The 144,179-nt window shown below is 39.9% G+C and overlaps 1 protein-coding gene across 2 annotated transcripts; it reads left to right on the forward strand.

The window, feature by feature from the left end:
* The first annotated feature begins 7,240 nt into the window (after window positions 1-7,240).
* On the forward strand, window positions 7,241-98,313 carry Elovl5 (ELOVL fatty acid elongase 5). 2 transcript variants are annotated; one of them, XM_046458556.2, is made up of 8 exons: window positions 7,241-7,317; window positions 72,802-72,867; window positions 74,805-74,992; window positions 89,764-89,841; window positions 90,749-90,920; window positions 92,748-92,872; window positions 94,996-95,130; window positions 96,428-98,313. In XM_046458556.2, exons 2-8 carry the CDS (start codon window positions 72,810-72,812, stop codon window positions 96,569-96,571), a joined length of 900 nt encoding a protein of 299 aa, XP_046314512.1. In that variant the 5' UTR covers window positions 7,241-7,317; window positions 72,802-72,809; the 3' UTR covers window positions 96,572-98,313. The 2 variants fall into 2 exon arrangements, with proteins under 2 accessions (XP_046314512.1, XP_046314511.1); XM_046458555.2 differs by lacking the exon at window positions 7,241-7,317 and adding an exon at window positions 15,581-15,835.
* Window positions 98,314-144,179: the final 45,866 nt, after the last annotated feature.

Raw genomic sequence — 144,179 nt, forward strand, 5'->3', positions numbered from 1 at the left:
TCCCAATTATTCTTGTCTTATTTCTCTTTACTGCTCACCCTCAAATACTTGGAGTTGCATATTCCAAATAAATCTTTACTTTACTCTTGTCTCAGGCTCTGCTTTCTAGGGAAAGGACTCTGACATACTCTAAAAGGAAAAAGAAACCTCTTTAAAAATAGAACAATTGTACTGTAAGTTTTATTTTTTATTTATTTTTGCCACCCTGGGGATTTAACCCAGGGCCTCAAGCATGCTAAGCCAGTGCTCTACCACTGGAATTCAAGGGTCTCCATAACTTGAAGTGTCATCTGATAAGTGAGGCATCTATATTCCAACCTTCTTTATTTTTTTATTTTGAGAAGGGTCTCCCTAGGTGACTCAGGCTAACCACCAACTTGTGAACCTCCTGCCTCAGCTTTCAGAGTAGCTGGGATTATAGGGGTGCGCTACTGGACCCAGCTTGTAAAATTATTTTTAAATAAATAAACAACTTCCCTGTGAAATTTTTTGTTTTGGACAAATATTCAGAAATAGATAAGGCTATGCGTGTCTGTGGGTGTGTGTATGAAAGAGAGAAACTTTAATATATTTTTTCATTCAAATGTAATAAATGTTGGTTATCATAGTTTAAGCAATTAAAAAATGCTAAAAAAAAATCCTGTACAAACATACAAACAAACTTTTTTACATATGCATATGTGTAGTTCTATAACTATTTAACTCTGTACTCTGTGAATTATCTGGAGGATAAGTTTCAAAAAGTGAAAACTGTGGGTTAGTTTAATTTTGACAAGTATTACCAAATTACTCTTTCACATTTTCATAATGTTAACCTTTTACCACAGTGAGTACTGTTTCCAAATTGCTTGCCACAGCAAATACTATCAAAACTTTTAATCAGGTGATTTTGAAATTTCCTATTGGCATTTTTGTTATCATTCTAATCATGTGTAGGGTAGGTATAGTATGTGTAGGGTAACTTAGTTATGGTTGGTGCTATGGCAATTGCTAAGAACAGATGATGTATATTTTAATATCTTAAGTAGAATTTTAAAGTTTTCTATAAGGACAGATGTATTTCTTGTTGTTTTTATTAGTTCTGTGGTTAGTTTAAAAAGATCATTCCTTTCATTACACATTCTAGGTGGTTTATATTTGTATATATAAATTTTGAAACCAGCTACTATTCTGAATGTTCCTCTGAATGCCAGTTATATTTTAGTGAATTCTCTGGGAATAAAACCACATTACCTTCAAGTAATAATAATTTTGCTTCCTTGATTCCAAAATCTAAGCCTTTTATTTCAGACTGTCATTAATTCATTCAACAAATAATTGAGTTTCTATTGTACAATAAGCTCTGAATCCAATAGCTTTGAATACTATATATGAAACTGTGCTCATTGTACTATGCAAAAATATACACCCTGTCTTTTTCACTTAGTTTTCAAAAAATTCATGTTCTTGTGTTTCATTATTGTGATGCTAGTATTTGCTTTGAAATGTATACATTTTTATCAAGTGAAGGATATTAATCTACACCTATTTTACTGTAAGAACTTTCATTAAAAATAGATGTTTAATGTTGTCAATGCATTTTTTATTTATTAGGTTGATCATAAAAATATTTAATCTATTCATATGGCTGATTATATTATATAATATTTATTATATATTATATTTATTATATATTATATTTTAAGACTATTTTTTGCATTTCTGTGAAGAACTTTGCTGCTGGGTTCAATTTACCAATATTTCAAATCCCACTGAAATTTTAGTGTATTCTTTTATTCTATCTGCTAATATTTTATTCAGGATTTGAGCATAAGTGAGATTTGTCTGAGTATCTTAAAATTATTTAAATGGTCAGAAAAACATGCTCTTCTGACAACTAAAAGACACAGGAATTTTGTATATTTGTGCCTACAGAATCTTGAACTAAGAAGGAAAGAGGAATAAGAAAGATGAAGTTCATACGCTATACTTGAAATCTTGACTTAGTGTTTCTTTGTGAAAACATAAATGAACTTGAGCATGGTAAAATAAACTTCACCTTTGATTTAACAAGATATGAGGGCTAATCATTATAGCTAAGGGGTGGAGTGCTTGCGTAGCATGTGTGAGGTCCTGGTCCTATTCCCACTAGCAGAAGAATAAAAAAGGGCTAATCAAGTCATGCACAAAGCTCAACACAAGGTTACTTGTTTGTAGTCAAGTAGGTCTGAGTTCATGTTTTGACTCTCCTGTTATGCTTCCATGACCTGGGAAAGCCATTAACCTCTTTGTGAACTAAAATATGGGAATGATCAATTTAACTGCTTAATAAGGTTGTGACAGAGATGAAATAAGAAACACATTAGTTAACAGTACTCAGTACGTTGGATATGTTTAACCAATTTAGCTAATATTGATTAATAATTTGTTATTGCCACTCTTCTCTCAGAACCTTTTAAAGTAAAAGGACTCTGAGATCCATATGCTGTAAGTGATCCTAACCTGAAAAGCTTGTGTCCTCATTCTCTGACCCACTGTGATTAAGCATATCTTGAGTAGTAGGCAAACCTTGGTAAGGGTTCTGACTTAGAAAGTTTTCACATTTAGAGAACATTGAAATTCTCTAAATTATTTGTCAGAAGTTGATGCACTTTTGATTCATGGCTACACAGCCAAATGTAAGTGATTAAAACAAGGAAAAATAATTAACAACATTATTTGGCCTGAATTCTTAAAATACATAATGCCTACCACTGGTAACTGAGTTGATATATGAGATATGGATTTGGCAAAGATGATAGCTAACATCGTGGTAAGTTTCTGCCAACTAGATGTTCTTTGAGGGACTGAGACGAAAATGCAGTCTTTTCTGAGTTTTCCCACTGACCCCGATAAAGCATTTGTTGTAGGGCCCACTAACTTATGGTTTCTAGAAACAAAATCACACACTTGATACTCCAGGTCCAGGCTCCATTAAAGGAATCATGTGCAAAGTTCCAAAAAGAAAAATTGTGAAGATGGTGGAGGCTGATTCTCTCTCCTAATAAAAACATATGTGTCCTTTTGCATCTGACTTATTTCTCTTAGCATAACTTTTTCCTGGTTCATCCATGTTATACCATGTACAGGTTCAGTATCCCTGATCTGGAAATTTGAAATCTGAAATATTCCAAAATCATATACTTTTTTGGGGGGGATGCTGAGGATTTAACTCAGGGAAACTCAACACTGAGCCACAACCCCAGCTCTATTTTGTATTTAGAGACAGGGTCTTACTGAGTTGCTTAGTGCCTCGCTATTGCTGAGGCTAGCTTTGAACTTGCAATCCTCCTGTCTCAACCTCCCGAGCTGCCGGGAAAATCAGAAACTTTTTGAGCATTGATATGACACTACAAGTGGAAAATTCCACACCATGATTCCTTGTTTCATGCACAAATTTATTTAAAATATTATTGTACAAACTCTGGGTGTGGTGGTGCACACATGTAATCCCCAGCTATTCAGAAGGCTAAGTAAGGCAGGAAGATTGCAAGTTCCAGGCCAGTCTGGGCAACTTAGCAAAACCCTGTCTCAAGATGAAATTTAAAAAGGTCTGGGAATGTAGTGTGATGATAGAGTGATTGCCTACCATATAAGAGACCCAGGTTTAATCTCCAGTATCACAGAAAAAGATTTAAAATTAATAAAATAAAATTACCTTTGGGTTATGTTTGTAAGGAGTTTATGAAATATAAGTGAATTTCATGTTTAGATTTGCGTCCCATCTCCAAGAAAGATATCTCATTTATGCAAATATTCACCCCCCCCCCAAAAAAAATTCAAACTCAGAAACATTTCTGGTCTCAAGCATTGTGGATAAAAGTTACTCAATCTGTATCAGAATTCCATTGTTGTTAAGTCTGAATAGTATTCCTCTATATACTTATACCACATTTTGTTTATCTATTTATTAACTAATGGACATTTGGGTGTTACATCTTTGGGCTAATGAATAATGTTACCACCTTTGGGCTAATGAATAATGTTATCACCTTTGGGCTAATGAATAATGAATAATGAACATTGGTGTATAAGTATCTATTTGTATACTTACTTTCAATTCTGGATAGAATATTCACCTAGAACAAATGAAATTAATTTTAACAATATTTCTTACTTAACCAATCAATGTATGCAAAAATATTAGCACTTCAACATGTAATCAATAGAAAAAATGAGATTTTTTACTTCTTTTATTTTGTATAAAATCTCAAACCCTACTACATTCACAGTGTCTCTCAATTTGGATGCTAAAATTTCACCAGAATTACTTGATCTATATTTATATTTCATAAAATTTATAATTGGAAAAGCAAATTCACATTCACAAGTTGTTCCAAATATACTTTAGAACACACAAATTAATTACAATGTAAAATTCAGGGGCTGGAGTCACGGCTTAGTGGTAGTCATGGCTTAGTCTCACACACATTGCCTGGCATATGTGTGAGACCCTGGGTTCGATCCTCAGCACCACATATAAATAAATAAAAGATCCATTGACAATTAAAAAATATTTTTAAAAAATTCAATTCAGTCACCTAGAATGAAATATGAAATACACAGATTATAAAGATGACTGACTGAAAGATGAGTAACTATTTAAGGCCTTTCCCTGAAACCCAGACGGGCCGAGCTGCCCACTGCACACCTTTTAAGTCACATTTCAAGGGCTCAGGAACCACACGAATTAACAGTTTCTGCCTAAAACAGCACAGGTCTCAACAACTGGGTAAAAATGCCTTTCTCTGATCCCTCACAATCTACTTCACTCAACCTGTCTCCCATTACTCCCTAACATATATCCTGGACCAACTGATCCTAGACATTAAATCAACAATCTACTGAGCATTGGCCATGTATCAAGCATTGTGTTAAGCACTGGATGTAATAGGAAACAAAACCAGGTCTTCATAGAGCACAAAAACAGGTGGAATCAGCAAACATAAACACTGCCAATTGCATAAATAAATATAGGATGCATTATAAGTCCTACGGGGAAAAGGATGTGATAATAGGACAGGCAGATATAAAAGAGATAATCAATAATGACATCAATAACAGTTTCTTGTAAATTTTGATAAAAGTATGTTGGGAAGGATTTGATAAGAGTTATAGTAGTGTACCTTATTTATATGGAAAGCTTCTCAGAGGAAGCAACTTGAAGCTAAGATGAAAGGACCGATGAGATGAAAAAAGGGGTAGAGAAGGGTCAGGGTGGTAAAGTGACAAAGCAGAGGGAACAGCATGTGCAACGGGCCTGAAGAGAGAACAACTTGCACTTCTGAGAAACAGAGATGAATAGCATAGTGCCCATGAATGGAGTGGTCCTTGGTGAAGATGGACAAGGGGGCAGGCCCTAGCTCATGTAAGCCTTACTGCATTCCTAAGGATTTTGTACAAGTGCATGTGATGAGAAACCTATTACAGGTGTTTAAGAATGTTGAGTTGGCATTTCTTTTTAAAAGCCAGTTTGTCTGCTTGTGTAGAAAAGCCCCAAGTCCTCAGCTTGGAGCCTTAAGGGACCTCCTTTCTTTTCTCTGAATTTTGACCTCTACTGTTCTAACAAAGTTCATTGCATCCACCATAATTTTTGCCTTGTACTTATCTATTGTCTCTTTATATGCTACCTTCCTCTACCAGTTATAGGTAGACTTGATCCATTGATAGACTCTACCCCAATTGTAATCTTTTTTCAGTGGACAGAAAAGTTTTCTCACCTATCTCTATGTGCCTGGAGCATTAAACATAGAGCAGATATACTTGGCCCATCTGTTCAACCAGATAGAGTTAAAAGTTTGATCACAGTTTGGTACTTCCCCCCCCAAACTGTTGTCTCTAATCTCACTGATCTGTCCTCCATTTTTCACAAAGACTGAAGTCCCTAAACAAGCCTTGGGCAGCACTCCAGCATCTGGGCTGGCAATACTTAACCAAAGGGGTTTGTTTTAGGTCAGGCTGGGGTTACAAAAGGCATCAACCCATGTGTAACCTGGCTTTTAAGAGCCTAAAGTAACTTTCCAGAATCTAACCCTCAAAGTTCTGGCATGGAAACTATGTATTTAACTGAGTTCTCAAGAAACAAATCCACCGCCAAGAAGAGCTTGCACTTGGTCACAAGCTCCATCCTTACTAAGGATGCCAAGAGCATTAGATTCCCTTTCACCTTCCATTTATTGAAGACTGAAATTTCATGATCTGGAGAAGAAAGCAGGGAAAGGGCCTACATTCTGTAACTTAAATCGATGTCCTTGCTGGATGTATATGAGTTTGTTTGATCATCTAAAACTGGTGACACTTGCTCCTACAAACTTATCAGGAGGATTAAATGAGAAGTGAAAATATTTAGCAGCAGTTTATGATCAAACTATTTTCTGTGACTTTAAGATTTTTTTTTCCCCTGGGGGGAAGGGATAGGAAGGGAATGACCTTTGGCTACAACTGAAAAGCCAGTAAATTTCCTCCTATTATCCTCCCTGGTGAGGCTTTATAAAAGATAATCTAAGAAAAAGAAGCCTATTTATGAAATACACCAAGAGAAACATTTGCAATATTATACATTTTTTGAGTTTACAAAAAACAAATTTAATGATTACTTCAGCAGCAGACTTTTTGTGTTTTATCCCCACCTTAGGCAGTCTGGACAAGCATTAACGAAGTCTACAATGCCAGTCACAGATTATAAAGATGACTGAAAGATGAGTAACTATTTAAGGCTTCTCTCCAGAGGCCTTTCCCTGAAACCAGACGGGCCGAGCTGCCCACTGCACACCTTTTCTTGCTTCCTCTTCTCCCCTCTTCTCTTTCACCCAAGTCAAGCATATCTTGAACCGAGAGCATCTTAAGCGTCAGTCTGGATGTTCTGGGCTTTGGATCCAGCCACCGGCAAACAGGGCCGCTTTGCTTTCTTGCCCCAAGGCCTCTACCAGCCTCCTATCGATCGCAGAGCTGGGCTGCCTAGACCGCACAGCTCGCTCAGCGCCCCCCAACCCGGTTCCACGTCCCCTTAGCAGGGTCATCGCCGGGACTTGGTCGGGTCATTGCCCGGGAATAACCCGGCCAGAGCGCCAGCTCGAGCCGGGAGGGGCGGAGAGCGCTCCTCGCAAGGCCCCGCCCCATCGCCAGATGCGGCGCCATTGGTACGCGGTGATTGGTGGGCGCGGCCGCCGGATGAATGGGGTGACCGAGGCGGGGAAGCGGGGCGGTGCCGCCGGGGGGCGCGGGGGCGACAGCGGCACCGCCCTACGCCGCGGGCGGTTGACGGTCCTCCCCACGCCCCGCGAGAAGAGAAGGGTCCAGGTGGGCGGGCTCCTGTTCTGGAGCCTTGGTCGGGCGCGGTTGTTGGGTAGGCCCTTCCGGGTTCCAGGGATCCGGAAGGTGGCCCCTGTGGGACCTCGGTCCGGATACCGGAGGGGGCGAGAGGGCTGGGTGCGAGGGAGGTTGTGTCCACCTCTCGGGCTAGCGACAAAGGGCGCCCCCACCCCTGAGGCGCCCTCCCGGTTGCTCGGTGCACGACGTGGAAAGGTGGCCTGGTTCCTTGGAGGGAGAACTAAGGTTGAAGTCCGTGGCTGGACATCCAGGCTTTTTCTATCCCTGCCGCAGTACCCCCTTTTTTATTCAGCATTTTAGTTTTAGTCATTCCAAACACACCTGTTGCGCGCGCATTGCTTATGCCAGCAGACCCTGGGGAACAAAGTCGACTATCGTTCTGAAACATTAATAATGGGGAAGATAGGGAGTAAAAGTAAGCGAAACAGTGACAGATGGTGACAAGTGCTGTGAACGAAGTAGCCTAGTGGAAAGAGTAGATATCGATTATAGCTAGATTGATAGAAAAGACCTGTTTGAAAGATGTGCGAGACCTGGGAAGCGGGGAGGAGAGTGGTTTTAAGAGGATGGTGTATGGTTAGCCTTTGCAGAGGCCTGGTTGCTTCAGTGCCATGTTCCTCATCTTCTCAACATCTGAATTTCCATCACACCTTTATTATTATTACTACTACTATTATTTTTTACATTTCCTAAAGCACAGCACTTTTCACCGTGTATTGTATTATTTGAGTTACACACACATAAATACACACCAGTTCCCCCAAAGAATAGTCAGTGAATAGGTTCTTAGCATCCACTGGCTTCTAGATATTCTACTAGGTGCAGAGGGTAACTTAAAAAGTGAACAGAGCATTCATGAATGCTTTCTAAATATTGGTCCTGTCCTTTTATGCCCATCCTATACATCCTCTGTGGCTCCCTTTATCCTTACTCCTTGGGAATTTTTCTTTAATATTTAACCACAACCCAACTTTCCAGGCTTTCTTCTGGCTTTCAGAACCTAGTTACTTAATTGGTGCATCCAATAAACTAATTGGGTCCACCCATTAGTGAAAAAAAGTACATGTATTATTCTTCCCATATGATGTTTGTGTTTGATTTTGTTTGTTTATAATAGTAACCTGCAAGGTCATAATTCACAATAATGAATGAAGTGAAAATTTGAGGCACTTGACTAGCTAAGTTGAGAAAATGTTTAATGATATTATGAATATGGACTAGAAAATGATGGTCTCTTCTAAGTCTTAAAATGAAGAAACTATTTGTTTAATGGCCTACCTTGATCTCTGCCTTATTTATTTATTTATTTTGGACATTTGGCAATCAGTATCTACACTTGCCACTGTTTTCCTGTGACATGAGAAGCCATATTGGGAAAGCTGAATTCTTCTAACTGGAATATTGATCTAATTATTAAAAATTAGATATACCTTGATTATTCTGAAAAGTAAGTAAACTGTAATTCAATTCTCCTGATTCTGTTTTAAAAAGTAAGAGTATTGATATTGTCTGTTCCTACATAACCAATTATCCCCAAATTTAGTGGCCTGACACACTTTTTAATTTCAAAGTTTTTGCAGGTAAGGAATCAGGGCAATTGTTTGCCTACCAGGGTTCTCTGCTTCAGAGTATCTCACAGACTGCAATGAAGTTATGGGCCAGGCTTATAATGATCTCAAGGCTTTCCTGGGGAAGGGTTCACTGTCAAGTTCTTTCATATTCATTGTCAGGATTCAGTTCTTTACAGGCTGTTAGACTGAGGACATCAGTTCCTAGCTGTCTGTTGGTAAGAGATCAACCTTAGTTCCTTGCCACATGGGTGTCTCCAATATGGATGGCACCTTGCTTGATCAAAGTGTACTGCTAAGAGGCTACAGAAAGAGTGCCAATAAGCTAGGCGTTACCTTCTTTTCTAACCTAATTAGGAAATAGGATTCCATTTTGTACCATTGCTGTATCTATTAAAAGCAAGGTACTGGGTCCAGCCCAGGTTCAGAGATTATTTGGAGCCATATCAGAAACTGTCTACCACATAAGCAAAGCACAATAAACTGATTATATGAATTTGAGGCTCTAAAAATTTTTCTTGAATGTCCTGAAACAGTCTTATTTGCTATCTTTATCATGAAGACAGTAAATGGTCTTCTGAGTGTATGGCTTAATAAACATTTGTTTTTTGCCTGCTGTGTTCTGGCACAGCACCGTGCTAGAGGTACAAAGATAAATGACACTTTTTTTTTCCTGCCCTTGACTTACGGAAGAAAGATGTAAGAAACAATTACTAATTAATGTTATACATGATAAAATAAAAGCTTCACAGAGTACTCTGGTCATAGGGAAAGGAGGAGAGAAACATTTGTTCTAGGTCACAGAGAAGTAAACAGAATAGGAAGATATGAGGAGAAAAAGGAAAAGATTATATGTGGATTAAGACTAAGTAGAAAATTAATCTTATGCATCAATAAAATATAAAAGTAATATATACTGTATTCTGTATTTTGTAGGCTTCAAACAATCTAAAATTGCCCCATTGTATGCTCATAGAGTATCTTTTACAACTTTTAAGTTTTATAACTGAATTCCTTCCATTGAAATATACCTGATAGAGCGTATCATGTCATTTTAACCACAAAAAATTAGAAAAAAAGGTAGTTATTAAATGAAATAAAGCAATTATGAAGTGTATATTTTGATAACCAACACAGTAAAAAACACTTGAGACTCTGTCCTGGTTCCAATATCTTATCTTTAGCCTATTGTAGCATTTGAAGAAGTTGAGAACTGAAGCTGATTCAAATTTTAATTTTACACTAACTGGCTTTGTAGCCATGGGTAGTTCTCTCCAAATGTTCAATTTTCTCATCTCAATATGGTGTTGAAAGAAAAAAATGAGAGTCTATTGGGGATTAACTTAGAACTTTATAAATAATAAAAGGAGAAGATTTGGTTACAAATTTGATTCACTGAAATAAATATAATCACATTTTCTATTTCTAGAGGAAGTACTTCATATTCATAAGTACTTCATATTCATAATAATTGATTCACTTATATAGAGTAAGCTACCCTGAATAATACTAACTTAAGATTTAATATTTTTTTCATCATAACATCAGTTGTAAGCATGTTAACTTTTCAGATTTTAAAATATCAGCAAGTAGAAGGAGAAATTGATCATCATTGTAATAGGGAACAAAAAAGTGATACTTATATTTTTAAAATTTTAAAAATTATTGTAGTTGGTATTTTCTTTCTCTGACTTAATTTTTGACCAAATGGTACTTGAAAAAGTATATCCTGGTGATTTGCATTTCAATTTTCCATTCACTCATTTGTTCATTTATCCAATCAATAAATATTTATTTAGATCTTATCAGGTACCAGCCAATGTTCTAAGTGAACAAATACAATTGTGAACAAAGTCTGTGCCCTCAGTAAGCTTTTTGGGGGATGAGATAATAAATAAATATTAAAAAGGAAATCTAGGTATGTCAGACAATGATATACCCTAAAGGAGAAAATTAAGCAGAGAAAAAGGGTTTCTGAATGTGGGAAGCATAGGGAAGTGTTGCACATTTAAACAGAGTGGGTTTTTGCTCCCTAACAAGATGACATTTATGCATGAATGAATGAAACAAAAATGTAAGCCTTGGCAATTTCTGGGTTACATCATTTTAAGCATGGGGGAACAGTAAGTACAAAGACCCTGAGGCAGTTTAGTGTTTGGTATATTCAAGGAATTAGGAGGAGGTTATTGTGGGTAGAAGGCAAGTAGCTTTAGAAAATCAGAGAAATGGCAAGGCACTAAATCATGAAGGACATTATGGGTCACTGTAAGGACTTGGTTTTTCATTCTCTGGTGAGACATGATGTTGGTGGATGGTATTGAGCAAACATGTGATGTGATTTAGCTTTGGTTTTAACAGAAATCACTCTGGCAGCAGGGTTCCCAATAGACTATAAGAGACAAAGGCAGAACTAGAGGTCTAGTTAGGAGGTGCTCTGTTTTGAATAGGGCTTGTCCCTTCTGAAACACATGTTGAAATTTTTTGCTATATTGTGGTGGTGTTGGGAGGGGGGCCTTAAAGAGGTGGTTAGGTTGTTAAAAGGGATTAATGCCTTTATCACAAGAATGGGTTCTTATAAAGGGAACCCAGAACCCCTTGCTTTTCTTTTTCTTCCAAATGTGCTCACTTGCTCTTTAGCTTTTTCACCATGTTGTGGAAGAATACAAGATCCTCACTATATGCCTGATCTCCCTTCTCTAGAACCATAAGCTAAATAAACCTCTATTTATAAATCTCCCAGACTCAAGTATTCTGTGATAACCACTGAAAACAGACTAATACAGGAAACTATTGCAAAACTTTGGGGAATGATTGAGAGTAACTTAACCTAGATCATTGTAGTAGAGATAGTGAAAAGTGAACAGATTCTCAATATATTTTGAAGACTGAGTAATAAGATTTCATTGATGCATTGGGTGTAGAAGGTGAGAGAGAGAGTTAAACATAACTGTAAGGGGATTGGCCTGAGAAACTTTATTGATAGAGTTATCATTTACACATCTGAGGAAGATCAGATATAGGGAGAAATCTAGAGATCATCTTTGATTACACTAAGTTTGAGGCACCTTCTAGACATTAATAGGCAGTTAAATATCCGAGTCTGGCATTCAGCTGAAAGATGTGAGCAGGAGAAATACATTTGGAAATCAGCAGTCTAGATGAATTCCAAAATTCTGAAATTACCTTGAAGCCAATATAAACAGAGAAGACTGCAGACCCAGACCTCTTTCATTGCCAAGTCACTCCCAGAGTATTAAAAGGAAGTGGAGAGGAAAAGGCTAGAGAATTCAGAAATAATACAAGTTGTTCATTCATTTGGTAGATATTTTTGAGCATCTGCCATTTGCCAAAAAATCTGCTGGGGAAACGACATGGCAGACCAGGTACAAGTAGGGCCTTCAAGTAACTGACATTCATCAAGTTGAACACCAAAGGACAGGAACAGAGATATACTATAGTACACATTGTTGAACAGAAGGAAGAGAAGGAGTGGCAAAGAAACAATGGAAGTGCAGAACAGATTCCAAGGTCTGAGAAGGAAAGGAAACTGTCTTTAATCTCCAGCTTATCCAAAGATATGCTGGGCCAATGGCAATCCCTGGCAGCAAGATAACAGAAAACAAAAATTATAAGAGAAGAAAGTAAGGTTACAGGAAGTGGCTGGGGGAAGGAGGAATGTAGGAACAACGGAGACTACATAGTGTCATCCTTAGCATGAAATAGTTTATACTTGGTCTATATTTTAGACAAACACAGGCTTAGCTCTTGTAAAAAGTTTGAAAGACAAACACAGGCTTAGCTCTTGTAAAAAGTTTCCTTACATCATGCAAATACTCCCAATAAAACAGCAGGTTTACTAAATAGATTGTATTCTAATGAAACTTTCAATTGTATTTTTTGTTGTTGTTGTTCAACTGCAGCTGCTCTAACAATAGAATAATTTCCCCAGGATGATAAATACTTTCTTTCTCAAAAGCAACACTGAAGCAACCTTTAAATACACTTGGAGAAGTGTGTGCTGGAGGAGAGTTGAGCCTACTGATAAAAATTAAGAGTAAAAGGAAAAATGCTACCAGAATTTAAAAATAAGGAGAAAAAGAAAATAGTTACTTAATGAAGATAATTAACAATCATTTTCTGGGTTACTACCACAAAGATGCTATAAAGAAATAGAGAAGACTTACAGGGTTTTTTTCATTCACACTGCATCCTAGATCACATGATAGGTAGATTAAAATAACAGGGATGGCTTCAACTCTAGAATCACATGTCTTACAGTAACAAAAATACTTCCTTTGAACTCTATTATTTAGTGAGCATGGCATTAATTTGCAAAAAATGCAGTTAAAATTGAGGAGTCATTTGAATTGTCGTGTTTCTTGCAGTTTTACCCAATAATGCAAATTATGCTGAAATATGGAGTAACTCATACCATTGTCATGTTAGTTCACTCTGGTGTGTAAGATTAGTTATTGGGGCAGGGAAAATTTCCCACAAATTTCCGACTTGTGTATATTGGGAACTCTAGGTCTCTGATTAGAGGAAGAATGAGACCATGGCCTTACTAATTTATGTTCAAGAGGAACTAATAATCCTGGGATATGACTATCTGACAAAGGTTGGAACTATGGAGCAGGAAATGGAACCACCAGGGTGATGATGGAGTTGGGGAGAGGGAGTAAGAGTTAATTTACTTACTCAAAACATATTTATTGAGCTCTTATTATACACCCGGGATTATAATGTAGATCTGCAGATAAGTAACGTGCAAAATCTGAATTATTTTCCCTTCCAGTGGAGTTTACAACCTAAAGCAGTGGTCATTAAAGAGGAGTACATGTACCCTACGGACTGAGTGAGATGATATAGTCAGGAAATAGCTATAGTGAAGTGATAAATGCTGTAATGAATTCAAGACTCATATCAGCTATCTGTGAAAGATCATGTGAAAGATATCTTTTAGGAGATGAGAAGAAAATATTAAAGTTTTATATCTATTTTAAAATAAAAAACATTTAACACAATGTATAGTTTGATAGTTATATGATCTATAATTAAAAATAAAAAATATATGTATTTTGATAGTATGGGCTTAAAACATGTCACTGATAGATAAAGAAAAAAACAATTGAGTAGGGTGTTAAACTTGAGATTTTTGAAATCTTGTTAAATATATGACTTATAGCCCAGCACAGAGTACATGCCTATAATCCCAGCAACTCTGGGCTAAGGCAGGAAGATCACAAGTTCAAGGTCAGCCTCAGCAATTTAGCAAGGCCCTCTCTCCAAAAAAAAAAAAAAAAAAAGCATATATGTATGTATGTATGTGTGTGTATATATATATATATATATATATATATATATATATATATAGAGAGAGAGAGAGAGAGAGAGAGAGAGAGAGAGAGAGAGAGAGGGGTAGCCCAGTGGTAGAGTGTCTCTGGGTTTAATCTCCAGTACCACTGGAAAAAGAAAAAAAGTTTAAAAACCAGGAATTTAGTGTTACAGAAACTTAGTATGACACCTCTGGTCTTGTATTGTTGCACAGAGAGTGAAAAATACAGGAAATACCCAGAAATCTTTTATACAACAAAATATGCCTTCAACATATCCCTTGAAAGAAACTTCTGTGTATTTGATTCCATTGTAGCATTTATCACTCTGTATTGTAGTTATTTTCTGACTCTATAATTTTAAAGGTCGGGGAATCCTTCCCCCAACCCCCCTTTTCCCCCTAATGCCTTACGTAGTAGCTGGCAAGTTGCATTGAATGACTGTTAATAATCTCAATTATTTGTGTATGTTTGAATTACCTATTTGTAGGTAGTTTGTATACCAGTATTCCTATGGTAATGGTCCACTGTCTGAAGCACAGCTAGCAAGAGGTAATCATTAGTTTGTAAATATATAAAAGAATAAGTTTGCCTATATTAAACAATTGACTGTTTTGGGTCCTTGGACATGGAGTAGTAGAAATACAGCAAAAGGGGCACTAGAAGAAAGGCTAAATTTTGAAGGGTTGAAATGGGGGAAATTGTAGGACACTAGGATGATGAAGACCTTATATTACCCATACATCAATGAAAAACAGCCTGAGTATCTTTTAAGTGCTTAAATTTGCCCAGCTGAACAGCACCCCGCACACTACCATCATTCCTTCTTTTACAACGCCTTTGAAATAATTTTATACAGTAGACATAGGTGGCAGTACCTCTAAAAAAAAAAAAAAAAACTAAATCCGTAAGAAAAGCACGCAACAAATCTATCTAAAAGGAATTAAGGTTGTAACAAGAGTTTTGAATGGTTTTGTTATTGCTTTGTTAACTTCAGCCCTCTGCTCCAGTAGGTCTCCGTTGGCATTTAATTCTTTCAGCTAAAAACAAGAACTGGTTCCCATTCATAGTTGTAGAAAAGACCGTTATGAGGGTAGGCTTCTGCCGCTCAAATACTACCAAAGAATGTCACTGGCATTAAAAGAATCAGAGTTCAGGGCATTGGGAACTTCACTACTGCTATTGCGCAGACTCTGGGTTCCACGCAGGCTTATTAGGAAGAAAGAGGGCAAAATTGCCCGAAGACACGTGAACTAAGGGGGACCAACCCCGGCGTCTGCTCCCCACTGCATCAGATTCTGGAATTTACAATCACGAAAGTTCTATTGCCTGGGGATTGGCTCCGGAGCCCCATGACATCATAGCGCTTGATTCATTCTTTGGGCCCGGATTGGCTGGCCGCGCCATTGTGACGTCACTGTCAGCCCACGTTCTGATTGTAGATACCCGGCGCCTTCCTCTTCCCATCGCGGCGGATCCTCGCTACCGGCGCTTCCCTCCTACATCCTCTCTGCTTCAGCTGGCCAAGGGCTCTCCTGCCGCCGCCTTGCTGCTTCTCAAAGCTGCTGCTGTCCCTCAAGCCAAGAGGTAAGCCGTCAGCTCCAGGAAACTTCTCCGGGGCCAGCCGCTCGGCCATGACACCCTCGCGAGCGCGCGGCCGGAAAGCGGGCTGCAAACCGCTGTTAGGTCCCGAACCTAGTGCAGAGGAATAGCTGCCGGCTCGGCCAGAACTCCGCTCGCTCCGCCAGCCGGTCGCTCCTGGGGGCAGCCCGGCCCCTGGAGCGTGGACCCGGGGTGCGGGTACAGCGGTGGAGCGCACGGCAGCCCACCCAGCCACCCAGGTTGAGGTAGCGCGCCTCGGGGGTTTCCACCGGGATGCTGTCGCACCTGTGTGGCCGTGCGAACCGCAGGCAGCCCCTTTTGCGTGCTGACAGACGCCGCGGAGGCTAGACACCGTGCAGGAGACCAGAGGCAGGATGGATATGTTTGTGCGCCCAGTTCTCCCTCCTTGTCAGACAGCGCTTTTCTTTAGGAGAAACAAAACCTGGATGATTCGCAGAGGCTATGCGGGGACGTGGGTCGGGTGGGCACCCTGCTGCCGGGTGCGTTTGCCCTAGCTTCGCGTGGGGCTCGCGGAGGGAGTGATGCTGATCCTCTCCGGCCTTTTTCTCTTCTTCCTTTGCCTCCGCCCCTCTGAGGAAAACCCGCTAGCTCCGGACCACTTCAGTTTTTATTAAAACCAGATAACTGCAGCCCTGGGATGAGGGTGATAGGAAAACCAGAGGGTGGGGACTCGCTGTCGACCTGGGCGGCCCTTTTAGGGAGTCCGGGCCTCGGAGAGGCGGGGAGGAAGGCGCGGGAGCGGCCCTCAGCCTGGGGAGCTGTGGGGTGCGTTTTGTTGTGAGTTATTAGGAAAAGTGCCCTTTTACTCCTTACATACCAGTGAGACTTCCCTCTTTACTCGAGGTAGTAATGCCTAGAGCAAAAGTTGTTCTTTTTGAACTGTCTTGCAACCGTTCAGTGCTTTTGCACTTGGCAGTTTCCTCTCCTCACAGTTAATTGTGAGTTAAAATCATCTTGCTCCTTGATTGCAAATTTAGAGAATGCATTTCGCCGAGTTTTGCAAGGGTCTCTGTGTGTCCTCTTTATTCGAATGTAGTGTATAACTTATGTGCTTGGCTGGATAACTGAGAGGTGTTTGATGGGGAACCAGCAGCCTTTTTTTTTTTTTTTTTAAAAGCGGGACCCGTGGCAGGAAGCGTTTTATGGGGTTGTACGGAAAACCTAAGGTTGCTTGTTAGGTTTTGTAATTCGTTCCCCTAATTACTTGGCAGAAACCTGTTGGTTTGCACTTGTTTTGCTTGCACGTCTCAGCAGCACTTGGTGCTTCATCTACACATTCAAACAGATAGTTTTGCATTCGGTGGCTGTGTATAAACACTTTAGCTTTTATCTGCGAATGGGGACAAGTGGATCACTTTTCTAGTTAGCTCAGTCACTGACTGCTGGGGGTTCTCCAGGAAGGCTCTGCCCTTGGAAGAGAAACATTGCTCATTTTCCTTTTAGATTCTTAACCCAGTCATTGCCAGAAACTTTCTGTACTGTTACCTCTTTTTGTTTTTTCTATTCCATTCCTAACTTAAGATAAAAGGGAAAATATTATGGATATTAGATGGATAATTTTACAGAATCTGGGATAGAACTCTGCATAAAAGCGAAAGCAGAAAGCATATTAAAATTTGGTTGTCAAGATTTTTCAAGGAAAGTATCTCGTACCTTCAGACACTATCCTCATCCCTGTAACTCCATTTCTTTGTCTATCAGTGGGAGAGGGGGGTTCACATTGCATATTTATTATATGGATTTCAAGAGATGATACAAATGAAAGAGTCCAGCACATGTCTGCCAAATGGTGATTTGATAAATGGTTCCTTTTCTTTCCTGGAGCTTTTGGTTAGAGACCTTAATTTTTGTACCGTTGATGTTTGAAAAAGTCTTTTTTTTTTTTTTTCACTGTTTTCTCTTTTGCTCTCAGCATAATTGTTGCTTGTTCTCCTATTTTTAGAGGTGAGTACTTATCCTTGGATGTCTTAATTCTAACTTGAATTATACAAATCAAGGCAAAACTGTTTACCTTCCTTCAGGGTAACTGAGGAAGGTTGTAGAGTGTAAGTAGACACTTTTAACTTTTTCCTTCCTGACATTATACTTTCTCTCTTCTGATACATTTTGTAATTATTTTTTAAAATTTCTTTGTATCTATCAATTCTTCTGTTACCAATAGTCTAACCCTCCTATTAGTTACCTATACTTTTCCTTGCATTTATTCTGTTTTTGGTACTACTGTGAAAATACTTACTAATGGTTTGTTTTCCACACATAATTTGTATAACCTCCCTGTGAGTTTTATCACCCCCCTGTTTTTCTTTTCTTCTTCTTTTTTTACACTTGAGAACTAAAGCCTAGAGATGTTAGCTGACTTTTCCATATTCACAGAACTTTGCCTCTTGCAATATACCTTCTCCTTCACCTGTCTAGGATTATTTGTTCAGTTTGCTATGTGCCATTCATATACCTTGTTAAAAATCTAATTTTGGGCTTAAAGCTCCAACCTAAGCCATTCAAAATTAATATTTGTTGTCTCAGTTTTACCTAAAATCTGTTCCCCCTTTTAAAGCCCATACATGACTTCTTTTTTTATTAATCCATTAACTGTTAGTTATTTGTGTTTAGATACAAAGATGAATGACACAGTTCCTGATTCCAAAGGGCTTCCTGATTTAGCCTTTTTCACACACTTGGAACAAAGGGGTGTCAGAGCATATTGCCTGGGGTACTTGTCTACGTGTATCTGGGAAAGCTTTATAGCAGAGCCATCCACATTAGGCATATCAGTTTCTTGAGCTGCTGAATTGGTCAGGATGCTTTTGGTGCAAGAGGTAGAAAGCCAAATTCAGTTAGGTTTAACCTCACACCTGCCCTGAAAAGTCCTTGAAGGCAGGACTTTGGGTTTGTATTTAAGAGTCCTCTTAGGTATTGGTTATGTTCTTAGGTTGATTTTATAAGATGACTTCCAGCAACTAACTGGACCTTCTTGGCACTACAGCAACACAAGAAGACTTTTCTTCCCAACATCTTCAAAGAGGGGCTTTGGCCTAGGTCTTGAAGAAACCTTTGGTTTCTTAAAGCAATAACTGGAATATATCTGATAATAGATTATCAGTAGATATCTGATAATCTGGGACCCATCCCAGAAGTGAGGTTGAATCTCACCTCACCTAGCTGGCTATTGTACCTTAAGGAAGAGCCTGAGGAAACAATAGAAAGTCAGCTACAGTGTCTTCTGTAAGGTCTTCCAGGATGTCAGTACCCAAACAGGTGACTGAATTGAATTAAACTGAAGTGAATGGACATTGAAATTTAACCTTCCATTTTGTAGAGGATCTTAGTTGGCAGGCATTGATAATGAGGACTTGTATTCTAAGCAAGAGGGAATTTGGAGAGCAAACAGGTACAGAATCATTGGGCAAGAAACAAGTAGCCCAGTTGGCTGAAGCTGAGAGGGCAGAAGTGGAAAAAAAGGTTAGATAAGCAAGGTACTGGTGTAGTAATAATGGTTAACATTATTTACTGTGTGTGAGATCCTATATAGATCATTTTGTGAGGACTTATCTCAGTTATTTAATTGGTACTAGAACATTCCCACTTTACTGATGAAGAGATGGAGACTCAGAAATTTTAGGTATTTGCCCAAGGTCACAAAGCATCCAGTCCAGATCATCTTGACTCCCTAGTCTGTTCCCTTTCCTGAGGTGTTTGCTAATTGAATATCACTAAACTTTTGAACCAGGAGGGTAAGTTATGAGTGGTGTGCTCCAGAAATAGGAGTTGTCAAAGTGTGTAAGATGGATCGGCAAGGACAGAGACTGGGAATGTAAAGAGGGGCAAGAGGCTGTTAGAAGTGACAAGGTCTAACCTGGAGCAATGGTCACACAGACTGTAGACAGGTGACTGTAGTAGATTGTGTTTAGGATAGGGCCTAGAGACCACTGGGACTCAAGGGCCAACCAGAGGAGGGGTATTCCAAGACTGGGTGGTGGAAGAGGCATGATATTTTAAGGATAGGAGTGACATTATAAAGACAGGAGAAAACTTTGAAACCAGATGGAAATATCCTAACAGCCCAGTTTAGATATTCAAAAAGGCCATTTCTTCTTCTTGAGTTTAGATTCCTCTTCTTTGTGGTTAGCTTCTGTCTTTAAGAGGTTAGTTTTTTGGTGGTTCTTGTGTAAGTACACATTGATACTATATTTCATCAGTTCTTAAATGGTTTTCCACATTTTATCCTCTTGGTAGAGATGTAGCTTATAACCAACAGATCTTAAAATCACTGTAGGCATTTTCCAATGTTTTAATATTACTAAAAATGGGGTGCTTTTCACATCTTTGAGTTAAATGCCATTGGTGAGAAAAAGGAGAGCCCTAATATTATTGAAGTTTACACAAATAGTGTCTAGCAGAGCCAGGAGTAAGAATCAGTCTCCTGGGCTCCTTCCATCAAATGAGTTACCTCACATAATAGTCCATATAATAGATACTAAAGTACATACAGTCCCCTGATGCAGGATTACATAAAGCACATAGGTTAATCTTCTGCTTATTAAAACTGTAGTTGAAGAAGACTGCAAAACATGATTGTAGGTAGGGTGCCCTATTGTATAGAAACAGACTGTTGTTCTGGTTTCTTGTCCTAACTTGCTACCAACCATGAGAAAATCAACTCAGGGCATTGGTTTCTTTTCTTCAAAAATGGAAGATTAAAATTTCTTATTTTCATTTTCACCAAGAATAAATCCTTTGTTTCTGTTTGACGAGGGATAAAAAATAAAAATGGAGATCATTTAGGTCTTAGGTAGATGATGTCAGAGTTGGTGATGGAAATTGCAGTAGCAGAAGCAAACTGTCAATGTTTTTTACTATTAAGGGGTTAAAGCATAAGTGCTGAGGATGATCTGGCATAGTGAAGCAAATTGTCACAGAAATACGAATCTGACCTAATTTTAAATTTCTGTAATGGGACCTCCCTACCCACCCAACCCCAATTTCAACCCATAAATGTTGCTGTTGCCAATTATTTTGGTTCCTTCTGGGCTCCCATTGACCTATTTCCTCCATGGGGACATTTTTTGTTCATTTGTAGGCACTTGCTCTTAGAATTGTGTAGCCCCTAGATTTAAAATATTCATACTTGGTGATTTTTTTTTTTTTTTATTTTAGAAAAACTAAGTTCCACTCTTGCCCCTTCCTCTTCCCTGCCAGTACATTTGTAATTGTTTTCAGGCAAAAGTATGTCTTAGTATTCCTTATATTTTAAGGGGCTGTGGCTGTGGCTCAGCAGTATTCCTTATATTTTAAGGTAGTCTTTTGTACCTTTTCTTTGATGTCCTTTTTTTACTGTCTGGGATTTAGGAAATTGTTTCAATTTTTAGTGCTGATACTGTTGTTTTTTCTGTAATTGAGAGAATAACTTTTTTTTGGGGGGGTGGGGGGTGGGTAGTACTAGAAATGGAATGCAGAGGCACTCTACCACTGAGTTACACACCTCCTTGCCTTTTTAACATGTTTTTAAATTTCAAGAAAAGGTCTCACTAGGTTGCTGAAGCTGGCCTGGAACTTGTGATTCTCCTACCTCAGCCTCCTGAGTAGTTAGGATTACAGGCATGCACCTCTGTACTGCCTGAGAATAACCATTTTCTTGAAACATACATACAGTTTTAAACTATAATTCTTATAGTAGCTAACACACCCCTGTTAGCACATGCTGGTTATAAGTGCCATTTCTCCTAAGTTCTACCTTTGCCTTTTCCTTTTCTCCAAGTCAACAGTTTCATCCTGTCAGAACTAATCTTTTGTAAGCCCATACTAAACAGACCCTAATTAAAGCCTTGCTGCAGAATTGGCCTCTTAAGTACATATTTTTCTGAGTTTCTGAACCCCAGAGTATACTGTTCCCCTTTTGCCTTGGCACAGCAAATGCTATTACAAAGTGATTGTTATGAATTTCTGCTTCCCCAAAGAATAGTTCTCAGGACACCAAATACAGTAATTATTCATTTGCTTCCTTGGGAGTTTGGGCAATGTGGTGTATGTCCCTAGGGGTGTGTTCAGGGTACCTCTGCTTCAGTCTGTGGCAGAAGAAACAAATTACTTTAGTATTTACAGATCAGCTGTATTTGTTAGTTGATATGACCCCAGTGAGAATTTGAGTTTGCTTCTGATAGCACTTCTGAATATTTACCTGTTATGGATCTGAGTTGGATATAAGATACCAGCATCTATTCTTCTTTTAAGTAATGTAAGAAGTGGATTGAAGATGATGCCGTTCAGATTAGCAGCCACACATCTGTGTGGAGTTCCTCCTCTGCTACATAGGTCTGTGTAGACTCAGATAAATCATTCTTCTTCCTTGAGACTTCAGGCCATATCTAGAACTTGAAAATCATAGTACCTGTGCCCATTGGAGGATATTGATAGCATGAGTATTATGTATGACAGTTAAGGAGGGCATTGGCTAATTTCATTAACATGATAGAAGATACATCTTATATAAGATATTAAGTCATTATTTACAATAACGGAAGATTATAAGACTTAGAGAAGATATCATTTAGAAGAATAAGTTGTGCTACACTTGGACAATGGAATACTTGGCACATTTAGAAAAAAAACGAGACTGTTCTGTGGGATTCTGAATATAACTGTTCAGTGTCACATAGCAGGCACCTTTCCAAAGTACTCAACCTAAATTAATTCATTTTGTGCTCACAAAACCACATGTTGTAGGAATCCCAGTTTTACAGATAAGGAAACGAAGGTGCAGAAAGGTTACATCACTTGTCCAAAGCTGCACAACTACTAAATGACAGAGTCAGGATTCAAACCCAGACAGGTGGGCTGAAGTCTGCTTATAGCCACCCTGCTCTTTTGTAGCCTGTCAGACCTAAGTAGTCATGTGCATGTGCAGCCTTGGGTTCAGAAATCAGAAGAAACAACTAAAATTTGAGTTTCTTATTCATCATTACATTCTGAGAGGTTGATAGTACAAACAACACAGGGCTTTTGTGGATAGTAATTAAACAAACATTTAGACAAAGAGAGCTGGTAGAGAATAACATTTATGATCAGTCCTTGAAAGGGGTGACCTTTTGTTTCCTGCCTACTATTCTTTTGAATATTGTGAATATAAGCTGCCTCGTTTTTGGACATTAGAAATGCAGAGCTGGTGATATTAACTCTGTGATAGAGCACTTGCCTACCTTGTACAAAACCCTGGGTCCTATCCCCAGCACTGGGAGTGGGTGGGGGATACAAGCATAGAACTCTATTGGTATGAGAAATCATGTTTAAAAGTCCTGCGTCCAGTTGAGTAGCCTATGGAATCTAGCATTGGTGTCCTTACGTGGCCCCAGCCCTATCTGGGTTTGATATATAAGGTGTGTAAAAGACCTAAGAGGTGTGGGAAGGGAGGGAAGGGTGTCCAAAGCTCCTAGGGAGAGCTTTCATCTCTAGGTCATCTAATTTCCTTTGGGTGGAGGCATAAGTCATATGAGTATTTTGGAAACACCTACCAAGTCATTCTGATACAGACCCTGTTAAGGGCTGCCATGTTGGGCCACAGTGTTCAGGGTGTTGGATACCTTTCCTGCCTTTAGTTGTCTCAGGATTCTTAGACTCTTTCAGAACTGAGTTTTCTTTCTGGATAAGAGTAACTAGTTCTGATTAGATGGTGATGGCTAAAAATACCGTATTTTCTAAAATTAAAAAAAAATTACAATATTTACATGATGTCTTATATATTAACATGGAATCTGACCAGGTGATTATACCCTGTTGACTTTAGCCACCTTGTCTAGAAAAGATGAATGTATGATTACTAGGTTGTGTTTGCTTTTAAAAAATTCCACATTTTTTTGGTACATTTTATTCATGCTTCTCCCTCCTCATTTACCTCCAGACCTAATCAACAATTATAAAATTTAAATTTTTAGATCCTGTTCAAAAAAAGAAATGTGTTTTTGTGTTATATTCCTTGTATTACACAGGCTTGAGTTAAAATCTTTTTAAGACATTTACACTGGGGGGAGGGTGCAAAACTATATATTAATTACATTTCTAAACCCTCTTTTAATTTCAGCCAAGGCTGTAATAGTACTGCCTTTGTACATTTTGTTACAGATTAGTTTGGAGAACATGATAATTTATTTTGAATATTCAAGTGATCACATAGGTTATGAAACTGCAGTCAGATAAGAATTATAAGTAGCTGCCCATAGGAAAATATGTTGCTTAAAAGCCTCTTGACTATTTGTCTCCCAGCTATTTGCAGCTGCAATGTGTTGGTTCAGATGTTTAGAGTATGACGGAGATAGAGCCAGCATCTCCAAGCCAGTCTTTAAGGGAGCCATTAGAACATGTGTAGTATCTCCATGTCTATTATCTGCATTGTCTGTCAATTGTCTTCTCTACACAATGCTCCCTACAAGCAGGTAGTTGTCCTGTGAAACAGGTGGAAACTTCTCCAAAGAGCCCCGTAAAGACAGAGTCTCAGGACCTCCATGTTTCTCCAGGACAATGCAGTGGTAGTTTCATTTTCAGAGCAGCTTTTGTTTGTTTGTTTGTTTCTTTTGCAAGGAGTAGGAGGGTTTGGAATGAGCTCAGTGACCCTGAAGAAAGTTGGCTCTGATTGTAGTGACAGTGAGATAGGTGATTGTCTTTTTTCTTTCTTGGTGCCAGGGATTGAACTCAGGGCTTTGTGCATTCTAGAATGGCAATGCACTTGACCACTGAGTACATCCCCAGCCTGACTAGGTGCTTTTTACTGAGCCATGGTAGAGAGTTCAGGCTTGAGTTTACCGTCTTTTTGAGAAATGAGACTGGCATATTTTAAAGGGACTCGCATAATTCAATACTAAGGTAAATAGTTGCAAAGTACAGTTGGAAGACCAAATTTCACTAGCTCTTCTGCTTACGACATCTGCAGGGTTCTATCCACTCACCCATTGTCCATCTCAGATGTTTGTTTCTGAGAAAGTAACCATATGTTCTTCTGAGTTCTAGATTCATAACTCCTCATTAGCTAGGTTTACCTGGATGCCCCACAGACCTTTCCTATTGGCCAACATGGTCAGGATCATCACTGTTGATCAGTTTGTTCAAACCATCATGCTGGAAGCAATGCTTTGGTCCTTTTCTTTCATCAATCATTTTCATTCTTCAAGTGAGAATGACCAGTGCTTTCATTTCCTTGATTCCTAAGAATTTGTCTGGCATGTTTATCTCTTATCTCAGTACCCACATACTGTCTAGCAGGTGGTGTAGGTATTTAGCAGTTAATGTGCATAATTAGTGCTCTAGATAAACATGTACCTTTCAGATATTATCGGTTTTGTAATCTGCACTAGTGGCTGTGTGAAATTGAATATGCCTTGATAGCCTGAGATATGTTATACTTCACGAGTAGTTTAACTGGGCAGTAGACTCTGGCAGGAGTTTCCATGCTTCCAGCCTGAAGGAGTAGAACGCTTTAGATTGCTAGATGCTCATTCCACCTACCCAGAAACAGAGAGTGATGTGCTTATTTGCATATTACCTTATAGAATTTTAAGGTAAAATGTGCCAATGATAGACTACTCTGGTGGTACTATGCCCACGAAAGGAAATAAGTCAATTCTGGTGTCTAAGCACCCAAGTATTCCATGAGTAAAATAATAGTGGAAACCCACTCTTTAAATCTCATTTTGATTGAAAGCAATATTGAGCTTAAAGTAGATCACATACATGGAAAAAGCCTGTTTCAGTAGCCACTTGGCCATTAATTCATTGATGGCTTACAATTCTGTGTACTGCTTTCTGCTAAGGAACATAGATACTGCAGAGACATGACAGTACACTTAGCAACAAAAAGATGATGCAATAGAAAAGGTGACAGTTTTTACTTGAATCAGTAAATAGCTAATTACTGATACTGCAGATGTTGACTATGTATGTTGCAGTTAGGTTTGGCAACAAATGATGGGGAATTCCCCAAATTAATAGTGGATCAATTATAGGATCCCCAAGTGTGTGGTAGTGTGCTGGTAAATGTTCTAGGGTTGGTTTAACCCTTCGTAAGCTGCTTCTAGCTCACTATACATCAGTCTTAGTGTGTGACTTCCATCTTACAGGTAGCAGAATGGGAAAAGAGACAGAAAGTAGAAGGAACATGAATGGCACTTCCTTAAAAGGGAAATTCCCTGAAACTGCTCCTGTGTACTTTTGCTTATGTCTTATTGGCTAGAACTTGAAAATGTGGCCACATGAAGCTGCAAGAGGCTAGAAAAATTCCATCTTTTCTTTCCCTTCTTTTTCCCTTTCTTTCCCTTCCTCTTTTGCAGTTCTGGGGATTGAACCTAGGACCTTTTGCATGTTAGGCAAGAGCTCTGCTACTGAGCTACATCCCCAGCTCCAAAATTTTGTCCTGATTCTGGGTATCCACGTACAGTTAACAGTTTTGCTGCTGTGTATATTGGGTAACAACCCATAGTCTGTACCACAGGCAGGGACAAGATCTGAGTCTCCACCCACCTGGAGTCTGGAGGAGGGTGCTGACAAAAGGAACAGATATGGACGATGAAGTGACTAAGTTTGTGGTAGAGTAATGTGAAGTGCCATGGAGCAATCAGGAAGGATACTGCAGATTCAGGATACTGAATCTGTTTGGTGGAAAGAGGAAATGGGCAGGTGTGGGCGATTGAGGAGCACATGAGGGCAATTGAGGAGCACGTGAGGAACCTGACAGCCAGGGAGGAAAACAGAGAAGCAGGAGCCTTATGTAAGCATAGGGAACAACACTAAGGAGTCTGTACATTTTCCTAAGAGCCTTTTACTGGCTTTGGGCAGGTGAATAACCCAGAAATATACTTTTGGGGTCAAAACAACAAAAGACTGAAGGCAGGAAAGATCCATTGGGATGGGAGTGTATGAATCCAATTGAGACATGATCGTAGCCTTAATTAGATAGTGACTTTGGGGATTGAGAGAAGTAGATATAAATCCTATAAATCTCATAGATCTTAGGGACTGGGAAAGAATTTAGAAATAATTTGGTCTACCTTTTCACTTTACATATGATGAAACCAAGTTTAGAGTTTTAAATGGCTTGCTTAGGGTCACACAGCTAGCTACAGAGCAACACCAGAAACTCCTTCTCTTTCTAAAGTCTTTCCTTTACTGTCACTATCCAGTGATCTAAATTTGGGGAAGCGGCATTGTGGACATTTTGGAGAAAGCATAATTCACTTCTGGCAGGGAAAGCAAGACAGCTGTGGAAGGTGGGTGATGTTTAATTGGGATAGAATGGAGAGGGCAAATTACATGAGGATCCGTGGGGAAGAAGCTCAGGGTATTTTGAGTGCTCCTTAGATTTGTGATCTGTGTATAGTACTAGAGTACTTCTACGAAGCAGTGTAAGATAATGCTGTAGACATATTTTGAAACCGTGAAGGGCTTTACTATAACAGTAAGTGGTTCAGTGGGCTAAGGATGTACCCCAGTGGCAGAGCCCTTGCCTAGCATATGTAAGGCCCTGGGTTCAATAATCCCAGCACTGGGGGAAGCAGGGAAGAGGTAAATGATTTAGACTTAATTCTCTCTCTCTCTCTTTTTTTTTTTTTTTTTTTTTTGGTACCAGGGATTGAACTCAGGGCACTCAACCACAGAGCCACATCCCAGCCCTATTTTGTATTTTATTTAGAGACAGGGTCTCACTGAGTTGCTTAGAGCCTTGCTGTTGCTGAGGCTGGCTTTGAACTTGCGATCCTTCCTTCTGTCTCGGACTCCCGAGCTGCAGAGCCACCGTGCCTGCCTAGACTTAATTCTTTAGCAACAGGAAGCCAGTTAATATTTGTTATGAAAGGACTAATGCAGACTTTTAAATAGTAATATCTGTATTTATTAGGCAGTTGCCTTTCACAAGTTGGTGGCTGTGGTCATCAGAATAAGCCCCCCCCCCCCCCCCCCAAAGAAACCAAAAAACATACCCGTCTTCCCTAGCTTTTCTGTCTTGGAGCCAACCATAAAGAAATTCCCTGACCTGCCTCATCTGATAGCAGATCCTAAGTTGCTCATTTCCGAAGGGGTCCTGCCTCACACCTGGAAGGAAGGAATGCAGCAGAGGCAGGCCAAGAAGAATCTGAACAGACAGGCCTTGCTGGGTTTCCCCACTCAGCCTATTCACATGGACTATACTCTTTTTTGTCCAGTCACATTTCTACACTTGAAGCCTCCACAAATCCCAAAGAACAGGTTTCCAGGAGTTTTGCACAGCTGAACCCAAGGAGGCTATATTATTATGTAACTAATATTATATTAATTATATTAGTCCATTTTCTGTGGCTTTATCAAAATACACAAAACTGGGTCATGTTTAAAGAAAAGAGGTTTGGGGTAAGGATATAGCTTAGCTTGCCTATTGTGCATGATGCTGTAGGTTTGATCCCCACCATTATAAAAATAAGTAAAGAAAATTTAAAAGGAGAGTTTTTGTTGTTGTTGTTGTTTTTATAAGAGGTTTATTTATCTCACAGGTAGAAAATTCAAGATTGGGTGGCTACATTGGTTGTGCCTCTGGTTGAGGTTTCCCTTGGCTGCCTTGCAACATGGCACATGATATCATGGTGGGAACACATGCAAGAGGGTGAGATGAGAGGACAGAAAACCAGTTAGCAGGGAAGGGAATGCCCTGCTCTTTTTATAACAACCCATTTTCACAGGGTCCCTGAAAGAAGTGCATCAGTCCTTTCTGAAGGCAGTGCCCCCAACAACCTAATTACTTTCCCCTAGGCTTTACACTTCTCATATTGATACCCTGGAAACCAAGCTTCCAACACATGAACCCTTGGGAGATAAACCACATCCAAACCGTAGCCAATGTCTGTGTCCTAATCCCCAATACCTGTGAATGTGTCAAGTTATAGGCACAGAAAAATTAAGGCTGCATATGGAATCGTGTGTCCCCTTCCCCACATATGGATGAATTCTTGTTCACCTTCCAGTGAGCCTCCTTGGGTTCAGCTGTGCAGAAGCTCCTGGAAACCTGTTCTTTGGGATTTGTGGAGGCTTCAAGTGTAGAAATGTAATTGGACTAAAGAGTATGGTCCATATGAATAGGCTGAGTGGGGAAACCCAGCAAGACCTGTCTGTTCAGATTCTTCTTGGCCTTTCTGCAGCATTCCTTCCTTCCAGGTGTGGGAGAGGACCTCTTTGTAAACTAAGGATCTGCTATCAGATGAGGCAGGTCAGGGAATTTCTTTATGGTTGGCTCCAAGACAGAAAAGCTAGGGAAGACGGGCTTGTTTTTTGGTTTCTGTGACCTGCTTTGAGAAAGAGAAATTGTCCTTGGGCAGGAAAAAAGGAACAGATGAAATGGTGTCAGGGGTGTGTCAGAGGGAGACTTTGCTTTCTGAGGCCTGAAGTGCCCCAACATTACAGCAAAAGACTGGCTGTCCTTTATCATTCTGAAGCTGCTTCAAGAACCAAGGGCAAAAAAACAAATACTTTAACCTCATTGTTCTAGTGATTTAGAAAGGGCAGTGGAACATATAAGCCAGGAATTACAGAGGAAAACCAAACTACATAGTCACAAATTGCTTAATGGTGATGCTTTTCAGAAATGCATCATTAGTGAATTATATAATTATGTGAACATCATAGAGTATACTCCCACAAACCTAGATAGTATAAGTCAATGAAGAGATACAGGAGATGTAGCCAAGAGATTGTAAGAGATGGAAGAGGCTGCTGCCAGTGTAACATAGTACATGCATTGCTTCACATTGTACGCAAAAGGGGTGTACTCTAAAATAATAAGTATAATGCAAATCTATAAACCAGTAATATAGTTATTTTCCTTACCAAGTGTTATGTACTTACATGATTGTGTGCTTTTACAAGACTGGCAGTACAGCAGGTGTGTTTATACCAGTATCAACACAGATATGTGAGTCTAGAACTCACACGTGGCACTAGGACTTTATGACAGCCATGATGTCACTGGGTGATTGGAAGTTTCTGGCTCTGTTATGTTTAGTTCCAGTATGTTCCTTTGGATGGACCCCCTTTGTATGTATGGTTTATCATTGACTGAACAACATTGTGGTAGTGCATGACTGTGTACCACAATATCACACCTACCTTTTTTCCTAGTGTTCAACCTAAATTACTTTTGCTGCAATTTTGAATTGTATACCCTTGAGCTTTTAATGCATAAAATATAGTAAGTTAATACTAATTAGTAAATTAAAATGAACTAAAAACAATTCTGTAGCTTTCCCTTGCCTATTTTTCCCAGTGCTACTGGTCTTCTTTCCAGAAACATCTCTGCTTCCAGTTCCTTTGTCACCTAGTCTCATCTGGTCACAGGCTCTGCTGAGGGTAGTGATGGTTGAAGCCCAAACTACACTTTATGGTGTACTGGAATAGAGGAAATGGAAGCTACTTGATATAACATTTTTACATGTTTTGCAATTCCTGGGTTTTAGAATTCCTTTCTTCTTCATAATTAACTTGGCTATAGTGATTAAAGTTAGACTCTGTATCCCTAGAAATGAGAAATGAAATTATTTTAGAGCAACTTTGGCACTGGAGATTTTTTTTTTTTTTTCTGTGATGTCACCTTGCCCCTCTCCTTCTCCTACCTTTTCTTTTCTTTCATTTTTTTGGCACTGAGGTTTAAACCCAGGGAAGCTTTTCCACTGAGGTGTTTGCCAGCTCTTTTTTACATTTTTCATTTTGAGACAGGGAAGTTGCTAAGGCTGGCCTCAAGGTTGCACCCTTCCTCCTCAGCCTCTTGAGTAACCGGGATTACACCACCATGTGTGGCACTGCTTTGCCTCTCTATCTGTCTGTTGATGCTGTTTCTCTCTGTTTGATCATTGTCCTACCTAAGGACATCTTCACCATGTAATTTGAATTTACAGGTGGAAAGGATTTTTCAGTGAAAGCTGTACTGCATGTAATTTAAAAAATTTAAATCCTATAAAGATGTGAGATATGACTAATAAATGAATGACTTCCATAGCCTTGCATGAAAACCACTTTAATTGCAATTATCTTTACTTATGTTTCACCCTCCAGGAAGGGAATAAGGATGAAACAAGAGGTCCCATTCATTCTGAGTTGACCAGCTAAACTTTCTATTCTCTTCCCTTTGACTTGATTAAAATACGATTGCTGTGTGCTGAATTGTGGATTGTCATTTACATTAGTCACATCTCTATAAGACAAAGCCCCCAAAGCATAAGCCACATGCAGCATGACTGAGTCATGATATGGGGAGGAAAAGATGGGTCAGTTCTGTTCTTCAGTGTTTCAACTGTACTATCCACTGTGAATAGTCAAGATTGGTTTTTTTCTTTATTTAAATCAAGTTGTTTTAGATTGTATATATGGTTCATAAGCAGTTCTCTGTATTGTTTTCCAATCTACAAAAGGCAAACAGAGAAAACATTTTGTAGGGAGAGACCTGCAAAAGTCTGTGTGGCTGTGACCTGATGATGAATGCTCTGAGCTCTAGTCAAAAGCACTGAGTTTCTTCATATTCAGGGGGATATGTGATTACCCTTATAGCAGGTAGGTGTGGAGCTTCATTGAAGATTTCTTCTCATTAACACTGCCCTTTTGCAAAGAAATACTTTTCCAAATCATGAAAAGTGTGCTCCAACAGGTCAAATGTTATTTTCAAATTCTTATTTTGGAGAAGGAAAAGTCATGTAATTTCCTGTCTTACTTATTAATTTGTTCATTCATTCATCCATTTTCTCCCTCTTTCCTATCTCCTGCTTTGTCCCCCTGCTATCTCTCTTCATAGGTATGTGTGGATATAAATGCTTGAGCATTTATGCAGAGATTGATAATTAAATCCATTCTATTTGTAGTACTGTCTAATGCAGTTTAGCCTCAGGAAACTTCACTGAGAGTGTCCTTATTTGGAAGGGGAGTTGGTATCATGCTTTGACTAAAATAACTGTTTTTATGCCCGCACAGTAATGTGAAACTCGGCTCACTCTTGTTTGATTGGTTCTTTCCAATTTCTCTTAATATCACACTACATATGTGATAATTTGATGAGTTAGTAGGGAACTAATTATCTCACAAATACTTTTAATTATAATGAATTTATTGTAAGTTTGATTCAATATTGCTAGCTCATTTTCAAAATGATGATTTTAACAAATTTTAAGTATTAAGTGTTCTGTTTTTAAACTGTGTACTCCAGGTTTAACTCCTGAAATATAAAGACTAATATTTTAGGTGCATTTATGATATTTATTTTTAAGTATGGAAGCTAAATTTATGTTCTTTTTAGAAACAAAATGGGGAGAAATTCTCTACATGGTTCTTTTTTTTTTTTTTTTTTTTTTTTAAGAGAGAGTGAGAGACAGAGAGAGAGAGAGAATTTTTTAACATTTATTTTTTAGTTTTTTTTTTGGCGGGCACAACATCTTTGTTTGTATGTGGTGCTGAGGATCGAACCCGGGTCGCACGCATGCCAGGCGAGCATGCTACCGCTTGAGCCACATCCCCAGCCCTCTACATGGTTCTTAATACAACAGCTGTGAAACTTCTTGGTCTTACGACCTGTACTTTTAAAAATTATCAAGAGCTTTGGTTTATGTGGATTATATCTGCTGGTATTTACCCTATTGGAAATTAATTTTAAAATTATTTTTATATAAAAATTTTAAATAATTACCAATACATTTTAAGTAATAATCCATTATCTGATAGCATAGACAACGTATTTGTGAAAACAAGCAATGCTAGGTGTTTTTGCCTGTCCCTTGCATTTCTGGCTTAATGAAAGACAGCTGAGTCCTTCATCGGCTTCTGCAAACCATTGAAATATCACACATCACGATATTTCTCTTTACATGCTCTTTTCCATGGTGTAGAGCTGAAAATAAAAAGGTAGTATTATGAAAGTTGCTTTTATCTCATCAAACTCCTGAAAAAGGCCCCAGAACCCTAAGGGTTAACTGGATTCCACTTTGAGAATCCTTCTGCACATAGGTTCTTTTCATTGTATTTTAAAAGACCACCCCCTTTTAGTTAGCTATTAAAATATCATTTTTTTCCTTCTTATTTCAGCAGCTGTTGCTTCTTGTTTTCTTGAGTATGACATAGAATATATGTATGTCACATTTGGACTTCACCAGGTGGACTGGTTTTGGTCTTTTTATCAACATGACTGTATCTGCAGGCTACCCTACTTAGGTGGGATAATCTGTAAAAGTATATTCATGCCTCTCACTAACACTGGTTGCTTGGTTGGGCTCTATTAGTACTACAGTGGTCAATTTTAAAAGTACAAATATGAAAGGAGTAAAGGAGACTTTTAATGTAGCCATAACAGTTTTTTAGATGTTCATTTTACTTTTTATATTCATCTCTTTCTCTTTGATATCTTTGCTTTATAATATTTGGGCTTTTGGGGTTGGCTGTCATTTGGAGTAGTTTTAAAAATAGCCAGTTTCTTTTTGGTTCATGCATGTTTTTTGTTCAATACTACTTGACCTTTTCTTCTACTGTTGGTGTTGGACAATGCCTTTGTTTTAATAAAATTTTGCTGCATCATGTCCCACATCTCCATCTTGTTTTATGTAACTATTTAACTCTTAATGTGTTACAGAAGATTCCTGTAGTCTTTTTGTGTAACATCTGATGGTGTAGAGCTCTACTAGTCTCCCCTTGACTTTACTCTGGGGAATTCTTTTGAGATGTTTATAACCTTGGATTTTGTGGTAATCAAATTCAGGTGTCAGTACAGTGAGCTACTATATTTCTAGATACTGAGATTTATAAATGGAATATATTTTTTAATTAATTTTTAAAAAATTTATATGACAGCGAGATGCATTACAATTCATACTACACATATTAGAGCACAATTTTTCATATCTCTGGTTGTATACAATGTATATTCATATCAATTTATGTCTTCATACATGTACTTTGGATAATGATGACCATCACATTCCACCATCATTTCTAACACAATGCCCCCTCCTTTCCCTTCCCACCCCTCTGCCTATTTAGAGTTTGTCTATAAATGGTATATATTTTGCATTGTCCTGTGTAGTGGTCACTAGTTAAATGTAGTTATTGAGCACTTGAAAAGCGGTTAAGGTAACCGAGGAACTGAATTTTTAGCTTTATTTAATTTTAGTGAATTGAAATAGCCACAGTAGCCCCTGTCAAGGGTATCTGGAAGGTTCTTATAAAAATTTTTAGTTGATACATAATAATTGTACATGTTCATGGGATTCAGTGTGATAATTTGATTATGCATAACATGTAATTACATATAACATGTAATGATAAAATTGGCTAATTTGTATTTTCTTATGTTAGGAACCTTTGAACTCCTCTTTTTCTAGTTATTTCGAAATGCATAAAAAATTGTTGCACACTGTAGTCATTCTACTGTGCAATAGAACACTAGAAGATATTCCTCTTATCTAACTTGGGTACCTGTTATCTTACTTGTCTCTATCCTCTTATCCTCTACTCTTCACAACCTCTAATGACCAATATTCTGTTTTTACTTTTATGAGATGAACTTTCTTAGCTCATTCATGTGAGTAAGAACATGTGTGATACTTATCTTTCTGTATTTATTTTACTTAATGCCGTCTAATTCTATTCATTTTGCTGTGCATGACAATTTTATTCTTTATGGATGAATAATATTCTATTTTGTATATATATCATATTTTCCTTATCTGTTCATTTGTCCATGGGTACTTTGGTTAATTTCCTGTCTTGGCTGTTGTGAATGGGCATGCAGATATCTTTGACATAATGATTTTATTTTATTTTATTTTTTTGGTGGTAGTAGTGGTACTGTTCGGGATTAAATCCAGGAAGCTAAGCAGGCACTCTGTCTCAGGCCCCTTGACTGACTTTTATGTATATACTCATTAGGGGAATAATATGAAAGTTCTATTTTTAGTTTTTTGAAGAACCTCAGTATTGACACCAACCGTGTTTTCTAGTAATAGCTATACTGACACCCACAGTGTATTGGAGTTCCCCTTTCTCTCCATCTTCACCAGCATTTATTTAATAATAGCCATTCTAGCTGGGGTGAGGTGATATCTTGTTATAGTTTCCCTGATGGTTAGTGATGTTGAACATTTTGTATACTTGTTGATCATTTTCTTTTGAGAACTGTCTGTTCAAATCATTTGCCCACTTTAAAAAAAAAATTATAGTTTCAGATGGGCAGAATGCCTTTACTTTATTTGTTTATTTTTCTGTGATACTAAAGATCAAACCCAGTGCTTCACACATGCAAGGCAAATGCTTCTCTGCTACTGAGCTATACAGCCCCAGCCTGCATTTGCCCATTTTTAAACTTGGATTATTTGGTTTCTTGTTGCTGAGTTATTTGAGTTCCCTGGGTATTCTGGATATTAATCTCTTGTTAGATGAATTGTTTGCAAACATTTTCTCTTATTTGGCTGATTGTCCTTGACAACTTTTTTTAAATGACTCATTCTGATCTGAGTTTCTTGGCAGGTTAATCTTCATCTATTCATTTTTAACAGGATTTTCTTCTCTCAGTCAATTTTATATGTATTATAGCAGGGAGGTTTTACTATCTGCTTATTGCTGGAAATGGAACTAGAAAGATATAGGAAGTGAAAAATTGGAGGCTCTTCATATTGGCTGTTTTTTTGAAATCTTGAGATCATTCTAGATAAGATTAAGGGAACAATCAGTTCAGGAAATGAATTTCAGATTGGGGAGACTGGACCTGTTTTGTCAGTAGGAAGAAACCCCCTGTGGAGAGGCAATTGAAGGTAAAATGGGAAGTGAATAAATTCTCGAAAGAAGTAGGAAAGAATTAAGGAGAAAATAGAGTAATGGAAAGACATTCTATGAACTATCATTTGATTCAGCAGCCCCTCTACTGGATATATATCCAAAGGAAAGGAAATCAGTACTTTGAAGAGGCATTTGCACTTGTAAGTTTAATGCAGCATTATGCACAATAGTCAAGAAATGGAAACCACCTAAGTGTCCATCAACTGAGGAACAGGTAAAGAAAATATAGTAAATAGTACACAATAGAACACTATTCGGCTTTTAAAAGGAAGGAAATCCTGTCATTTGCAGCAGATTGAATGGAGGACATTTCATTAAGTGGAATAAGTCAGACAGAGAAAGACATCACAATTCTCATTTACATGTGGAAGCTAAAAAGTTGATCTCATAGAATGGTGGTTAACAGAGATTAGAAAGAATGTAGGAGAAAGGGAACATGGAAAAGAGAATATTTAATTACAGGGGTACAGTAGATAGGAGCAATAACTTCTGATGTCTTGTATCAAAGTAAGATAACTATGTTTGACAGCAGTTAATTAAATATTTCAAAATACCTAGTAGAGAAGATTTTAATGTTCCTACACAAAGAAATGATGTGTTGGGGCTGGGGTTGTGGCTCAGTGGTAGAACACTGTGAGGCACTAGATTCGATCCTCAGCACCGTATTTAAAAAAAAAAAAAGGTATTGTGTCCATCTACAACCAAATATATACAGAAATGATATGTTGATCTGATCATTACATATCATATACATGCAGTGAAATGTCTTACTCTACCCCATAAATATGTACAATTGCTATACGTCACTAACAAAATATATTAAAAACAAAGACACTGTAGAGGGAAGACTTTTTAAAACATTTGAATTTTTAAAATTGAAGTTCTCATAATAACCATTTTAAAGTATTCAATTCAAAAGCATTTAGTACCAGTCCATGATGTACCAGGTACTCTAATTCCAAAATGTTCCAACATCCCTGAAGAAGACCCTGTGCCCATTAGCAGACACCCTCTTTGCTCTTCTCCCCAGCTCTTGACAACCACTGCCTGCCTTCTATCTCTCTGGATTTGCCTATTATGGATTTTTATATAAATGAGATCATAACAATGTGTGATCTTTTGGCTCCTGTCACTTAGCATGTTTTTGAAGTTCATCTACTGCCCTTGCAGTGTGTAAGGAGGGATGTTTGAAAAGTAATTTTATTCATATGGACATCCTGAGTCTTGGCAGAACAGCTGTTCAGCCAGTTGGATTTACTTAGGATTAAGGCTTCATGGTGCATGTGTGACATCAAGAGTATTTGTGGAATGGCTGATGGTTCAGCCCCAGCAAGGGCATCCTGTCATGGGGCTAGAGATGGGTGTGGACCCCAAAGGTCTGAATCCTGATGCTGTGATTCACCAAGAGCAGATGGAAAAGAGGAGGGTTCCAGGTATTTCAAGGAGGGAGGGGTTGTCCTTTTCAGAACCAGTGGGGTTTGAATGCATGTGGAACCAGCCAGGCACAGTGGTGCACATATGTAATCCCAGTAGCTTGGGAGGCTGAGGCAAGAGGATTTCGAGTTCAAAGCCAGCTTCAGCAACAGTGAGGTGTTAAACAACTCAGTGAAACCTGTCTCTAAATAAAATACAAAAAAGTGCTGTGGTTCAGTGGTCAAGTGCCCCTGAGTTCATTCCCCATCCTCCTCCTCCCTCCTCAGGAAAAAAAAGAATGCATGTGGAACCAAGTGCTCATTCAAAATGGGGACATCCCTTCTGTTGTACCTTAGGGCATTCACCCATGACTTAATATTACAGCAGGCAGGTGGCCACTCCCAAGTTTCTATGGAGGCAAATGATTGGGGGTAGTCTCTATATTTTGTCTGGCTGGGTAATGGCATTGCTTCAGATCTCTGGGCTTCCCACTCAGCTGGAACAGGGTGATGGAAAACAGACCTTGAGTTTCTTTCTGCTTTGATGGAGGCCTGGAAAGCTGAGCCAGCCATTCTTGTTGGTGCCTAGGGCAAAGGCCACCACAGAGCCAGCTGTCTTCTCCAACTGCCTACAGAAAAAAGGACTTCTGGCCCTTAAGATCTTCCCTGTTTTGTCCCCAATATGCTTTCTAGCCTCACGATCCAGCCCACTGTTCATCCTTCAGAGAGGAAATGAGCAGTCTGTGTGCCACGTGGCCGATGGTTCATGGTGCACCAGACAGGAACAGCCTTTGCCTTCATGTTAACTGCACATTAAATAGTTTGTATTTGAGTTGTGATTAGAGTGTCAACAGAGGGACATAACCTAGCCTGGGGATTTAGTGAGGAGTCAGAAGATTCTATGGAGTCAGAAGATTCTATAGAGTATACCTTTCAGCACAGTGAACATGGGAGGTAGGAAATAAGTAAATGTGTAAAGGGAGCTTTCCCTGTGTATGATCTGCCTGAGTAAAGGGTGCACTGGAGAAGGTGAAGGGAAGCAGGTGTGGTGGTAGAGGGCAATGAGAGGAAAGGGAGGTGAGGAAGGGCAGAAGTTATTGGGGAGTGGGCCTGGATGTGAAGGAAACCTCTCAAGTGGGAGATTGTAGACTGCATCCAAAGAGTAGGGAGATTGAAAGGCTTTAGGCAGAAGTGGCCCTGTCAGTTTTGGTTTACAGTTCTGGTGCAGCTTGTTGATGGATAGGCAGAGGTTAAGAGTGAATGCCTGGGGGCTGGGGTCATGGCTCAGTGGTAGAGCACTTACCTAGCATGTGTGAGACACTGGGTTTGATCCTCAATGCCACATAAAAATAAACAAATAAAATAAAGGTATTGTGTCCATCTTTAACTTAAAAAAAAAAAAAGTGGATTCCTGAAAGCCAGTTTGGACTTTCCATGTGAAAGAAAATGGCCTTGGTCTGGGGTGGAAGCACAGGTGGGAAGAAGGGAATATTTATAAAGTTATTAGGTAATCACATCAACAGTATAAAAGAGAGGGATGAATTATTCTGATACCCTGCTCCTTCTTCTATTCTGTATTTCTTTTCATCTGTGCCTTCAGCTTTAAATAATCCACCAGCATTCTGCTTCCTAAGCTCTCTGTCTGGTAAAATCCTTACCAACCTGGCCAAATGCCACTTGTATGAAGTCTTGTCTGATGCTCTGCCTGGAATTAATTCATTGAGTAAATATTTATGAAGCAGTCACATGTTTTAATGTGCTTTGAATGGTTGCCTATTTGGTTTCTGGTGAAGCGCAGTGTTAACATGCCAGTCAATTACATGGCTGCTTAATAAGCTTGAGGTGGAATTTGATACATTCTCAGAGTCACTCAGGGTGCAGTCCTTTCTGGTAGCTGTTTCCATTCCCCTTTCTTGGCCTGCTCACACCACCAGCATCCTAAGAGGCTGGGGAAGCCCTGTGTCTGGTGAAGCCCCTCCAATGTCCCAGCCCTAGCTCACTCTCCTCACTGCAGCCTTCTGGAGACCCTTGGGCTCTCCCTTTCTCTTGATGGGTGCTAGCGTGATATTAACTCTCCATGTACATGTGAGTAAACTCTTTCAGACCAATTCCATCCAGAAGAGTGCTTGTAAATAGGTAAACATCTACATGGCACATCAACTTCATACTTTCCCGTAAGTGATAGGTAAGATATGGGCACTTAAAAAAAAATGACATTTTGAGCCAGGCTTGCCTGTAATCCTAATGGCTTGGGAGGCTGAGGCAGTAGGATCATAAATTTAAAGCCAGCCTCAACAACTTAGCAAGGCCCTAAGCAACTTAGCAAGTGTAGTTCATTGGTTAAGCACCCCTGGGTTCAATCCCTGGTACTCAAAATAAATAAATAAATAAATTGACATTTGGACATTAGTAACATTCTTTTGGCTTGAAGACATAGTAATGGGTCTCTTAGCTTAGACATTGTGTTTTACATTGAAGAGTAATGCCCAAATGATTCTCCTTTGCTGTATTTTCTCCTTAATTGTCCTGTCCTTGGATAGAACACTTAGATACATGCGAAGTTGGTGAGTAATGAACCCAGTGTTAAGCCCAGCATTTTGAAGGGTAAGTCATGAATCAGCCTTCCTGGAAGAACTTAGCAGTCAGATAGGGTGTTGACCCTAGAGAGTGGGCCTAGAGTGCGGGCCACACCTTGGACCAGGTGATCTTTAACATAGTGCTTTTCTACCTTGATTTAGTCTGTGTGGAACAACAGGGTTATCAGTGTCCCAAAAAAGTCCTTGGCCTCAAGTTAATCAGCTGCTGATAAGAGGTGGGGGGTGCATTTATGCAACATCTCCTCAGGCCTTTTCTACTCTTTTGCACATTTCTCTGAAAGAACTTCCTTTTGTCAGACCTCAAGCTAATCCTTCTCATTTTTGACATCTGCTTTGGAGATGAAATTCAGAATTTTTTCATTTTTATTGTGACCCATTTCACTCCTTTCTGCTTTAATCTAAAACTAGGTGTTGTCTCTAACTCACTGCCATCAGCCCATGATTTTTTCCTGTATTCTATTCATGTTTTTAAATATGCATTTTAATATAACTTACATAATTAATATCTAGATATAATTCTATAACTGATTTTCTTATATGCTGCATATTTGTATTTTAAAGGGATCTGGGAGAAACTCGTACTCATTCTGGCTCTAGAAATCAACCAGTGCCAAACACAGTAGACACTTGTTATTCCATGTCCCGTTATCCTCCAAGATACGCAGACCAGAAATTTCTGCTTGAGATTTTTCAGTTTACAGCCTCACTGAAACCAGGTTATCACTATATTTGCTTTTGTCATTTCTAAGCAGGCCTGCTGCCCAAGAATTATATGACCTCTCCCTTATGCTGTTTCCAGGACATCAAAGTCTGTCTGATGATTCATTATTTCTTTTTATTTTTGGGGGTACTGGGAATTGAATTCAGGGGCACTTGACCTCCAAGCCACATCCCCAGCCCTATTTTGTATTTTATTTAGAGACAGGGTCTCACTGATTTGCTTAGCACTTCTCTCTCTTTTTTTGTTGCTGAGGCTGGCTTTGAACTCGCAGTCCTCCTGCTGCCTCCCAAGCTGCTGGGATTACAGGCTTGCACCACCAAGCCCAGCATGATTCATTTAAATGGGGAAGAAAAACTAAATTAAGTGTATGTCATATAAGTGTTGTAACTATGGGCTGACATACTAGCATTCTATCATGTGCATCATTGTCTTGATGTTAGATTGCCCTGAGCATGAATTGTTTCTCACAAAACTTCAGGTTATTACTTGAGAATCCATAGTGTGTCATGGGCATCTGTGGATTGCTTGTTTGATTCACTTTTCTATTTTTCTAGTAGAAATGATTAAATTTAGTCTCATTTGAGTGAAAGTTTATAGAGTTCAGGTTATGGAGCCAGCAGCCAGGGTTTGAATCCCATTTTCTATTAGGTATAGGCTCTGTAATTTCAACTGTGTGAGCTTCCATTTCTCCTGTGAGTGGGAACAATAATCCTTTACAGGGCTATTTTTATATCAGATTAAATTGGAGAAGATTAAATTGAATATATGATGTTCATGCCATAATGCTTAGCACCTATTAAGTGTTCAGTGTTATCTGCTATTATGATTATTATCATTGGTGTGTTTCTATTTTTAGTGATGTTACCAACCCTGAAGCCAAGGAATCACCAAAGGAAGAACATTATGGTTTCATAATGAAATTCTCTTAACTCATTAGCAGGGCATCATAGTTTATAATGATGCAAGATTTGTTTAATGCTGGGACAAATTAGGCCAAAGTTAATGCCGTCTCATCCTATTAAACCTTGGACGGCTTATCTCTGTACTTGCCAGACATTTTGCTGAGGAGAAGGTTTCCTTTCAGTGTTGACTTAATTCTGGTTAGTGGGCCACTTGTCACTGTGGGGATTTTATGACCCACGTTGAATGACTGGTTCTAAATAGAAACTGTTCTGTCCTGCCATCTACTTATTGTGGTTGTGGTGACTGAAAAGTGTAGGCAGAGGGCTCTTCAGGGTTTCTCCCATGTGCCCTCTCACATGCATATGGAATTTCTCTGTGAGCAAGTCAGAATCTTTTCCTAACTGATCACTGAATGCTTTCACATGGGATTGGAAAAAGCAAGCTATTTTATGCTGCTTTATTTGTAATAATACTAATGATATAAACTGAATTTGACTCTCTCAGCTACTGAGTAACAAAGATGGCTTATCTTTTGTTTTTATATGCAGAATTTAAAACCAACTAGAAGTCTTTTTACTTCAAGTTCTTAAATATACAAAAATTTTGGATTTTTAAAGGTAATTTTATGATCCTCTCTCATCAGAACTGAAGTTATGCTGTCGTAAGAGGGCTCTGTTCTGATTGGGCTTGAAGATTCCATTTTTTAAAAAACAATAGTCCTCATCCTTAGACAAAATAGATAATAAATGCTTGAACTGTACTTCTTAAAAAAATACTTATTCTCAAGTATTACTATTGTTTGTATAAGGTATGATACTTCTTAGAGGTTTAAAAATAACCAGACTTAGCTCCTTGGTTTAAGGAGTAATTTTTGTGGAATACAGACAGTTGCACATACTATTTGCTAATAACCAAAGAAAAAGAAATTTCTTACAGAAATGTCCAATTAGCAATTACTAGCTTGGATTCACAGATTAATCTTTTAGAAAGCCAAGGATACAGAATTTACTATTCATTTTTCTGATGTGTTAGCCAGAAATGACTATTTACACAAACTTTCATTGTATATATTCAGTGTTTACTTATTCAGCTATTGGGATTTCTGTATGATTTATATTTTTTTACATGCCCACAGAACATTTTATATCAGATTGAATTGGTGAAATGATTTTCCTTCATGTGGGTTACTCCATTCTGGCCAGGGGCAGTTATATGGGTTTTTCACACAGCTTTGCTGGTGGGGATAATAGATAAAAATGTTTCGGAAAAGAGATTTCACAGTATAAATTAAGTGTAAATTAAGACCCTTTGAGCTAATTAGCCAATATCTGAGGATTTCACCCATGGAAATAATTTAGAAAACAACTAAGGTTTGATGTGCAAAGATGCTTGTTGCAATATGATTTAAGAAAATAAAAACTTGGGAATGTTAAGTGGCGAATGATGGAGGAATAACTAATAGCATTTATAAAAAAAAAAAAGTATTGCTCCAAAACTCCAATTAGGTGTATGAAGAAAATGATTGCTATAGTGTTAAAATTTAATATCATAAGTATGTGCTTCTATTAGAGCACAGAAAAAGGAAGAAGAAATAAAATTATGCTTATTTATATAATAGAATAGCTGCATGCTAAATGCTCTACATGAACCATTTTTCCTTCAAAATAAAATGTTTTTTCTGGAGTTCTAAATTTTCAAAAATAAGCATCTCTTTTTTTATATTTATTGTAACTTGAGGAGTTCTATTTTGGGTAAATATCTCCCAAAGACCTATGTTCAAAGGTTTGGTTGTCAGCCTGCAGCACTGTTGGGCGGTGGGATCTGGTGGAAGGAAGTTAGATCTTAGGGGGCATTCCCTTGAAGGGAATATTGGGACCCTAGATACTCCTCTCTCTCTTCCTCCCACCTGCCATGAGCTGAGAAACTTCTTCTGCCACACCCACCCACTACTGATGCACTGCTTCACTGTGGGTCCTAAAGCAGTGGGCGAACCAACCACAGAGTAAAATCTCTAAGCCTGTGAGCCAAAATAAACTTTTCCTTTTTTTTTTTAAGTTGATCATCACAATGAAAGAAGCTGACACAGGGAGGCAGCAGGTATAGTGGTTTGAAAGAGCTTAAAAAGTTTTTTCTCTTATTAAGTTGATCATCACGGTGACAGAAGCTAACACGAAGAGGCAGTAGTAGGTACAGTGGTTTGAAATACCAGGCTCTGGAGTCAGTCGGCTTGCTCTCATTGTGACCTTGGGAAAATGATATAAGTTCTCTCTGCCTCAGTCTGTGAAAGCGGGGAGGTACATCCTACAGGGCTGACATGAAGATTAAGTTAGAATATTCTTGTAAATTTATAGTAGAAAGACTGGCACACAGTACAGACTGAATTATTGTTAGTTACTATTATAATAACTGGGATCTTCAAGGAAAAGGGCTTGAAAAAATTTTTTAATTTGTCATTTGAAATGGTGATTTTGGTTAGGTTCTAAATGGTTATGATTCTCCTGGAGAGAGATGTTAATGGGATAGGAGAAGGCACTTTGGAAAGCTTTCTTGTAAGCAGTCATTAGCAGACCATTTAGTGAAGGAAATAGCAATTTGCTAAATATTTAATTCAACCTCCTAAAATGTGTAACTCATGGTTGGGCATAGCTGGCTTAACGTTTTCTTAGGACCACAATGTAGAGGCAGTCCTTCTTATCTGTGGATTCCTCACTCTTAGATTCAACCAATGGCAGGTTAAAAATATTCAGAAAAGAAAATTTTGTCTGTGCTAAACTTGTTCAGATTTTTGTTATATTAGGTATTGTAAATAATCTAGAGATGATTTATAGTATTTTGGAGAATGTGTGTAGGTTATTTGCAAACGCTGTTTTTTTGTTATTTACTTATTTTATGAGGAATTTGAGCATCTGCAGATTTTAGTAATCTCTATGGGTCCTGGAACCAGTTCCCCACATTGATGGTAAAGAGTGATGACTGTATGTAAGTTCCTAAGAAAACAAGTGACTTAGGTCCGAGCTTACCCTTGGCCTTTTTGACACTTAACATTATTAATTCAATGCACAGTTTATCTTCTGTATTTCCCCCAAGAACGTGTCAGCACAGTGAGTTTTTACTAATTATCACTCACTAATCCAAATTATATAGTTTGCCTTTTAACTCAGCGGGCTATAAAGCATTCCCATATGATATTGTATAATGGACTTATGATTAATAAAATTAGTAGTAGAGCATTAAATTTCTAAGTGGGCAAAACTTTGTATATTCCCTTCTTCCACCCTGCTTGTCCCTGTGCTCCATGTCCTGTTGTGTGATACCCACAGTGTGCAGAGTGAGATTGGTTCTAGGACCCCTCCACAGATAAAAAAAAAAAATCTGCAGGTGTTCAAGTTCCTTGTATAAAACAGCATGGTTTTGCAAATAACCTACACCCATGCTTTCCATATGCTTTAAATCAGAAGGCAGAAGCTTGTGCTTTCGCTTCTCTCTACCCTGTCCACCCCTGGACATCTCTTCTTTGTGGACCTTGCATCATCCCCTCCACTGCTCCCTCCACCACCACCTTAGGATGCCCTCATCTCTTGGGAACTACTGCAGTCATTTTCTGAAACACTGATCTCACCTTCTTTTCAGCTTCCTGCCCACCTCATTCTTAGCCCCCCAACTACTGTGTTGAAATCATCAGCGCCCCCTACCATCTTCTCCTGCACTGTCTTTCATTTTTATTTCCCATCCCCTGCCTGTGCCATCCCCCACTGGTCCCCATGTAGAACTGATTGCTCTGTTGATGTCCCCCTGCCCCCCTGCCCCCCCGTTTCCCCTAGGCAGACTTGATCACAGCACTTTGGTCACTTTATTGTAATTATTTATCGTTTCTCTTTCCCTCTGAGGATCTTAGGGGTAGCAAACACAGTTTCCCCTACTGTGCACTTACAACGCAGATCACTTTTCTGATCCCAAAGTGTGTGGGGATTATTTCCCACTGGCAAACAGGCAGTCACTTCTGTAGCAACACAGCTGACTGTCTCTAATTCAATTCAGTTCTGACACCATCTGCCTGGAAATAGGGTTAGATCCCATAACTTGAGGGCTCAGTCCCCCAAGACACCACCACCACTACCACCACCACCACACACAAAGATACCTTACTTCAGATTCCACTTCAGATTCTGGAACTTCTGACCAACCATCTATAAATTGGGGTTACCTTGACCCCCTCCTTGGGTTCCATTAATTTCCTATATCTGCTACAGAACTCGGGACCATTATACTTACATTCACACTTTTATTTTAAGGATATTTTATTTTAAAGTATACAACTAAGTAGTCAGATGAGATACATAGGGCAAGGTGTGGAAGGGTTCCCAACACAGAACCCTGTCCCGGGAGTTGGAGTGTGCCACCTTCCCCACATGTGGATGTTCACCTTCCTGTGAACCTCTTCATATTCAACTGTCCAGAAGGTTTTGAAACCCTGTCTTTTAGGATTTACGGAGGTTTCTTTGCATAGGCATAACTGAAACATGAACAACCAGGTAGTTATATCATTGGGCAAAAGGGTATGGTCTATGCTAATAGGCTAAGTGGGGAAACCCAGCAAGGCCTGTTTGTTCAGATTCTTCTTGGTCTCTCTCTGCAGCATTCCTTCCTTCCAGGTGTGGGCCAGAACCCCTTCAGAAATGAGCAACTTAGGGTCTGCTATCAAATGAGGCAGGTCAGAGAATTTCTTTATGGTTGGCTCCAAGACAGAAGGGCTAGGGAAGATAGGTGTATTTCAGGTTTCTGTGACCTGTCTTGGGGAAGAGAAATTGCTGTTTCTGTGGTGCCCTTGGGCAGGAAAAGGAGCAATGAAATGGGGTCAGGGGTGTGTCAGAGGGAGAAACTTTGCTTTCTGAGGCCTGAAGTGTCCTAACATTACAACAGAAGACTGGCTATCCTTTATCACTCTGAAGCTGTTCTGAAGCTGCTTCAGAACTGAAGATTAAAAAGGGCAGAACATACTTGAACAAAAGATACGCTTACTGTTCTAGGCATTTAGGCAGTGACCAGTTAAGGGAGTTATGAGCTGGGAACCATGAAGGAACACACACTCTCTCTCCCTTTCCCCTTCTATCCCTCCCCCTCCTAATAACACACTCCCTTGCTAGACTGCAAACCTCTTTGAAAGCAGTTTTATTTTCTTTTGGAAATTTTCCCCCATGCATATGATATAAGTGTATGTTTGATAAATGTTTACGGAAAACAATAAAAATAGCCACTTTGAGTTTAGGTGTTTATGCATTGAGCCAAGTGTTTCCTATAATCTTATTTAATCCTCACAGCAAACCTGTGAGGTATAAAATTTATCCTCCTCATGCTTATGGATCAGGAAATGGAGCTCTGTGTGGTTTAGCAGCTTGTTGAAGTTCTTATTTCAATATGTACTATTACAGTATAGTGTCAAAGCCCAGAGGACTCTACTCAAATTATACATATTACAGGTTGCATTTTCTCTTAGGAATAATGAGAATCTATAGTCCTGTCATTACCACTTGATTATGAATTAAATAGTTTAGGACTGGTCTGGACTTCTGTCAACCATTGACAGCTAGATTCTTTACTCAAGTACTGAAGACTCCTAGGATTTTGAGGACTCTATAAATCTCAGTTGGTTTTATCCAAATTCTCTCATTTGGGATAGAGAACAGGTCTCCTTTGCTTTAATCAGAATTTCATAATTGGTGTGGGACCCACAAAGGGTTAAGAACTTTTTAATATTATTTCTATGAAAAAAATCATTTTCCAAGGCTAACTGACTAATTTACAAATCAACCTCTGGAATATAGCCTTTTCATAAAGGGGAGATTATATGTTTTTTATTAACTTGACTGAATGAAATGAAGGAAATGTATTTACCTTAAGTTTTTTTTTTTTAAAAGCAGTAATTTTCTTTAGACACTGTAAACAGGTCATTCCTTTTACCTCTTAAGTAGAAGATATCTCTGTGTTGTGGGCTAGATCTTTGGGTTCTTTTCGCTCCATTCCTAACCCAATGCCCTAACCTACAATGGGATGGTATTAGGAGGGAGGGGCCTTTGGGAAATAATTGTTTAGATGAAGTCATGAGGCTGGAATCCCCATCATAGGAATTAGGGTCTTTATAAGAAGAAAAAGAGAGACCAATGACCCTCCCCAAGTAAGGATACAGTCATATGCTGGGCTATTGTTAATTTGTGAGGAATTTCTATATTTTGAAATGAAATGAAAATGTGGATTCCAACTGGATGACAGCTAGATTTCTGAGCTTTGGGAAAAAGATCACCTTGTCAGTCCCCATCACCTGCCATTACTGCCTTGAGTACATTTGGTGCTCAATATAGGCATGTTAAACCATTTTACAATCTAAATTTTTTTTTCCCTAAAATTTTTACCTGATTGACTTCTCCAGGAGAGGATTTTTACAGCTTCTATACACAAAAAGGGGTTTGTTGTTGTTATTTCATTTTCTTGTTTTGTTTTTTCTTTTTAACTGTGTCCTTAATTTTCATTCTGGGACCTGTTGGTGTTTCTCCCTTTGTGTTCTGGCTGTGGTTGGGCATCTAATTGACTTCAAGTTAATTTGCTCACTAGCTTTTGTCTTCGTTTCATTACAGCAAAGTGGCTTTTATGACAGCTTTGTGTTGAATATTGGTGCTTGGGGAGATCTGAAATGAAGGAAAAAAATCTTACTAGCCAGTCAGACTATTCAGTTACATTAATATAACTTGCTCATATCCTTGCAGTTCTACCAAATTGAAATCACCTTTGGGCCTAATAACTCACCTATTTCACTTTTAATGGTTGTCAGGGAGGTTCTGAACATGATGGCACACATGTTCAAAGTAGCCCTTGGTAAAAAGAGGAAAAGCATTGTCAGGAAGAAGTCTAATCTTGCTGGAGAATTTTCAGAGATGGTTACAGAAGTCACCTCAGCCTTTTCTGGAGAGCATCCACAGAGCTTTGGAGAGCTGTGGGAGTTGAGTGACTCCTTCCTGTAGTCAGGTAGCAAAAAGCCCAGTGCAAAGTGTGACCCCTGCACATATGGCTAACCCCCGTAAACTGCAGTCACATAATAACAGGACTTCTCCATGTTACAAAAATGCTTCTTAACCACCTTTTTTATTATTATTCAGTGGATTATTGGTCAGAAAGTTGTCCAAAAGATAGAAGAAAACACAGTTTTTATAATGCAGTAAAATTTTATTAATATGTTTTCATTTTATCAGAAACTCCTGGATTTTATGAGCTAAAAATTGGTGAAGTTTTCGGTGTTCCATATCCAAAAAAGGAAAGTAGCAAGGAAACTGAAAGCAGGAACTTCTTACCTAAAGTCAGAGTCATAATACTACATAGATTTATTTTAGTTGCTATGTCTATTCATCTACAATCCTATAAGTGATATTTTCATTTATATTTCTGACTCAAATATTTCAAGATCACAGAATACCTCTGAATCATTAAAGATAATGTTTTGTTCAGGGAGATTTTATTTGGCATTTCTCGCTGATTTTCTTTCTCTTTGAAAACTCTGTGTGAGACGTATGATCCCTTGAAGTGAATCAGAACTTTAGGCTTCTCACAAGGGTGTTCCTGTCACCTGAGTGGTCTGGATAGGTCAGTGTGGACTGGGAAGCAGTTGAAATGCTGTGAAGATAAGGGCAGTTAAAACAGCAGCATTTGGGTAAAGACTTAACCTCTGGGGAATGGAGTCACACTTCGAAGTTCCCTTTCTAACACATATCTTTCTTTACAGTTGCAGATGCCCCCAAAGTCACCACTGTGTGGATTGGGTGACGGACACTGGTTGCATATTTATTTATTTATCTTTATGTATTTTTTTTTGTTGTTGTTGCGGATTGAACCCAGGGCCTTGTGCATGCGAGTGGTTGCATTTTTAAAAGTCAAATGCTTGGGGCTGGGGTTATGGCTCAGGTAGAGCGCTCGCCTCGCCACATGCAAGGTCCTGGGTTCGATCCTCAGCACCACATAAAAATAAATAAATAAAACGTATTGTGTACAACTACAAAAAATAATTTTTTTTTTAAAAAAAGTCAAATGCTTAATCTTCTTTGTTGGCCCTTTTTCCTCACTGTTGTGAATTTTTTTTCATGAAACTTTTTGAGACATGTAGATTTGTAGGCAGTTTAAGAAACACTAGTGTTGAGAGCCACAGCCGAAGGGGCCCCAGCAAACTTCCAGCTGCCAGCAAACTTCCAGCTGCCGGCTGATGATTGGCTCACAGCGGCCCCAGCAACATCTAGCTGATTGGCTCCTCGGCCCCAGCAACATCTAGCTGATTGGCTCCTCTGCGGTGATGCTCATTGGGCGGTTTCCCTGCCCTTTCAGACCACGGAGCTGCTCATTGGGGGATTTTTTTGGCTCCGCCCACGTGACCCAGCCAATCGGCCTCAAGAGCAGGAGGATTGTGGGAGGTGGAGAAGCTTGTGTGGGAGAGAGAGGCTTGTGGAAAGCCGGTGGTGGCAGTTGAGGCTCTGAGGGTTTTTCCTGAGAGGCTGTTTTGTTTGGCGTGTGTGGTTCTAAAAATAAAGTTAGTTTCTTTTGACAAGTGGCTCCTGATTGTGCCCAGCCAGACTGCGGCATTTGGTGGCTCGCACGGGAAGCGACTGAGGGTAAGTGAAACTGCTCGCTCCTGAGGGCAGGGCGAGAGGATGGGTAGCCATTTTAAGATTCCTCTTTTATTTTGCTTCACTTTTGTTTTAAGTTGCCTGTCCCTGGAGATGAGTGAGACGGAAGAAAAACCGCTCACATCTGAGGAAAAACTATTTACGTCTGAGGAACAGATAGGGAGAAAGGACGGATGCACATGTCAGGAGGATAGAAAGGCTATAATGACTTTTTGTTGTTCCCTTTTTATTTCATTCTGTCTCGGTTTTTTTTGGCGTCATCTTGTTGGGTTGTATTATAGTAGAAATACGGGATCAGAAATTAGTAAAAAACAAACTGAAAGAGTGTTAAGTAAATTGTTAGAGGAAGGAGGCATCTCAGTAAAATCAAGAACAATCAGGGCATACGTTGATACAATACAAAAATGTAGCCCATGGCTTTTTAAGGAGGAGTTGTTAAATATATCACAATGGAACCATCATGGTGAAGATTTAAAAAGAATAGAAAAGCCCAGGGACTCTGCCAGTTGGCACATTGCCATTGTGGACGTTCATATCTTGTTTGCTTAGTCCAAAGCCTTCAGTTCAGACAATGGTAGAGGAAGGAGAAGACATAATGATTCAAGTAAAAGAGAAGGTCTCTCAAGTTAGTCAGACAGAGGAAAAGATTCAAGTAAAAGAGAAGGCCTCTCAAGCTAGTCAGACAGAGAAAGAAAGTGTAAAACAGAAAAAGCCATCAGGGGGAAAGTTACAACAGGAGACTGCTACTAACACCTTTCTATCACCAGAGGACGTAAGTGTCCAACTAACAAGGCCACCTCCATATGCTGGGAGGTCCCCAACCCCTGCAGTTGATAGTTAGGATCCTGAGACAAGATCTCAAATATTAACATGCCCTGTATTTGAGGCAGGAGGGCAGCGATTTTACCAAGTTTTAAATTTCAAAACAGTGAAGCAGCTAAAAGAGGCTGTAACAACCTATGGTCCTCAAGCACCCTTCACTGTAAGCATGGTCGAATCCATTAACAACTTGAACATGATGCCAGCAGATTGGGCTAATATGTGTAAAGCCGTGCTAAATGGAGGACAATACCTGTTATGGAAGGTTGCCAATGAGGAATTTTGCAAGGAGACGGCTAGGCGAAATGCAGCAGCTGGTTATCCTCAGAGAAATCTAGATATGCTGTTAGGAAAGGGACCTTATGAGGATCAGCAGCAACAAATTGCATATGATCCTGGTGTATACGCACAAATTGCTGTAGATGCAGTTAAGGCATGGAAGACTTTACAAGGACATGGAGGTTTACAAGGTCAATTATCTAAGGTAATACAAGGAGCTAATGAATCTTATGCTGAATTTGTAGATAGGCCTATTCAAACAGCTACCAGAGTTTTTGGGAATACAGAACAAGCAATGCCATTAATAAAACAACTGGCTTATGACCAAGCGAATCGTTGGTGCAGAGATATCATTAGACCATGGAAACATGAAGATTTAAACACATATATTAAATTATGTAGAGACATTAATGAACAAGAGCAAGTCGTGGCAGCTGCAGTAAAACAGGCTTTAGATGCCAGAGACATTAATGAACAAGGGCAAATTGTGGCAGCTGCAGTAAAACAGGCTTTAGATGCCAGGCCAAGAACATGCTACAATTGTGAACAAACAGGACATTTTAAAAGGAATTGCCCCATTGGAGGAGGGTTTAACAAAACTAGGTATCAAAGGAGTAGAATACCAGGTATTTGCCCACGATGCCGCAGAGGAGCCAATCAGCTAGATGTTGCTGGGGCCGAGGAGCCAATCAGCTAGATGTTGCTGGGGCCGCTGTGAGCCAGTCATCAGCCGGCAGCTGGAAGTTTGCTGGCAGCTGGAAGTTTGCTGGGGCCCCTTCGGCTGTGGCTCTCAACACACTAGAGAACCCTAATCCCTTTACCCAGTTTACTCTGCTGGGAACATTCTGCAGAACTGCAGCACAGCATCACAATCAGGACACTAGAACAATACAGAATGATTCTTGTCCGCACATGTCACATACTGCCACTTCCCTCCTGCCCTCATGCCATTTCTAACCTTGGTAACTGCCAGTCTCTTCCCCATATTTGTAATTTTTTTCATTTCAAAAATGTTATATAAGTGGATTGGCTCTCTTTCTGTTCAGCTTAAGGTGGTTGTGTATAGCAATATTTTGTTCTTTTTTACTGCTGAGTACTGTTTCTTGTGTGGATGTACCAGTCTGTTTAACTACCCACCTGTTGAAGAACATCTTGGTGTTCTGGTTTTAGACTACTATAAATAAAGCTGCTATGAATGTTTTTGTGTGAACATATGTTTTCATTTCTCCAGAATAAATGTTCAATAACTTCATTTTAATGATAGCATAATATTTGTCTGCCTGTGCTATAATTTTTATAGCTGGTTGATTTGCAGATGGATGTTTAATGATTACTCCCTCTCCCCCAGTTTTTATGCAATTATAAATATCACTGATGACAGTCTTTAGGTAAATATTAACCACATCTGCTTTTATTTCTTCAGTATATATAAAAGTGGGCTTGAGGATCAAAAATTTTAAGCTGCATTTTTAGTATCTCTTTTTAAAAGTTTATTCTTAAGTGTGTATAATTCTAAAGCATTTTAATCACACACAAAAAGAAACACTATACATACATCAGTCACTGCATTCTCCCTCCCCTTCCACCAGCCTCTGGCATCTACTACTCTGCTTTCTTCCATCCAAATATTAACCAGGCCCTACCCCTGCTTAGCTTCCAAGGTCAGACAAGATCGGGCACGTGCAGGTGGTATGGCCATGGACTGTCCTTGCTTTTTCTATGATAATTTTCCTATTCAAGACATTTGATGGAAATGGAATTATGCAGCCTGTGGTCTTTTGTGCCTGCGTCTTTCACTTCCCAAGATGTTTTTGAGGCTTGCACACAGTGTAGTTAGAATAAGTATTTCATTCTTTTTTATGGGTGACTCACATTCCATTGTATGGTTATACCACGTTTTTGTTCATTGATTAGCAAGTGGAATTGGGGGTTGTTACAAATAAAGTTGCTGTGAATATTTTTGTATGTTTTTTATATGAACATATGTTTTAATTTCTCTTAGATGTATACCTAGGAGTGAAATTGATGTTTCATGTGGAAGCTTTGTTTCACTTTTAGAGGGTCTGTCAAATGATTTTAATAGCAGATATACCATTTGATAATCCCACCAGCAATTAATATGGATATCACTGCCATCATTTCCTATTGTCTGTTTTTATGAGTATAGCTATTAAAGTGGCTATTACACAGGTCTTTTTAAAACAAAGGGCCACTGTCTTGCTGACCCACTATGTGACCATCATAGGAACACTGCTTATGTTGTGGTGTCAGCAATTTCAGGACTTCTGAAGAAGAGAAAGTTTTGTAACAGCTGGTCCCTCCTTCCAGAGCACCCAACTTTGTATGAAGATTTGGGAGTTGCCCACCCACTCATTCATCATCTCTTCAAGCCATACTGGAGGCCTACTGAGACCCAGGGGTTGTTATTTGTATCCTTTGGATTCCCTTGTTATTTGAAACAGAAATTTTTGGAATTTTTTAAAAATATATATATTTTGTAGATGAACACAATACCTTTATTTTATTTATTTATTTATTTTTATGTGGTGCTAAGGATCAAACCCAGTGCCTCACATATGCTAAGCAAGTGCTCTACCACTGAGCCACAACCCCAGCTCCAGTTTGTTGAATCTTAAGATGAAAATTTCTATGCTAGTATATATCATAAGAATAGCAATTGTTTCACTTTAAACAGAAAATAGATCCAATAGTATCTTTGGTACAGTGTGATTAAAAGCTAGAGAGGTTTTTGGTTTTCATTTTAATAGCAGGTAATATTTCAAAATTCATTGTGGATCATAATCTGCCTAATGATAGCTATAAGATGGACTTTAAAAAGTCAGCTGTGTGGTGATTTGGACTAACCCCAAAGTAACACCTTTCTGATCTACTGAGAAGTAAGGTGACCCAGTGCTTCCTGTGGTGTCTGAAAATTTCCTGGTTTAGCACTGTAAGTCTTGCTTCCAGGAAACCCCCAAAACTGAGACAGTTGTCTACCCTGGAGTTAACTGAATGGCTCTATTTGTTTGTTGTTAGACTGAGTTACTTAAAATTCTTGAGCTTTAGTTTCCTTACCTAGACAATGACGATAATTTCTTACTGAGTCTGAAAAAACTGAGTTCATGGTAGATAACTCAATATGTTAGGTCCCTTGTCTCAGCCTGCCACAGTCTGGCTGGGCACGATTCAGGAACCACTTGTCAAAAGAAACGGACTTTATTTTTAGAACCACACACGCCAAACAAAAAAGCTCCTCAGGAAAACCTTCAGAGCCCAACTGCCACCACCGGCTTCCCACAAGCCTCTCCACCTCCCCCACTCCTCCTGCTCTTGAGGCTGATTGGCTGGGTCGCGTGGGTGGAGCCAAAAAAGTCCCCCAATGAGCAGCTCCGTGGTCTGAAAGGGCAGGGAAACAGCCCAATGAGCATCACCGCAGAGGAGCCAATCCAGCTAGATGTTGCTGGGGCCGCTGTGAGCCAATCATCAGCTGGCAGTCTGAAAGGGCAGGGAAACAGCCCAATGAGCATCACCGCAGAGGAGCCAATCAGCTAGATGTTGCTGGGGCGCTGTGAGCCAATCATCAGCTGGCAGTCTGAAAGTTTGCTGGGGCCCCTTCGGCTGTGGCTCTCAACATCTCCCCCTCTCTGTTTAAACAACAAGCATGTGGCTTAGGGACCGTGCCTGCCTTAGGTTGTCCAATAGTACATATGGTCCTTACCCATTATCGGATGAGCTGACCTCAAGGCATCAGCCTCCTGTCTTAGGTTGGTACCATTGTAATTCGATCTTACCCGTCACTGACTACCGGTCTAGTATACAGCCACACCTGTGGATAGGTCTTTGTATCAGCGGGGGGGGGGGGGGGTGAGGTTCTTTGCCTCACCTCTGTTCGCCCCCAAATTTTAGCTGAACGACCATGACAAGCAGAAGGGAGGAAGATACACCAAGCCAATTGATGGCTCCTTTTGGAAAAATTGTACCACCGATGACATCATCAGTAAAAATACCCCAACACTACCACAAGTCGCTGCACCAACAGATAGTTCACAATGCATACAAGTGAGTTCACAATGCAAGAAAACAATTTTCTTTTTTCTTTTAGAAAACAATTTTCTTAACAATGTACCTTATCTTCAACAGAATTATTAAATATAATGAAAAAGAAAGGTGAAAGTAAACAAACAGATCTGTTAACCTCCTTTTTTGTTCATATATTAAAACAATCCTCAACAGCTGTTTACCCAATTTAAATTAAACCATTTAAATCACGTGGAAAAAAAATATTTGGATCCATTTTTTCATGAGCGCTCATCATATATGATATATGGACATATGTACATTCAAACATATAACACAAAACACAACTGTGCACACATAATATAATACATACAACACATAACATAATAGTAAAGGCCTTACAACTTTTTACAGGTGAAATATCCGTTGCAATGTTTAAAAACTCTATAGTCAAAAAAATAGAACTGATCAGCAAAACATTAACCTAGGTCTGTATGAGCTCAAAAAACAAAATAGAACTTCATGATATGGCAAAGGGCAATAATAAAATAGATATTGAAAAAAGCATCCTGGTTCTGTCGCAGATGTAAGAATAGCCAAACTGGAGTTTTGGATATCAGTTGTTATGGATTTGAGCCAAATCATCTTCTTTTTGGTCTGTAGAAATCGCTTTAGTTAATCTTTCTGGAATCCAAATCGGCTGCTGTTCTCCCCGTGGAAACACATAAACAGACCCCCGACTCCAGACAATCACTGGGTCAGGACCTTAATTAATCTTTCTGGAATCCAAATCGGTTGCTGTTCTCCCTGTGGAAACACACAAACAGACCCCCGACTCCAGACAATTACTGGGTCAGGACCTTTCCATTGTCCTGTTAGAATATCCTTCCAAAGTACTTTGGGCTTATGTACATTTTTTGGACACATATGCCTTTCCGCAGCACTAAGTCCTGATGAATCCAAATTTAAAAAGTTTAGAGTAAAAAGGGTTATTTTAAGTTTATCTTTGGGGAATATATACCCCTTCCCAATTCCTTCTTTTTGCTTTAATAAGTACATTTTAATAGTTTGATGAGCTCTTTCAACTATGCCTTGTCCCTGTGGATTGTATGGGATTCCTGTTATATGAGTAATGCCAAATGTTGAGCAAAATTGTTTAAAAGAGGTAGAAGTATAACCAGGGGCATTATCTGTTTTTAACTGTTTTGGAACACCCACAGTGGCAAAATTTTGTAAGCAATGAGCTATAACATCTTTAGTTTTTTCTCCGGCATGAAGGGAGCCCATCAAAAATCCAGACGAAGTATCAACTGTAACATGCAAATATTTTAATTTTCCAAATTCTGGCAAGTGTGTGACGTCCATCTGCCAAATATGGTTAGGTATCAATCCTCTAGGATTGACGCCAAGATTAACTCGTGGTAAAAAGGTCACACAATTTTGACATTGTTTTATTATTTGTCTAGCTTGTTCCTTAGTTATTTTAAAACGCTTTTGTAAAGTATTAGCATTGACATGGAACTTTTTATGAAAATTTATAGCTTCTTCTAGTGTAGAGAAAATATGTATGTCATGTGTAGTTTTATCTGCCATATCATTGCCCAAACTAAGGGCTCCAGGCAATCCTGTATGTGCCCTGATATGTCCTATAAAGAATGGATCTTTTCTGTCCCAGATTAGACTTCGTATAGTGGAAAGCAAAGAGAAAACAGTAGAGGAAGGGGAAATCCTACCAGCATCTTCAAGGGATACTATAGCATTAACTATATACTGACTATCAGAAAATAAATTAAATACAGAATCTTTAAACATCACAAAAGCTTGTAATACTGCATTAAGCTCTACCTTTTGAGCTGATTGTTTGGGTACTAAAAATGTAAAAGTTTGATCAGGTATAACTATTGCTGCTGTACCATTATTTGACCCATCAGTGAATATATTTGGAGCATTCATGATAGGTGTTTTTCTTGTCATTTTTGGAAAAATTACAGGATGCAAAGACCAAAAAGACAATAAAGGATTAGATTGTAAGTGGTTATCAAATGAAACATTAGATTTGCACATGATTATTGCCCAAGTATTTAACTCATTAGCTAACTCATCAATTTGATTCATAGTATATGGAGTAATAATTTTATTGGGAGAAATTCTAAACACTCCCTTTGCTGCTTTTATTCCTTTGAGTATTAATTGTCCTACAGCCTCAGGATACCTAGTAAGAATAGTGTTAGGAGAATAAGATAAATGTATCCATAATAATGGACCTTCTTGCCAAAATACTCCTGTAGGAATATTTTTTGTTGGTAGTACAATAAATAATAAAGGCAAACTTATATCAATTCTATCCAAATGCATATTTTCCATATATGTTTCAATGATTTTTAATGCCTTTCTTGCTTCAGGCGTTAACATTCGGGGTGAATTTGGATCTGATGGACCTTTTAGGATATCAAATAAAGGTCCCAACTCTCCTGTTGGTATACCTAGATAAGGCCTTATCCAATTTATGTCTCCTAATAACTTTTGAAAGTCATTAAGTGATTTGAATTGATCTACTCGTATTTGAATTTTTGGTGGACGGACCATGGTTGAGGATAATAGAACTCCTAAATAATTAATTGGAAAATTTAATTGTACTTTATCTATTGCTATCTCTAGATTATAAGTTTTTTAATAAGTTTGTAAGTGTGGCATAACATTCTAGCAATGTGTTTTTATCTTTGTGTGCTAGTAATACATCATCCATATAGTGAAATATTTGTAGTTCAGGATTTTGATTTCTAAGTGGCTGGATTACTTTGTTAATATAAATTTGACATATAGTTGGGCTGTTAGCCATCCCTTGAGGGAGTACTTTCCATTCATATCTCTGATCAGGACCTTCATGATTCAGTGCAGGGATAGTAAATGCAAAACGTGGACTATCCACAGGATGAATTGGAATTGAAAAAAAACAATCTTTAATATCTGTAACTAAAACATACCAGGTTTTTGGCAAAGCAGACAATTGAGGAATCCCCGATTGAGCAGGTCCCATAATGACCATTTCATTATTAATGGCTCTTAAATCTTGCAGTAATCTCCATTTACCAGATTTCTTTTTGATGACAAAAATGGGAATATTATGGGGAGATACAGAAGGTTGTATATGTCCTTCCGCTAATTGTTGTTTGACCAGGTCATGGGCTGCTTGTATCTTTTCTTTAGTCAGGGGCCACTGAGGAACCTATACTGGTCTTTCTGATTTCCAAGTAATTTTTATTGTCTCAGTGGCCCTTTCTGAAAATCCAACCCATGTCTGTCTGTTCCTTGATCTATTTGTATTGGTGCTGCTATACCTTGTTCTTGTTTTTCTAATCTTTTTCCTTTCCTAAAACCTTGTCTAGTCATAATAGTGGGTGCATTTTGGTTGATGTTATTTGTTAATGTCAAACCTAATTGATCTAGGACATCTCGTCCCCATAAACTTATAGGAAGATGATCCAATACATATGGCTGTATAGTTCCTTCACATCCTTCAGGATCCTTCCAATCTAATACCATTGCACTTCTATGGGGATTAGTCGCCACTCCTAAGCCTCGAAGCATTTGAGTGGCTTGTTGTAATGGCCAATGTTTTGGCCATTCTTGACGAGAGATGATGCTAAGGTCTGCACCTGTATCCAGTAGTCCATTGAATTCATGTCCTTGAATATTTAGTTTTAGCATGGGGCGAGAATCTAAATTTAAAGAAAAAGAAAGCATAGCCCAATCTACACCTGTGGAGCCTAATCCCTTGGAACCTCTTTCTACAGCACGACTGGAAAATTTATCATGTAGGCTGGGTATTATTAGTAACTGTGCTGTTCTATCTCCTGGTGAAATTACTGATATACCCTTTGGAGAACTGGCTATAATTTTTATTTCACCTTCATAGTCAGGATCAATTACCCCAGGACTTATCATAAGTCCTTTTAGAGTAGAAGAGCTGCGTCCCAATAATAAGCCTACTGTTCCTTTGGGAAGAGGTCCTTTTACCCCTGAGGGAATGATTTGAACTCCCATTTCTGGAGTTAGTACTGCTCTGGCGGAGGCGCAGATGTCCAACCCTGCACTCCCTCTGGTTTGTCTGATGAGGGATCTGATGGACAATGTGTCCTGGGCACTACCCTGATGGGGTTGCTGGGTTCCTCCAGTGCTCCGTATATTTGTGGTTTTGGGCCCCCCTGTCCATTTTTTGGCAACGGAGCCTGATGCCTTTCTCCACGATATCGTGGATAAACACCTGGTCCTTGTTCGTTTTTTGATAATGGAGTACCCTCTATGGTGGTTTGAGAATGGCATTCATTAGCCCAATGTCTCCCTCTACGGCATCGTGGGCAAATATCCGTATTCTACTCCTTTGATACCTAGTTTTGTGAAACCCTCCTCCTATGGGGCAATTCCTTTTAAAATGACCTGTTTGTTCACAATTGTAGCATGTTCTTGGCCTGGCATCTAAAGCCTGTTTTACTGCAGCTGCCACAATTTGCCCTTGTTCATTAATGTCTCTGGCATCTAAAGCCTGTTTTACTGCAGCTGCCACGACTTGCTCTTGTTCATTAATGTCTCTACATAATTTAATATATGTGTTTAAATCTTCATGTTTCCATGGTCTAATGATATCTCTGCACCAACGATTCGCTTGGTCATAAGCCAGTTGTTTTATTAATGGCATTGCTTGTTCTGTATTCCCAAAAACTCTGGTAGCTGTTTGAATAGGCCTATCTACAAATTCAGCATAAGATTCATTAGCTCCTTGTATTACCTTAGATAATTGACCTTGTAAACCTCCATGTCCTTGTAAAGTCTTCCATGCCTTAACTGCATCTACAGCAATTTGTGCGTATACACCAGGATCATATGCAATTTGTTGCTGCTGATCCTCATAAGGTCCCTTTCCTAACAGCATATCTAGATTTCTCTGAGGATAACCAGCTGCTGCATTTCGCCTAGCCGTCTCCTTGCAAAATTCCTCATTGGCAACCTTCCATAACAGGTGTTGTCCTCCATTTAGCACAGCTTTACACATATTAGCCCAATCTGCTGGCGTCATGTTCAAGTTGTTAATGGATTCGACCATGCTTACAGTGAAGGGTGCTTGAGGACCATAGGTTGTTACAGCCTCTTTTGTGTTGCTTCACTTTTGTTTTAAGTTGCCTGTCCCTGGAGATGTGTAAGATGGAAGAAAAACCACTCACATCTGAGGAACAGATAGGGAGAAAGGACGGATGGACATTTCAGGAGGATAGAAAAGCTATTATAATGATTTTCTGTTGTTCCACTTTTGTTTCATTCTGGCTCAATTTTGTTTGGCGTTATCTTCTTGGGTTGTATTATAGTTATAGTAGAAATATTCAAGTAAAAGAGAAGGTCTCTCGAGCTAGTCAGACAGAGAAAAAAATTCAAGTAAAAAAGAAGGTCTCTCGAGCTAGTCAGACAGAGGAAAAAATTCAATTAAAAGAGAAGGTCTCTCGAACTAGTCAGACAGAGGAAAAAATTCAATTAAAAGAGAAGGCCTCTCAAGCTAGTCAGACAGAGAAAGAAAGTGTAAAGCAGAAAAAGCCATCAGGGGGAAAGTTACAACAGGAGATTGCTACTAACACCTTTCTATCACCAGAGGGTGTAAGTGTCCAACCAACAGCACCACCTCTACAGGAGACTGCTACTAATACCTTTCTATCACCAGAGGACGTAAGTGTCCAACTAACAAGGCCACCTCCATATGCTGGGAGGCCTCCAACCCCCGCAGTTGATAGTTGGGATCCTGAGACAAGATCTCAAATATTAACATGCCCTGTATTTGAGGCAGGAGGGCAGGCTAGTGATACTGAGTCTGAAAAACTGAGTTCATGGTAGATAACTCAATATGTTAGGTCCCTTGTCTCAGGCTAGTGATAAAAGTGTTATTTTCACAACCACATTCTATACTTTAGATAACAAGTTTTTCATTTCTCTTCCCACTTCTAGTTAAATGATGGTGGTGGGGTGTATTTATATTTAATTTGACTACGCTTGTGTTTGGTGGTATGTAGTAACTTAGGAAGGCCAGCAAGGCAAAGGAAAGTTGTTGACTCTTAAGAATTTCTTCCTCCAGTCCCCTAACTTCAAAATTTCTAAGCCTTTTATCTATTACTGAGTAAAAAAAAAAAATTATCCCCTACAAACATTTATTGTCCTGAACAGTTTCTGAGGGTTGAGAATCCTGGAGTGCTTAACTGGGTGGTTCCAGCTTAGGGTCTTTCTTAAGGGTGCAGCCCCAGCTGCAGTTATCTTAAACTGCCTGGAGCCTCAGGACCTGTATCTAAGCTCACTTGGTGGTTGTTGGCAGAAGGCCTGTTTCTTGCCACATTGACTTCTCTGTAGGACTGTCCCCACCATGACAACTGGTGTCTCAGAGCCAGTGACGGAGAAACAGAAACACAGCGCTGACCAAGACAGAAACCACAGCATTCAATCCCCTAATGCCAAAGGTGATCTATATTCCTTTGCTGTGTTCTGTTGGTCACATATACAACCCAGGGTCAAGAGGAGAAGTCACTGGGGAGTATCACAAAGGCAGCCTTTCATGGATACCAGGTTCACATGAAGAAAGCCGGAGCTCATCCAGTCCAGGTAATGAAACAGCATAATAGCGGGTGGCTCAGCTTAGGACGGATGGAAACAGCCCGAATCCATGTGTGTCAGCCAGTGTCCAGATTCTTCCTCCTATTGTCTACCTTGTCTCCATCCAATAGTGTACACAATTGGACTATGACCAACCATGTACCATTGGTGGTGGCAGCCCAGCAGTGTCCCATCCTGCCCCAGTTTAGTATGATTAAACAAGTAGTTACTGAATTCCTTCTGCGTACCAGGAACAGCTGCTGGGAATTAACAGAGAGCAAGATCGATAGGTTCCCTGCCTTCCCAGAGCTTTACAGACATGACTACCACTGACGCCTGTCTCAGGAGGTGGTGACAGGTGTTAGAGGTCCCCCCTTCTCACAGTGGTATTTTTACAACATTCCAAAACAGAGGAAGACCTGGCACTAGAGTCTTAATGGACGCTGTTTACATGTGATGTGTACCATGTGACTCAGTGTTTGAAAAGTATGAGAATTGGTCTCTACCTTGACAGGGTTTTATTTCATATTGAGGGATGGTTTGAAAAGAAATGATTCCCTTTCACTCTCAGCTGGTGAAGTTAGAGCATTGTCCTTTTGACCATGCTCCTAGTATAGACTGGAGTTATAGTATAACATGGACACTGTCTAGATAACAGAACTTCAAGAGCTGCAGGGGATTTTGTTTGAATGTAAAAGCCCAAATATATACATATATATCTCAGTGGTTCCCAAAGCAGGTTGTGCCTCAGAATTACCTGAGGAACTTTAAAAACAAACAAATTTCTCAGCCTTTAGATATTAAATCAAAGGTTCTAGGGGTGGGCTACAGAAATCTATGTATTTTAAAGCTCCTAGGTGATTCTGAGATGTATCCACATCTGAAAACCATTGATATGAAACTCTAGAAAGCTGTGAAGGCATTCATTCACTCTTCATTCACTTGTGGTTTCAATCAGAATGCACAATGTCATGTACAGTTCCATGCTCTCTGGAGATACAAATGGGAATGCCAGAAGTGCCCCATTGAAGAGCTTGGAGCCTAATGGGGGTTGTGGATAAAGGACAGATAATTGCATTATAACTTATAATCACAACACTTAAAGCTAATAAGCCTGGAATTTTATCACTGATTGAGATATAGTAAAAGTGAAGGTGGGAGTATGAAAATGAGACCTTTTTCCTCCTAACTAGGTCTTGGTTACAGAGATTTCTAAAGCTTCTATTACTATTTTAGGTGAACACAACTGGTTTTTGTTTTGTATGGTTTAAAAGCCGCCTGGTAATGTTATTTTAAATTATGCTGATCTCTTATTCTCAAAGGTAAAGCTCTTTGTATTCAAATAATACTAATACATATTGTTACCATCTTAACAAAATATACATGAAGACATGCCCTTGAAAACTGCAGGGGCTATTTTAAGAGTGGTAAATTGTAGAGGAGGAGACCTAGGTTCATATTGTGGGTGAGTGGACACTGGTGTGCACTTGCACTCAAAGAGAATTCAGCATCCCCTTAACATTCTAGAATTTTTCTAGAGTTTCTTTCAAATCCTATGACTCACAAGCATCATGATAGCATGTGCTTCCATGTAGAAGAACAGGCTATGACATATGGATATCGGCAAGCTTCAGTTGCCCTTGCCCTTGTATAGAACTCCAATTTATGGCCTAGCAAAACACTTCATTTATGAATGTGAAATTGATCAATTCAAAAATATTTGTGGTGATGATGATGATGATATGTTTTTTCAGCACTTACTGTGTGGAATGCAATATTCTAAGCATTTTACATATATTAAGTCATTTAGTCACTTGAAGAAGGTACTACAATACCCTCATCTTACAAACTAGGAAACTATGACACAAAAAGATTAAATAATTTGCCCAAGGTCACACAGCTGGAAGTGGTGGGGTAGGGATCTGAACTCAGGCTAGCCAGCTCCAGACTGTATGCTTCTAACCAGTACTATTCAAATATGATTGACTCAGGTATCTTTGTACATTGCTTACTACTACAAATTACAGGAGAGCAGGGGTCATGTCCTTATGTGGTAGTCACTCATTAAATATTTGTTAACTTTTTGAGTCAACTGCCTTTTAAAAGTAGCATGAAAAGCAGTCATTCTAGAAATCCTTGAGAACACAGAAAATAAAATCAGTCACAGGGATGACTGGATCCCCACTCTGGAAGCATCTTTTACCTTATTTCACTGCAGCCTTACAGGTGTTAATTAGTTACTGTCAGCAAAGTTATGTAGGAGCCAAGTTCTAAGTCCAGTCTCACTCTCCAGCAGAGAGCATTCTGTGTGTCTTTTTCCAAACAGGACAGAATGTGCTGCTTTGTCTAGCAAAACATTATCACTAGTTTTTAATTCTTTGGTTTCAAATGAAAATTAGCTGGTACTTTTATGACAAGTAATTTTGTCCAGTAACAACCCTCCCCGCCCCAGTTATTAGTTAACTAGCTTGTTTTGTTGGGAGTCCATGTTCTAAAGGCTAAACCCTGCTAAGAGTTAGGGGAAAACTTTGAACTTGAAGGTACATTCTGTACTTTAGCTATGAATAAAAATTCCCCTAGAATAATGTTATAATAATATCAGTATCCCCATTCCATTGCTGAAAAAAATTCTCTTGAGTTTCTTAGATCAGGTGTATTTATATATTGCCTTTAAAGACTAGGAAAGAAAAATCTCTCTTTGAGTTGGAAAGATGTTCCCTTGAATTTTGAGGGATGTGTTTTTCTTCATAGTTTTTAATTGTTTCACACTTTGTAAAATGCCTTTGCTGGTCATGTAGTAGATAAGAGCATTTTAGATCCCTAGCATTGAGGATGTTCTACCTGAGCAAATGCTCTCTATAACTAGGATTTAGTCCTATAACTAGGATTTAGTTTTAGGAAGCTACATTGTAGGTTAGGTGTGCTGTTTTCCTCCTTTTTATTTTGAAATAGCAGTTGTATCCCTGCATTTGTATTATCACCCATGGACAATTACTATACTCAGAACAGTTAGGAGCCCTGACCCTTGACAAGTTTGGACTTTAATCAAGGAGGGTGTAGAGTATGTTCCCTAATACCTGAATCAGAAGTATCCGGGTCACATCAGAGTGGAAGTTGCTGTGGGCCAGATGAATGGTCCAGGCAGCACAGCTACAAGAGGACACAGAAATGGGGCTATGTCACTCCTAATGTGCCCTTGGAGAAAGGAGAAAGGTTGGAAGTGAAGACAGCAGAAAGGACGGACCACAGATGATTTAGTTAAGAACAAAGTTACTAGAGTGACTCTCAATTGCTTTAAAATAACATCCTTCTCCAGTGAAAGTTGAGATAGTTTTTTTTTTTTTTTTGTCATTATTGAAGTGCTGAGGATCAAACCCAGGGCTGCACACATACTAGGAAAGCACTCTACAGCTGAGCTACACCCCCAGCCCCTGAAATAGTACTTTTTAGTTAGTGGTAGCCAAGGAGCAGGTATTAGAGGCTTCTCTTTTGACCTGTTTAATCTCACTTTGGTACAAGGGAATACTGATGGTTGCAACATATAAAACTTTCCCCCAAATCATCCATTATAGAATAAGAAGTTCTACCTTTTTACCCTTGGGTTGATTTGTGGCAGTGCTTTGAAGAACATATCATTGGTGTCCCCACTTTTGCATTTACTTTATATGAGACCTCAAAGAAGGCTTTTTCTCCATGTATAATGTAGGGTAGGTAAAAAAGACTTCATCAAAGCATTAATGAGAGTTTTTTATGCCCTTGGAATGGAGGTTAGGACATTTAAGAATTCTACAGGGAGAAAAAAAATAAGCAGAGGTTCATAGATTATTGGAATGACCGTAGAATATCTGAGGTACCACTGTTGATACAGCAGTTATTTTCTGGAGCCAAGATTTGATCCAGCATTATCATTTATTTAAATGCCAGCATTTTAGAGGGATATCTGAAAACTCATTAGTACGTGTATGTTCTTTCTCTTACAGTCTTTTGTATTCTAACATTTCTGAGCAAGGTGGTTATTTTTCTCCTTTTACTTGAGAGCTGATTTTCCCCAACCTAGAAAACCCTTTTAAATTCAAGAAACAGGGTTGTGACTACCAAGTTAAAGTACCATTTAATTTTTTGTTATTCTGTGTAATTGGCAGCCAACTTGAAAAGTGTTCCCATGCCTGCTTAACAAGTTGACTGTTAAAAGGGATGGATGGGCATGAGAAAAGAGAACCGGCAGGACATTACAGGCTGTCTTCTTCCAGCTCCTGGGTTTGTAAGCTCAGCTCAGCTGACTCATTTTTTAGACCAAATCTTACGATTCAATAAAATAACCAAGCCTCCAATGGGAAGTTATGCTTAGACAATAGACTTCTATTTTTAAAACAAAAGAAATGTGACTTGACTGATTTCACAGGAAGAGAAGCTTTCAAAGCTGATTCACTTCCACCTGCTAGTGTTGCCTTTGCAGCCAGATGAACCAAGGCCTGACCCCAAACATCATCACTGGATTCGAGACAGCAATTGGCTTTGTTATGGATTTAGGAAGTTACCTTTCTTTATTATGATTCATATAACAACTCTTTCACTCACACACACACACACACACACACATATGTATACATGTGTTTTTATAAACAGATTTACCTCAGGATCCCAGTACTTTTCATTTGCAGGGTTGGGGCAGCCTTCTCACTTTTCCCTGCACCAGATAGAAATGGCCAGGAGGCTCAGCATTTGCATTCTCATGGAGACAGATGCTTCATGTTGAGAACTGCTAGGGCAATAACTCACTCTGTCCTGTCCTGTCATTCACCCCATCTCCTCACTATTTTGTTGTCCTTGGAAGCTCACAAGAAGAAAAGAGGAGGAGACTGACTGGCTATAAAGCTTATTGTGCTGTAGTGTGGTTTTTCAAGCATGCTTCCAGTAACGCGTTTGGTATTACTTGGGAGTGAATGCTGGCGTTTATTTAACCTCCTACATGATTCACTTAGGCATACACTGCACTTGGAGGGGCAGTCGGTGGGTGCATGGAGGGTGGGCACAGGTGATAGATTTTCCACTCGAGCAGGGCTGTCTTTGGGGGATTTGTTTTTGCCCTTTTGTGTTCAGTATTTCCAGGTTCCTGTTTTTCATGCTGTTTTTCAGTCACCACACAGAATCACAGTGGTGATTCTGATCTTTCTCTCTAGTTCAGTCTTAAAGATCCTCAAATTCTAAGATAATACATGTCTCAGGAACTTGGTGGAGGCCACAGAACGAGTAGATGATGAGGTTGACTTAGGTGAAGGTGTGCCGAACCCTTTCATTCTCCCCTCCTTATTCAGCTGTTCTTTAAATATAAGGTAGTTTATAAGGCAGTGGCTAGTCTCAATCCTAATTTTCTATAGTGAGATACTGAAACAAGACACAATTATAATATAGTTGCAGAGTTACTCAGAATTTTATAGTGGGAAGTGGCTCTCAACAAAGAGTGTCTTTTGGGAAAATAGGTAAAAAAAAAAAAAAAAAAAAAAAAAAGGAATTCTATTCTATTTTGCCTGCCCTTACTCTGTTTTCTTTATCATCATTTTCTGTGTGTGTGGTTTTTGAACTAGTGAATAGCTTTGGGATGCTATTATAGTTGGAGTCTTTAAAAATGGATCTTGTTACTCCCTGTTGTGACCTATAATTCTGGGAAACTCCTTAGATTGAATGAAGGTCGGGGACTCTTGGTTCAAAAGGATAGGAAGTGATACGTGAGCTTTGTGTCAGCAGGGTCCAGTGCTGACCTCCCTCAGTCGTGCTCTCTTTTCCTGTCAGTTTGTGGAGAACTAGCCAGAGCAAAGAATGGCCTATTCTGCTGCTGCATATAGGACCAAAGCTCCTTTTCCAGCTCAGTGCTTGGGTTTGGTCCCTGTTGGAACAATTGTACAGAGCCAGCTGTGTTCCCACTTAGCTCAGAGCACTCAGGCTGCCTGTAGGGTGAGAAGGGTTTTTGAGAAGTGATGTCACAAACCCTCACAGCCTGCCTGTGGCAGTCAGGCAGGCTGCACACCTGGCATTGTGATTGGGCATCTTGTGCTAAACGGGCTGTGCTGTTCTCACAGTTCAAGATTACTAGGCAAAGCGTCAAGGACTTTGCAGGGCTCTTTGCCTCCCATGCCTTTAGAAAAATACAGAAGAGTATAGGTTAACCCACAGGCCACTCAGCAAGTGCCCAATTTACCCAGCAGAGCAGGCCAGCCCAGCCTAGCTATGAAGAATTCATTTGCCTAGACCTTTTGTACTGTTCATGTGGCACAACAGATGACACTCAGCAAGGGAGATGAGAATGGAAAGGGCATGTTGTTGGCAGGCAGGCTGTAGCCAGGAGGGTGAGGAGCAGAGGCAATGTGAGCAGTTAAGGATTGGCACTCTCTTCTGTTCCTAGCCCATGGGCCATGTGCTTTTTGCAGGGTGTGGTCTGCTACTGTCCACTGCTGAGTAAGCAGAGCTCCCACCCCTGTTGTGGCCAAGCATGCCCTGGCCTCAGGGCCATTGCGCTCATACATCCCTCTGAATGGATTACGCTTTCTCTTAATAGACACATGGCTTCTCTTGCCATTCAGGTCTTTGCTCTGTTCCCACCTTCTCTGGGCAACCTTCTGTAACCACACTTTCTAGAATAAATACCTACTCCCTGATTCATTTCATTCCCTTTACCCTGCTTTATTTTTCTTACTAGCAGTTATTTCACATGTATGTGTGTGTTTCTGTCTATAAATAATATAGCAAGTCCCCCCTTTTCCACAGGAGAGACATTCCAAGACCTAAATGACCTGAAGCTACATATAGTGTGAAATACTATAGATGCTGTTTTTTCCTATGCATATATGCTAGGATAAACTTTCACCTTTTCACTTAAAGGAGGAACTTTATGGCTTCTGTTTTTTATATTCAAACTGCTAGCATTTCTATTTTTAGGGCCATTATTACAAAGGGCTACTTCAACACAAAGCACCATGATAATTTGACAGTCAATATGATATCCGAGAGGGCTACCAAGTGACTAATGGGCAAGTAGCATATACAGCATGGATACCCTGAACAAAAGGTGATTCACATCCTATCCTGGATAGGGGAAATGGTATGAGATTTTTATCATGCTACTCATCATTCATGTAATTTAAAATTTAGGAATTGTTTCTAGAATTTTGTATTTAATATTTTTGGACTATGATTAACTGTAACTGAAATTGTGTGTGGGGGGGTACTGTATATGTTTTTTTCTTCTTTCTGTGTATTTCTTCTCCTTCCAGCCTTAATTTTGATTTGTTGCCTGCTGTATCTCTCAGGGCCTTAGGGTCTCAATCCTGTTATATGGTGTAGGCACTTGGAAAGTGTTGGTATGAATGAAAAAGTGAAGACCTATTGTTGAGATCTGTGACTGCTGGACAAAAACATGATATTGTGCTGGGTAAATGATAACAGAGAAACCTTTAGTGAAGGTATCTTTTGGTAACTTGTATAAAAACAAACAACCTTGCCTGAGAAGAATATAGTACATTTGCAGTTGAAGGCATATAGCAGGGAGAGTTTGGAGAAAAATTTTGTTGTTGTTGTTGTTGTTGGTAGTGGGGATTGAACCCAGAGCCTCATGAATGCTAGGCAAGCACTGTACCACTGAGCTACATCCCCAGTCCCTGGAGAAAATATTTAACATATCCATGTCCAGCCCAGAATCAGGCCTGTGGTTCATGGATGAAGATGCTATTAATTAGGGGCCTGTGTTCCAAGGACCATCATCACCCACCTTTCTCCCTTTGCATCATGGACCATTTCAGGAACAATAAGCAGCTCTAAAAATTATTGTTGTTTTTTTCTGCATATCTTTTCTTTTAAAGAATGTTTCACTGCTTTTTCAAGATGTTCCTAAACTTGATTTTGAAAAGTTCTGCAAATCCAAGAGAATTCTCACACTGAGAAGAAATGCAGTCTAAGAACAGATTTGCTGTTTCTGGCAAAGTCGTCTCTTGCATGTGCTTTTGTAGTAAAGACATTCCACTTTATAAAGACAAAAAACTGCTCCTGTGTTCACTGGCTTCTGCAGGGCCTCTATTCAAGATGGATTTAGACTCAGATTATTCAGGACAGATGGCTTGTCACAGGACTGTTCAATATCTCCAAATACTAAATTCCACAGTCTCTTGTGATTGCCTGCTGCTAGGTCCAGTGCTCTTGGACTGAAGTTTTACCTTATGTTTAATCAAGCTGCTTTTCTGGAGGCATGATGTTAGCCTAAATTCTCAAACTGGTCTCTGTCCTAGGCTGCTGTCCTTGTAATAGTGGGTCATTGTGTAGCAATTCCTGGGCCTTAATTTTGTCCCAGTCCACTAATGTTCTTCTACCTGTCTCCCAAGCCAAATTCCATTATTTTCAAACATTTCTTCCCTCTTATTTCCAGCTTTTCTATATTCTCCTTATGTGTATTTCTCCATACATAGAAACTGAAACTGGTTGCAACCCTCTGAAAGGCCCCCTTAGTTAAAAAATGCAATGAATGACGCCCTTATTATTTTTGTTAGGTATATTCCTGGCATTAGATTCCAAAGTACTGTTATTTGAATTTATTCTTACAGCATGGTATTAAATGCAGATATGCAGTTTCTATTCTTTTAGATCATTCTAATATCTACTCATTTTACAAACTGGATTTTGCTTTTGATTTATGGCTTCTTCGGCTTCTCTTCTGAACCTCTCACTTGTTCTAGGAGGTCAGGTATGCTCGTTTGTGTTTATCCCTATTTGGCAATCCTTTGAAATACACAGTAGATGCTTGACATTTACATGTGTAATTAGTGTATTCATTTTAGCCCTGCCCTTCATGTTTAGCGAATGTCTCTTTCTGGCAAATTTCTTTTCTGAGATATTAACAGTTCCCCTTACCTTCCATTGCTGTTTCCCTAGGAGTGTGTTAAGATTTAGAAGTGTATATTGTGGGTTGTCATAAGATGGGGGTTCACTGGTGCCATGTAATGGAAATTGACCAGGGACAAGTTAACCATCCATAGTGCACAGGATAATGATTTCAGCTCAGAATGCCAGCCAGCAGGGCTGCCACGGATGGCTGACGGTGTTCATCATGGAGTTGGTCCTGTGGCAGATGTTCAGTAAGAAACACAGGCTTAATATATGCCAGGCACCACTTTAAAGGTCTTATTGTATTAAATCATTTGATCATCTTAATCTTGGAGACAGTCACTGTTTTCCATATTTTACAGATAGGAGTTTAAATAACTTGTCCAAAGCCACATTGCTAGTAAGTAGGAAAAAAACAGGTTTCAAAGCCTAGCTGTCAGATAAAGGTCCCAGCATGAAACCACTCATCTGCCAGCTAGTTATACCTTTGTTCCTGCTTAACACCCATCCGGCCTTAATGCCTGACTATTGTACCTGCAGTGTGACCCATTATTAAACAGAACTACCTACCAGGTAATAAGGTCTAGATTTAAAACCTCTTAGAAGAAGGTAAATCTGTCTCCAGCAAGGAGCTCACCTGCCAGTTATCCAGTCCAGTACTCATGGCCTTTATTTCAGAAGGGACCAAGTGTATAACTATGAGGGACAAAGGTGACTGCCCTGGGTGTGTGGGAGCTGGTGCTTTCTTGGATTCTGGCCACAGCGTGAGGGAGTCACAACCTCCCGAGGTCCCTTCAGGACAGAACCCAGGTAACTGTTGCTTTCACAGTGACATCCCTGTTTCCCCTCTCTCTGCATCCCATCCAGGCTGGATTGGCTTAATTGTAAATTACTAAAACCACCAGATAATTTCATGAATAAAGTAGTTTATTTTGAAATTATCCAAAAATACATGTGCTTCATTGTTGCAAGCCAAGGAAGAGAAGTATCACTAAATGATTAACAGTTTAGTTGAAAAAAAACAAAAACAAAACAAAAAAACTGATTTTTTTATATATAAAAAAATCATATACCTTTACCCTTGAAAGTTATAGTATTGGTGGTTGTTGTATAAGAGGAATGGCCGAGAAATTTGAATATGCATGCTTCCTAAATTTAATAAAGACAATCTAAGCAAATCCTAAATGTAATAAAGACAGTCTAAGCAATATGCACATGAAGATGTTTGGCTACTCTCTAAACGTAAATCCTAAGTAGGAAGAAAATGCAAGAACTACAGAATCTTAGGAAGATGGAGGTAGATATACAACTACTATCTCCATGATATTTTACCAAGCAAAAACAAAACAAAACAAAAACGAGTAGTATATACAGTTCTATAGACAACAGTGCTTTTCTAAGTTTGTTAAACTGTGACTTCCCCATAGTAAGAATATATTTTACATCACAATTGAATATGTGACACTTAAAAGTTTGACACAGTAAAACTAAAGTTTTATGAGATAATATTTATTCATTCTCACTAAGGGCAAAGCATTTTGGTTCTCTGTTATGATCAGATTATTTTTAATTCTCAGTCGATTTGGTCATCTGCTAAGGGTTGCAACCAAAAATTATAAAAACACCCATTTAGCATGACCCATTTGCTCAAAAAGGGAACTGTCTCTGGAAGCTGTTCTGACTGGAGCGGAGGGATTAGGTTGAAGGAAAGTGATGAGATTTTTAACCGTCTTTTTCAGTGTTTAATATTTTTATTTTTTTACTGTGACAAGTGAGGACACTGCCCCTCCACACCTCTTCTCCCTGTGGCATTCCATTCCCGGGCAAGCCTTCCTGTCCCTGTTGTGTGAGCACAGGCTCCTGCCCAGACAGATCTGGATGTCTCTGTCTGCCACCTTTAAATTCATTTCCACTCTTTTCTCCACTGAAATTTCAGCTTCACGGGAAGAGTTTTTATGGAACCGAGAAAAGTTCAGAAAACTGGCGCTTCATTTATAAAGTGAATTCACAAGATTGTGTCTTTCCTTTTGATTTTCAAATTAGAACTAACACATAAGTTTCTTTTGGGTGTTAAAAAGAAAACTCTTGTTTTAACATGGGAAATTTAACCTTGTCCATCACATAGTCTTTGAAAATAATTTGTTCTTCTTCTTTTATGAGAAACTGCTATACAAAAAGCATTTTGAGGAGAGACTGATCAATGACTTTTTTTTCTCCTTCTTAATAGGTTTTAAAATGGAACATTTTGATGCATCACTCAGTACCTATTTCAAGGCTTTGCTGGGCCCCCGAGGTAAGGTGGTTTTGATTTTGGTCCCCTACCTGACCCCTGTGCCCATTATAGCCACTTGTAAATATTGCATGAGGTAATTCTAGAAAACGTTAGCATTTTCTGTAAAAGAGCAAACTTTAGCCTGGGTAGCAAGGGGCTTGGCGAAGTCCTCAGCATTTGTGGAAGTTTCTCTGACTCCAGGGGCAGATACAGCTGCTGTGGGTGGCCTTCTGCTGCTTCAGCTGGAGATCAAATTAGGTTACAAAGCTTATAGCTTGAGAACACTACAGTTTTCACCACTACGGGAGTATGCTGCTCTCAGTTCTTGTGAATCTCTAAAAGAACTGGTTTCCAAAATGCACTGCTGCAGTAGGGGGTTAAAACTCTTCTGCTTTCACAATTTTAAGGGTGGTTCATTTATTTATTGAGGCTAAGCTGGCCTTGAACTCCTGGTATCAAGTGATCCTTGTGCCTTAACTTCTCCTGAGTGCTAGGACCACAGGCATGTGCCACTGCACCAAACACACACACACACACACACACACACACTATTGATCAAACCTAGGACCTTTGCTTGCTAGGCAAACACTATGTCACTGAGCTACATCCATGGCCCTTAAGGTCTTTTCATGTTCTTTCACTTTGTCAGAGGAGAGTACATGCACTCGAATTCACTTGTTAGACTCCTTAGCCTTCGTTATCTTTTAGACAGTAAATCAATTTTATATTGCCTTCTTTTAATGTTATCTATAATCCCCTATTTTAATGTCTCTATTTCTGAACCCTTTAGGTTCACATAAAGATTTACATAAAGAAAAACCATAAATAGGCTGGTGCATTGGTGCAACCCTGTAATCCCAGCTGTTCTGGAGGCTGAGGTGTTAACAGTTCCCTTATAGAGGTCTCTGGGGCCTGCCTCCTCTGAAGGTCTTCTCTGAACCACCACTTCTGTAGTCCTGACACTAACCCCTCAACCCTCCTAGCATAACTATTGGGGGGATGTGGAGGGAGCATCTCTGAGAAGCATGAGAGAAACACTGGGAAGGTACAGGGTGTCTGCAGGAGAGAAAGCTTAGCAATTAGTTCCCTGTCCAGCCATCAGCCCCTTTGTTGTGGGTAGCTACTTGGGCCTGGTTTTCTTTTTCCTCCCTGTTCTAGCCTGGGAATTAGGGTAGAAGAGGGAGAGGTCTCTCCTATTTCAGTAGCTCCCTTGAATCAGTGTAGGTCTTCTCTCTCAAGCTCCTCCTCAAATAGCTCCTTAAATATCTTAAATAGCCCTCATCTGATCATGGCTGCATCACCAGCATGTTTCCTGTGTTTTTCATCTTTGTCCACTCCTTTGACCACTGTGTTAATGGCAGGTGCTGCCTTTCTAATCAGGGGCAGTGTCACTATTCTAGCTAAATGGCTTGTTTTCTGGGTCTGCACATAATGGGGCATTCTTGCTGACACGAAGAACTGGAGTTCAGACTGCCATTTCTTGGATTTTTGATTCCATGTGTAATTCTACAAATATAGCTAATCCAGTCAATGGGAAATATGGTATTCTCCGAGTTTTCTTTTAGATTTTTTTGCAAAGCATATTTTTATAATTATTTGACTTAGCAAAAGAACCCACAAAACATGCACCTTATTATTCAGAACATATAACAAGGAGCTTCACCTTGTATATATTGAAAATTCATGCTTCCTTTTTGCTTTGTCAGGATTGGGGGCATTATTAATATTAGGTGACTTTGGGTTGGGGATGTAACTAAGTAGGAGGCACTTGCCTAGCATGCACAAGGCCTGACGTCAATTCCCAGCATGGCCCAAAAAACAAAAGTAGTGTATGTGTGTATGGGTTGGGGTGACTTATAGAATTGTGGTTAGAGGTGTTTTTTTTTAATGTTTTGAAAGTTGCAGTTATGTTTATATCTACCTTATTAACCACTAAATATTTTTCTTTTGTTTTTCAGATACCAGAGTAAAAGGATGGTTTCTTCTGGACAATTACATACCTACCTTTGTCTGCACTGTCATTTATTTACTAATTGTATGGTTGGGACCAAAATACATGAAGAATAAACAGCCATTCTCTTGCCGGGGAATCTTAGTGGTGTATAACCTTGGACTCACGTTGCTGTCTCTCTACATGTTCTGTGAGGTAGGTCAAAGGTTGATACGGGCTTCCTTTCACTTGTATTGCTATTCTGAGTTGTATCCTTAAATAGGTGATAGGGAGAGAACCAGCCAGCAAGTCTATTAATGCATTCTGAATATTCTTTAAAATTGATTTTTCAAAATGCCAGAGTTGTTTATCCAGATGTCTTCTAAAATACATAAAATGGAAGCCTTTGCTATTGTTTCTTTCATTGTTTATGTTTCATGTGATATTCAGAGGTAAAATAAATATTTTCAAAAATACTCTCAGGCAAGCAAAAAATAGTGGAAAATGAACAAAATGTGAAATCAGATCTATGTGCATTTTATTATTAAGCCCTTAAGTGCTTGTTTATGTGGAGATGGAGGAGGAAGGAAGTGGGTGGTACTTTCGTTTGATAAGTTTTGTTGCAGTTCAGCCTCTGTTGTGTCCTGATAGCTTCTCAAATCTCAGGTTTTTTTGTTTGTTTGTTTTTAAGCGCTCAGAAAAGTGGATGATCACATCCACATTTAGGTTTTGAATGGTCTGTGAGTTCATGCCCTGTTATTTCTTTTACACGACTGGAATGTTGAAAATCAGACCTGATGGTCCACAAGGTAAATGTTGTAGCTTACCCATCAATACTTCAGTTCTCCATATTTTTCAAGGGATAATAATTCAGCCTGTAAAGCTAAAGTGGGGAAGATAACTGACCCTCCAGCGGTAAGCACAATTTGTGAACACTTTTTTTAGAAGAGGCTTCCACACTTTTCAGCTTATAACACTAACCTTTTGCTAAGTTCTCTTGGGTGGAGAATAAAGCCATACATACATAGAAGAAACACATTCACTCCAGTCTTTAAAGTTTAAAGTCTTTAAGCTTTTATTATGACTTTAATTCTCTAAGGAGTACTGAAGAGGAGGATAGGGTGGGTGCAGGTGGAGGAGCTAGTGGGAAACACTGTATTTGATCATCAGAGGTGCCACAGCTGTGAGATCCATGGTTCCTTCTCCCACGTATTTCATAAGGTATAGATTTTTCAACTAGAATGGTAGATGGCTACTAGCATTGCTTTTTTGCTTGACACTCCCAAGAAATGCTTACAACCCCTTTTCTGCTTTTTTCTGTCCTATTCTAGAATGAAGGCAGTTTAATTAGCCTCCAGGATGGAGATGGCAGGATTGGAGGCAGGGGAAGTGCACAGGAGCGACTCCTGGCCCCAGCGCTGGGCACAGCTCTCAGTGCTCAAGGGACAAAACCACAGCAAGCCCTCAGGTTCTTCAGAGCAAACTGTTTACTCTCCTGTAATTGATGATAGCTACTTCTTTAAGAGAGTTTTATAAAGTTTATTCTTGTGCATACAATATTCTGGAGAAAAAATATTTAAGACGATTAAATCTTAGAGAACTTACATGTTTGCCTTAGATTTCTCAAGCCCTGGTGATATAGCTGTAACTGCATAATTTAACCTCTTTCAAACAGATGCTTCCCTGGTATATAAATTACTGCTGTATGCAGCTGAGTAGACTGGGGTGTTCTGAAAATTTTCTAATAGAAAATTCAGATTTTCCTCTGGCATCTTAGCAAGAACCATAGAAGATTTTGAGCAGTGTCTAAGTACTGAATATACAGATTTTTTTTAAGTGTACAGAGGGAAAAAAAATCACACTTTTAACTCTAAAATAATTTAGAGTCCATAAAAGGGTAATAGATAAGCAATAGTTCCTTATATTAAAATCAAGTTTATAAAAACATATCCTGATCAAATATGCCTGGGTTGAAAGTAAACCCTGCTTCTCCAAGTTAGATGATAATTACTTTGTATTTATACATACATAAACACATCAGTAATGCCATCGTAGTGCGGCCTTTGTCCAATTTTGAATTTCATTTTAGCTCCACATGTTTCTGTTTTCACTTGGCATTTCTGCTACATTACTACTAAGATGTGGAAGGGAAGTCATGGAGTTTTAAAACGGAATGAACTGAAGAGATTAGGAAGCCAGTTGGGTCCCTCATTTTTGAGAAATGTCCCAGGAGGTAGAGCCACCCGTGTGTGGGATCATGACTATCAGTCTTTATTTGTCTTCCTGCATCTCTTCATATTTTCAGTGTAAATATGTATTCATTGGTATTTTTGTTTGTTTAACTCTGTGGCATAAATTCATAGCGGCCTTGACAATATCTGGGTTAAATAAAAGGAAAATGAGCAGTCATTTAAAGGGGACAGAAAGAAGTCTTGAAAGAAAGGAGGAAGGAAAAGGAAAGGAGAAACACCAAAACATTAAAACTTGGTGAAAGGAAGGAACTAAATTTTACTTTTTTTATAACTTAATTTTGTTTATTTTTTTAATGTGGTGCTGAGGATTAAACCCAGTGCCTCACACTTGCTAGGCAAGTGCTGTACCACTGAGCTACAATTCCAGCCCTAAATCTCACTTTTAAAACTGTGAAAGTGAGTTTAAAATGTAGAACTAATATGGACTTGTTCATATTGGCATATACATTAATGCAAATCAAAAGAAAAAAAGTATTTTAATTATCTCATTTACTCTTACTGTTTATTTTCAGGAAAAGTCCACAAATCTCTGATATGAAGTGTATTTGAATAATAGTATGCTTTAGTTTGTAAGTGTAGGCTTTTATGGCAAGCATTTTAAAAAACATTTGCTTATTAACTTAGTAGGTGTTACCTTATGTCACAGTCAGCGGTGGAGATTCAGAAATAAAATTCCAAGTTACAGAAGAGAAACTTGGTTTGTATTACTCAGCCTTATAAGAGTAAATCTGTGCTCTTACAGCAGATGTAACAATCTCATGTACCTTCTGCCCCGAGATTAGGCACATTTCACGTGAATAGAAGTCCAGGTGTTTTTTCAAATTATCTGTATGTTTTCCCTCTTATCCCCAAGATGCAAGGTAAGAACCCCTGCATCTGTGGTGCTGAATTCTGGCTTTTCCTTATTCTATAATATCTACCAGGCTGACCTGCACACACAGACACACACACACACCCCTTACCAATACTGGCTAGCACGCGCACACAACTCAGCAAGCTATCTATCAAAGCTACTTCTAATCCTTTGTTAGGGTTTTACACCTGCTTTTCCCTCTCAGGCAGCTGCTGTGCCCTGACATGGAACCTTTTTGATGTGTCTGCTCTTCTCCCACTGTGCTTCTGACCTCTTAGCCCTAGTCAGAGAGGATCTAATTGCTTGATTTCGAAAGAGAACATCTCTGTTGATCAGCCTGTGCCTCATGAGCTGATCCTTGGACTCATCAGCAACTTCCAGGGAGGCGGGGTCAGTGCTGTGCTGCCTGTGTGGCTTTGATCAGCCCAGGGACGCTGTGCTGGGAGGACTGCTGCTCCTCTCAGGAGGGAGGCTCCCTGGGTTTTCTTAATCTGTTTTGTCAGCTCTTCTCAAACCCCAACACTTGGCTTTTTCATTCTCCTCTGCCTCTATACCTTAGAAACTTCTGTACCCTCTTCTCAGACCTGAGACTTCCTGTCTGGCAGTCTCCACATCAATTTTGGGGATTTCATTCCAGAACCCCTATGCCACTAAAGTTCAGAACATGGAGGGAGAGGACTCAACTCCAGAGTGGCGATTTTTCCCCCCCTCTTTTTGTAAGCCTCTTTGACCTCCCTCTTTTTCCAGAGGAATATGACTCTCCTTCCAATTGAAGTGTTTTTATGATGTACCTTATGACATCCTGTCCCTCCCCTCACCTAGACTCACAGATCACTGCCTTATGAGACCCTATAATGGAAAAATTTTTTCCACATCTTTTCCTTTCCATTATGAATATGAATGAGTGCTCTACCACACCCTGAATTAGATTAGGAAAAAGGCAAAGGCCAGAGCCATATCTTCATGTTAAATAACCAAAGGTAAATCATAGGTTACAAAAAAATTAGTTTTTGAGTATTTATATATGTTTTTTCCTTTGCGTTTAGAACTGTATGTTATAAAATAGTCTGAGAGAATTATCTTTCAGATATTCAGAACATTTAAAATATAATTTTTAAAGGGGCTGGGATGTAACTCAATGGTTGAACACTTGCCTAGCATGTGTGAGGCCCTGGGTTCAATACCTAGCACTGCAAAAAAATTGTGTATGTGTGTGTGTATGAGTACGCATGTGCAGGCACAAAATTTTGAAACAAAAGATGAATAGCTGGATAGATGGTTTGACATAAATCTAAACTTATTCTTTCTTCCACTTTGCAATTTTTATTATAAATTGTGATTTTTGAGCTGTTTAAAAAAATTTAAAAGCCTTGTAAATGATACCTTAATCTGTTTTGTCAGCTCTTAATGTTGATATTTTATTGGCTTGATTTTGGTTTTGCTTTTATTTAAAAAAGAAAAGATGGAGCTATGGATGTAGCTGAGTGGTATATGTGCTCATCACACATGAGACCTGGGTTTAATCCCCAGCACTGAGGAAGGGAGGGAGGGAGGAAGGAAAGAAGGAATGAATTAAATAAATAAGAGATCTTTATAAAAATGCATCTAAAGTGTAGTATTTTTACAGTTAACAGCTTTTTTCAAATTTCATGTTTCTTTCTGGATATGATTTTTTTATATTTTTGCTACATATGTATGTATACATGGCAACATATAATATGTTCTGAGGTGTTTTTTAAGTTTCATGAGTAGTATACTGTATATGCTTTTAAATAGCTTTTTTCAGTCAACATTACATTTTGAGATGAATTCATGTTGTCTTATGGACTCAAATCTATTCATTCTGTTTATTTTAGTGCTAGAATTTATTATGCTGTTTCATCCATGTTTCTTTGGATGGAAAGGCATACTATTTATGTAGGTTTTTGCAACTAACAGTTCTGCATTTAATGAACTTAGACCTGTATCCTTGTACAAATGTGACCTTTTTTTTTGGAAAGGGATATACCTAGAAGTTTAATGACTGAGTATAACAGTGTCTTGTCTTTTAATGGGGAAATTCAATCCATTTTCATTTAATGTAATTGTTATTTTGGAGTAAGTTCTTTTAACATTTTTTTTTTTTTTTGAGTGAATGTTTTCTTTGTCCTTTTTTCCTCCTTTCCTGTTTCCTGTTGAAGTTTTATGTTCTAGTGATTGGAAAGTTATTCATTCCAGGTCTGTTATTTGAATGGTAACCCATGCAATTTTAACATGCATCCTTGATTTCATAAAACCTAAGGTGAATCAATATTTCTGTTCTCCTGAAGAGTACAAGGAACTTAAGAGATTTTAGCTCTGATCCATCCATTTACCCTGTCTCCTTATCAGGTGTTCAGGTCCACCTTTTTGTGAGGTCCTAAACAGTCACCACCATTGCCATAGATGCTTACCTGGTTGTTTTCACTCACTGTTGACCTGTCACCCTTCTCTCCTTTAAGGTTCAGTCTTTTTATTCTGAAGTCCTTTCTTTTGTGAGGAATGAATGCTTAGCTTCTGTTTGAGCACCATTGTATTTGCCTTTACACTTAATATTTTATCAAAACATAGAATTCTAGATAAGTATTTTTTTTCCCAGCACATTGAAGTTTCCAGAGAAGTCTGTTACATTCCCCTTTTTATTCATTTGTAGTTTTAACATTTTTCTAATTGACTATTTTACATTCCCCTTTTTATTCATTTGTAGTTTATCTTTTGTTATGTTTTTCTTTCCAGGTGCTTTTTTTTTTAAACATTTTTCTAATTGTGTCTATTTTATCCATCTGTTGTGTTTTGGTTTAAGTGACCATAATATTATATCTTCTACTTCTGAAAGTTCACTATTTGTTCTTTTTTCATTCTAAAACACAGAAACATTGTTGTTTTTTTTATTTCAAGATAAATATCTACCCAAACTTAATGATTACTCTAATATTGCTCTTTTTAATATTTATTTTTAGGTGGATACAATATCTTTATTCTATTTTTATGTCGTGCTGAGGATTGAACCAGTGTCTCATGCCAGCGAGGCGAGCACTGTACCACTGAGCCACATCCCCAGCCCTCTAATATTGCTTTTTAAAGTATACTTTAAAAACTTTGTTACCTCTGTGATTTCATACCTTTGAAATAATGATTAAGTCTGTTAAATTTCTTTGCACATTTAAAACGAAAACAAAGGTCTGTTGAATGTCCTGGTTAAGCTTCTCAAACTAGTATTACTGGGATCATCTTAGATAAATATGTTTTCCCCCAAACAAGAAAGGTTTTGAAAGGACTTGAATGTACACTGACCTCCTCCTTCCTGCAGAAAGATTTTTTGAAGCAGAAAAGCCCCTTTGTTAGGTAGGGGTCCTCGGTGTTGGAGTCTGATTGTGTCATGTAGCATGTTGTTTATTGTGGAGTTGGTTCTGCTTTTGCTCACTTCACCATGTTGTCAAAACCAGAAGTCAGTATTGCTTTTTCTTTGAATCATCCTTTGAAGATTTCTGATGCTTCTTTATGGGAAAGATGAAAGAAGTTGAGCATTTGATGGGTTGGACGTTATGCATGTGCTTTCTAACCTCTGTAATTATGGGGCTGTTAAAGCAACTCCCCAGGCACCTGGCAGGCACCTCTCTGGGCTCAGCCTGGAAGGTCCTCTAATGGAACCGCAGAGCAGTTGCTTTAGAAGCATTGTTTTTAAACTCGTTTTTCTTTTGCTTCAGGCTTTCCTAAAATACTGTGTTATTTTAGGAAAATAGGATTTGGAAAAACATTTGAATAACCTGGCAATTTATTATTGAATTTTATAAAATAATTGTTTTGTTTACCAAAATACTTTGGAAAAAAAATACTTGCTCTTCTCCTTTTGCCCATTTAACAGAGGTAAAGAGAAGTTGAGACATCCCTTACTTAGCCTAAAATACTTGTCACTTTTAGTTCCCTTACAACTGAAATCCCTTGCTCAGAAAGAAACTTTCAGGGATGAGAGGGCAGTTTACTTGGCCTTCTGTTTATCTGACACTGCCCTGAGAGAATGCCTCCTAGTGGGGAGAAGGAAGAAGATACAGCCCACACTCCCTTCCCCCTCATTCACACCCAGGGAGAGAGAAAGAATGCCTTCCCTAGAGAGGAAGCTTTGGGGTTGGCCCAAAGCCAGGCCACATTCCTCCAAACTGACTCTGGACCTTTGGTTACTTGGCTTTGCAGCTGGTGTGAAAAAGGTGCACATCACACTTCAGATCTTCTACTAAAACAGACTTAACTCTGCAAAGCAAGACTCAGTAGGTGGGCTAGAGACCTTTCTTTAAATTAAACAAGGAATTCTTTGATGAGGGCTTCCTTACAGTTGGAGCAGCACCACTTCAGACCTAGTTATGGGCCCTTTTGCTAGAATCATATCAAAGACTTACATAGTGGCTACCTTATGCCAGTTACTAGACTTATTCCCTTAATGTTCATTTCACTTTCTACTGGGGGGAAAGTTCCAGGAAGTCTGGACAGTAAGAAAAAAAGACCTACAGCATAAAAGGGCAGGGCCTGGGACTTGAAGATGCTAGATATATCTGTTTCAGGTTGGCCTGAGGACAAATTATTTCTTTGTGCATTGTTCTAAAGACTTCTCAAATGTACAGAACCTGTCTGACTTAACCAAGAGGATGCCATTCATCTGGAACCCAAGGGTTTTCCTGAACATAAAGAGAAGGAAGAAGCACTTATGGAGAGCTTAGATGCTAATTTATCTTAATGGACTTGGGACATGAGAGATTTGAAATTCAAAGCCATGTTCTTTGGCTTGACTGTGTTCTATAATGGCACTGCCAAAATTGGTCAGCTAAACCACTAGAGGATATAGGTGCTTTTAATTTTGTAATAGCTTATAGTTAAAATGTTTTTCCTAGTACTGGGTATCAAACCTAGGGCCTCCTGCATGCTAGGCAAGTGCTCCACCACTAAGCTATATCCCCAGCCCCTGGTAGTTAATTTTAAACCAAAAGTCTGCTCAGGATGAAGATATAGCTAAAGGTCTACTTTTCTCCAGAATTATGCAGGGATAATGTATCCCCATCATGCCCTTACTAAGAATTCAGAAACAGACAAGGAAGGTCAGAGGAGCTTGGAACTTCTGTCTGAGTTGCACTTGGACTGGGTCAGAATTCCTGTGTCCTAGTCCCAAGGTGCCAACCACCAAGCAGCTGTGTGGCCTCAGGCTACCCATATCACTTCTTCATCTCCATTTTCTCATTTAAAACATGTGCTTGTACCAGATCTAAAAATTATATACTTGGGAACTCACAAAAATGATCAAAGCTATGAAAAATGTCAGCTCTGCTTGCTCTTAATGGTGTTGCTTAGCAAAGTGCCTCAGGCCCTGTGATGCAGTTGAATTCAAGTATGGAGAGTGTTTTTATTACCTGTCATTCCATTCTGTTTAGAGGACAGTCTCCAGATCATCTAGCTAGCTCTTATCACTAAAAGAGCCATCCCCTTTGGAAAGGAGTGATCTTATTTCTCTGAGATCTTGGAATGTTAGGGTGAAGGTCTGATAAGGGCCACCAGGGTGATATTTTTCTACTTAGTCTTTAAGTGTTTCAAATGACTTTATTTCCTGAGGTGCTTTGGTAGCATTCCAGAAAGTGCCCTGCTAAAGGTTATACTTCATTTGTGGTTAAATGTGATGTTAACTGGGAAAAGTCAGTTCTCCCCACTAAAAATGATTGAGTCCACAACTTTTAACATCCAGGCTCAGCTGTGATACTTGCCTAAATTTTCTTCATTTGTTGAAAAGATGTACTAAACCACCTTTGGTTATTGAATTTGTCTCCTAAGGAGGAAAAAAAGCTTCTGTGTTTTAATTATAGCCCTTCACATGCTCCTTGCCTAATTAAAGTTTGCATTACTCCAGGGAAGGAGAAAGCACATAAGGTTTTACAGTGGTACTGCTTATATCTTGGTTACTTGGAAAAAGCCATGTAAATAATGCTTCCTGGGTTGTTCCTGGAGTAGCTGGTGGTATGGAGAGTTGGGAATGTGGCAGGTGATTTGGTATGGCCTGCTTTTTCACACTAGCATGGTCCTGCCCTCTTTTGAGCTTATATATAGAAGCCCAAGGTAGCCAACTGCTCTTACTTTCAGTGTCTCGCTTGTCCATCTCTGGGTCCCTCTGCCCCTGCAGTATCTCTTAGGTGCAGCATGATGAATTTTCCGGCATTATCCAAAGAAACTTGTTGGCGAGAAGCCAGGCCTGAGCCCTAAAAGGAAATAGTGGCTAATATGACTTTGATTGAAGCCCCATCTCCACTGGTGTGTTCCTAGTGGTCTGGAGGGAAGATCAGTCCTATGCTTTGAGAGCTTCTGGGATCCACTACCCATGGGCACAATGTGTCCTCTCACAAGGATGGAGGGAGCCTCTATACTGCCCCCATTTCATGGAGGTTTGATAGTCTTAGATGAACACACTTGTAACACAGGTCCTTGGTCAGTGTGGGTTAAATTCCTTCTCTTCTGAAATCAAGGATATTTGAAAATTTCAATATCCCCAGAATGAATGTTGATATGGAATTGTTTTCCTTTTATAAACAGAATTCAGATGTCCATTATCATATTCAAGCCTTATTGAAGTACTTTCTGGCATTTTAATTTCTCCATTTGCAAAGTAAAAATGAAGTAAAGCTTTTTTTCTGCAAATGAAACATTAGGCATGGATTTTGGTAAAAGCAATGCAATGTCTTAAACTTTTGTCATTAGTTTTGCAAATATTTGTTTAGCACCTCCTGTTTACTTTCTGTACTGAACCTATTGATGTGGGAGTCACAGTCACCACCCTCCAGAAAGCTTACAGAAGAGCTTAAAGCAGAGCACAAAGGCTGAAAGGAGCATGTGATCAAATAACTACAAGTCGTAGCAGGGTGAATCTAGAGGAAGGGAAATAAACTCCAGTGTGCAGTCCTCAAGGGAGAAATCATGAAGAAAATAGAAGTTTGAACTTTGAAAGAGGATTTTGAGAGCTGGAGATTGAGGGTACTTGGGTACAGAGAACATTCTAGTTGAAGGGAAATAATGGTTATTGCCAGCATTTGTTATACTTAGCCTATATACCATGTGGGTAAGATAAACATGACATATTTTTTCTCACTGACTTCTAATCACATCCTTTTGAGGTAAAAGCATATATTCCATTTGAAGAGTAAGGAACTTGATGCTTAAAGAGATTAGAATACCTTGGTCCCAAGGTTCCTGGCTCAGCATGCAGAAGCTAGGATATAATGGCCTAATGCCCAACCTACAATTTTCCCCTTCTATTAGTAGTTAAGTACAGGGTGTTTGGAAAATAGAAAGAGGTCTGGTTTGACTATAGGTAGGAAGTAGTGAAAGGTAAGCTTAGGGTTAATTATAGAATAACATGAATACCTGAACACTGTGCCTAGGATTTGGGGTTTCATTCTGAAGGCAATGATGAATCTCTGCAGGGTTTTAAACATGGAATTAATGGTTTGAGAGGCACTGTAGCCCCAGGAGAAGTGTAAGTGGCAACAGCAGTGGAAAGAGCATTGCAGTGAAGCTTCAGGCCTCCACAGGGGCTGTACAGGTAGAGGAGGAATGCTCAGCCCTGGCCAAGAGAAAGACCACAGAATGAGTAGCCTCCTGGGTGTGCAGCTAGTTCATGCTTCAGTAGCCAAGGAATTCACCACCCAGTGTGGGCTTGAGTTTCTTCACCTTTGCAGTGTTTTATCTAGGGACTCCCCCCCCCCCACCCCATTTATCAGGGGCAGTGGAGAAGGGCAAATGGAAATTTAGCTTAATTAGCTTAAAGAAGCAAGGCAGTAACACCTATATTCCTTCTGGAAGACAAAAGAAAGGAAGCAGATGTCAGGAGAGTCCCATCTACTGAGTTAACAAGAGCCCCTTAATCAGCACCCATACTGAAGATTAAGGCACCTACAGAATTAAAAGGGAAGATTTGTTCTCTTATTCTCCGGAGAGTGCCTTGATTTTCCCCACCCTGCTGGACTGAACATGGCATCCATGAATGCAGTCATATGTACCTGTACATTCATGTGCACACACTACCCATCCAGTTACAAGTTGACAAAAGAAAAATCAACTTACAACATCTCAGGACACTACAAACCAAAATAGTAGTTGGAAGAAAGATAACAGTAGGTCCCAGGATATAATATTTTTAAGATGATAGAAGTTCAAAAGTTAAATCTAACGAAGACAATCATGTTAGTAAATTTTTAATTGTACAAAATTATCTTCATGAAAACTTCACTGCGTTATTAAGTGAATATTTCAATAGAAAGTGTGTTTGCCCTTTCTGTGCCCTCAACCCACAGAAGTGGCTCATCAGTTCCCTCATGAGGAGTAGAATAAAGGCAGAAAAGAAAAGAGTGCCTGGGCAGTACTTCCTCTCTCCATTCAGGTCTCCTCAGGACTCCACACCCTCCTCCTATCCACTCATTTGTATCTTGAATCTCAGAACTTCTGAAAAGTCTGCATGTGACCTACTTAACTGGTGATGACTTTGGGAGGTATAAGACCAAAAAAGTGTGTAGGTACTGATCTTTCAGAGAGAACATAGAATATTGTACAGTCTGTTTTTAAAGTCCTAATGGAGAATTGAAGAATAGAATTGAGAACCATTAGAGATAATTTAGTCCACCCTCATCTCTGACAGTGAAAATAACAAGGGCCTGTGGGAATTGGCCATTTTGCCTCAGGTGCTGGTCTCCCACTCAAGCCTCCTCCTAATCCACAGAGCTTGTCATTATAAAATGATGCTTCCCTACGTGAGTCCAGTAGCACAGAATCCCAGTGCTGTTCTTTAGCCACAGTAACTGTGTTAACTCTTAATGCTTTTTTGTGTGTAGAAGATGATGAAGCAGAAGGAAAACAGCACAAAGGATGTTAGAAGAAAAATCAGATACTAAGCCAAGTGTTCAGTGTGAGTTCAGTGGCTACACCCACGCCTGGCATTTATTTTTGAGGTCAGACTGGATGGAATTACAGCAGTATGTGTTCAGACCCTTGTCTGAACCTGCTGTACTTGGAGGGAATCTGCGTTTTTCACCAGGCTAAACTCCTGTGCTCAAGGGCAGTGGGGGTGTAGCTGGAGTGTCTGGGTTCTGTACTCTTTTTCCCAAAACACTCTTGGTAGGCAAACCATTTCCTACTTTAAGTTCAATAATTTGAAACCTTTGGTTCCCAGCCCTGGTTACATGCTGGAATTACCTTGAAGACTGTAGGATCCTGGTTTCATGGGTTGGGGTGAGGCCAGGCACTGGTCATTTTTTTAAAGCTCCCCAGGTAGTCCTGCTGTGCAGCTAGAATGGGAACCTCAGCTTTAAACTAATGGTTTTCAAATCTTAACTGCACTGGGGGTGTGGTAGTGCACACCTGTAATCCCAGTGGCTTGGGAGGCTGAGGCAGGAGGATTCTGAATTCAAAGCCAGGCTCAGCAACAGAGAGGCACTAAGCAACTCATTGAGAACCCTGTCTCTAAATAAAGTACAAAATAGGGCTGGGGATGTGGCTCAGTGGTCAAGTGCCCCTGAATTTAATCCCCAGTACCACCACGTTCCCTGCCAAAAAAAAAAAACTTCGTCAAAATCACCTATTAAAGCATGCCACTGGACCAGTCATGGTGGCACACATCTGTAATCCCAGCTATTCAGGAGGCTAAGACAGGAGGAGCTCAGGTTCAAGGACAACATGGGAAATTTAGCAAGACCCTGTCTCAAAAGTAAGTAAAATTAAAAGGGCTGGGAATGTAGCTCCATGGTAGAGTGCTTGCTTAGCATGGACAAGGCCCTGAGTTCCAATCCTAGCACCACAATAAAGGGCAGGGGGCTTTATACCCAGAAGTTTTTGGTTTGCAAGATCTAGAGTGGGGCCTGAGACTGCTTCTGACAAGTTCCTGGCGGGGGGACTGGGGGTGTGGGACTATACTTTGAAAACCACAGCATGAGGTTCTCAAAGGGGTCTGTGATCCAGGACTCTGAGGCCTAGCCTTGGTGGTTTACCCCAGAGTTTTAGATTCTGAAGGTATGGAGATGGGTTCAAGAATTTACACTTCTTTTTTTTTTCCTCCACATTTTTAAAATTGGTACATTATAGTTATACATAATGATGGGATTCATTATTACATTATTACATATTCATGCATGCACACATAACAATATAATTTGGACAATATCACTCCCTAGCACTTCTCCTCACCCCCATTATCCCTTTCCTTTACTGATCTCCCTTTGATTTTCATGAGATTCCCACCCCCATCTTTCTTTTCCTTTCCTGTGTAGCATCTACATATAAGAGAAAACATGCAATTCTTAAGTTTTGTATATTTTATATGTGGAAGCTAGAGTTTGGCTTATTTTGCTTGACATAATGATCTTGAGTTCCATCCATTTTTCATGAAAATGACAATTTTATGTTTCTTTATGGCTGAATAAAATTTCATTGTATATATATTCCGTTATCTTTAACCATTTATCTGTTGATGGACACCTAGGCTGGTTCTGTAGTTTGTTGTGAATTGTGCTGCTGCAAATATTGTATGCACGTATCACTGTAGTGCAGTGACTTTAATTCTTTAGGATAAATTCCAAGCAGTGGGATAGCCGAGTCATATAGTGGTTCTACCGCTAGTCTTTTGAGGAACCCCCATATTGATTTCTAGAGTGGTTAAACTGATTTACAATCCCACCAGCAGTGTAGAAGTGTTCTTTTTTCTCCTCATCCTCTTCAGCACTTTATTATTGTCTGTGTTCTTGATGACTGCCGAGAAGTTTGCATTTCTTACAAGTTCCTGTGTGATGCTGATGTTGCTGGTTGTGGGGGCAACTCTGAAAACCTGTGGCCTTCCTGTACTGGGTACTGAACGGGATCTGGCTCAAGGCAGGTCATCTCAGATTTCTCCCCTGCTGGCAGCAGCTGGTCACCAGGAAAACTCAAGGTTGCTCTGGGCTTCAGGAGAAAGCTCAAAAGGAGCAGTGAGCTACAGTTTACATAGACAAACTGTAGCATCTCATGGTATTAGCCTGGAACTTGGTGGATGGACAGCATGAAATGGTCAAGTTAAACTTTCTGTGTCAGCTGTTAAGGTCATTTCTTCTCTTGTGTCCAGGAGGAAACAGCTCCTTTGGTGAGGTAGGGATAATTGCAGGATGGTAACACAGAGATTGCACCCTAGTTCTGGGGTCCTTCCTTTGATACCACACTGCTAACTGCTACAGGTGAATTATGAGATACAGGTGCAGTCTGCAGAAGTCTAATTCATAGGTCCAGAGGATGACACAGCAACAGGAAATGATGAGGAAAATGAAATTGAACTGAGTTTTCCCAAGACCTGTACCAGTGAATTTCAAATTGTGTTCCCCAAAAATCATCCTCAGTACCACTTGGGAACTTGGTAAAATTACAGATTCTTGGATCCCATGCCAAACTACTAGGTCAGAAATGCCTCACCCTGACCCTGTGATTCTTGTCTGATTTGTAATTTCGATGCTCTGCCTTGGTGCAGGGAAAGTCATTGGAAGCAGCTGGCGTGGGATGGTGGGCTAGGTCCAAGCTGGTGATGAACTGAGGATTCTTTAGAGAGACAACCAGATAAAGGAGGTTCTCTGCAGGCAGCAGCCTGGAAATGACTCCCAGGTTCCCACTTAATCTGCCAAAGTGCCCACACTTTGTGAAATGAAGGTTCAAGTATTTCATGTTTTCTCTTCCTTCAGACTTCCCCATGGTTGCTTATTCTTAGAGCAGTTGCCTCAGCACAGCCCAAAGTAAATCTTCACAGATTATGAAATCAAAGAAATTTAATCGCATAGTGCTTTACATGGTTCTGATACTGTGGGTGATTTTTCCCCCCTCTTTTTTAGTTGGTGACAGGAGTGTGGCAAGGCAGCTACAACTTCTTTTGTCAGGGCACACGCAGTGCGGGAGAATCAGACATGAAGGTACTGTATCTCATAAATAATATTGATTAGATAAGTGTTGTTTGGTTTATACAAAAGCCAGAATTGACCATAACCTCCCCTCTCAGATAATCCTTGTTGATATTTTTAAAAGAGTCAGAAAAGCAATGTGTATACATGGTATGAAAATTTGAACATGCAAGGTATAAAGTGAAAACTAAAACCACCATCTCTATAAAAATAACTCCTGTTATCAGTTGACAGGGAAAAATCACAGACATTTATCAGGTTTTTTATTTACATAAGTGGGATCATAAGGATAATAAAATTAAAATCCCTCTTAGAAGTACCTTCTCCATTAATGGTTTTAAAGATAGAATTCTCCTTCTACTCTGAGATTTTGTTTTTCAAATAAAAGGCTAACAGTTGAAGCTTAGTATGAGCAGGCATTTCCTTTGAATATCTATTGGACATGTTAATTGGTCAGTGACCAGACGTTGCAAGTTCTGGTTCCTTTACCATATCTTATGTCACCTGCCCGTGTCAGCCCCTGAAATCAAACTCATCTTTTTAGCAGTTTTTTCTCTACTAACAGCTCTGCAGACTACGTCCAGAGGCAGTAAATCATCTTCAGAGTTTTAAGTCTTGTACTTCTTATTCTTATTAGAGTGTTGAAGAGGGTCAGGGGCCCTTTGAAGACTTTCCCTGTTGTCATTTCAATTCCCCGTCATCCCCCCATCCTCCCACCCACCACTATGTCCTTTGGTTCAAGGCATTCACGGTGACCAGAGCTACCAGGGTGACACCTGAGAGGTGTTAGAAGCTAGTGGAGCACTTGGGCATCTCTGGGTTGGTATTGGATTCTGGGATGTCAGTGAAACATGTCAGAGGTGATATTCCAGAGCAGCATCAAAGATAAACCTTTACTCCTTTGACCCCTTTCTCTCAGATCATCCGCGTCCTTTGGTGGTATTACTTCTCTAAACTCATAGAATTCATGGACACATTTTTCTTCATCCTGCGCAAGAACAACCACCAGATCACAGTCCTGCACGTCTACCACCACGCCACCATGTTCAACATCTGGTGGTTTGTGATGAACTGGGTACCATGTGGCCACTGTAAGTATTAGAGAGGGGGGAGGCTTTGGGAACAGGTGTGAACAGAGTCTGAATTGAAACTAAGATTTTTTCAGAGAAGATGCTGTTTCTGTAGATCCCTAGGTCAAGCTTTTGAATTTTGTGTCCAAGTAGATTTTAATGACAGTTTATATGGCCTATGCGCACACAACCTTTTTCTAGCTTAGTGAACATCCTGTGCTGATGGAGTGAGATGAGGGGGATACCACCCTAGGACCAATTAAGGGATGGAGACAGCATTCATCAGAGGCAGCTGTTCCTGGTTCTCTCAAAATATTGGTTCTCTACAGTGTAGAAAGTGTTTTGCCTGACAGCCACACCAGGAAAATGGAGTCAGAGCACCGAGTGCATGCCAGGAAGCAGGCTGGCCGTACATCAGGTCTCCACATGTTCTAATAAAGTGTGGTCTTCTGGTCATCAGAAGCATGTTTTCTGACTTATGTCAAATATGATAGAAGTATGCTAAGGTCTCAATTTCCAGAAATTAAATTGTTGCCTTCAAGTTCAACTTGAGAGTTTTAACAGATGTCTGGATCACAATTTTTATCATTCTAACACTGAAGAATTTGAGGAACTTTAGATCTGTTCATGGATTTTCTTCCTCTCTAGGATTGCACTTCCCTTGATTAGCTCAGTCCACCAAGCTCCATAGAGCATTAAAGTTTTAGAACCAGAATGGACATTGCAAATACAGCTCCTTTGGGCTTGGGAGGCAATCGAGACCTTGGAAGGGTTGGTTTAGCTCCCTGCTTCCCTAGTGTTTCCCCACTCAGACCTCATGACTGACCAACATTCTAATAGAGACAGCCCTTATTTACATTTAGAGGACATCACATTAGTGGGGCTTGATGGCATATGCCAATAATCCCAGCTACTTTAGAGGCTGAGGCAGGAAGATCATAGATTCAAGCCCAGCCTAGGCAAGTTAGCAAGATCCTAGCTCCATAAAAATTAAAAGGGCTAGTGATGTAGCTCAGTTGGTAGAGTGTCCCTGGGTTCAATTCCCAGCATAGAAAAAAAGGACTTTTAATTTTCAAATTTTAAATCCCACCTGGTCAGTAAGAAACTGAACCAAGAGAGTGGACTTGACTCGTCCAAGGTCACAGGCCAATTCCTGTCATAGCCAGTAGAAGCTCATTCCCTAGCACCTACTTTGTCCATCTCCAGCTGCACAAGGAAGTGCTGGTGCCGTTGTTTCATTGTTCACTGTCAAGGAGGACAGATAGTCTGAAAACCCGTGGTCCTACTGGAAATTGGAGGTCATGTGATGAGATGGATCTTTCATCCCTAAGGAACTGACACTGGACTCTGTTATTAATAAAAACCATGACTTCAGCATTGCAGTACCGGGGAATAATTAGAAGGTGACTTCAAAGGCCTCTCCAGATCTCAGCAAATGTGTGGAAATAGCTTGTTTTGAGCATGTCACCCATCAGCTGTCTGCCCCCGACCTTCAGAATAACACATCTGAGGCAGTTGGGCATGGAAAAAAAAGCAGCTGCCTCTGGGAGTTTGGGGTGTCTGGCAGCCAAGCCTGCAGGTGCCAGAGCATGGCACATGGAATGACGGCTTCTGTGTCAGATGGCTACCTTGAGACTCCAGCTGACCCCTGCTGGGGCTTAAGGCATCTTGATGGCTGCCTGCCCTACTGGGGATTGCACTCTCCTTACACATCCATGCAGTGCTTGCTGCTGCTTCTGCTCAAAAGCAGCTCTCTTTCTGGCTCAGAATGTATGTTGGATTTTTTTTTCACCTGTTATTCATAAAATGCTAATACATCCTCCTCCCAAATCCCCCCTGTACCTGCAGCTTATTTCGGTGCCACACTTAATAGCTTCATCCACGTCCTCATGTACTCGTACTATGGCTTGTCATCTGTACCTTCCATGCGCCCATACCTTTGGTGGAAGAAGTACATCACTCAGGGACAGCTGGTGAGTGACTCGGCCCATTTCCCCCAGGACTTGCTCCCTGCTAGACACAGACCTCTTCCCATCCTTATGGTTTACTAGCATCTCAGATATTTCTTCCCCACCCTTTTCATTTAATCCAGTGAAACAGGCAGATCAGGGAATGTTCTTATTTTTAATCAGTGGAGAAACTGCCATGGACATGCAGCTAATTGAATTGTAGGATGAGGGAAGGCAGGCTTAATCCAATTTCTCAACCTCACATTCAGTTCTTCACTCTTGGTTTGTATACACAAACACACATGTATGCACATGTGTGTATTACTTGGGTTTTCTAATTACAGTCCAAAATCCACAGTGGAAACTGTGTTCTCAGGAGTTTCAGATGGAGCTGTGGAGTATTGTGCATCTGGGGTGCCTATAGCTTGTTAGACAGTGAGGATATTTGCCAGCTGACCTCTCAGCCCCCAAGTAGCAGAGCACCTGTTGGTGAGAATGGCTCCTGCTCAGCTTCCGACAACAGTCCCTTCCCAAGACTTATCCTGCCAGAACAGGCCAGAACTCTGTGCACTCGATAGTTATTTTTCACCAAACTTTCTTAAGCCTTCCCCAGTTGTCAGTGTATTATAAACCCCAGTTCTCTCCCCTTGTGAATTATTTGAACTATTTATTAATACTGCAACTACTCCTACAAATGTTAAATACTGTCAGTCACTCGTGCTAACTAAATTAATGATTTTACATGGATTGTTCAAGTAGCCTGACTATATTTTTTGTTCCCATTTTGTAGATGAGGACATGGAGGCAGTGGGCCAAAGCTGGCTGACCAAGGGGTATAGACATCACACCTTCAGGCCTTGTCGTACCTTATTCACACATTTTTCCAAACCAACCAAGCTGATTCAGATCCCTCCCTGTCATTTGTGGTTTTTCAATATAACAATCTTGAGAAAACCTTCTGAGCTACTCCAGTGTTTGACATTTCATTAACACCTCTGCCAGCCGCTATACAGTTCTTGTTAATTTTTTCTCACCACCTGGAAGACGGATAATTGTTCGTTAGCCTCCTTGTTACACCTGAGGAGAAGAGATGCGGAGATTGATTGGTGATGCACAATTATGGCTATGGCAGAAGCAGAACTTGAAAGAACAAACTGAAGATGTTGGTTGCCCTTTAGGCTCTGTACTTTAAAGTAGAAGATTGTGCTCATGAATCTGTTTAGATTTATGTTAAACGCCACTCCCAACTACTCCTCAACCTAGAGCACTAACCTTAAAAAAAGAGTATACTGGGTATAGTGTCAAACACCTGTAATCCCAGTGATTCAGGAGGCTAATGCAGGAGGATCACAAGTTTGAGGCCAGCCTGGGCAAGTTAGCAAGACTGTCTCAAAAAATAAAAAGGACTTGGGATGTAGCACAGTGGTAGAGCACCCCTGGGTTCAATCCCCAGTACCAAAAAAAAAGAGAGAAGGAGGGGGAACAATTATATATTCTCTCTATTGAAGCATTGGAAACTTCCATAAATCTAGTGGGCAGATCCTTATCCTCTGTTGTTTTTCCTGTAGGTGTACTTCAGTAGCCCATACACCTTTTTAACCCTTTTATACTGTGTCTTCAAGCAGTACCATGTGCTTTCAGGGTTTGCTCGTTAGCAGTCATCTGTACACTTAGCATTATTTGCCAAGAATTTAAATCTGTTCATCAGTCTTCACCAAACCAAATGGTACATGGGTAAAGAAGAGAAAGAATGTCCAGTTGGATTGTTTATAATGCAGTAACATCACCAGTTCCCTTTAAACACCCCCCCCCCACCCCACTCCATATTCTTCCCTCCTGTCTTTAAGGGGAAAAAAAAGGTAAAAAAGTTGTTTTTGTTTTTGGGGGGTTTTTTTGACACTGCATCCTTGAATTTTGAAGAAAATGTTTCAAGGAGCTTGGAGGGGAGAGGGAGAACGTAGAAAGCTCACACACAGCATTTAGGACAAATGTAGTATGTGCATTGTGTTCGTGAAGTACCTGTCGTACATACAGAAATGTTAGCAAATGTTGACTCAGAAACCTGGGGATGCTGGGTACCCAGTGCATCTGGCATGGGACCTCTTCTGTGCTGTGACTGCTCATCTATGTCCTTTTTCTTCCTCCAGGTTCAGTTTGTGCTGACAATCATTCAGACCAGCTGTGGGGTCATCTGGCCATGTGCGTTCCCTCTTGGTTGGCTATATTTCCAGATTGCATACATGATTTCCCTGATTGCTCTCTTCACAAACTTTTACATTGAGGTAAATCACACTGTTCACTGGAACTTGACATTTGGGATCTTTCCAACAAAAGCCTTCATCCCATCTTTTAACAAGGTCATGTGGAACCACTTCTGGGTGCCAGAAGTGCTCCATTCGTGCTCTAATGGAGCCTTTGTTGGGTTGGAGAGTAACTGAAATCTGTTCTAGATTCTGGGAAAGGGGGTCTTGCAATCCAAATGGAAAGCACAGAACTGTTAACAAATGCTGAACTGCTTGTCTCTGATCTCCAGCAGAGATAGGAGGAGAGATGATATTTCAATCACAAGTCTTAGGCTGCTACCTAGAATGTCATGACTAAATGAATCTTTAGAATAAATTTTCATCACAGTTCTCAGATATAGATAGAAAGCTGCTCCTTTTGTCTGTCTGCTTACATATCCACCGATAACGTGGATTTGTTTATAAGTGGGTATGTGGATATGCTCAAGTTTGAGGGTTTAATTAATTTCCAAGCACATGATTAGGTTTTTGCTCACAGAAGGATCCATTTTGGACAGATTACCTCCTAGGGAGACTGACCACTTGGCGGACACCATTGAATCTTCTTTAGCCTATCACCCTTGGATTATGTGTGTTCTTGACTTTGTAGTCTGTGTATGGTAGTTGTACTGCACACTGACTTGGGGAAGGAGGACACAGGAGGTCTGGAGCCAAGGGGTAGAGGCCATGCATGGGTCCTGAGTTAGGAAAATCCTGTAGTGTGAGCAGCCACTGGGGGCTCAGCCACTTCTCTTCTCTGACCCATGCATAACTTGTTACATTTTTACTCTGCTGGGCTTGATAGTTTATGACTACACTGTGGAACATACCAGATACATAGATGGTTAAAGGTTAGGGCCTTTGCCTCATTGCTTTCAGAAACATAGCACTTTGTACAAAGGGCAGAAATAATTGCTGAGGTAGTGAGAAAATTTTAAGAAAGGGACATGGGTTTCTGGAGAGCTACTTCCTAGCAAAAGAAACTAATTTGGCCACATAAGCCATATCGTCTGCCATTCAGAATCAGATACTAAAAAGACAGAGTGAAGGGTAGAATTTTCTTTGATGGTTTGAACAGTATTTCTACTGTAGCCTGTGATTCAGGGAACTTAAACTCAGCCTAAGCCTCAGAACAATGGAAGAGTGATTAAACCAGAGCAAAAAGCTGGCACAGGGTTACTTGACCTCAAGAGTTATCTCTTACTAAAGGAAACTAGGCCTAGTGTCAGGGATGCAATTCCTAGTAAAGAAAACCTCCCCATGGTCACGTGGCTGTCATTGTCCTTTTGCATTTCAGACTTACAACAAGAAAGGAGCCTCTCGGAGGAGAGGCTACCAAAAGGACCACCAGAATGGGTCTGTGGCTGCTGTGAATGGACACACCAACAGCTTTTCTTCCCTGGAAAACAACGTGAAGCCAAGGAAGCAACGGAAGGATTGAAGTGGCAGAGTCAAACACCTCCAGACATGCCATGCGATTGTAAGCACAATGATTTGTGCCCGACGCTCGTTAACAGCTGCTGTAACTAGTCCGGCCTACAATAGTGTGATTTGTGTAGGACCTCCTTCATCAGTTCAAAACCCCTAGAATACGTATACAGATTATACAAGTAGGCATAAGATTTCTCACATTTCCGGGCTCTTGTCGACCCCTGCGCTAGACTATGGAAAAGGGAGTGTTACCGTAGTACTCGACACTGCTGTTGCCTTATTAGTTATAACATGATAGGTGCTGAATTGTGATTCACAATTTAAAACACACTGTAATCCAAACTTTTTTTTTAAACTGTAGATCATGCATGTGATTGTAAATGTAAATTTGTACAGTGTTGTTACAGTAGAGAAACACACATGCCTTAAAATTTAAAAAGCAGGGCCCAAAGCTTATTAGTTTAAATTAGGATATGTTTCAAGTTTGTATTCATTTGTAATAGCTCTGTTTAGAAAAATCAAAGACCATGATTTATGAAACGAGCGTGTAACGCGTCATTTTAAGTGACTGGCTAGATGTGAAATCAGAAACGGCACCTTCAGTTTTATAATATTGGCTTTCAATCAAGCAGGCTCAAATCTAGTGGAACAGTCAGTTTAACTTTTTAACAGATCTTATTTTTTTATTTTGAGTGCCACTAATAATAATGTAAAAAAATTAAAAATTGGGGGTGGGGAGCGCTAAAGAAGTCATGATGAAACTTAAATATATATTCTTTGTCCTCAAGATTTTAGGAAGAGTGTAGGGTAAGTAGGCCATTTTTAATTTCTGAAGTGCTAAGTGTTTTTATATAAGAAACAAAGGTCCATTTTGCTTTACTCAGTGAGAGAGAGGTTGGTATTTTTTAAGAGATGATTGAATATTTACCATTTGACAGAGTCCCATAGATGAACTGGTTGCTAGGGTCCAAATTTGGATTGGTTTCTGTACTGCTATCTGTTTTGACAGACTTCCTTTTAAATGTGCCTGGTTTACCAAAATTAACAAAGGAGAGGAACCTTAAAAAAATTAAGGTAAAATTAAACAGATAGCTACAGCATAAGAGAACTGGGAAATTGGATGGAGAGAGAACCTGTTTAATGTAAATCTAATAGCATCTGTGATTTTTTTTTCTACTTAGAATTTAAAGATTTGTTTAGAACCACTTGTTTAAAAACAATAGACTGCTTATCTAAAATCATGTCTTACACTTCAAATTGAGGCAGTGGTCAAACAGATAAGGACTTTTATGTGTCATTTAAAAGTGTTGGAGTTTAGCCTCTGAGTACTTTCTCCATTTGGAAAAAAAAAAAAATTCATTGAACCACTCGTGACACATCTTAGAAGGTCATTGACAATGTATAAACTAATTGTGGGTTTGATATTTATGTAAATATCAGTTTACCATGCTTTAATTTTGCACATTCATACAGAAGGGATCCGTTTGGTTCTCTTATTAATCTTGTGGGTTTTCTGTTTGGAAGGAGTCACAGCATCTGTTTACATTTACCTTATCAAATCTAGAATGTGTATATTTGTAAATGTATGTCTTCATTCCTAGGTACTAGTTTGCAAATGTCTTTGCATATTTCAATACAGAAACTATAACATTCAATAGTGTGCTTGTCAAAGTGTGCTTAGCTCATCTGGATATACCCACACTGTTAAATAATGTCTAAACATTAATCATTAAAACATTTTTGATTACCGGTGCTTGTGTTTTACGTTGTTTATGTGCTACTAATTTTGAAAGATGAGAAGAAGAAAAAAAAAAAACCACTTTCTTCACCCTCTCGGAATTTACTAAGTGGATGTAATTCAGTATCGAAGGTTATGTCATTGCTCACTTCACAAGGGAAAGGACCTTGCATGGTAAGGCATAAGAGGTGTTTCCACCTTAGTTTGTTTTCTGTCATCTTTGGTTCCCACTAGAGGTCCCAGCTCCAAGCACACTTCTTTGTCCTTATTTCCTTTGATCCCTTGCTCTCCCTTCACCTGCAGGCTGTTTGAGTCACTTTCCTAAGTCTAGACCACAGGTCCAAAAATTCTTTTCCATAAAGAACCAGATAGAAAAAAAACTTTACGCTTCACAGACCAAATGATCTGTCAGGTCTCTGTTGCAGCTCTTCAACCATGGAAGGCAGGAGCAGCCATAGGTCACAGGCATGTATATGAATGACCATGGTTGTGTTCTAATAAAACTATTTGCAAAACAGAAGACTTTCTAGCCTGCTGACCTCTAATCTGAAGCAATAAAGTTTTTTCTTAGACTGAAAGCTCTATAACTTACTTTATCAAACGTCATTTGAGGTCCCAGATCCTTCCCCTTCCAGCCCACCCCAGTCCATTGACTTCAGTCTATCCACGTATCTATGATGGGAGGGATGGCATAAATATCCATCTTCCTTCTGTTCTCTCCATACCATACAATCCCAATTCAGGTTTAATTCTGGCTTTTTGAGTATCTTTGAGTTTGTAAATATAACCTCAAAATGTCACTTGAAACTGAATTTAGTATTTGGGATATTATCAAATGCAAGAGTTGGGAAGTTAATTGTAATAATCATACCCTGTCCTTCCAAGTCCAGAACAAATTGGAAAAAAAAAAATAGACACAAAGCAACAGAAATCAAAATAGCACATCTTTCCTGAAAAGACTGGATTGGAAAAAGTCAGGTCACAATATAGTTCCCTCCATCCTCACTAAAAACCCTGCTGAACTAATCTCACCCAAGCTGGGAGTGGGACACCAAAGGTGATTCTGATTGTTGGTCCGGTAATAAACTGTTTATTTGGAAAGGCAGCCTTATGATTGCATGAGCTGCCCTTATAGTTACAATTTCTATCCTCTTGACCTTATCACACCAAGATGGTATGTTCATTTGCATCTCCATGTTACTAATCAATGGAAATGAGTTCACTCTCCTGTGCCCAAAAAGGGGAGGATTCTTGTTTCCCCTGTTTAGCAGTTCGTTCTTCATATGGAAAGACAACGTAGCTTAATTTAAGAAACACAACTTGGGGACTACATTGTCTGGCTTTAAATCCTTCCTACAGGAACTTTAGGCAAATTGTTTGAACTTTACCTCAGTTTTTTTCATCTGCCAAACAAATAATGTTTATTCCCTACACAGTAGCGTCATTTTGAGGATTACATAGGTTATAGCGTATATGAAGCTCTTGGAGCCACATCTAGCATGGTATATGTAAATTTGTAAAGCTTCCCATAAGAAGAGATTATGGGAGATTCCCATAAACCCAATGACTGAGAGACCAGGGAGGAGGGGAAACTTTCTAGCAAGGGTCATCAAGAAGAACTCTGAAGGAGCTGGCTTTAATCTGAGCTTTCAGAGACCACTGATTTTCTTCTTTTTCTTCCACCTTTTTTGAATTGATGCATTGTAGTTGTACATATTGATGTGATTTGTTGGTTATTACATATTCATACATATACACATTATATAATTTAACCAATATCACTCTGTAGCACTCCCCCTTTACCCCCACTTGCCTCCCACTCTTGGTCCCTTTTCTCTTCTGATCTCCCTTTGATTTTTAGGAGATCCACCCCCACTTTGTTTTGCTTTTTCCTCTCTAGCTTCTGCATATGAGAGAAGCCATGACCCTTAGCCTTCTGAGTTTGACTTATTTCACTTAACATGGTCTCTAGTTCCGTTTTCCTGCAAATGCCATAATTTCATTTTTTTATGGCCAAATTGAACTCCATTGTGTATCTATACCACAATTTCTTTATCCATTCATCCATAGTTTGGCTATTGTGAGTTGTGCTGCTATAAACATGGGTATGCATGTATCACTGTAATAAGATGACTTTAATTCTTCAGGATAAATACCAAGGAGTGATATAGCTGGGTCATACAGTGGTTCTGTGCCTAGAAGACCACCGGATTTCAATAGATGGATCCTGGAGGTCATCTGGGAGGATGTGTTTTGAGTACAGAAACCAGCATCAACCAATGTGTAGAAGGCTGAGACAGTTTGATTCACTGAGTTATTGGATGTGTGGGTGAAGCTGCTTGTTTTTTAAGTTAAAAGAGTGGGAAGAGGGTGGAGTTGAGCATTCTCATGGATGAAATGTGTAGAATCTTGCTCAGCCTTTCCAAGAGGAAATAGTAATTATACCATTAAAGACTCATTCGGAGCTGTGCCTACTGTAGATTGCTTTGCTGCCCCCATTGCCTCTCCCTGCTCCCCTCAACCCGCAGAGAAAGGGAGGAGCATGGAGGTGAATTAGGTAACAAGAATTAGGACTCAATTCTGTCTCAGTTATAAACTGACCAGAAGTCTTAATGTCAGGGCCAGGAAATTCCTCCTAACCAAAAAGATGGCATTTAAACTCTGAAAACGTGGGGCACTCCAAGGATGGGTTATGTTGACCAATAAATAAAAATATTCTTAAGCTACTATGTTAACATACTCCCGGCATACTTTGTTCAAACAACAAACACAGATATAGATTTCCCTTGACGGATGAATAGAACAATGATGCTTTAACCAAGCTAGCACTTTTCAGCAAATTGTGTGTCTTCCCTTGAAAATGTTCCCATCAAATGGGGTGCCCAATTTGTAGCAAAGCCCCAGCAACTGCTTCCAACAACCTGGAGTACTGACTCCCTGCTCTCTCCTGAATCGAGGTCTAGGGCTCAGTCCCTGAGGAAGGAAGACTGTGTAGACCTCCCCTGCCTGCTCCTTATGCTGTCCATGCAGAGCTCTGGCACACTGCTCTAAGAGTACTGGACTAAAGGTATTTTAAGACCAAGGCCAAAAGTCACACCATGTCCTTCCAAGGAAGGATGGGAAACCAAATCCTCAGTGCAAAGCTGTCTTTTTAAGGGTGGTGGAAGTACATATCCCAGGGCACAGAGCACTCCTGTCCTGCTAGAATTGGGTCCACATATGTTTGGTAGTAGTTAGCATGTCCATCAGGACAGAGGCTGTGCTCCTTACCTCTGTGTGATGACAGCTCTCTTTCTGAACCCTCAGTTCCCTCTACTGTTACAGAAAGATGGATGCCTAGCTCAGATGGCCAAGGCTAAATATGGAAATATGAAACCTCACACACAGCTTTACAGTAGCAGTCCCTCAGTTTTAAGGATACTTGTTAACAAGTAGAATAGAGAAAGAAGACACACATTGGTTCATTACTCATCAGACTTAAAATTCTATTGGTCTACATGTATTATTTGCACTAAATTATCCTTGGTTGAAGCTCAGTTAATATTAGCTGTTAATAAAGAAACTGAAATTTGTTAACAACATCAAAAAAAAGGACAAATAGTATCTTAAATTTAGTTGACTCAGAAAATGATGTTAATATGAGAATTGTCTAATTATAAGTGGTCACTCAAAAACAAAGATCCTATGTTCTTGCACTAACTGGCATGGAGTTCTGGAAAGGCACATCATGACTCTTGGGGTATCTCATCTAGACGTGAGGGGATTGGAGGAGTGTTCGAGTTCTTTGCATATGGAATGTTCTGTAATTCCAAAGCAGGATTCCAACATAGCCCTAATTTGCTTCTTGCTCTTTTCCTTTTCAGAATGAGATAAGGCATGCATCCATGAGGATAAACTTTAAGCACAATATGTCATACAAGGACTCCTGTACACAGTGAGCCCCCTGGGCTCTATGGGTCTGTGGGCAGTGGCTCCTTCTCACCTGAAAGTCAATAACCAAAAATGTGAAATTGGGGACCTCCTCATATATTTAGTATCTCAAACTTTTATTTGACCTTTTAGATCAGTCTCTAAAGTTTAGACAGTACACTTGATTAAAAAGAAAAAAGGTTTATGTAATTTGTTATAGCATATTTTAAATTTACCACAATACTGTTTACTCTTATAAATTTATTTGATGCTTGGGAGGAAAGATATTAGAAGGGAAGGGAAGAAGTCACTAAAGAGAATGAGAGTAGGCAGGTAGAATTCAAGGAAGGGGGAATAAGAAAATTGAAAAGAAATGAAAAGACAAAAGAGACAAAAAAAAATAGAAAATAAAGAAAGAAAAAAAATTTTTTTACAAAAATAATAATGATAATAAAAAAATGAAAATTAAAACTTAAAAAATAATAATAAAATAAAATAATTAAAAACATTAAAAAAAGTTAAAGAACAACAACAAAAAAATGAAAATGAAAGAAAAAGAAAAATAATAATAATAATAATAATAAATGCAGAACAGAGCAGGGAGGAAGAGCAGGAGGAAAAGATTAACATTAAACAGAGACATGAGGTGGGAGGGAAAGGGAGAGAAAAGGGAAATTGCATGGTAATGGAGGGAGACCCTCATTGTTATACAAATTACATATAAGAGGTTGTGAGGGGAATGGGAAAATAAACAAGGAGAGATATGAATTACAGTGGATGGGGTAGTGAGAGAAGATGGGAGGGGAGGGGAGGGGGGAAAGTAGAGGATAGGAAAGGTAGCAGAATACAACAGTTACTAATAGGGCATTATGTAAAAATGTGGATGTATAACCGATGTGATTCTGCAATCTGTATTTGGGGTAAAATTGGGAGTTCATAACCCACTTGAATCTAATGTATGAAATATGATATGTCAAGAGCTTTGTAATGTTTTGAACAACCAATAAAAAAAAAGAAAAAAAATTTACCACAATACAAAAGAGAATTGGTAGGAGATGAAATTTAAATGCAGTTATTCTTGAAATGAGGTCAAGGAATTAAGTAACCTCTCAAGTGTCCACATAGGTCCAAGATCCAAGTTAGTGTGGACTGTCTAGAACTTGTGGGATTTGAAAACAGAGGCAGGACTGGAGTAGATGAAATTATGGAGTTTGGATGAAAGCAGAGAGAGCAAGCACACTATTGAAGGAATACAAACACCAGAGGAGTGTGGTTCTAGAGAGACAGAGCTAAATAGCACTGATGCTCCCAGCAACCTTCCGAATTGCTGTTGGTGCTCACCACTTGTTGGGAAGATTTTCTAGAAGGAATTCCTTTGGGGACCACATGCCTCCTGAGAGTGAGATGCAGGTGTTTTTCCTGTGTCTAGGTCCTGCTGGCCTTCTTCCCTATCTTACAGATAAGGAAATAACCTGCTCAAGTAAGCATGATGCCAGAGTTCAGTCGGGCTCTATCTGTTGCTGGCCATTAGAGCCGCTGAGCAGGAAGATGGTGTGGAAAGACCAGCTCCTCCAAGCCCATTAAGCTATGTGTACTCAAATTGTGTCAGCAGACTTGCTTTTAACCAGGGTGACAGACTGCCTACGAGGGACATCAATGTGATTTTAAATTATTTGGAAAATCCACATTGTCTAATGAGGATGTCCAGTCTGTGGATAAGGGAAGAGATGTGGGGAGAATCATTCCAGGAAATCCCCAAATATTAAAATATTTGACTTAAAGCTTTGATTTCTTTCTTTTTTTTTTTTTTTTTTTTGGTGGTGCTGGGATGAACCTTGTGCATGTGAGGCAAGCATTCTGCCAACCGACCTATACCCCCAGCCCTGAAATATATTTTATTGGGATATAATATTTGTGTATCTTTAGAAAGTACATTATGAAAACTCAAAGTAGGTATATGATATATAATGGTCGAATCAGAGTAATAAGTACTTCTATCTCTTCAAACACTGGTCTTATTTTTGCTCCCCTTGGCAGTACTGAGGATTAAATCCAGGGCCTCCTGCATGCTAGGCAATTACTCTATCACTGACATTCTTTTCTTTTTTTTTTTTTTTTTTTTTTTTTTGAGACGGGGGCCTCCTAAATTGCCCAGGCTGGCTCCTGTTTTAGCCTCCTGAGAAGATGGCATTATAGGCCTGTGCCACTACCCCCTGCTGTTTGGAAAATTTTACATTTCTTTTCTACTTATTGTGTAATATAATATAAATTGTTGTAACCAAAAGTGACCCAGAACCAAGTCCTCTCCTGTGTTTTGGTGTCCATCCACCCATCAGTCTCTAGGGGACATTCTTCTGTGAGATGCACTTTTTAAGTTCCCCCAAATTAATAAGAACATGGTATTTGTCATTTTATCTAGCTTATTTCACTGAACTTAATGTCCTCCTGTTCCATCTATGTTGCTACAAGTGATAGGATTTTATTCTTGTTAATGACTGAATAATGTTCCATTGTGTAGATATACCACATTTTCCTTATCCATTCATCTGTTCATGAACATCTTGGTTACTCCATTGTGATCAGTCCCATGATAAATGTGGGTATGCAGATATCTCTTTGATATGCCGATTACATTTCCTTTGACTCTGTATGCAGCAGTGGGATTTCAGGATTGTATTATAGTTCTGTTTTCCATAATGGCTATACTAATTTACATTCCTTGTTAATAGTGTATAAGTGTTTCCCTTTCTGTGTATCTTTGCCAACATTTGATTGGTATGTATTTTTGATAATATCCATTCTAACTGGGGTGAGATGATATCTTACTGTTTAGATATCATCTCACTTATTATCAAGGCATTCACATTTCCTTGATAATTTGTGATATTGAACATTTTTTTTCAAATACTCAGCCCTTCCTATGACCTCTGATGGGAAGTGTCTATTGAGATAGTTCATTTTTAAATTGGATTATTTGGGGTGTTTTCGTGTTCTGTTTTGTGAGTTCCTTATATATTCTGGATAATAACCCTCTGTTAAATAAGTAGCTGGAAAATATTTTCTCCCTTTCTGCAAATTGTCTCTTAACTCTGTTGATTGTTTGATTGATTCTGCTGTGCAGAAGCTTTTTCATTTAATAAAATCCTATTTATCTATTTGTATTCTTACTGCATATGCCTTTGGCTTCTATCAAAAAATTCTTTACCTACACCAATGGCTTGACATGTTTCCCCAATGTTTTCTTGTAATAATTCCCTAGTTTCAGGTCTTACATTTAGGTATTAGATCCATTTTGAACTGGTTTTTTGTGTATCATGAGAGGAATGGATCTAATTTCTTTCTTCTGCAAATGCATATACAATTTTGCCAGCACCATTTATTGAAGAAATTGTCTTTTCTCCATTGTTTGTTCTTGGTACCTTGGTCAAAAATCAGTTGGCTATTTGTACATTATTAACTTCTGGGATCTCTATTCTGCTTTATTGATCTATGTGTCAATTCTTGTGCCACTCTTGCTGTTTGAGTTACTATGGCTTTGTGGTATGTTTGTTTGTTTGTTTTTAAAGATTATTTTTAGTTTTGATAGACCTTTATTTCTTTATATGCAGAGTGAGAAACAAACCCATTGCCTCACACATGCCAAGCAAGTATGCTACTGCTGAGCCCCAGCCCCAGCCCCTGTAGTATGTTTTGAAGGCAAATAATATACCACCTCCAGCTTTCTTGTTTGTTTGTTTGTTTTCAATTTCTTGCTCAGGATTGCTTTGGCTAATAGTGGTCTTCTGAAGTTCCGTATGAATTTTAGAATTGTTTTTGTTATTTCTGTGAAGAAAGTCATTGTGAATTGCATTGACTCTATAGATTGCTTTGGGTAGTAGGTAATTTTAACAATATTAATTCTACTAATCCATGAATGCAGGATATCTTTCTATTTTTGTATCCTCTATAATTTCTTTTATCAATGCTATTTGTATACACATATACACAGACATATATATGTGTGTGTGTGTGTATGTGCATATATCTTTTTTTGTAGTGAGGATCAAATTTAGGGTGGTCTACTACTGAACTACACCCACAGCACTTTGTATTTTTTATTTTGAGGCAGAGTCTCAAAATTAGTTGCCAAGGCTGGTCTCAAACTTGTGATCCTCCAGCCTCAGCCTCCAGTGCTGCTGGGATTACAGTCATGCACCACCATGCTCTACTAATACTTTGTAATTTCTGGTGTAGAAATAGTTCACTTTTTGGGTTAAATTTACTCCTAATTTTTTTTTTTTAGTTGTTCTGAGTGATTTTATTTTCAGCAAGTCATTATCAGGACGTAAAAATATATTTTTTTCCTCTGTGTATGTTGACAATGTGCCTACAACTCACTAAATTCATTTATTAGTTCTAACAATAAATTTTTGAAATATTTAAAGGGCTTTATATTCATTATAGTATTCCCTTCATTTTATGGTGTCACTGAATAAAAAAAAGCTTCCAAGTCACAAAAGTTGGCACAAATAATATCCATAAATCTAATAATCTATTTTTTTGAAAAAAATCACATAGCATGTCTATAATTTTATTTTTAAAAAGCTAATGGTAGCATGTATTTGTTTATACATACATGCTACTGTAGGGAGGCTGAGATAGAAGGATCAAGAGTTCAAAGGCAGACTCAGCAATTTAGCGAGGCCCTGAACAACTCAGTGAGATCCTGTCTCTAAATAAAACACAGAAAAGGGCTGGAGATGTGGCCCAGTGGTTGAGTGCTCCTAGGTTCAATCCCTGGTACCAAAAAGAACAAAAACAACAACAAAAAAAAAAACTATTGAGTCTAAGTACCTTCCTGACACTAAAGAAAGTCAGCTGGAAATCGTTTTGGCAAAGGGTTGGTCTATAGCATCCAGAAACAACAAGGTTCACCAAGTGCTGCCTCTATTCCAGGAATCTTTCCACCTGCTGGGGAAACAACAATGAGAAGGTAACCTTATCTGTGGAAGACAGAGGAAGCCTGGTAATTGCTGAAGGAACAACCAGGTGCTGATGCTGAAAATATTTTCTTAGGCTCTTGTACAGATGATTTTTGAAGTTTGCCTTTATTAGTTTGGTGCCTTTGGGATGGAACCCAGAGCCCCATGCATGCTAAAGCACACAACCCAGCATTGAGCTACACCCCCAGCTTCAATGCTATAGTTTTTGTCTTGGTGTTGTTTGTTTTGGTGCTGGGGATTGAACCCAGGGGCACTTAACTACTGAGCCACACCGCCAGCCTTTTTTTTTCATTTTGAGACTAGGTCTTGCTAAATTGCGCACAGCCTCACTTAGTTGCTGAGGTTGGCTTTAAGCTTGGGATCCTCCTGCCTCAGCCTCCCTAGTCACTGGGGTTACGGGTATGTGCCACCACACCCAGCCAGATACTGCAGTTTTTATGTGTGTTGTTAAATTTGTAGTTCATATTTTCCTCAACCAAAGGAAATGTCACTGGAAGTTTCACATCTCTAGAAAGTTATCCAGAAGCTTCTAATAGTGCTATCTGCTCTCCACCTCATTGATAGTCCTTCACTATGCTTGAGTCAATTCTACCCCAGTCCTAATGATTCTGGGGGTGCTCACAGACTTGAACACTCCTGCCACCCTCCATTGGGTTGTACCATGTGATAGCTTGTCTCCTACATTGATTACTCTTTATGTTAACCCTACATTTGTAGTGTGATTTCTTTGAAGGTGTTTCTTTGGTTGGTTGGTACCGGGGATTGAACTCAGAGGTACTTTCTCACTGAGCTACATCCCCAGCCCTTTTTATTTTTTTATTTTGAGACAGGGTCTCACTAAGTTGCTCAAGGGGTTCTTGAACTTGCAATTCTCTGGCCTTAGCCTCCTGAGTTGCTAGGATTACACCAACAATTAAGGGCCCAAATTTACATGAATTCTACCTAATTGTGGCACCACTGTCAATTTAAAGCAAATGCACAATTTTCACACAGGCAATGACTGATGCAGACAATGACAGATAGGTCATATCCTGCCTGGCTGCTGGCAAAGTTCTTAATTGAGAAGGAGAAGACAAATCTCTATTCCAGAAAATCTAAAATGATGTGTAGTGAAGAGGAGGTACCCCAGATTTAATCTCACTCCATCTGGGAGGTTTAGTACAGATTCTAGACAACCTATTCAATTCCAAGACACTTGAGGGCAAGAACTGTCTCTTATTCATTTCTGCAACTTTGGTGTGCCCAGCATGGCACTGAACAGATCACAGATGTTGAATAAATGTTTTGATGAATGAATAGAAGCACTTGGGAAGTATTACATAATGTGGTGCATAGTGGGAAAAATAGGCTTTCCAGTCCGTTAGATTTGAGTGCAAATCCCTTCATGGCTCAATAACCATGTGACCTCGTCAAGATTCTTAACCTCTTAAATTTCATCATGGATCTCTGGGATTTGAGAAAATTATATATAGATCACAAGGTCTACAGGGTAGGACTCAAGCACATTATGAGCCGCATGTAACAGTACATGAGTTCATAAACCTGCTGGTGGCACAGCAGGAATGAAGTCTACTTCCATTAAAAATAGCCTCTGCTTTATGGAGAACTAGGGTGCTGGAGAGGCTTCTCTGAATTGTAAAATCTCCAAGAGGGTGGCCTGAGAACCACAGGGACCACTGCAGAGGACCTAGGGTATTTCCCCAGAATTCCTAACTAAATGCCTCCAGTTTACGGTTTGGACATGAGGTGTCCCCCCAAAAGCTCCTGTGTTAATACAGGATTATTCAGGGGTGGAGTGATTAGATTATGAGAACTGCAATCCAACCAGTCCATCCTAGTTTGAATGGACCAATGGGGTAGTAACTGTAGGCAGGTGGGGGGAAGAGGTGGATCACTGGGCGTGCCCTGGAAAGGTGCATCTTCCTTTTGGCCCCTTCCTTCTCCCCTCTCTCTGCCTCCTGGCCACTGTGAATGGAGCAGAGCTCCATGATTCACATCTACCATGATGTGCTGCCTCCCCTTGGGCCCAGAGCAATGGACTCTGCCGACCATGGACTAAATCTCTAAGACCATTAGACAAAATAAACTTTCCCTTCTCTAAGTTGATTTTAATCACAGTGATACAAAGCTGACTAATACAGAAACCAAGGTTGTTACTACTGGGTCAGGACCTGTGAGAGTCTGGAGTGAACTAGCTATTAGCATAGAGTCTGGTAGAACAGACTAAGGTCCCCTTGCCTTGGGGCCACCACTAGACGGTTGTGTCACAGTGAATAGGATCCTCTGTATCTCCTGCCACAGGGGCTCCTGCTCTGGCCCCTCAGGTCTACCTTCCTCACCCTCATTCACCACATTCAGCCACACTTACCTTCTGTCTGGTTGCCTAGAGGAGCCACTTCCTTCTCCAGGAACATTGTCCTGCTCATCCCTAGCTATTTATTTGCACCATCTATCTCTGCACTTAAATATCACCTGTCTGAAGAGGCCTGTCCTTACTACCAGATCTAAAATACCACCCCTCTGCTCCCCACACCCCATTTTTACTTGCTTTCATTTTTCTTTGTGACTTTATCCTGACATTATATATTTGATTATTTGTCTCTCTCCTAGAAGACCAGAGCTTTTTTTCTTGCCTGGTGCATAGAGAAGTTCTAAATATTTGAAGAAGTGAATTTGTAAATGAACAAGCATGAGATGATTAGTGTAGATGTGGCCCACAACCTCCCTTGAGGTGTAGGGGACAGACAAGGCAAGGCACCAAAGATAGAAGGAAACAGTTTCATTTGGCTGCAACCAGGTTCAGAGGGCACAGCTTTTGCTGTAATCAGTTAATCCCCAGAACCCCGAGTTCAGGTAATCTCAGAACTTTATACCCAGCATGTAAGGGGAGGGGCTCAGAAGTTCAGTCTGCAGAAGTTCACATAAAAGCACTTTTTCTTTCACTGTTCTGGCCAAGTTAACCCTTCAAGGACAGCACCTGAGAAGGGGAGAGCTTCTTCTCCCCTTTCTCTCCTCCCCCTGCCAGCTGTTACCATGAGGCCAATTGGTAACTTCTCTTATCTTAGAAATGTAGACATCTCTGGGAAGCTCCAGCTCAAGGCCAGAGGCCTTGTTAAAAGGTTTGTCTTTTTATTATCCCATTTTTGCATTTGCAAACACACTTCTACAAACTACTATACTGAAAAAATGTTTGTGCAAAACTAGTAAAGGAGCATTCAGCACTTGGAGTGCTGATTTCTTCTAGGCCAGTGGCCAAGTAAAATAGAGCAACAGGAAAAATAAGTTTACCTACATTGAACTCTTTTGTAGAGACTCTTTTGCTGATAGTCCTAAAATCAATTATGGTGAAGATTTCTGGAGAAGCTTAGTTAAGATTTTCTGTGGAGGAGAGGGTGACACTACAGCAGAAGCTGTTGACTTTCTCACATGTGAAGGGTGCTGCATTATCAGTGAGGTGATCAATGAGTGTTTATCAATGAGTGGACCCAGATATATTTTGGAATGGAGCATAGGATGACGAACAATGGAATCCCACCACGTAAGAATCAATGAGCTTTTTGTTCTACTTTCTCTTCTCCTATAAGCTATGTATAAATTTTGCTGCCCTGTGCCATTCAGATTTAAAACTGAAGACAAATGTCATTGTGAAGGTGAAGGACAGCATTGAAAACTATTTTGAGAACCCTAAAACAAATGAGATTAAAAAAAAAAAAAAACACCTCTCAGTTGAGTCTTATTTAATTTTTAAAAACTCTCATCTGTTTCTTAAATTCTGTCTTGAGAATAGGGATCGCCCTAACTTTTTAATTAGAACCAACAAACAGATATTCCCTGATAAGAAAGGAAGGGAGAGATAGTAACTCAGTCCAGCAAAGAAATAAAAGAAATCCATAGGTCACATCATTGTTAATACCTTTTAAACTTATTACCACTTCCCGTGGTCAGTTTTAGCTAGGTTGCAGGCAGGTGCCCATGGGTGCTATGCTTTGTCACAGAATGGTGCTATGGTTTGTCAAAGAGCTTCATGGGCACCATCTCAGATACTGTGACAAGAATCCTTCATTTCTGCCCTTATTAATAAGTGTTCAGGCCATATATGGTGGCACATGCCTGGAATCCCTGACACAGGGGCCTGTAGCAGGAGGATTGCAAGTTTGAAGTCAGCCTGGGCACAACTTAACAAGGAACCTGTCTCAAAAAATAGAATTAAAGATGTAGTTCAATGGAAGATCACCCCTGGGTTCAATCCCCAGTTCTCAAGAGAGAGAACGAAAAAGCTTTTCACCCTTGAAGATACTGCTCTGGGTTGCTAAATCGCAGTTTTGTAGAAAAAGAACACTTTGATTTTAGAGAGAGCTTTGACTCTGTGATACTGCACAAATCATTAAATATTTGATGACTGACAATCCCTGGGGGATGAGAAAAGACACAAAGCAGAGGTCCAAGTTCACCGTCGGCCACTTGCTGCTCTTGACACCTGGGGCAAGTCAGTTCTCTGAAAGGCAGTTTCCCCCTCTGTAAAGAGCAGAGCGTGGTCACTCTCTGATGACCTAACAAGATGATTCTTGAGTCTGAAAACCCACGTTCCATGGGAGGTAAGATAAAGCTGCTTTCTCAGGGTTGCAGTTAGATTTTATTTTATTTTTTTTTTACATAGTATCTTTTACTACAAGGCCAGAAAAGAGGCTAGTTTAGAAAAATAAATCCTTGCAAGGAGCAACCTGCCAGAGACAGCAGCGAGTCACCCCCGCCTGACTGAGGTGAAAAGCGGAGGCGGCAGGAAGCATTATCAGAAGGAAGCCCACCCAGGTCTGAGACAGGAGGCAAGTTCAGACTTCCCAAAACACAGTGTGGGCTTTACACCTAGATGTTTTGACTGACTTCCCCTGGCACTATCAGTTCCCAGCCAGCCTGGTTTCCAAAGAATCTCTCTTCCATGAGAAGAGAGTGGGGAGAACAGGATTTCAGCTCCACTCGGCAAACACTGTCACCTCAGGGTCACAGCCAGGCAACCTGGCCAGGCTGTTAGCACTTGACATCAACATGACCAAGTTCCCTTTTTCATTATTATTTTTTTGTCTTCCTTTGGACCTGTATTATATGTTCTCCCTTTATTTGGTTGTAAAACACTTTTTAGTAGTCATTTACCCACTAATAAAAATTTAGGTCCCTAAGTGTCCTCTACCAGTAGCATTTTAAGCTCCCCTCCCTGCCATGTTGGTGATTGAACCCAAGGGTGCTCAACAACTGAGATACATCCACCTTTTTTATTTTAAGACAGGATCTCATTAAGTTGCTGAGGCTGGTCTCAAACTTTTGCCTCAAGACTCTCAATCACGGGGATAACGGGCATGTGCCACCACACTCAGCTACAGTTGGTTCTTAATGCAATGTTCATGGACTCTGCTTTGGGAAAGATGATACAAAACTGGGAAAGTTGTGGAAATGGATAATTTGCAGTGTTGAGATCTTTCTCTAAACCTCCAAAGATCAGAATAAAATACAAACTCTTCACATGGGCCTGGAACCACACATGATCTGGTCCTGTCACCTCCCGAGGCATCTCCACCACATCCCCTGCTCTCTCTATTCCAGCCACACAGGGCATCTTCCTCACAAGCCAAACACATTGGGAAGCTTTTCTGGAGTGCTTTGCACTTGCTGTCCCCTTGCCTGGAATGCATGCTCTGCTCATTTATGGGCCTCATAGGAACACAAGATAAAATTCAGAACATCAAGTTACCATTTGTATTTCAGATAAATGATGAATGCCTTTTTAGTACAGAAATGTCCCAAGTATTGCATGGGACATACCTATACTGGAAAAAAAAAAAAAAAAAAAAGCATTCCTCTTTTATCTAAAGCTCAAATTTAACTGGGTATACAAGTTTGCATTTACCACATTGGGTGACCCTACATAGGAAGCCTTTCTTGATCACCTCATTCAGCTCCATCTCCCTCTCTCTCTCCCTCTCTCTCTCTCTGGTATTGGGGATTGAATCCAGGAGTGCTTTACTACTGAATTACATCCCCAGGCTATTTTTTTTTTCCAAACAGGGCCTCACTAAGTTGCTTACAGCCTCATTAAGTCGCCCAGGCAGGCCTGGAACTTGGGATCCTCCTGCCTCTGCCTCCTGAGTCACCAGGATTACAGATGTGTGCCCCCTTGCATGGCTCTTTCTCTCTTTTCTCCTCACCATTTTTTCAAGGCACCTACTGTTCATGAAATTATTAGTTCACTGTTAGTCACACTTACTAGCTTGGAAAAGTTTCATGCAGATGGAAACCTTGTCTGTCTTATTTCCAACTATCCTGCACTTTCATCCATTGCCCATCCATCCATCCATCCATCCATCCATCCATCCATCCATCCATATGGAATTATATTTACTCCATGTTCCAGGTCAATAGGCAGGAATAAGGCAGACAAGGTCTCTATCTGCATGGAATTTTCTAAGCCAGCAGGTTTTAAAACCCTTCCTTTTCCCAACTCTCTTCATTTGAAGGAAGAGCTTTCAGTGTTCTTTTTGCTTCCTTAGCTTCCCCTGCCTCCATCATCCACTGGATACCTGAATAGTGACCCCTTTCCTTTCTTTCTGAAAATGCCAGTCTGCTTTATGCTAATGTTCCTACCCACCACCCACACTCTTGCCCCCAGAGCAAGCTCAACCTGGTACCCATCTTCCCTGATGCTGGAAAATGCAAAGAATGATTACTTTGGTTTTAAGGCATCAAATGCAGATGGTCCTAGATGATAGCAGTTTGTCCTTTCTTCACCATGCTGAGGGATTTATCATATCTCTTCCCAGGAACAGGTTTCAGTTTCAATAAAGAAGAAAGGAAGAAAAAAATCACTGCAGGGCCCAGTGGTAGCTTTAAGTAGCTTAGACAGGATGAAGGGGTTCTTTAAGGTGGAATTAGAGGGGTAAACTCTCATTTTGTTTAGGCCTGTGATCTGTCAGTGTCCACACGGCTCAGACTGGGCTTCCTAAGGATTATTGGCAACCCTAACACAGTCCTACGCATCAGTCCTCAGAGGAGTGCTGGTTAGCAGTGGACGGTTTGTGGGAGACCTTAGGTGAGCATCTCCTTACTGCTCTGGAAACCTGGCCCCGCTCAGGGCCTGACTCACCTGTTTGTTCTTAATGCAAGCACTCCATGAACCCACATGACAGAGCATTGCAGCAGCTGCAAGGTGAGGCCTGTGCTCCTCTGGCCAATCACAGCGCTCCAGTGGAACCTCCTGATTGATTCAGGGCATTTTGGTGTCTGACTTTGAATTCCTGTCTCATATTTGGGTCAGAGCAATGGGAGGGACACATGACTTGCTTTAAAATTAGCCTCAAAACTCATTGTATAACAGTTCTCATTTTCACTAAGCAGAATAGGTTCTTTAGAGGTCACACATAGCATTTGTGATTTGTCTGGTGGAGAAAATCCTTTGTCATCTTGGAGAAAATCCTTTAGATTCACTAAGTCTCAGTGTTTCCACCTGAAAAATGGGACATAGATTTACTTGGAGAATAGAAGTAAGAAGATGGGCTAGGGACATAGCTCCAGTGGTACAGTGCTTGCCTGGCCTGTGGGAGGCCCTGGGTTTGTTCCTGAGTGCTGCAAAAACAAAACAAACAAACAAACAAACAAAAAAAAAAAAAACAGAATAGAAGTAAGGGTTACAAAATTAAAGCAACCATCTCATCCAGACCCTAACACACACACACACACACACACACACACACACACACACACACCCTCTTTTGGATTTGCCAACAGATCAAGAACAATCCATTCTAGTTCCCAAAAGACAGGATAAAACTAGAAGAAAAAAATGAAACGCTTGCTTTTTAAACCATGCTGTCCCCAGAGTCTATGGTTGATATTCTGATAGTTTAGTGAGCTCAAAGGACATATTTTAAGCCTTAAAAAAAATAAACTCTTAAAATATTTCCCTTGAGACCGTGAGATAGTCCTTATACAAATTCAAAATCAGCAAACATATCCAACAGAAACAAACCATCTTGACTGTTGTCCTTCTTCAAGGACAAATAGTTTCCCAGATTTCTGATTCATCTTGGCAATATCTGCAAATAAACCCAAATGACCTAGAGGCAGAATAGATGCAAAGAACTTTGCATAACTGTTTTATCAAAAATGTTTCTTTATAGCAGGGAAACCATTTCCCTGTGACCCAATAGTTAAAAGAACAGTTGGTTGCGGTTTATGCCTCACTTTTGAGGCAGTGGTAAAGAGCTGAGGTTCAGAGAAGATGCTTACGGAACTGGACTTCTCATTGTATAGGGAGACAGAGAGCATGTGTGAGTTGGCTAGGATCCATCAGGCGTGGGTTGGTGCTACAGCAGAACACATGACCAGGCAGAGAGGCTTCACTGGGTGCTTCAGGCAGATCTTTGGGTTTATACAGACCTGGGTGGGAATCCCAGCTCAGTTGCTTACTAGCCATGTGGCCTTGGGCAGGCTATTTGGCCTCTTTGAATCTCAATTTCATCATGGGTTAATTGGAGCTAATGATAGCACCTATGTCATGAGGCAGTTGGGAGATTTAAATAAGATAATGCTTGTAAAAGGCCTTAGCAGAGGGCCTGGCAAATAACCCCAGGCCTAGTAAATGCTCATTGTTATTAGTAATTGTCATAATTAGCCTCAGTTTCCTACGGCTGCCATAACAAATTACCACAAACCTGGTGGCTTGAAATAACAAAAACCTATTCTTTCGTGTCCTGGGGGCCAGAAGTCCATATGCAACACACGGGCAGGACCCCGCGCTCTCAGAGGCACTGGGTCAAGAGGTGCTGCCTCTTCCAGTCTCTGCCTTATGTTTACCTGGCCTTCTCTTCCCCTATCCCTCCTCTCTTTTCATGGATCATACATACCTGTATGTAGGACATGTCACAACATGTAGGGGCATGCTGCAACATGTGGGGCATGTTGCATCAGAAAAGAGGAAGTCTTACTTGCTGGCTGCTATCTGCTTCTCAGTCCTGGGGCCACATGTAGCTAAGATGGCGCCTGGCGATCAGGCAGGAGGCGGTGCTGTGGGTGGTGACCATTAGACCATCTCTAGGATAGGCTCAGAACTCTCCCTACCCTGCTGACCTTTATCCTGATTGGCTCCTGTACATTATATTATTTTCTCATTAAACGAGATCCTGTCTTGACTGGTCTCCCTGGTGTATCTGATTGTCCTCTGTTGAGGGAGGGCTGGGAGCAGGTGGCCAGTCAACCTTTGCCTTTCTTGGCTCATCCTGGTGGGGGCGTGCTTTCCCCATCTCTCCCGCAGGTCAGGAGGAAATGAGGGGCTAAGAATCCCTGTAAAAGGTCCTTTTTCCAAAAAAGGTGGTCTCTGTGGCCCCAGGGATTAGGATGTGGACATATCCTTTTGGGGACCACCATTTAACACACTATAATTATGTTTGTGTAGTTATTTAGTAAGTAGTACAGTATTGGCCTCAAACTGGGCCAGGAGGCACCCTGGCCCCTCACTTTAGATGGCTTGTGTTGCTTGTCATTCAGCTCTGGCTCAGAGCAGACTGAATCCTGGGCAATATCACCACTAACACTGTTCAGATCCCAGGGGACCTCCAGGGCTTTGGCCCTATGTTCTCCAAATGCAAAGTAGCCATACCCAAAGCCCCAAAAGTTTGTACAGTGCTCCTGCTGACCACTGACAGAAGCTGCCTTGGACAGTGAGGAAGATGTAAGAGCCAAGACTGTCAGCTCTCCAAAGTCTTCACTCTGATTGGCTGAGAGCAACAGACTCTTGCTTCGTGTTCTAATTTATGTCTCTGGAATTATGCATGAAATATCAGAATATTTACAAGAATTTATGTCATTGTCTGCCCCTTGCTTTTATTTTTTGGTACCAGGTATTGAACCCAGAGGTGCTTAACCACAGAGCCACATCCCTTTTGGTTTTTTATTTGGGACAGAGTCTCACTAAGTTGCTTAGGGCCTTGCTAAGTTGCTGAGGCTGGCTTTGAACTTGTGATCCTGCTGCCTCAGCTTTCTGAGCTGTTGGGATTGCAGGCATATACCACCATGCCCAGCCCTACTTTTTTTTTTTTTTTTTTTTGAAGACAGGGTGCCACTTTGTTGTCCAGGCTGACCTTGAACTTCTGGCTCTAGGAATCCTCCAACCCCAGTCTCCTGAGTAGCTGGGACTACAAACTATTTCACTCTTAAATGTACATATAGTAGGTTCAACATAATATGCATGAAGCATGATATCAACTCCTTACAAAACTACATGGGTCTAGATATTTAAAAGACATTATTTTAAAAGATTATGAAAACTGTGATGTAAATGATAGTGATTTATAGGATAAAATTAAAATATTTTGCAACAATGTCTATGATCTCATATGTAATTCAACTACAATAGAAACTACATGTAAAATTCATGATTCATTCCCAAATTGAAGAATTGTTTTAATAGACTGACAAGCACAGATGTTTCTTCAACATACTAATTTCATTTCCTTTGGATATACCCAGCAGCAGGATTGCTGGATCAGATGGTAGCTCTAATTCTAACTTTTGAGGAATCTCTGCACTGTTTTCTGTAATGGCTATGCTAATCAACATTCCCACTACAGTGTATCAGATTTCCCCTTTCTCCTCATCCTTGCCAGCATTTGTAACTTTTTTATTCTGTGTTTTGTTTTGATTTCGGGGTGGGGGGGGGTCATACCAATGATTGAACTCAGAGCCTTGTGCATACTAGGCAAGGGGTCTACCACTGAACTCAACACTCCTTTTTATTTTGAGGTGGGGTCTCATTAAGTTGCTGAGGCTGAACAATTCTCCTGCCTCAGCCTCCTGAACTACTAGAACTACAGACATTGCACCACTACAGTTAACTTCATTTGCTTATTTTTAAATAGGATTATTTATTCTTTTGCTGTTGAATTGTTTGAGTTTCTCACTTATTCTGGATATTAACCCCTTGTTAGATGAACAGTTTTCAAGTATTTTCTCCAATTCTGTAGGTAGTCTCTTCCTTTTGTTGTTTCTTTTGCTGTTTAGTTTGATGTACTTGAAGCTGTTTAGTTTGATGTAGTCCCATTTGTCAGTTTTGGCTTGCCTATACTTTTGGAGAAATGAAACCAGTATGTTGAAAAAAACAATTGCACTTACTTGTTGATTGCAGCATTCTTCACAAGGGGCAAGACATGGAATGGTCCATCAGTGGGCAAATAGATAAAGAAAATGCAGTATATATGTACAATGGAATATTATTTAGCCAGAAAAAGGGAATAAAATTCTGTCATTTGCAACAACAACATGGGTGCAACTGGAAGATACTATATATTGGCAAGTGGAATAAATTAGGCACAGAAAGATAAATACATGTGGAAGCTAAAGTTGATGTAGAGAATAAGAAAGTGGCCACTAGATCCTGGGAACGGTGTGGGGAAGAGGGAGGTGGAGAGGATATATAAAGGCAGAGGGGTGTATTTAGACAGGAAGAATAACTTCTAATGTTCTGTAGTACTATAGGACAAGTATGGTTGACAATTAATTGTTTATTTTAAAATAGCTAGTAGAAATGAGTTTTTAATGTTATCAACACAAAGAAATGACAAATGTCTGCAGTGATGGATACAATAATTTCCCTGATCTGATCATTACACATCACATACATGTATTGCAATGTCACACTGCACCCCATAAATATATATAATTACTATGTTCCAGTTGAAAATAAAAAAGGGTATAAGCTGGGAATGTAGTTCAGTGGTAGAGGACTTCCTTAGTAAATGTGAGGTCCTGGGTTTTATTTCTAGCAAACACACATAGACACACACAAATTGAAATTATGTTTACAAAAGAATTTTATTGATGATGAATAAATACAGAGTGGTGCACACCTGTAATCCCAGAAACTTGGGAGGATGAGGCTGGAGGATGGCAAGTTTGAGGCCAGCACTCAGCAACTTAGCAAGTCCCTAAGTAACTCAGCAAGACCCTTTCTCAAAATAAAATATAAGATGGACTGGGGTTGTGACTCAGTGTTTAAGCATCCCAAGTTCAATTCCTTACACACACATAAAAAAAGAAAGAAAGTATTGACAATTTCAGTTTCTGTTCCCTCTTTGTAACAGAGCAAATTTTCTCTAAATTGAATTCTTTGAAAAAACAACTAAGATTCAAAAAAAGGTAAACTAGTTTATTAGCATTACAGGCAATATTATTTCATAAATTATGTGAAATATTATTATAACAACATAGTGACTTTCCTGAAATGGAACAAGACGTTAATTTTATGAATAAATATGTAACACATGAACTGTGTGTGTTTTTACTATGCATTCAAACGGAACCCTTAGAAGTGTACAATTTCTTCTTAGCTTTATGCACTGTCAGTCATATAGAAGCCATAAATTTTTATATTCCCCTCATTTTATTACTATGAAGGTATATTTGCCAAGCTACAAGGAAGAAACAAAGTGTATTTAAACACTGGGTATTTGATGTGTAGACCTCCATTCACACTGTTTCCCAGGATCTGACCATGTTAGGTTGGTCTCTTATGTGACTCAAGGTTTCCATCTGTAACATGGGGAGACATCAGCAGTGATGAGTGTCTGACTTACAGTCTCCTCTCTGTCCCTCGACAGGATGGTACCTGGTCCATCTAGTCTTCCAAAGTCATCAAACGAAAGTTCTACATACAACATCCAATGCGTAGGAATCTTGCAGTGGATCATGATTTATTTTGTATCGCATCTCCTGAACCAGATGTGTTTAACAGTCTTAAGCCATCTGTGTTATCTGTGTTCTGTTTCCTGTTTACTTTTTGTTTGTTTTTTGCAGTACTGGTGATTGAACCTAGGGGCACTCTACAACTGAGCCAATCCCTGTCTTTTTTTATATTTTAAAAGAGTGTCCCTAAGTTGCCCAGAAGGCTGACTTTGAACTTGAAATCCTCCTGTCTCCGCCTTCTGGGTCACTATGATTACAGGTGTGCACCACCATGCGGATACCACCTGTGTTTTAAACTTAAGAAGGCTTTAGAGGTCTGTTCTCACTTGCAAAAGTGAACTCTCTTGTTTATCTTTGAAGCCTCCTCACCACCTGTGTCCTAAATTTTTAAATGAAGAGACTTGTTTGGTCAGACACAAAGGTAACTAGATTCAACCTCTTCTATATGTTCATTGTGGGTTTTCCTCCCTTAGAATATTTTAAATCACCTTATACTCATTCCTTCAGAATATTATTGCCTTTGTAATCTGACCCTGTGTTGGATTAAAATTATGACTCTGCAGGTAAGAAAGTCTGGTACTATTTTGGTGCCAATACCATGCTGTTTTTGTTACTATTGCTCTACAGTATAGTTTAAGGTCTGGTATAGTGATGCCACCTGCTTCACTCTTCTTGCTAAGGATTGCTTTAGCTATTCTGGGTCTCTTATTTTTCCAGATGAATTTCATGACTGCTTTTCATATTTCTATGAGGAATGCCATTGGGATTTTGATTGAAATTGCATTAAATCTGTATAGTGCTTTTGTAGTATGGTCATTTTGACAATATTAATTCTGTCTATCCAAGATCAAGGTAGATCATTCCATATTCTAAGATCTTTTTTGATTTCTTTCTTTAGCATTCTGTAGTTTTCACTGTAGAGGTCTTTCACCTCTTTCATTAGGTTGATTCCCAAGTATTTAATTAATTTATTTATGTATGTATGTATGTATGTATGTATGTATTTATTTTTGAGGCTATTGTAAATGGGATAGTTTCCTTTTCAGAGGATTTATCACTGATATACAGAAATGCCTTTGATTTATGGATGTTGATTTTATATCCTGTTACTTTACGGAATTCATTTACTAGTTCTAAAAGTTTTCTGGTGAAATTTTTTGGGCCTTCTAGGTATAGAATCTTATCATCAGCAAATAGTGCCAATTTGAGCTCTTCTTATCCTATCCATATCCCTTTAATTTCTTTAATTGCTCTGGCCAGTGTTTCAAGAACTATGTTAAATAAAAGTGGTGAAAGAGGGCATCCTTGCCTTATTCCAGTTTTTAAAGGGAATGCTTTCAATTTTTCTCCATTTAGAATGATGTTGGCCTGGGGCTTAGCATAGATAGCTTTTACAATATTGAGATATGCTCCTATGATCCCTATTTTTTCTAGTGTTTTGAATATGGAGGAGTGCTCTCTAGGGTATATAAAAAATTCAAAAAGCTAACCACAAAAAACAAATAACTCAATCAATAAGTGCGCCAAGGAACTGAACAGATACTTCTCAGAAGATCAATCAACAAATATATGAAAAAAGTTAACATCTCTAGCAATTAGAGAAATGCAAATCAAAACTACCCAAAGATTTCATCTCACTCCAATAAGAATGGCAGCCATTATGAAGACAAACAACAATAAGTGTTGGCGAGGATGTGGGGGAAAAGACTCACTCATACACTGCTGGTGGGACTGCAAATTGGTACAGCCAATATGGAAAGCAGTATAGAGATTCCTTAGAAAACTGGGAATGGAACCACCATTTGACCCAGCTATCCCACTCCTTGGTCTATACCCAAAGGACTTAAAAACAGCATACTACAGAGACACAGCCACATCAATGTTTATAGCAGCACAATTCACAATAGCTAAACTGTGGAACCAACCTAGATGCCCTGCAGTAGATGAATGGATAAAGAAAATGTGATATATATATATATATATATATATATATATACATACATATACATACACATACATACACTGGAATATTACTCAGCAATAAATGAGAATAAAATCATGGCATTTGCAGATAAATGGATGGAGTTTGAGAATATAATGCTAAGTGAAGTTAGCAAATCACACACACACAAAAAAAATTGCCTAATGTTTTCTCTGATGTAAGGAGGCTGATTCATAGTGGAATAGGGAGGGGGAACATGAGAGGATTAGACAAACTCTAGATAGGTCAAAGGGGTGAGAGAGGAAGGGAGGGGGCATGGAAGTAGAAAAGATGGTGGAATGAGATGGACATCATTACCCTAAGTACATGTATGAAGACATGAATGGTGTGAATATACTTTGTATACAACCAGAGATATTAAAAATTGTTCTCTATATGTGTAATATGAATTGTAGTGAATTATGCTCATATACAACAAATTAGAATAAAAATAAATAAAAATAAAAAGAAGAAAGTCTGATACTGAGATAGGGATTTAGGATACAGAAAAAGATATAGTGAATCTTAAAGGAAATGCCCATGAGCATTGAGATGGAGAAAGCACAGTTGTAAATCTTGAGCAACGGCCCATGCCCTTGGCCCACGCCCTTGTAAAATGAGAGAGACAAGCAAATACAAGGAAAACTGACATGGAATTGTGCAGTTCCACCCTGGCTCCACCCCCAGTCTGGCCCCTGACACAGCCATTCTATAAATATTGGACCCCCAGCCCAAGACAGGGCCTCTCTCAAGGTATCCCACATTCTCCCTTGAATGTGTATCTACCTTCAAAATAAACCTCTGTCTATGCCTTCGTCTGGCTTGCGTTGAAATTATTTTCGGTCATGTATGACAAGAACTCTACTAGTCCTGAGTGGAATTCCCTCCTCTCTGGGAACTCTTTGGCCTCTTCTCTGGAGATATTGCTTCTCCCATGACAGTAAGTCTCACAGCTGGGGGTGCCTACATGTTGCATCTCCTTACCCAGGTTTGCCTGTGTAAAGCTCTATGTTACCTGGTATGTAAGATGCAGTATGTATGACAGACGCTTGGCCCTGCAGGGGCTCCAATGCAGGTCACCAGGCTGGGTGGGGTGACATGCAGCTCTGCACCCCCCATGGGGCTGGAGATTCCACACCCTCTGCCCTTTTGGCCCTTCTCCCAGCCCACCCCCAGGAGACACCCTTTTCTAATTCATCCATCTAGGTGCACACCTTTTCTAGTTCATGTTGTTATAGTTTGTAAAGGACAATGACATGGGAACCAATAACACAGCAGGGTCACAAGATTTCTAGGTATTGCCTCTAATGAACAATCAAGTAACTGATAGAACCACAGGTGTGCTAACCCTGAGCATGAACAGCTGGAAACAAAGGCAGTCAATTAAGAAATAAGTCAAGAAAGAAAGATCAATAGGCCTAACTCTTGGCAGGGTCCACTGAAGTCATTGCAAAGTTAGGATTTATGGCCACAGGTTTCTCAATCTATTTTGGAAGGGAAATTTCATTAACAGTGCAGGTGCACTAACACGAAGTCTTGCCAGTCACTGACCACAGCACCTGCATTACATAGGATTGACTTGAAGAGGAACCTCCCACATCCCATGGGATGGTCACCATGACAGTTCTGGAGAGGACCATCTAGGGTCAAAAACTCCCCTGCCCAATGTGAAGGAGGAGGTCAACATTGGATTGGTGAGGACTGCAGAGGGTGAACCCTAGTTTTCCTGAAAAACATCAAATAGCAATGACTTTGGAGGCTGCCTTGTTTCATTTGTCATTTTCTTCTTGCAGATAACCCATTCCCCATTCTCTCTCTCTCTCTCTCTCTCTCTCTCTCTCTCTCTCTCTCTCTCCTTGAGTCTTACTATATTTTCACTCATTATAAAATTCCCTTGCATGGCTTTCGGTGTCTGACTTTAAATTTTCTTTTGTCACAATGCAAAAAAAATGAGGTTTGGATCTTCAGTTCCCAACTCTCCTGTGACAGTGTGCGACAGCGTGACAATGTTTATAGGCTGGAGGTGGCCTCACTTGCATGGAATGTCTTTCCTGTCCGCTTTTTCTCCCTGATCTACAAATCAGGGGTCAGGAGGACAGGCAGGCAGTTAACCCAGAGGAAGTGAAACAACAGTGTAAGATCATAGGTCCCAAGCTGTTGACATTGCAAATGAGCATAGCCACTGCCCGAGTGATCTGACCTTAAAAACCTGTGCTTGCATAAGAAACAGACACCAGAGTGCAACCTCTGAATGAATTACACTTGGGTTCTCCAGCCCAACAGCCTGCCCTGCCCAGCTCAGAGACCAATATTCAAACTGGCTGGACATTCCTGGTGGCTCCCTGCTGGCCCACCAGCTCCAGCAAAAGGCTGCAGAGGAGGCCCCTCAGGTTCTCTCAGTGTCAGGGAAGGTCTCCTGGCTCTGGCTGCACCTCCTGGCCCACTGCTTCCCTGGACTCTTCTCAACAGTATTGATTTTGCCCCACCGGGACATTTGATGATGCCTGGAGACATTTTCAGTTGTCACAACCTGGGGAAGGAATGCCACCAACATCAGATGGGTAGAGTCCAGCGACACTGCTAACTTTCCCATGATGCACAGGACAGACTCACACAACAAATCGCCAGGTCCTACCTGTCAATAGAGTCAAGGTTGAGGGCACACATTTCATTCAGATCCTGTTACTTGCATCTAGTTCTTACTCTGTGACTGACCCTTAGACAGTGTATCACCACCTGTGGCCCTAAGCCCCTCCCACTCTGAATACAGATGATGTGCTCCTTTTTGTTTCACCACCTGAAGTTCTCACCTCTGTGGCTCTTCCTCCCACTTCCCAACCTGAAAATCGAACAAATCCCCTAGGGACAAGTTTAGCAAATAAGTTTGGTTAATAATCCTTATTTTTATGAATAGTGTGCTTTGAAGAGAAGAGAGGAGGCTTTATTCATCAGTCTTTTGTTGCTATAGTAACTGCCCGAGATAGGCTAACTTATAAAGTAAGAGGTCTAATTAGGACACATTTTTGGAGGCTGAAAGTCCAAGCAACATAGCCCCATGGCCAATGGCAGAGCACATGTAAGAGGAAGTATCATACTTTGGACCAGGAAGTAGAGATTGAGGAACCAGGCTCGCTCCTTTTATAACCACCCTCTTGTGAGAACCATCTAGATGTCACATAAGAAACACCTTAATCCTTTTTGATGACGTGCCCCCAAAGACTCAAGAACTTCCCATTAGACCTCATAAAGTTTCTACCACTTTCCATACCACCACCCAGGAGACTAAGCCTTTAACCCATGGGCCCTTGGGGGACGCACAACCCCACTCAAACTGTGGTAGAGACCATGAGCCAAAGAATATAGGCAACCTCTGAAGCTGGAAAGGGTAAGAATCCCCCTTTCTGATTCAAGAAAGGAACATGGCCTAGTAGACACCTTGGTTTGAAGTCAGGGAGACCTGTGGCAGACTCAGACCTCCCAAACTGTAAGATAACAAATGTGTTATTGTTTTCTAAGCCCCCAAATTTGTGGTAATTATTGCAGCTGCAATAGAAAACTAATGAAGTCAGGCATGGTACTCATCCCTATAATCCCAGCAGCTCTGGAGGCTGAAGGCAGGCAGGTTCAAAGCCAGCCGCAGCAATTTCGCGAGGCTGTAAGCAACCTAGTGAGACCCTGTCTCAAAATAATAAATAAAAAGGGCTGGGGCTGGGTATGTAGCTCAGTGGTTAAGTGCCCCTGGGCTCAGTGGTTAAGTGCCCCTGGCACCAAAAAAAAAAAAAAAAAAAAAACCTAATGCCACCCCATATTTCCCATCCTTCCTATTCATCAAGGTATTTTTTTTCCCTTAAAACTATCATTGGCTTCTACAAGTTTCTTTTACCTTTAATCTTTTTTTTCTTATTTCCTTTCTGTCCAATTAGCAAAGATTTATTCAGACATGCCATCTTGATTTTTCCACAAGCTGTGAAGTTGGTTTGTTGGGATACATCCTGGTGATTGCCTACAGATCTCATTTTGCAAATAAGAACAGGAGACTCCAGAGAATCTGAGGGGCCTGTCAAGTTTGTACGGTTACCCGACAGAAGACAAGCACCACACCCCAGCCCTGACTCACCAGCTGCTCTTATTTTCATTTCCTTCCCCTTATAAAAATAGGACTATCCCACCGTTTAAAAAGAAAGTATGTGGTTTTCCCCTCATATGGGAGCTCTGAAAATGTACTGATGGTTGACAATGTGTATATCAAAGTTTCCTGGCAAAAGTCCCATGAATTGAGTTCAGGGAGAAGCTCTAGAAAGCTTTTTAATAAGTTTGGGAAACGCAGCATGTTTATCCCTGTTTTGGAAAGTCATTATACATACATACACACACACACACACACACACACCCCACACACACAACCATATATGCATAAGAGAACTTCACAGTTCTATAGTTAAGAAACAAGTTCTAAACCAGGTGCAGTGGCACATGCCTGTAATTCCAGCAGCTCAGGAGGCTGAGGCAGGAGGATTGAAAGTTCAAAGCCAGCCTCAGCAACTTAACAAGGTCTTAAGCAACTCAGCAAGACCCTGTCTCTAAATAAAATATAAAAAGGGTTGGGGATGTGGCACAGTGGTGAACGCCCCGGGGTTCAATCCCAATCAATCCATCAATCAATAAATAAATAAATGAAAAGAAACAAGTTCTAATCCAGAGTTTGCCCTTTTCACATAATACCTGCTGACACGTAGCAAAAAATATTGCTGCAGTCTCTCCAAGTCTTTTCTTTACTTCTGTGGTTGCTTCAGTACTGTAGTTGGACATGAGCATGCCAGGTGAGAGCCTTCGAGAGTAGAACCTTCTAATTACCACCCATTCTCACGCTCTTCCTCATTAACCAATGGTCTTGCTATGTTGCTCTAGAACTCCTGGGCTCAAACAATCCTCTTGCCTCAGCCTCCCAAGGAACTGAGACTCCAGGTATGGACCATGCCCAGCTAATAACTCAAGCCTATTTTATTTGAGTTGATGAATGCTGAGTTAAAGCAACTTGATTTCTCAGGTTATCTTGAAGCTAGATGTGGCTATGTGACATAGTTTAGGCAAAGGAAACTGGAACAGAAGTCCATAGAGAGTCTTCCAAAAAAGCTCATACACACATTTCCTCTCTGTCTTTCCTCTTAGAGAGCAGAGATAAACCCTGCAGCAGTCATCTTGTGACCATGAGGCCAATAGCTATTTGCCAAGAACAGCGGCACAGAAACCTAGCTGAAGTATGGGCCTCCGATGACATGGAACTGCCTCACCAGTCTGGGACAGCTTTAGAGAATGTGAGAAAAATTAAGTGCTTTGTGACTAATCTACTTTAGGCAAGTTTCTATTCCATGCAGCCAAATGTCTTTCCAACCAAAATAATGTTTCAATATTTATTTACAAGTGTCTCATAATTTCGCTTGATAGGGTCATCTTGGCCTTCTTTATGAAAGATAATTACTGAGTAGGGTATAAAGAGTTTACAAAGTAGGCCAGAAACTGCATCCAAGTCAGTGGTTCTAAAAGTGTGGTCCCTAGACCAACAGCCTCTGCCCCATGTGAGAGTATATTACAAATGCACATCCTCAGGCCTCACTCCAGACCTACTAAATCAGAAGTCTGGGGCTGGAGCTCAGCAATCTGCACTTCAGCACATTCTCCATTATAGATTATCCATTATATGCAGGTGCCCCTCAATTTTCAAAGGGGTTACATCCCCACAAACTCATAAGTTGAAAATGCAGTTATTGCTCTTAACCTGCTGAACACCACAGCTGAGCAATACAGTCCGCTGTAGAGTGTCTGCTGCTGACTACCAGCCCAGGGTTGCAAGAGAGTATCATCATACTACATATCACTTACTGGGAAAAAGATCAAAATCTAAAATTCAAAGAATGGTTTCTACTGAATGTGTATCACTTTTGTATCATAATAAAGTTGCAAATTGAAAATCCAAGTATGATAGGTCAGGAGCCTCTGTACCCTAAAGTTTCAGAACCACGGACCTCAGTTACCCATAATTTAAACTGAAGGAGATGAAACAGAAGAAAATGGTTGAGTTTGAAGAGCAGGGCCCATGCCCACAGCTAACAAAGCACAGGTTCCCTGGGAGGAGGTGTCTCACCACACCTTTGCAATTCAAACTGAAACAGAAGTAAAGATAATAACAACATTAAACTCTTAGAGAGTGCGGTGGTCATGGTGTGTGTCAGGTACCAAGGGGCCAAAGCTGTAATTTTCATAGGAAGCTTTTAGTTTACCTTGTCTGAGTGAATTACAGACTTTCCCCTTGCTTCCAACTCTGGTCACACGGCAACTAGATCAATATATATATATATATATATATATATATATATATAGATAGATATAGATATATATATATAGATATATATATAGATAGATATATAGGATTTGTATAAATCTCAGCCGTTTAGGAATTTGTATCTGCGGCTGGAGTCAGGTTTAGTGGTAGAGCACCTGCCTAGCACTTGTGAGGCACTGGGTTTGATCCTCAGCACCACATAAAAGAAATTAATAAATATTGTGTCCATCTACAACTAAAAAAAATAAAATAAATAATTTGTATCTGCATCTGAGAGCAGGATTGGGGTGAAGGTGTGATTAGAAATGATCAGTGTGAGAGTCTGGGGGTGTAGCTCAGTGGTCGAGCGCTTCCTAGCACCCACAAGGTCCTGGGTCCACCCCCAACAGAGTTAAGAAAAAGAAATGATCAGTGTTTTTGGAAATATTATGAGAATGCTTCAGGATATAAGATGACATCACTCCCTATGTGAAACCTCCAAAACCACTCTCCTTCATCCCCAGGTGACTGCTTTTCCTGCAATTACTAAATGCTCTCAGTTAACTTTAGTTGAATTCCCAGGAGAGCTGCATGAGGTCACTGTGTAGTGGATGATTGGCACTCTTGGAAGGCTACCCTCCTTCCCCATCCCACTTCGGAGCACACAGGTGATCGTCAAGCACTGGGCAGCAGCTATCAGGCTGGAAGTTGAGCTCTGGCAACAATACCTAGTGTCCAGATGAGGTGACATGGACACAAGCTTCCCAACTGGCTCAGTCTTGAGGACATTTCTTGCTCCCTGGCCTCCTGTGGTTTTTGCACATCTCATACACCTGGAGATAGCCTTCTTCTCTATTGTGTAAACTGTCCAAATTTCACCTTTTTTTCTTTTACTTTTTCATAAACAAGCCCAAGTCATTTTTTTGGTAGCTTGCAACTAAAAAGTATGACTAACCTAATATTATTACTGTCTTTTTTTCAGATGAAGAAACTGAGACTTGTGAGGCACTCACCCTTCAGGGTGGCCCTAATAATCCTCACTGCTAGGTATTCATGTCCTCATATAGTCCCTCCCAATTTGAATTGAGTACCACAGAGGTGATAGCATGTGACTTTGAGCCTAGAACATCAAGGACCTTGCAGCTTTTGTCTCGCTCTCTTGGACTACTTACTCTGGGCAAAGCCAGCATGGTGCTATGGGGATGTATTTACTATGTCTTTTTTTTATTTAGTACTAGGACACCAAGGGCCTTGCTGACCCTGGAGGGACTGCCTCTCCCTCCTTCAGGTGGCTGATTCCTAGAGACCTGAAAGGCCTCTTCTGTGAGTGCCCTTTTCACTTGCAAAACCAAACAATTCAGAGCCCATACCCCCAACCTCTTCCTTTACTGGGTTCTCAAACACTAGGCCACTATCCACCTGCCCTAATCACTCCAGGGCCAGGCACTAGACAACTAGAACTCTCAGAGCCCAATGGAATTATTGAAATTAGCCAATCCTAAACCTCACTGCCCTGCCTTATTCACTTCTTCACACAGAAAGAACAACAAAAGCTCTTACCCACAGTTCCCTCCTGCTCCCTCCTCCTCCCTAGCCACTCTGGTGTTTCCCATAGGGCCCCATGCTGTTGCATGTTTCTTCCTCTTTTAGGCATCTGTGAGTGCAACAACACTGCCCCCCTCCTTTGCGGGGCTGGGGATCAAATCCAGAGCCTCATGTGTGCTAAGCATGTGCTCTGCCACTGAGCTACATCACCCCCACCCCCAACAACAAATTACCTTTTCCTTGGCTGTCACCTCCTGAAGCACTGATGCCAATGAACTTAAATAATGACAAAACCCATATTTTAATACAGAGGAAGCCAGGCGTAGTGGCACACCCCTGTAATCCCAGTGCCTTGGGAGGCTGAGGCAGGAGGATCCTGGGTTCAAAGCCAGCCTCAGCAAAAAGCGAGACACTAAACAACTGAGACCCTGTATCTAAATAAAATACAAAATAGGGCTGGGGATGTGACTCAGTGGTCAAGTGCCCCTGAGTTCAATCCCCAACCAAACCCCCCCCCCCAAAAAAAGGAAGTTCAAGGAACCCTGTGACACAGCCTTGGTGAAAAGCAGCTGAGGAGCTAAGGCCTCTCAACCCAGATGGCACCATCTTGCAAGCTGTTCAAATGAGCCACTTCAGCAGCGGCTCCACTTGGCCCTGTTCAGCCTTCGGATTCTGGCATCCCCACCTGATACCCATTTGCAATCTCAGGAGAGAATCTAAGCCAGAACTGCCCAGTCAAGCCACCCCAAGTTTGCAACCACAGACACTGAGAGATAATGCATACTTATTCTCACAGTTGTCTCTATTTATCTGTGGTTTTGCTTTCCAAGGTCTTAGTCACCCGCAGGCAACCAAGGTCAGAAAATATTAAGTGGAAAATTCAAGAAATAATTCATAAATTTTGGGGCTGGGGTTGTAGCTCAGTGGTAGAGTGCTTGCCTAGCACGTCTGAGGTACTGTGTTCAATTCTTAGCACCACATGCAAATAAATAAAGGTCCATCAACAACTAAAAAACTTTTCTTTAAATTCATAAATTTTAAATAACTTTTATTACAGCATATCCATATAACTGTTCTACTTCATTGCTGTTCATTTCTTGCCAGGTGTATTTTATAAATCAAACTTTTTTTGTTTCACTATGAATGTATAGGAAAAAAATCCAGGAGTAACAGGATTTGGTTTATTCTTGGTTTCAGGCCTCCCCTGATGTCTTGGGATATATTCCCCCAACAAAGGGGAACTATTGTATTTTAAGCCACTAAATTATAAAGTAATTTGTTCTTCAGCAACAGCTTCTAAGCAAAGAAACTGAAATCTGACACCAGACCCATGCAATTCTAAATGATTACCTTGCTGCCCCTCTAGTGTGCTAGCATCAACTATATTAAGCCTTGAGGGTACTTGGGGGGAAAAATGTAATCTCAGATACCAAAAATTTGAAAGGTAGAACCCACATGGCAGTAAATGCTTGTAATCCCAGTGACTCTGGAAGCTGAGGCAGGAGGATCCCAAGTTTGTAGACCAGTCTGAGCAACTCCAAAAGATCCTGTCTCAAAATTTAAAAAAAAGAAAAAGGGCTTGTGGATATAGCTCAGTGGTAAAGCACTCCTGGGTTCAATCCCCAGTTCCGAAGTAAGATAAAAAATTTTTTAAATAAAAATTTTTAAAATATTGTGGATATATAGCTTAGTGGTAGAGCTGGGTTCAATCACCAGTACTGGAAAAAAGAAAGAAAAAGAAAATAGAAAATAATTCACGATAGAGGGTTTCCAGGGCTGATTCATCGATTAAGCAGCCAAGCTGTGTCACCCAGGATCCAGGTGATTTCATTTCTCTGCTCAACAGAGTTCACTCAGCCTGGCAGCTTATCATTCTCATTTTCAAAACACGGTGGTGGCCTTCCAGTCCTCTCACAAGGACTTAGCTATCATTGTATTCCCAGAAGCCTCTCAACTGACTCCCCCTCGTTGGCTGGAATCATAGCATGGCCATGCCTACACCAATCACAGTGAGTGGGATGGGAGGATGGATGTGCAGTGATTGGCTTAGACCCACCCGGTTTTTCCTGAGTCAGAAGCTTGGCAGCCCTTCTCTTAGTCACGTGGGGCCGGAGCCCCTTGACCTTGGACAAAATCTAGGTTCTGGTCTCAAGGAAAATGTGTGCTGAAGGATCAGGATGTGGTGAATGATTTAGGTACACTGTCTTCTCTTTGAGTCATTACGGAGCCAGCTGTCCTAGTAAGGAGGAAAAGAAAGACTCAGAAATAGAATCTTAAAGCTATTTACTATCTCTGATTGTGTGGGGTTAGCACACCTGGTTCTCCCTCCAGAGCATGGGTTATGTAAGAGCTGGCATATTTGCCTGCTCTTCTGCATTACCAGTTTGGGTCAAAGTGACATGACCTAGGTGCCTCCAAAAGCATCCCAACCTGGGGACCAGAGAGGGCTGTGAAGAATCACCTGGTGGCTGCTGACTGGCACTCCCTTGCATTCCCCAGGGTGGGAAGCTGTAGGAGGTATTTATAACCTCCTCCTCCTCCTCCCTTTGGATGAGGGAGGACTATTTGTTAAGTGGTAGTTGGTGTTACCTAAAAACACATGACCTCCTTTAATCTGGGTATGGAATAATCCAACAAGAGTAGTCAGAACGGTAAGAACTTCATTTTGTAGGTATGGAAAATGAAGTTCATACTGAGAAGTGACTTGGCCAGGGACACAAAGGCAAAACTGCACTAAAACTGAGCTTTTAGGTTCCTGCTTTTATGCTCTTTTTCATTATACCACTTGGGAAAAGATTCTATGTCAAACACCAGCCTGCATCTACAACTTGGTTTTTCTGAAACACAGAAATTGCCTTATGTAAAATCTTCTATCAGTTCCTCACATTCATTTGAAAATACAAATTATGGTTGATCCTGAGACTTTGAGGGGGTACTGGGAATTGAACCCAGGGGTGCCATACAACCAGGCTACACCTCTAGCCCTATTTATTTATTTAGAGACAAGAGTCTTGCCAAGTTTCTGAAGCTGGTCTGGAACTTGCCATCTTCCTGCCTCAGCCTCCCAAGTAGCTGGGATTACAGGTATATGCCACATCACCCATGGGGATATTTATTTTTAATGGCATCTAATTAGATTTTCAGGGTCCCCTCTTAACACTTTTTGTCTGCATAGGTAACAATATTTATTGTATATTTTGAAGTAATTAGAAGAGAGAATTTTTTAAAAGAATTCCCGACACTAAGAAATAATGTCAAAGGTGATAGATAAGCTAAATACCCTGATTTGACCATTGCACAATATATTCATGTGTTGAACTATCACACAGTACCCAAAGAATATATACAATTAATATGTGTCAATTAAAAAAAAAGGCCAAGGTTCCAGCTAGTAATATTTTCTACCACTCTTTGTCCCTCTTCCATAAAGTACATAGAAAGTTATCGAGAGTAATTTCTTTCAAAGTGGCAGCAGAGGGCTGGGGATGTGGCTCAAGCGGTAGTGTGTGCGCTCGCCTGGCATGCGTACGGCCCAGGTTCGAACCTCAGCACCACATACAAACAAGGATGTTGTGTCCGCCGAAAACTAAAAAATAAATATTAAAATTCTCTCTCTGTCTTTAAAAAAACAAACAAAACAAAACAAAAAACAACAAAGTGACAACAGAAATTAAGTTTTCAAGTCTCCAGTTCAAGGGTTCATTGGACTCATTACTTTAAAGGAAGTGTACTAAGCTTCCTGAGATGATCTTTCTAAAATAGCTCTTTTCTCTACCAGCTGACTCACAGAACTGACTTCAGGCTTGACACAAACCCACATGACAGGGTGCAATGGGACTATCCCAGCAGCTTTGTCTTAGATAATTTTTCTTTCTTGGTTTATTTGAAGAGGTCAAAAGGGAGCCCCAGCTGCCAACTAAGTGGGTCTCTCTCACCATTTTCTCTCTTTCAAAATCCATTATAACTTTGAAAATGTGGTGAAATTCGTCTTAAAAGACTCCAGTGAAGACAGAGTCTGGTCCGGTGGTTCTAAGAGTGTGTGTCAGTGTGGGCAGGGGAGAATAGGGAGATACATTTGGGAGTTGCTATTGTAACACTTAGAACAACAACAATAAAAAAGATGTTTAATGTAATCACAACAAATGTGCTCTTGACTATTTTTAATTAGTCACATTATTGTTACACCCAGAAAAATAATTTAAAGCACTCATATGTTAAAAAAAAATGATTCACCACAGAAAATCAAAATCCAGATCCACCGTCTGTTCAGTAAACCATTGCTATTTTCCCTACTAATCTTTAGGTTGCCAAATCAGTACCAGGAAAATATTCTTAGTCAAGCAACCTATTTAAGATTTATTTGTTCTTACCCACTTTGGCACACAAGAGATTAAGCCAACGTATGCTGGAAACAAGATTAGAAACACACTCTGATTAAACAATACATCCATCAAATGTACACGGAGCACTTGCTGTGTGACAGATTTTTATATTATGATGAAAGAAATGTTACCAGGAAAAAGAAAAGCATTTCAATTAGTATAACACTGTGATAGAGGCATGGGCAGCCTGTGTGGGAACCCACTGGCAAGGTATTAATCCTGATGTGAGCAAGGAGGCAGGTGGAGAAGGTTTCCAGGAGGGGGAGGTGGCCTGTGAAACAAATCTGGATGGGAGGGCAGGGTAAGGCAGACTTGGAGGGAAAGGGAGCAGTAAAAGCAAAGGCTGGGAGGGGTGGGGAGGGAGCCTGCGTCCTAGGACCTCTGAGAAGACAAGGTGAAGGTGAAGTCCTGGAAGGGAGGGAGGGAGGAGGGGTGGAGGGCTAGCTCACAGAAGACTACTGATCTGCTGTGTCAGGAGGTCAGACTGAATCCTGAGAACAATGGGAGCTATAGAAGAAATCATTTCAAGCAGATCAGATTTATTTTGGGTTTCTTGGAGGAGGAAAGATGTTGGGGGAGGTGGGAGAGGGGAGGGGGAGAAGGGAGGAGGTAGAGCGGAGGGGGAAGGTGGGGAGATTAATCTTGTTTGGACAAGCCATAAGCTTTGTAAAGGACTATATGTATCAGGATGACTGTATGATCAACAAATATTTCCTTCTTCTTAACATCAACAGACTTGTTTGGTGGGAGAGAAAGCAAATAAAAGAGATGGCAAACGTTGGTGACCTTCTTTATGTGTGCCAAGATCTCACCACTGATGTTTTATCCCCGTGTTTCGCACTGACTTCCTCAAACTTATTTTTATCAAGTTTTGTTTTTGTGTTTGTGGTGCTGGGGAGTGAACCCAGGGCTTTGTGCATGCTGATTATTTTCATGGAGTTCTTAATCATTATTTAACATGTGCTCTTAAAAACTGTACACAAGGCACCTGCTTGGTGATCATGGGAGAGAAATCTCTCTCATGGTCCCCCTCTGCACTCATCTGGGCCCCTGTCCAAAGTCATTTATATTTCAGAGTTTAAAACCGTGTTCTTTAGATCTTGGATGCCAAGATTTGCATGAGTCACACCAAAGAAACCGAGAACTTCCGAATGACTGCTAGGAACTTTGTAAAGATTGAACAGTAAGAGTCTCTCTCAGAGGCAGACCATATTTAAAACCTGCTTTAGAGAACCAAATGCTAAGATAGGCTTGTTGAAAACTTAGCCATCACCACCTTGAGAACCACCACCCCAGGCTCTGTACAATGTCAGAACCCCACAAAATGTATCCGTGTTTCACTGTAAGTTCAGGTCCACATAAGGTTTTGCATTTAATCTGAAAATGCTTTTGGGGGGTGGGGGGCTCCTTTTCTGGCTACCATATTCACATTTTTTTTCTAAAGAAATAATACATTTAATCAGAGAAGTCAACATTAAGAACTGCTCCCTATTACCATAGAGAATGTTCTGTTGCTTTAGCTACAAACATTCCAAAAATAAAACTATTTGTGTTTGTTTTTCTCTTAAGGTTTGAAAGATGCACAAAGGTTTTTGAGGGAAAATCATAACTGTCTCTTTGATTTTCTTAAAGATTACTCACGGGTAATTTAGCATAACAAACCATGGAATAAAGTTACCTTTCTAAAGTATTATGTTGATTTCTAAGCCAGCAGTGATTTCATCTGCGTATTCTATTGTACGACTAAGTTTTACTTAGAGTTTACTAAGTAAAACTTGAAGAATGCTGAATTGTGTAGGTCCCTTGTCCTTTCATCTTTTTATATTCTGTATTTGAATGACGTAAATGAGCAACTCTATTCGTTTGAAGATCCAACAAAGGCAACAGGCATGGTGGCCCATACCTGTAATCCCAGTGACTCAGGAGGCTGAGGCAGGAGGACTGTAAGTTCAAGTCCAGCCTCAGCAATTTATCAAGACCTTAAAATAAAAATTAAAAAGGGCTGGTGATGTGGCTCAGTGGTAAAGCACCCCTGGGTTCAATTGTCAGTACTCACAACACACACACACACACAAAAAAAAATATCCAACAAAGTCAACCTTTGTAGGCACCAGAAAAGTTAAACTGGGCTGGGCACAGTGGTACATACCTGTAATCCTAGCAGCTCAGGAGGCTGAGACAGGAGGATCATGAGTTCAAAGCCAGTCTCAGCAACAGCAAGGCACTAAGCAACTCAGTGAGACCCTGACTCTAAATAAAATACAAAATAGGCCTGGGGATGTGACAGCTCAGTGGTCCCGTGCCCTGCATTCAATTCCTGGTACCCGCCCCGCCCCCCCAACCAAACATCAGTTTGGACTTTAAACGCTATTTAAGGCTTTTGAGCTTAGGGTGTAGCTCAGTGGAAGAGCACATACTTAACATGTAAGAGGCCCTACATTCAATCCTCAGCACCAAACAACCATTCTTTTGTGTGGGGGTGGGGGTAGGGATTGAACCTAGGGCCTCACACATGCCAGGCAAATTCTCTATCACTGAACCACATCTCCAGCCCCTGCCCCCCTGCAATAAAACATTCCTTTAATTGTATGATGCTACTACCTCTAACAAGCCTGCAGACTGACTGGAGATGATTTTAACAGGAAGTGGGTGGAGGGTGAAGGCTAAAATTGGGAGGTGGGCGGGGGAGGGGGGGACCGAAAATGAATTTTTTAAAAACAGGATCTCTGGGTAGGAAAGTGCGCTCGCTTCTGCAGGAGCACCCAGAGAGGAAAAGGGTTAAACTTAAGGGAGATGCTAAGAGTTAATCATTCAGGGCACAGGGTGAAAGCCTGTAGGAATTCTAAAAATAATACCTTCTCCTTCAAAACTTAAGTAGTCTGCAAGAAGCAGAATCAGAGAGCTTATTAGCTTGACTCCTTTGCCCTCTGCTGCTGATGTTCCCAGTTTAAATCCTGGCACAATCCTAAAATGGGAGTTAGCTTTAGTAAAGGTAAAAGGAATTGAGGACACCAAAGAACATCTATCTGATGAGGTTTGGGTGGCACAAAATGAAGTCCACAGTTCTCTATTGTGTGAGGGACAGCTCTGACCCCTGTGTTCTTGTTGCCATCCACAAAGGTAATCAAAAAGGAAGCAGAGTCTTTGTTGCCAGCCTTCCTCTTGTTCCACCTCTTTGTCATTTGTGGTATCAGTTGATTTGGGAGGAACAAGGGGAAGGGAAGGTTGCCAAGGCATCCGATTATGTGTGCACATCAATTCTGTTTTCTGTGCCCTTTATGCAAGAGTCCCTCACTACAGATCCCATTTCCTCCCAAAATCTTGCCACTTAAAATTAACAACAAACCTTGTCAACACACCCTACCAATTGTCTTAACTCATCTTGTCACCCCCATGACTGGTGTCACATGATCAACTCCTTCTTTTCTTTTCCTTCCCTAACTTTTCCACCCTCAGACATTTTGGGGTTTTATGCTAAACACTAAAGATACAAAAGCAAACAAACAAGAACTCAGAACATTCCCTTTCCTCGAATTATTTTCAGTCTAGTAAAGGGGACAGAAACTGAGGTCTGAGAAATTTGAATAATAAAGCCATTTGCCACAGAGTTCCAGCTCACGCTGCAAGTAGAACTTACGTCTTCTGACTTGTAATGAAGCCTTCTAGGCCCAACACCACACACAAAACACATGCTATTTGTAATTGGTGAACTCCATTATTAAATAGATCTGCATTCCAGAAAAGACTATCTGTGCTAAGGTAGCATAACTTTCCAGTACTAATTCATAACCCCCAAACCTTTCCCTTTCAAAGAAAGATCTTATCTGAAAGAATATGTATACCCACAATTTAAGAAGCCTGAAAACACAGGACTTTCTTACTGAATGGTTTGGAGCACGTACAGGGAGAACTCTTCCTTCTTCAGAAGGCTTGCTCTTGACACTGTCACAGGCAGGGTAACTTTTTGAGCAAAGCTCTTATATTTTCTGAGCCTTGAGTTCTGTATCTATGGTATAGGGGTAACATTTCTTTTCTCCTGGGGTTATCATGATGTTATAAGACCCTGGAACACTGTTCGTGTGTGATAAATTGAAGTGGTTGTTATTAACACACAGTCTGCCCACCATCTCCCCTCATTTTAAGCCTCTTCCTGAAGATGATGAAGAGAGAAGTCCTGATAGCAAGTGTGACTTTCTGGAGGGAGGAAGGCCCTTTCAGATGTGGTGGCCCAAGACAGCAGAAGGGAAGGCTCAGATCTTCCAGACACTTGCTCCATTTTGGTTCACCATAGTGTTCCACCACAGTGGAGTTTTGGGGAATAGGAAACCCAGGACATTAGAGTTGAAGGGATGGATTCCAGAAACCAGGAAGGGTCCCGGAAAGGACGAGAAGTTTTGGCGTTTATAGATAGGTGTGACACAAAACAGAGAATGCACTGGTTTATATTTATCTATGTCCTTAGGACCAATCCTCAAATCTTTTGGTTTTACAAATTCATCATACCATCACTGCAGCCTCGAGTCTCAGAGAAAGTTAAATCTCCAATGCTTGGGTAAATATCACTTCATCTGTCCACTCTCATTCCTGTCCAACCATGAACCATCAGGCCCTTTTTTCTTTCTCAACTCTTCTGTAGGGTTTCAAAAATGGTTCTATAAAGCACAATTTGATACAATGTTGGGAATCTTACATATGTGCTAAGGCAAAAATACCACTTCTATTTCAGCCAGAGATCACTTCCTTAATGTTTTGGTTAGCTATAGTTATGTGGCAAACTACCCCAAAGGTAATGACTCAAAACAGCAACATCTGTGGGGAGTGTGGTTACCAGGGATTGAACCTAGGGGCTGCTTAACCACTGAGCTATATCCTCAGTCTTATTTTTTAATTTATTTTTGAGACAGGGTCTTGCTAAGTTGCTTAGGGCCTCACTAAGTTATTGAGGCTGGCCTCAAACTTGTGATCCTCCTGCCTCAGCCTCCTGGGTTCAGAGGTATGTGCCATCACACCTGGTAAAGGAGCATCAGTTTTATTTGCTCATGATTCTATGAGACAGAAATGGGGGCACGGCTCAGCTAAGTGCTTCTGTTCTATGTGGTCCTTGGACTTAGCTGCATTCATCTGGTGACTATATAGAATGGAAAGGCCAAGAGGCTTCACTCCCATGTCTGGTGCCTGTACTCCTCCTGTCCTCTCACCACATTCCTGAATTGCTCCCCTTCAGTCTTGATGGTCTCAGGAGTAGGCAGACTTAATACAATGGTTGGCTTCCCAGGGGGATCATTCTAAGCAGTAAAGGCAGGAACTGCAGATCCCTGCACACCCTGCCTCAAAAGTTGTATGTGTCTCATGGATTCTGTGTCCAATGGTCCAGACAAGTCATAAGGCCAGCCTGGTTCAAAAGGAGGACAATAGAGCCCATTTTTCCATGAGGGGCACTCAAAGGATCTACAGCCATCTTTTATTCATCACAATAATGGCATTTTGCCTCACCTCCAGTTCAAGTCACAGATCCTGTTATAGTCACCCTTTGCCTCTTTAATGTCTGCTTCATAACCTTTACCACAAGTTGAGTTATGTGAGGAACTGTCTCCCTCAAATGAAACGTTTCTCCAAAGAGGGCAGGGAACAAGAGGATGTCCTGTGTCTAGGCCGGTGCCATATGCTTTGTATGTTCTCAAAAAATACATTTGAGAATAGGATAAACTCTTATCACGAAAATGAAAAACACACTTATGAACAGTCAGAATAACATAAGATAGTTTGCAAGTTATAGTTCTTTGGAGGCAAAGAGATGAGATTGTGCATCAAGAAAAATTTGACATTTTATACCAAATCTCTTATCAACCACCCATGTTCTCATATACCACTGTTGCTTCTACCATGGAGAAAACCATCTGAACTATTTTGCCAAGCACCTCTGTATGTGAGTTTTTAGAAGACTCTATTTCTCTATTGTTAATTTTTTTAAATGATAAATTGCACATAACAAAATTTAATATCTTAATGATTTTTACACATACAGTTCAGGGTTCAGTTGTAGAGAGCATGCTCAGCATGTACAAGGTCCTGGGTTCTATCCTCAGCACCAGAAAAAGTAAAAAACAAAACAAGTGCCCTGTTCAGTAGCGTTATTATATTCACATTGTTGTACAACCAGTCTCCAGAATGTTTTTCATCTTGCAAAACTGAAACTATGCTAATTGAACAATAACCCCATTGCCCTGTATCACTGCCCCTTCACCTCCTGGCTGGCAACCACCATCTTCTTTCTGGTTCTAAGAGTTTAATTATTCTAGACCCTTCATTTAAGTGGGATCATATAGCACTGTCTTTTTGTGATTCACTCATTTCACGTAGTAAGCCAGCCTCAAATTCTATTCATATAGTGTATGTCAGAATATCCTTCCTCTTGAAGTTTCAGTAATATTAAAAAACTAGCTTTATTCTTAAACTTTTTTTTTAGTTGTAGATGGACACAATACCTTATTTATTTATTTTTATGTGATGCTGAGGATAGAACCCAGTGCCTCACACGTACCAGGCAAGCACTCCACCACTGAGCTACAATCCCAGTTCCTAAGGTAGCCTCATTCTTGAGTGGGACCACCAACAAATTTATATTGCCTTCTTTACTCCAGCTAACAGCCTTTAAATATGTTGAAATTGATCCATGTTAGGCAGCAAAATGATGAGTGCTAACTTATACTCAGGACCAACTGCAAAATTTGCAGAGCTCACTAGGGAGATAGCAGTATATCTCAGTGATAGAATGCCTGCCTAATATGCATGTGGCCCTGGGTTTGAACCGCAGTACCAAAATATGTATAAGAAAGAATTTTAAAAAAATACAGAGCTTATTACAAAATGAAAGTGCAGGGTCTGTGTTTAAAAAATTAAGAATTTTAAGATAGAAGAGCAAGGCATTAAACCAAGCTACAAGCCATTCTGAACATAGGTGCTTCTGTGGTTATATACACACTGCACATCTCTGAGGCAGGCATTGCTTAGGCTAAAGGTGCTTTCCCAGAAAAATGTGTCCTTGTCATTTCTACCCATGTCTGAAACCCTGTTTGTTTGTTTGTTTTAACTGATAAGCTTTTCATCCTTGAAATTTATCAAAGTGATCCTAACACTGCCCTCTTAGGAAATCCTTCCTGAGGCCCAGCTCTTGTGAAATATATCTTACTCCAGATAGAATGAAATATCATAGGGTTGGTGCCTATGCTGTAGCTCTAAGGCAACCTGGGAGAATTCCCCAAACATCTTCTGGTTTACTTGATTTGTATTATGATTGGCAGCTAAATTTATCAAGTGCTTTTTTATCATCTATTCATGTGATTAATAGTTTTTTCCTTTAGTCTGATGATGTAATGCATTCTAATAAGAACTTCCTGATATTATACATCCTTACATGTCAAGGTCACACTTTAAATGGTTATGTGATAATCTTTTGCAGTTGGGTTGTACTTAATTGGTAATGCTTAGGATTTTTTCATGTATTTATAAGTAAGATTAATCTGTAGCTTCTTTCCTGATTCTCTTATTCTCTCTCTCTCTCTCTCTCTCTCTCTCTCTCTCTTTAGATTTTATTATTAAGATTATGCTGCTTTAGCCAGAGTGATTGTACACATCTATAATCCCAGTCACTAGGGAGGACAAAGCAGAAAGTTCACAAGTTCAAGACCAGTCTCTGCCACTTATTTTCAAAATAAAATTATGAAAGGGGCTGGGCATCTCTACTGTCATATATATCGAAAAAGAATAAATTTTTTTAAAAAGGAATTTTCTGTTCTTTAAAGGTTACATAAAAGTTTTTCATTTCATAGTTGATCTCTTTATCAATCTCTTTATTGGTAATTAGTTTACTGAAGTTAGTCTCCTTGGAGCAAAGTGTTATTCGTTTTTCTGAGTAGTGATTTCTTCAAAGTCTCCTTTGTATCCATGGGGTTGAATATTACACTTAACTTTTAATTCTTTTAATCACGTCAGTGTCTATGATTACACATATCTCCTATTTCAATATAATTCTGTATAATTCTGCTTATTCCTCCCCTTTGAAAAAGATTAATGTGGCTCAGGAGAAACTCCTCTCTCTCTCTTTTCTTTTAAAGTTGGGGGTGGAACCCAGCCAGGCCTGTAAGTAAGGTAAGTAAGTTCTAGGTAAGTGCTCTACCACTGATGTACAACCCCAGCCTAGAAGTTTCTCTCTCTTCCTTAACTTTTCAAATAATCAGCATTCAGATTTGGTTTTTAAAGTTATTCTTTCTTTTCATATTTTATTACTTTCAGGTTTTATCTTAATTATTTTACTTTTCACATTTCTTGAAGATATGTGTTTTTTTCTAATGAATAAAGGTAAATGTGACGTTTCTTTATTTACTCTTTTTTGGAAATTGGGGGTGGGGGGCAAGTGCTCTCTACCACTCAGCTACATCCCCAACTCTTTATTTTCTATTTTGAGACAAGGTCACACTAAGTTGCATAGGCTAGCCTTGAACTTGTGATCCTCATGGCTCAGCCTCCTGCATAGCTGGGCTACAGGCGTGCACCATACCTGGCTCTTCTTTGGAAGTCAATGTGTTTACAATTATAAAACTTATTTTGAATACAGCTTTCACTATATCCCCTCTGTCTTGCATGGAGTATTCTTATTTTCATTGCATTTTCTATTTATAATCTGTTTTGATTTTCCCACTAATCCAAAGTTTTTTAGAATTTTTTTAAATTTATAGGTAACTATCTTTTTATTATTTATATCTAATTTCATTTTGTTATAATCAAAGATTTTTAAAAATTTTTTTGGGAGAAAAACTAATACCAATACTCTTCAGTCTATTTCAGGAAATAGAAAAAGAGGGAGTACTTCCAAATTCATTCTATGCTAAACACTGATTCCAAAACCAGACAAAGACACTTCAAAGAAAGAAAACTTCAGACCAATATTTCTAATGAATATAGACGCAAAAATCCTCAATAAAATTCTGGCAAATCGGATAAAAAACATATCAAAAAGATCATGCACCATGATCAAGTAGGAGTCATCCCTGGGATGCAAGGTTGGTTCAACATATTGAAATCAATAAATGTAATTCACCATATCAATAGACTTAAAGATAAGAACCATATGATCATCTCGATACACGCAGAAAAAGCATTCGACAAAATACAGCACCCCATTATGTTCAAAACACTAGAAAAACTAGGGATAACAGGAACTTACCTCAACCTTGTAAAAGCTATCTATGCTAAGCCTCAGGCCAGCATCATTCTAAATGGAGAAAAATTGAAGGCATTCTCTAAAATCTGGAACAAGACAGGGATGCCCTCTCTTGCCACTTCTATTCAACATAGTTCTTGAAGCACTGGCCAGAACAATTAGACAGATGAAAAAAATTAAAGGAATAACTATATGAAAAGAAGAACTTAAACTAACACTATTTGCTGATGATATGATTCTATACCTACTAATACAAGGACACAGCCACATCAATGTTTATAGCAGCACAATTCACAATAGCTAGACTGTGGAGCCAACCTAGATGCCCTTTAATGGATAAATGGATTTAAAAAATGTGACATTTATACACAATGAAATATTACTCAGCACTAAAAAATAACAAGATCATGGCATTTTCAGGGAGATGGATGGCGTTAGAGCAGATTATGCTAAGTGAATTTAGACAATCCCTAAAAAACAAATGCTGAATGTCTTCTCTGATATAAGGGGGGGTGACTCAAAATGGGGTTGGGAGGAAGACCATGGGAAGATTACCTCTAGATAGGGAAGAGAAGTGGGAGGGAAAGGGAGGGAGAAGGGGAATTGCATGGAAGATGGAAGGAGACCCTCATCGTTATACAGAATACATGTATGGAGATGTGAAAAAAAAAAAAAAGAATAGCGTCGCCTTAGATTGGGTAGAGAGAAGTGACGGGAGGGGAGGGGAGGGAAAGGGGGGAATGGAAGGACAGTAGAATGAAATAGACATTATTATTGCTGTGTGTATATACGTGACTGTATGACCAATGTGATTCTGCA

The sequence above is a fragment of the Marmota monax genome, unplaced genomic scaffold, assembly GCF_021218885.2.
Source record: "Marmota monax isolate L192 unplaced genomic scaffold, Marmota_monax_Labrador192_F-V1.1 WCK01_AAM20220418_F8-fsc00191, whole genome shotgun sequence".
Classification (NCBI taxonomy): domain Eukaryota; kingdom Metazoa; phylum Chordata; class Mammalia; order Rodentia; family Sciuridae; genus Marmota; species Marmota monax.

Excerpts from the sequence above, each read along its gene's own strand:
- Elovl5 (XM_046458556.2), top strand. The coding sequence starts at position 72,810 with ATGGAACATTTTGATGCATCACTCAGTACCTATTTCAAGGCTTTGCTG. Across the intron at positions 92,873-94,995 it reads ACATCACTCAGGGACAGCTG|GTTCAGTTTGTGCTGACAAT; the intron begins GTGAGTGACTCG and ends TTCTTCCTCCAG. Across the intron at positions 95,131-96,427 it reads TCACAAACTTTTACATTGAG|ACTTACAACAAGAAAGGAGC; the intron begins GTAAATCACACT and ends TTTGCATTTCAG.